We start from the raw sequence: 113,551 nt of genomic DNA on the forward strand, positions 1-113,551 counted from the left end.
TTGTTCAAGCCTTGAGAAAATTAGGCTCAGACTCTGTGGCAGGTACTTGCTGGATTGCTGAGCAAAACCCAACAGTCTGTAAGTTTTTGCATACCTATTTCACTAATATTGATAATGAACTTATTGGTGCTTTCAAAACCTTTGTGGTAGGTAACACCTATAATGGCCTTGGAAGCCTGAATTTGCTTTTTGATCACTTTGATTTTAAAAACACTCAGCCACACTGCAGTAGGTACTCTCAGTCCTTTTTGTGATGGAGAAATATGTGATATATTTTTGAAATGAAGAAAAGCACAAGCCAATTTTCCAGGACTGAGTGTGCCTGAGGTCTAATTACCATCCCAGAACTGTGCCATTAAAAGTATGAGCCAGGACTTAATCTTGCAATGCTGAAGTGAATGGGCACTTTAAGTGCTAAGGCAAGGTGGCCACTGGCCACTGCTGAAGTTGAAACTACTGCCAGTAGTTGAAAGATGAGGCAGAAAGGGCAGTCAATATTCAACACTGCTTGAATGACTCTGAAATTGGTTAATGAGCTGTCCTTATCAAGTTTTTTTTTTCTACTTCTTGACCAGTGCTGTCTGTCAGGCAATAACGGCACATTCTCTGTAAAGACCCTAGGGAATTTTTTTTAATGTTCTTATTTTTGTTTTAAACAAGGTGTGGATTTTTTTTCTTCTTTGTTATTTTTTAATATTAAATTTATTAAAGATTCGTGCAGTGGGCAATAGAAGTAGATGATTTGAAGTGCTGTCAAAGTATAATTCAGGCATATGAAGCAAGAGTCTTTCTTCTTTCAGTAATAGTCAGCTCAGTGATTAGTGGTAAAAGAGAAGATGGAAACATTTGAGTATCTTTATATGAATGGAGGGGCCTGAGAAAAAAATCTGGTAGAATTCTTTACCTTAAAGTCTTAGAATCACAGAAGTGTGACTAGAAAGGGACTTGTAGAGGGTTTTTTCCCAGTCCATTACTGAAAGAGTAGATGAAGTGATTCCCTGAAAATGACAGCATTATTTGACAGATAAAATCCTAGTGATTTTGTGAGGAAAGTTGTTCATCCTCATTTAAAAAAATGAAAGAAAAGTGCTTTAAAACAACAGGGATGAACTACATTGCAAAAAGCATCTTTTACTGCTGAAATACAGTTTAATTTCATTCTACATAGATACCATGTGATACAATCCCTAGACCGTAATCTTTAGACCATAAGAAAATGGAGGCACTGTACAGTTTCTGTGAAGGGAAAATCAATAGATATAGGTTTCGAAAGCATGAGAAGTTGACAAATACTGGCAAAATACATCTTCAAGTATGCTTTATTTGCAGGTGATTAAAAAGATTTTTAGGCAAAAAACTAGTCTATCTTATCCAATACATGATAGAGTGGTTTAGTGCCTAATGCCAGACAGACTGGAAAATGGGTAGATAGGACTGATGACGCAGTTGTTGATGAATTACATGTGATTAAATGGTCTACATTCATATAGTAAAAAGATCTGATACATACATATACTGAATTGTAAGCACTTAATGTTGTAAGCACTTTAACAATAATCGGGAGATTTTGTAAGAAAAACAAGGGGCTTAAGGGGATGGGGAAGCTACAGACATTTTAGTATTATCAGAAGCCATTGACAATTTTTAAAGACATTAATCTGTTCCTGCAAATCACTGCACTCTTGAGAATAGTATTTGCAATTTAAAACTTATCTAAAACATCACCAAAAGGAAACACTAATTCCTATTTTTTTAAATTATTTTGTATTAAGAATCTTGCAAAGAACTGAAATATGGCATGGCTAAAAAACATGAATTATCCAGCATTTCAGAGACTTTGCATTCATCACATTTAAATACTAGGTGTCTGATTTCAGGTCTCATGCAAAATCCAACTATAAAAACTCACCACAGAATATTTTCAAGGATAAAAAGCAAATGTTTTTTAAAGCTCTGACAGACATCCAGTTGTGAAGGTGAATTTCAAAACTAATGGTCCACATTTTCCAGTGGACATTCAAAAATATAGTTGTTGAACTTCCTGTAAATGCCCAGCTCTTATGTACACTTTGCATGAAGTATTTACCAAAGCTATAACATTGGATGGACAGTTAATGGAATATATCACTGCCTCGAGTAGTGCCAGAGGTAACATCATTATCTTTCCATAACTGCATAATGAGAACTAAATATTCACAAAACAAATTCCTATTATGAAATTATATTTTCTCATGTACAATATATATATATTCATTTATATTGAATATAAGTCCAGTAATGCTGTCACAGTAATGTGCTGTAGTAGTCTTTCATAGTGAGAAAACTGCCCTAATCATCTTAACATGCAAAGCTTGGAAGAACCAGAAATTCACAGTAAGTAATACAATTTGTATATGCATCTTCTGCCATCCTGAAGTTAACCAGAACACTCAAGACTGTTGCTTAATTTTTCCTATGTTTGACAAAAGCTACAGTTCTGTATACTGTACATTCATAGTGGGATCCCAGCCCCCCTGTACTATCTGCAAGAAAGATCAGGTTACCACCCTCCATCAGAGTAAACATTCTAGTAGGTAATAAAATAATCTTGTGAACAGTTGTTCTTAGCTTGAAGCTCAGCAGTTCAAGACTTGATAAAATTCTCCTTTTCATCTTTCTGCAGGGTTTCCTGCTAACGCATTTTGTAGTCATTAGATACTGACATTTCACATAGCTGTCCTTTAAAATCCAAGTCTACTGTGAAATCCAGGTCACGCTGTAAAAAGATTTAAATGTAACATGTAAGTAACACCATAAGTTTAGTGTATCAATTCAGTTATCATTGTTTGAGTTGAAAAGACCTGCAGATTCAAGATGCCTGCAGTGATTTCTAACTTCTTTTCGTTTTAAACGGTGCTAACACTGAAAAAGCAGGGTGTAGGATGTGTAATAGCATTCACCATACAATCTATGCTTAGGTCATATTTCTGTATTCTTCTTGAGGCTGATTTAATGTCCCGGTTACTACTAGGAAGTTTTTGAAGTGCTATTATCATACATATCGTATAAAAATTTCTGAAGGGTATTCCCCATTGAGATACTCCTTATCTAGCCTAAAGAGCTTTCACACTAGGGGTTATTCCAGAATAGATCTAGTAAACTTTCCATTGTAGAGAAGCCCTTAGTCATTCTTTATCTTATAATGACATGGTTTTAGGAAAGGAAGCTCTGACTCTACAAGCTTTTGAAAGCCTTCATCTTTCCTTTTGAACCAAGGTGGTCTCTCTGTTTTATGACAACTATCAAGAACACATTGATTTTAGCATGTAAATCTGCATTCAGGTGCCTAATGCTGTGCAAACAAATTTGAGATATTTTATTCATTTCTCTCAAAATTGATATGCTCAATGCAAAAGAAAATTTTCCAGTCCCCCAAGGACAATATAAAGGTAGGAAACAGACTATTTTCCTCTCTTTCACAGCAAGCGGTAGCTTCAGGTGTGAATGCGTTTGTTTTAATGCCAAATTTATTTTGTGTTTATTTCTTCTCCTGTATAATATTTCACTACTGTGAAAACCATATCCAAGCTGTGTTTGGTACAAAAATGGAAAAGTAACACAAAAAAGGAAGACAATTAAATGCTAAGATTTGCTGCAGTCAACAAATGCAATAGTTCAATAATTACAACTGCTACAGCTGCGTGTCTCATAGTCTCCTCACAAGTTAAAAGAAGTACTGAATAACTGACAGAGAGATTCAGCCCATAGCAGAGAAACTGAGGAAGTTTTCACCAGTCATTGTAGTGTGAAATCCATCATGCTTTAGTTTTAGTCTTGAATAAAACACTGCATTGTCTATGGAAAGCCACAATTTTTAAACAACCCTATCACTAGATTAGTGAGTTAAGTAGATTTGATCAGTGAGTTCACACAGACATCCAAATGAAATGTGTCACTTGATTTTGTACTGGAGAGTTTGTGGGCACTGAGTGGGAGATCACTCAATGGCCACAGATGTGGAACTGAAGTGCTTGCTCTTGATCATCCTATGTTGGCAGAAGGGATCTTACCACTGATTTAAGTGACACTATGAAGAGACCTTTGCCTACTTGCATCACAAAATATGAATAAAGCAGATGACAGAGGACACCTGATTTGGTTATGTATTTGAATCCTTTCTCCCCATGCTAGCTTGTTTGCAGGCTGACTTCTGTAATATTACCACTGCTTTATCATTGTGGTCATCAGCTTTGGTGAAGCTGTGAGTAGAGCTTTTACTAATAAACATGAATGCCTTTAGCATTCTCATTGTATTACTCATATGCATTTTCTTTACTGTTGATTATAGTTTGTGAGTTTGTGAGATTATAGAGCTGGAATTAGAATCAGCGATGCTGACTTACCACATTTTTTGCATTTGGTTTCATGGATATAGTCCCATAGATTTCTTCTCCTCGTCTCACAGTTAAATAGTCCTCTAAGTAGAAGACAGTTTGCTTCCAGTGAGTATAAGGAGCATCAGGTGCTAAAAATATATATACGGGTATTACTTATCAAGATTTCTTACATGTCTTGCAAATCCAATTAAGACTTGGAAACTGTTGGAAAAAACCTTTCTTCTCATAGAATGCTTTAACTAATGTAGTATACTAGTAAATATACTTTACAACAGCACAATTAATTCTATGGCTGTCAGTGGGTTGTCTTCTAATTTTTACTGGAATGTCAGATGTGAATCACACCCAGCAAGAAGGATTCCACAAAGGGGGTTACAGAGCAAGACAGGCACTTTTTGATGCTTTCCTTTCAACCCCCACATGTTCAAATTGGGGAAATCTTTACCACTAAGCGCTTTGAATGTCAGAAGTCTAAATTAGTTCAAAAAATAATTACACAAAATCATCAAAAACTATTATTTACAATGCCACAGATGAAACATTTCGCTCATGATCCCAGAACAGCAGATTTTATAGTTTCCAGGAGGATAGAGCTGGTGAAAGGGTACTTGCACCTTGATCTGGCTTTGGATTTTTAAAAGGCATATACTGTGGGCAATCTGCCAGAGATGGAATTAATTTCTAGTCTTGCTTAGCAGAATCACTTTGACACTCCTCTGCTATTTCAGGCTGTTAATTTACTTTTTTCTTTGAGCAGTGCCTAATGAAATTATATTGGTTACTTAGTGCTTCTAGCATTCTTGCAGTCAGGAGCATCTAGGAAGCTAAGAATAGTTAGACAAGTTAAAAGGCTTCCTGACCTGGCAAAAAAATCCTCTGATAAATTTATTTTTCTTCTATTTGTATCCCCAGTCACATGAGGCAATTGTATTGTATCATACTAATAATATATTAACGCTGTGTAATAAAATAATGATCTTATTTCATTTCAACATCAATATTTAAAAAAATATTTGGAGTTTGAAATTTTTTGTGACTGGGGAAACACTGTTGCATTTTCAAAAAACTGTCAGGACAGGAATTTTTAGCTGGTTTTTTTCCCCAAAAAATTCTTGTATCAGAAGACTGATATAAACAAACTTTTCCTCAGAAACTGTGCTGGCAAACTGGTATCTTCCAAAGGAAAAGTATTTTACCAGATAATTTCTCTCTATGTGTCCAGACAGTTTTAATGACTACTAATTGCAGTATTTAAATGGAGTGATCTTCTTGTAGGAGTTCAGATCCAGGCTCTGTTTACTATTTGGACATGCCTCTGTAAAATTTCTAAGTGAAAATGTGTTAGACCAAAACTAAATTGAATTTATATTTTAAATTGTAACTGTTACCTTGTACACACACATATACCCTTATGCAGAGCTATGTTCCTTAGAAAAGCCTGACATAACTGGAAACTTGTGCCCCATGAAGAGTGTGTGTGTGTGTGTGTGTGTGTGTGTGTAATATAGGCACAGGTCTTCAAGTCCACTCCAAATCACATACTTATTTTCTTCATAATTAAAAAAACTACATATCAATCAAGTGGTACTTCATCATGTCCTACAAACTGATGTATTTTACTGAATTCAGTAGAGCTTTGCCAACAGACACCAGCTGAGAATCTAAATCAGTCTTCCAGACAGTGGTGACCTTCAGCAACAGATGGCCAAATGACTTTTTTATGGAGTAACTGCTTCTGCACCTACCTTATCATCATGTACTAAACAGAGGCAGAGAAACACTTCCTTCAACCTCCTGTATGCAGCCAGGCTAATACAGGATGAGGTTTTTGCATTTCTTGCAACACTGTGGTTTATTCAATCAGTTAAATGATGCCTTAAAGGAATGGGGTTATTCCTTTAAATATCTGCTCACCAAGGTAAGTTAGAGTTTCACATTGTTAGAGATGATTTACATAAGCAGTGTGTGCTTGGAAAAAATGATGATTTTGTTCTAGACTCTGAGACAAGCAAGAGCTTTGTTGAGTTTTGGATTTAGGAAAAACTAGGATGCAGAGCTGCTATCTCTCACTGAGCCGATAATTCCCTGTCTAATTTGAAAACTTGACATGGGATTTAGATATAACTGGTGAGGGGCATAAACTCCTAGGTCATAATTCCCACTGAACCCTAAGCTTGGTAGCCATTGTGAAAACCAGCCTCTGTTTCTATAGAATCCTTGCAAGCAATTGCCCTTTCCCCATCCTGCTCACCTCCCCCAGAATGACAGTAATTTTTATCACTGAAATTCAAACCTGGTGGTACATTAAACCTTTCTGTACCATCTGAACAGCAGAACTGATAGACTGATAGCAACAAAAATGAAATTAAAAGAAATACAGATTACCTGTAGAAAATCCCATCTTCTTGTGGCACTTCGTAAATTCAATATTAAAATAGGTGACCAAGGCATGAATGTAATCATTACGTTGAATTTGGAGGCAGAATGCAGAAGTAAATGCCAATTCTTCAGTCTTCACTGTATAAATATCTACTTCCTGTTTTGAGGAGAAAGAAAAAGACATTTACATGCAGAAGTCTGTGACTCTCAGGTAAGTGTTGAGTTATGTACTTTACCATTTTATTTAATTATCAGACACAAAGACAACTCGCAGCCCTTTAATACTGTAAGAAATCAATGGTACACTTGAATATATCAAAAAAATAGCAAATGATCCAGTTATGTGACTAAGCTGACAGAGTGTGGCAAGAGAGGCCACTCACGGAAGACTGTGTCTTCTTGGGAATAGCAGGGAGGGGCTGTAGGAGTTGGAGGAAATCAAGGTAAAAACCTGCCTTGACAAATGCAGGCATGATGGATGTTGAAATGAAGATATAGGTCCCAGTTCAAAGACCTTTTGTTATTGAGGACTGTCAGCATTGAGGAAAGATGGCAGAGTTGGGTTTTTAATAAAAATAAACTTTTTGTTTGTGCATCTCTGAAAGGGAAAGTGATTTGACCGTGTCAAGCAGTTGAAACATTTGAGGTGTGAGAGGGTCCTGCTTTCTAATGGTAATGCTTTCTAGTCCTTTGTCAGATAACTGATTCCAAATGGACAGTCCACAGGGCCCTCACTCTTGAACAAGACAGAAGCAAATTATGTAACTTGTGCTATAACTTGATTGCAGTAGTTGGAAGCAATGATGTAGTCTTTAAGATTGCTTATTTCCATCAATATTTAAATCTCCCTGTTCAAGGCTTAAACTGTGTTTGCCAGATGGATCTGATTTTCCCAGCTTTTGGTATTGCTTTTATCTGGGTTGTTTCCAGAACTTGTAGTCATGATAAGGAGGATAATAAGTCTGCAATACTACTAATTGTGTTTTAATACTGTGGGAAATCAGTGCACTTTCTGATATCCTCATTGCTCATTCTGATACCCTCATTGCTCATGCATACAGAGAAAGAGAAGTTTTGTAGGCAGAAATCCAAATTTTCTCTACCAGCCTATGCCAGGAATCCTATCTCTGATCTCACCAGCATTTCTTCAGATCCACCCTGCAAAAATGGAGGACAGAGTCTAGACTGCCCATTGGAGGGTTTTTTTTAGTCCTGTCTGGTTAGCATTGCTCAAGAACAACTTAAACATAATGAAAATTATTGTACTACATTATGATGACACCCTGAGGCACTACTGTTTACAAGTGACCCATGCATATAATTGGTCATTTAAAACTGTGATAGCCTTAAAATATTTTTGGGTTTTTGCCCTTAAAAGAAGGAAAGAAAAAAGCATAGTGGGAATAAGAACTTCTGACGTCTCCTGGCAGAGTTCCACAGCAGACTGCAAGCTTTGACAAGCTAGACTGGACTGGTGGGTGATAGCTGCAGATTTCTGTAATTTTTGGTGTCTTTTTAGGGGTATCACTGTGGGGAAATTGTGACTTAAGTCTAATGCTGAGGCACATAATAGGGAACTAGCTCCCTCTCTCTGAGCTGTGTTGGCTCTGCAGGGTAAAGTGGAATCAAAAGAATGAGGAAATATTTTTATTAGAGAAGTTTGTAGAAATTTATCAAAAATATTGAACAGATGGGCTGCCTAAAATGTTGGTTGCTTTCACAGTCTTTTTTATTAAGGACAGAAACATGCCTTTTTTACTATGCAAGGTATGAGACAAATATGTGGGGTTTTTTATTAGTTAATATAATTTTGAGAACGGATGAGTCCAGTTTTGGTGATCTCTTTGAATTGTAGTCTGGCTACCTATATATTCTTATATTCAATGGCACTGCTTATTGCAGCTAACTGCACAGGGGACAAATACTATCATTGCATAAAATAAATGGAAAAGTCATGATTTACCAGATTTCATTCAGGTTTCAACAACAACAACAACAACAACAACAAAATGGGCATAGCTACGCAGGAATGTGATCAAAATACAGCTCTTTATTATCACACTACAAAAATAAAATGTTTTAAACTAAGCAGCAGTAAAAGTGTCAGAATTATCAGCTGAGTAAGGGGGTTCAGACCATGGTTGGCACTGCATGAAAGACCATGAGACATCCCATGGTACGTGTCCCTGTTGCACAGAGACAGAGAGAGGTCCAGTTTTCACATTCACTTCATAAAGAATGGTTCTTAGACTGTCCTGTGGCACAAATCGCTTTAAGACTGAGCAAACGATGTATCATTTAGAATCAACAGTGAGGTTGAGATGCTGTGTTGCCAGCTACTATTTCTTGTTTGAATGGTATCACCCTGGATGAAGGCAGCTCTCTTCTAATGGGAGAAGCAGCTTTCAATCAGGTTTGCTCATGGAAAAAATGCTGACTTGCTGCCTGTCCCATTTCCTCATGTGAATCAGAATTAAGGTTGCTTCTAGAGTGCCACAGCACCTCTTTTCTGATCCCCTTCCCAGACAGGCTCTGATAAACAAGAATGTTGCATAACTTTTTTTGTGCAAGGAAGGCAGTTTGTGACTTAAGTAGCATTAAACTGTGTAATCTTAAAGTGGTGTCTGCAGGAGCTGTTATCTGTACTTGGAAAGAACACGAACAGATTTTTTTTTTTTTAGTTCTGTGTCTAGATAGGGAAGGATATTCAGGAAAGCTTAACAGTATTTTTTATTACAAACTGGATGTGGCATGTCCTTTGTTCTTGTTTGGTTATGTCAGTTTTTGCCACTTTCATTGCAGGTTTTTCTACAGGTGTGTGAACAATGGATTTATTGTTATTTTAGTCTCTGCTGCTGACACCAAATCAGAATTAACAGGCAGAAAAAGTTTTCAGTCAACCCAAACACATTTGTATTTTTCCAAAGTACAAGGGGATCAGACAAGGAAACACAACTGTTTTACTGAGTTTGAAACAAACTTTTCCTTTTTTTGGCAATATTACTGAAAGCAGTAGTCCCTCAGTAGGACACCTGCACACTTATCCTGAGTTCAGTTATTGACTGATGGTTTCAAGATGCTTTGATCCCACTACCCTCCCTGGCTTGGAAATTAAACAGAGGACTCCCATTCTTGTGCCCCTGAGATATATTTGAGAGATCATTCAAAAGGAAATGGCTTCTACAACACAGAACATGTTGTATTCTCTGCATACCACCCCCAGTACACCTGTGACCTAGTGGCTAGAGTTCCTTAAAGGATTCAAGACTTGTGTTACATCCAGTTTCTGAGGAGTACAAAACAGGAAATTTTACTCAAGTCTCCAGCATTTTAGCTAAGTGTCATGGTTACACAGCATGCAGGGGCTGATGTCTTATTTTGCTGATTTTGTAGAACAATTCAGAGCATCTAAATTGGGAATCAAAATAACTGCAGAAGCACAGGGCTCTGACTGGTCTCTGAGGAATGCATCTAGTGACTAGTCCATCCACTGACTAACGCAGAGAGAACCCAGACTCATCTTGTAGGCATCCTAAGTTAGCTGGCTTTGGGTTGAATACACCCTAAAAATCCCTCTGTGAATCTAATATGAACAAACTGTGCCATCTTGAAGTGCTGTAATAAAACATTTGAATAACTAAACATTATGGCTTTGTTTATTCTCAAATGTTTTCTTAGGCTAATATAATTTTCTGAATTCACAAATATTTTCAGGATTAAAGAAATATACTTTATATTTACACCATGTGCAAAAGTAAATGAAATTAAAAAAACACCCAACAATGCAGACTCTGTTTTTCCGGCTTCCATATTGCTAGCTTGAACATAGGCCTCCCTCCTTCATGCCTTTCATTAACAATTTTCTGGTTTTTTAGTGATCAGTTTGTGAGAGTGACAGATTCTGGAATGGAAAGTGGTTTCTGACTGCGCAGTTATTACCTGCTTTGCTCTCGCAGTGCCACTACATGGTATAGCACCATTCACTGTATGGACAAAAGATGTCAAAACTAAATATAAAACCTGAATAGGAACACTTTGAAAATTTTTGTCTGTCTTCTTAAAACCAATTACTCTCAAAGACCTTCTAAATAAAGCGCTGGATGTGCACTTCATTTAAGGGTGTGCAGCTTTTTATTCCAGAGAAGCCAACCCCTTTTTACCTCTTTATCTCTCACTCTCTAGACATATTCTACACACTCTAAATAGCTGTTTCTTTTGTGTGTATTGCAATTTGAAATTGCTCTGGCTCAGGCTGTTTTCAGGCACAACCATCCTGTGTTCCCCTCAGTGCAGATGGACTGTGCATGCATACGTTGTCACACAGAGTTTCTACTTCTGTTCCTTTCTGCTGCTTTCAGTAAAGGTTCTGCAGACTAGAGGTATGTCTTTCCTTAATACATGTGGGAATGCTTAATGCTGTGTTTGTAGGCAAAAAGTGAAAGTGAAAAATTAAAACTGACTCTTTGGGATAAATGAGCATACTCTTGGATTCATGGACCTGATCCTTCCACTGCTGTTGATGCAGACAGCCTTATTTATGAGAGTAGTCCCACATGAGGAGGATTACTTCACGTGGAAGGAATTTTAGAGCTTTAAAATATTCCTGCAGGCAGTTCCTCCATTCTTAACATGATCTTGTGAAAACGGATTAGTGACCATTCTGTCTTATATGTAGGACAGGGTACAAGCTAACCTCTGAGTGGAGATGTTGGGGCTGGAAGAACACAGTAGCATTCTGGATAAGGCTAAGAACTAGGAAGTTACACAAATAAATTAGGTTTCAATTCTGATCATGTTCTGGAGTAAGTTAGTTGTATCATCAGACAGAAAAGAAACTGATGCTTCCATCTTTTTTACTGCAAACAAAATTTATTTACACCTTTTCCTCAGTAACATTCCATCAGTAATTTCCAACCTCTATTTACAAGAAGGTAGGGTAATTAAAATCCATATCTAAATACACCATGTCTCTCTTTATCCAGTATTTGCATACGTAAAATTTGTAAGAGTCTTGAGTTACAGCTTGCAGTAGCCAGATGAGAGGAGTCACAAGGTACATTGGGTATTCCATAAGAAATCAAGGTATCAATGCTCATGCTTAGCTCATGTGACAGTATTAAGTGTGTGCAGCATACCAGTACTGACTAATTTAAAACTGCTTGTCTTTCCTTCTCAGCATGATAGCATTCTATGATGATGGCTTCTGCAGCTAGATAAAAGCATATAAAGGTAGCAGTAAAACACAAGCAGCAGGTCTCCAAAGAATCCTACAGTTAGCTGTAAACATTCATAATTAAGTATATTTGGAATTACCAAACCTTTATTAGACAGGCATTGGTCACCACTTGCTTTGGATCTACTATGTCCACCAACGGCTCCTTCATGGCAACGTCCCTAATACAGGTCATGTCAAAGCCGTACACATTCTCCCACCCTGTCAATGCAAAGAGATATGTCAAGATTAGCAGTAATAATAGAAAGTATATTTTGTTTCTCAAAGCATCTTTCATTTGAAAGAATTTCTACCATCCCCTAATTTTCAGATTTCCTCTTTAGCTCTTTGCTCTCTGTCCCAGTTTTCTATGCCATCACTGCTATTTTACAGATAATACAGTTGTGGCAAAATAACCCCTCAATGTACATCTTTGAAGAAGTGGTTTTTGTTCTTTGGTGTCTCCAAAGCCATGTTATATGAGATTTGTTCATGATTATTGTGGCTTTTTGAGAGTGTTGCCCAAAATCGTATAATATGTCAGGCCGAGTCTTTGGAATAGCTGTTAGGGTTATTCTATCCTTTCCTATCCATTCTGGTTAATACTTTTTTTTTCATAGATTGCTATTCAATCAGCACTTTGCATGCTCTTTTGATTATTTAAGTAGTCGTAGTTTCAGCAAGTGAATTACTGACAGGAGTAGAATTACAGATGTGTTTCAATATTTGGGACACCGAAGTTTTAATCTACATGTACATCATGACAAAAAGCAAAATGCAGGAGAGACAAGGTGGTGATGCAGACAGATAGTGAAATGGAAATAACTGAAAATACAGGGTACATAAAGCAAGGGGGAAAGAGAAATTAGAGGTGAAATTAGAAAAGAAAGTATCTTAAAGGAAAACAACATTTTAGAAGAGAAAAAGAGAACCTGAAACATATTTTTTAATTATGAACCCCCCCCTCTCCCCAAGTTGAGAACAGAAAAGAAAAAGGCTCAAGGTCTAGAAAGGAAGGGGTTCAAATGTGAGGTGAAAAAAGCACATAAAGGATTTTAGGCCAAAATGGCTTTGATTGCTTTACAGAATGGATGCTTCATACATCGATTTGAATCTGTACATTTTGTAAGGAATTTAGCTGTCAAGGTCATCATGTAACCAAGGAGAAAAATCTAGGCTGAGCTTGAGGAGGAGATATAATTCACCCTAGCACCTTCAGAGACTTGTCACCACCACGCTGCACTGGGCTCACTTTTGACCTAAAACAGCAAATGTGACCAATTGACAGTTCTGTGTATTAGTACTGAATTTGATTACAGAAACACCAAACTTTCTTCTGAGAGGAGGTGAGAGGCAAGGAGTTAGGCTTTTTTATTAAAGATTGACCGAACCCACTAAATTAACTCAAACTTTTGTATGTATCTTTGATTAATATAACTGCTTAGGAATTTTGTGGGGTTTTTTGTCCCCTAATGGAAAATGCCTTTAAGTGAAATTGTCCAGCTCTGAAAAATAAATAACAGCAAAAAAATTCAAAAGGAAAACTGAAATAATGTAAAACTTACTAATTTCATCACAACTATTATGATCTTACGATCAAATAAATCCAAACTTGTGTGACCTTGGGACAACAAGCTGAACATGAACCAGGAGTATGATCTTTTAGTGATGAAAATGAACCACATGCTAAGACATGAGGAGTGTCTAACAAAATGGGGTTTGCTTAGCCTGGGACAGCAAAAACTAATGGTGGTATCTACTTGCTATCTGCTGCCACATAAACAAAGAAAAAGTAAGATTCATTTCTGGTGATGAGGGAATGAAGGCAAATCTCAGGAAGGAGAAGTCGGTCTGGATATTTAGAAACAGGTTTACTCCTAAGGGTGCTTCACTCAGAGAAGCTATGGAATCCCCATCTCCTCACAGCAGGGCAGGACCCTATGAGTGACTTGCTTTAATTGTGAAATCTGGCCTGCTTGAAGCAGGACCCTGGACTAGGTCACCTGTGGAGGTCACTAACAGCACCAGTTATTCAATGATACTTCAAGGAAATCCTCCCAACATTTTAAAAGCAAGAGAATAGTCAATTTTATGCATCTATGAAGTATATATACATATATATATATAAAAATTTAGAACCCTTTTTAACATAAAAGTAAAATTGAAATTTCTAATCTTTATTTTTAATTTAAAAATTCTCACAGAAAATGCTTTTAAAAGTTAAAAAAAGCATTACATGTTGTGGTTTTTTTTTTTCCTTGATGAGCTTATTATGGAGATACAATTTTTTCTAGGGTTTTTTTTGTAACATTTATAATTAATTTGCATCTTATTATTTTTCTGTTCTTGTTATGTTAAAAAACAAAAACAAGGACCAGCATGGCAAAAGAATATTACCAATTTTCCTGGTTGTTATGGTAGATTATATATTTATTAAAAGAACCAAAAAACTAAATCTCCTATAATCCATATTTTAAATACAGGTAGGGGTGTTAATATAACTCTAAATAAAGTCTACATCAATTTACTAATGCATCTTTCTTTTGTGCACTTTAAGTTACTGCAAATTTCCTGACTTTATCAGCAGACTAACGTACTCTTAATGTTCACATGTATACTGGAATTCTGGCCTGGTCAGTGTGATTTCTTGGCTTTTGCAATCCTTTGCCAATAATGAGATTACAGTAAGCCTTTATAAATCAAGTATTTTAGGGAAATAACCACAGAAAAGTGTTACTCACAGTGAATTTTGAAGTCCTTGTACTGTCTGTCTTCAATTGCTACCACGTACAAAGCAGCTCGGTCTGGAAACATTAGCCCTCCAGGTTTCTGTTGATGAATTTTGGGGAAATGGATCTCGTAATCTATTCACCTGACAAAGACATCACATTTTGAACTGCACATACAAAAACCAGACAAGCACCCCTTGCATGCTTTTATTGTTTTCCTTCAGACTGTCACACCAGCTTTAATCACAGCAGCCTGTAGCAATGTCATTAGGTAGTGTCTGTACAAATTTCACCAGCCAGCAGCTAATCAAAAGCAAAGCTCTTTCACTGAGATTCCCATTTTTTATCTTAAAGCCCAAGAAATGGCACTTGGAAATGTAACTGAATTTTATTCTGGTGCCAGTAGCAAAGGGAAGGCTTGTAGTGAGAAAATAAATGATGATTGCTCCAGCGAGGAGTATGACATGCAGAGCACCTACCAGCCACTTGTCTCGTGCGAAGATGACTGTGTTTAACATTGACTCATAGAACAGACAGTAACCCATCCACTCGCTGATGATGATGTCTACTTTATCCACAGGTAATTCAACTTCTTCCACTTTACCTTTAAATATTGTGATTACTGAAAAGAGAATCCAAAGAAATACGTTTCACATAATAAAACACCTGAATAAGTTCCTTACTGGTGAATGTCAGGCTGACCTTTTCAATATGATTCTCTTCTTGAATGCCTGTAGATAAGGGGTGACTCCATGTGATTCAATGGATTTAAAACTATTTAAAACCTACTTCCAGTAAGTATAATAAACAGAAGTTTTAGAATCAGTATAAAAGGAAAAAAACCCCAAAACCAAAACAAAAAAAACAAAGGCCAAACAAAAACCCCCCATATTTAAAAAACAGAAAAACCAGCCTTACCTGCTCACCTGCATGATCTCTTTTTACATGACCTTTGAAATTTGGAAGATTTCTAGATCATTGACCAAGTAATGCAAAGAATCCACCTAGAATCCTTTAAACATGCCTGCAGGTTTGCACATACACGATACTACCACTGAGATATTACAGATTATTGAACTAGGGTCTAATTCTCATCTGCTTTTCAAACATATGTTGATGGATTCCCAGTGAGGAAAACTAGGACTTATTCTTTCCATGAATTAGGGGGAGCTGACTCAACTGAGAAAGTCATATCTAGCCTGACAGTACACAAACAAGAAAGTTTGTACAAACAGTTCTCTGATGAAAAATAATTTTTCATTCCTTTCTGCTTCATGATTGACTCATTCATATCTAAATCTTCTATCTGTTTTAAGTTTGCACAGTTTTCCAGAGTTACTCAAAGTGACTGCTGGGAAACATTGTTGTCAGGTACTTCATCACCAAATTAGTTTCAAGGAAATTAAAAAGGCTGTTAGGAGTTTGATATAGTAGAATACCAGATCTTCAGAGACACTATTACAACACAGCACATTAAATTACTGGCAATACTGTATACTACTTTACAGGACGCTGGTTATGCCCTGCAAAAGTAAATCAATGACTAATGATAGAATTCTTTGACACCAGAACAGATACAGTGCTTAAGGAAAAATTAAATGGTGGTCCATATTCAGTTCAGTTGTAACAAATAATTTTGTTTTAGGACAAGTGACCCAAGTCACCAATCATTCCTGCTTTTTTAAAAAATACATTTCCTATTTACAAATGTATTTTCAGCTTGTGACAAATACCTTACAGAGTGTGTTTCTCTGCTATTTATATTGCTTGCTGCAGTGCATAAAGTCTCATGGTTCTGGATTCTTCCTTGACAAGGTAACAGATGCACTTGAAATTTAGGAATAAGGTGAATAGGGAATATTTTACTTTCCATTACTAATTGATAACATTATTCTATTACTCTTAATTAATGGCAATTTTTATTGATGAAATGGTCAACATTCAGTTTGGGAAAGATGAAGGTAATTTAACTTAGCTATAACTAGATGAGCTGGTTAAGAGTGGAAGTGTGGGTTGAGTGAATTTTAGAACTTGGCCCAGGAAAAATGAGGTTTGTCTTTCCCAAATACGTGCAGTACTAGTATGACTCTAACCAGATGTGACCACTTTATTTGCATAGCAAATTTATAATCCAGACTGGCCCCTTAAGAGGCTTGGAACACTGATTCAGACTGGTAACACAAAGTATCAGCTGGTAAGAGCAACCTGATTGGAAAAGAGAAGAGTTCTCTTCTCTTTCCCATTCTTTAAACTCCTTTCTTTTGCAGTACTCAACAGTTCATCTGTTGATATACTGAAGACTACGCATGCCTATAAGCTCCAGCCATGAGTTCTCTTTAGTTCTCATTTCTCCTAGGAACTTTCACTGTCACAGTTCTTTCAAAGTGAATTTTAGCATTCTTGACAGCTGCCAGACTGACACACCTGCAGACTTTGAAGCCCTCTGTTTACACCTAGAACAGCCACAATAAAAGCAGCAGCAGCACAAGTTCCTTCCACCTCCCCTCACTTTGATGAAACATCTTCGTAAGGCATCATGTGGGAACAGATTGTGCTGTCCCCAGCTGTATTGTATCTGTTCTGGAAACAGTGGGTTTTCTCTTGGTTCAGCCCCTTTTGCTGAGTCTACATTTCTCTAAACATTTAGGGGGAAAAAAAGAAAAATTTCCATGAGCAACAAGGTCCTTTGGATTGGTACCTGGCTGCATTAAAATGAAAGTGAATGCTGATCAGTGTAAAGTGCGAGAGTGTAAATGTTAGTTCAGGTATGTAACTTGTTTATACTGGTGACCAAACTGCAGTCATGCAGACTGCTGAACCTGTCCAGACAAGTCTCCTGACAAAGGGGAGGGGTGTCTGCTTCTTCCTCCACAGTTTCTTAATGACTTAGCTCCTTGTAGAAACAGGAGAAAGAAGCAGAGATAAATACCTTCTGCAACCTCTGGAGCACACTGGAACCTTCTAATTTATTCTGACAATGGTCCCTTCACACACAATTCCTGTTGCTGAAAATCCAAATGTAAATTGATTTGTGGTATGCTATTTTTGTTGCTATCTGATAGAAAGCCACTCCAGGAATATACAAGCTGTGCACCAAAGGTGCAGGACAATCAAGCTGAGCTCACACCTCACAGCTTTAGTGCCTTATCCCTACTGTGAAGAAGAGTATTTTGTGGTCCTTTACTATACTTCTTTTCCTGAACCAAAAGTTGCACATGCTGGCTGTCCTCTTATATCCCATGTCACTGCTGTTTCACACCACACCCCTTGCATATCCATACTGTACAAAAAATTCTCCTCCCAAAGAGCTCTGTGTTAGTCAGAAAGTGCCAGTGACAGCAAAAAAATTAGAACAGATCTAAACCAGAAGAGAAATCTATTCCTGTGCCTTTACGAGAAGAGCATCAGTGCAAACACAGCTAAAAGTGGGGGCACATGGAACAGCCCAGCCAGCTCAGACCTGACCTGCTCTGCAGCAAAGGCAAGCTCTTCACAAAGAGCACTTTTTAACAGGAGCTGTCTCACAGCCTCAGTTAAAAAAAGATGGATTTTTTAGGCTGTTACAAAGATATCTTGTGTACTGTGATTTGGAGGAGGACTGAAGGCATGAAATAGAGCTGCTTAGAGATTATTTTGTGCTAAGAATTTTCAGTAGTTTGGGGGTATTTTTAGTGTGGTGGTGGGGTTTTTTTTGTTGTTTTTGTTTTTGGGTTTTTGTTTGTTTGTTTTTGTTTGTTTTGGTTTTTGTTGTTGTTTGTTTGTTTGTTTGTTTTTTAATTTAGAGTTTCAACATTCCTGGAAATTTCATCAGGGTTTTTTTTTTCCAAGAAAAAAAGAAGTTTTCTATGATAGTTTTATTTTGAGAACAGGACATTTTTGTTTGTGTGTTCTGATGTTTTGGGGAAAAAAAAAAGTATTTTTTTAAAGCTGAAAGTCAGAAATCTTAGTGAAAAATCTATATTGCTATAGAATACTTTTTTGTTTTGAACCTTATTTCAATTTGAATGTCAGTGTATGTGTGTGTGTGTGAATTCTATTTAAGCGATAAGGTGGAAGAATTGTTGTAGTGCCTAGAATGAGGTGCTTAGTTTTGTATTTATGTAAGTCAATTCTGCAAAACTAACATTTATATATAAACCACACAACCTAAATTAATCAGAGAAAGCAAAACATTTATCTTCTCTTTTTCCTGAAGCAAAAAGGATTTATATATATTTATATGTATTTATATATGTCTTACTGTTGTCCAAGTGGTTGGCCTTGATAATTTTTTCTGAGTAGTCAGATATACTTGAGCATTCAATCTGGGAAAAAAAAGAAAAAAAGAAAAGCAAGAGGAAGAGTAATATGTTAAAGATCTCAGCTATGTGAATAAAATATTTCTACTGAAGGCAGCAAAGACTCTACAGAACATGTAACCATTGATAAAAAGTGAATCAAACCTGTGTCTGGAGAATCATAACCAATAATATCCTTATATTTAAATTGCAGTCTGTGTTTGAGTTGAACTTGTTCCTACAGAAAAGATTTAAAACTGTTGAAATGTGGGGAAAAGAAGAGGTCCTAACTACAAAATTTATATGATTTATTAATTGCATTATTTAATTTATTCCTGCTACTTTAGAATATTGCCTCCTCTCCCCAAAAATTCAGCTGAAGGGAATGAATTAGCATGGTGCTACATTTCCACACATATTTTAAAACAAAATACATCCAAATTTTGTGAATAATGTTAAAATTCAAACTATGCCAATACTGGTCTGTGCCAAGAAGCAATTATTTGTCTACATGAAAATTCTATAATCTTTAGCAATGCATGCTATCCCAAAAGAATGTGGACGTTTTACACATAAGAAATGACTGAAATTTTCTATTTACAAAAACATTCAGAACTGCATGTCTTTTCCTCTGATGAGTTCTGTGCTTTTACTAGGAAAATAATTACAAAGTACCTTCTAGTTTTAGATTTACCCTTAAATTTGGTACAATCTGCTCACTAGCATAGAAGCCCATGTTTGCAATGACCTTTACTATCTTTTAGAGAAATACTACATTCCATTAATCTGTTTTTTGTGCCCTTTGAAAATCATGAAGGCCAGAGTTGCTTGTAGTCACTGAATCAGTTCAATTTACCTTTTCCAAATTTGTCATTAAACTGCCAATACTACTTTGCGTAATCCTTGTCTCTCTAAATCCCCTATGGGAATGTCAAATAGAACTGTATTATCTCTAATCAAGTGTTTTATATATCCAGTGAATCCCATTTAATCTCTAAAAGCTAAATTGTGCCTGACCTCTCTGATAGTACTCACAGATGGCAGGACAATGGATGGAAGGACACACAAATCCCTTATTATTTTTATATCGTATATGACACAGACATAATAGCAGTCACAATATCAATCCCAGTCCCCATGGGAACCTGACTATTAATTCTACTTAGCTTGCCTGTGGATATAAACTACTCCTTAAAATGTCCGGCTCAATGGCCTGAATATAAACCAAAACTGTCTTGAAGAAAGGACACTTGAGTGTCAGTCCAGAGTTCAAGGAAGAAATCCCTTGGGGAGAGCACCATCCTTTTGCTCCATCCAACTTCTTTCCTTACTGTAAACTGTATAGACTCTACGCCCCATCTATAGTTACAGCCATTATAACATACTCATTTTCCCTCAAACATATGGTGTGACTCTTGTGGATGGTCTGTGCCGGGCCAGGAGTTGGGCTTGATGATCCTTGTGGGTCTCTTCCAACTCAGCATATTCTGTGATTCTGTGATTTTCCCTGTCTGTATTCACACCTGTCTGGCATTTTCAATTCCACTGCACATTTTGGATGATTTTTAAATAAAGCATGAGCATGTAGGTGTTTGGAGGTGGCTTTCCAACCTTTCTAAAGAAAAAAATGCAGAGAAATAAAAAGTTCTCTTTCATGAATGACTACAAGTTTCCAAAAATCTGCTTCATTTGCAAAGAAGCAAAATAATAAAAAACCTTAACAATTAAATGTTTCATGAAGGAATAGATACTTCAGAAAATAAACTTCCTTTAGGGTAACTAAAGCTGTTCACTGGCATTTTGACTTGGATTCTATACTGTGGTTGAATTTTATTTTAAAAAGTAGCTCATTTCAGAAAAAAAAGAAAGCACTGAATTTTGTAGGTGAAGAAAAAGAGCAAAAAAATCAGTGTTTTCAGGTTTTTTCCAGGTTCCCTTTCAAGTCAGTGATCTGCTCAAATCTGTCCTATTTAACAAAGCATTTGGATTTTATGAAAACTGTGTGTTCCAATAAAATAAGTTTGTACCTGAGTTTACAGTCACAGAATTACAGACTGGTTTGGGCTGGAAGAGACCTCAAAGATCAGCTAGTTCCGACTTCTATTCTACAGATAGGGACACCTTCCACTAGACCAGGTTGCTCAAAGCCCCATCTACTCTGGCCTTAGAGACTTCCAGGGATGGGGCATCCACAACGTCTCTGGGCAACCTGTGCCAGTGCCTTACCACCCTCATGTTAAAAATATCTTCCTTATATCCAACCCAAATCTACCCTCTTTCAGATTAAAACCATTGCCTCTTGTCCTATCACTATAGGGTCTGGTAAATAGCCTTTCTCCACCTTTCTTATAAAGCTCATTTTATATATTGAAAGACCACTACAAGGAACTTTCTCTTCTCCGGGCTGAACAACCCCAGCTGTCTCAGGCTGACTTCACCGGAGAGGTGCTCCACCCCTCTTATCATCTTTGTGGCCTCCTCTGGACCCAGTCCAATAGGTCCACATCTTTCTTGTGCTGGGGGCTCCAGAGCTGGATGCAGCACTTCAGGTGGGGTCTCACCAGAGTGGAGTGGAAGGGCACACAGCTTTCGACACAGCCCAGGGCAAGGTTAGTTCTTTGGGTTGCAAGCGCACATGGCCAGCTCTCATCCAATTGTCCATCCACCAGTATCCCCAAGTCCTTTTCTGCAGGGCTGCTCTCAATCAGTTCATCACCCAGTCTGTACTGACATTGGGGATTACTCTAATTCAAGTGAAGGACCTTGCACTTGGCCTTGTTGAAATTCATGAGGTTCACATGGGCCCACTCCACAAGGCTGACAAGATTCCTCTGTGTGGCATATTTTCCCTCAAGTATATCAACTGCACGATGCATTTTTGTGTCAGCTGCAAACTTGCTGAGGGAACTCATTCCCACTATGTTATTAATGAAGATATTAAATAGTAGTGGTCCCAGTATGGACCCTTGAGTTTCTTCAGCTGTGTCTGGTTCTGTGTGTGTATATTCATTTCTATTTTCATTTTACTACTCAGTCTTCGATCTGATTCTGCAAATGTCTCCTCTTTTACTTTACTGTGGTCTCTTTCTCAAACAGTCACCACATTCCCAGATTTCCCCTGGGCTGTGTCCTCATCAGCACCTTTTTATGCAAATCACCTAACATCTAACATGTGCCTTCACTTCCTGTGTCTGCTTAACTCCTTCTTAACCTGCACTGTTTTGTTTATTTGAAAATGCTGTAGAATTCAGATAGTTTACTGCAGTGATTGTCCTGAGTTTTGTATGACTAAATGCAGCAGATTAACCAAGGTTTCAAGGGATGTTTGAATGTCTTTCTCTGTCCCCCCCACACTCCTCCCAGACACCAACATCTTCATGCCAATCCTCTCTTCTACATGTCTTACAACAATTCCCCAGTTAGAAGAACATCATTGTTACCCTTCCACTTTGGTTAGGGCTCAGAGCACACAAAGAAAGAAGAGAAAATGAGGGGGCTGGTTATGTTCAGCTTGTAGAATAGACCACCCCAATTCAACAGCTATCTACAACTATCTCAAAAGGGCCTGCAGAGAAGGCGAAGTCAAACTCTTCTCTGAAGCGCATAGTGACAGGACAAAAGTCAGTAATCATGAGCTGTGACAAGGGAGATTCGGGCTGATTGTAGACCTGGAATAGGTGCTGAGAGAGGATTTAGAATCTCTATCCTTGGACATCTTCCAAATTGGACTGGACATCTTTGGGCAACTTGATATAGCTTTAAGTCAGTGATTCTATGATTTACATCTCTTGAAGACCCAGAGATGATTCTAGCAGTTGGCTTAGGTGGTGGCAAGGAATAAGTTCCAACAGTGAATAAGAGGGAGTAAGAAGAACCAGGCAGGGTAGTGGATGAATTTGAACCCAAAGAAAGGAAAGAGTGAGAAAGAGGAGATGGATTTTAGTGGTGCTGTAATCAGAAAACTAACACTCTGCATTTGTCAACAGTTCCCACATTGTGCTATTTGAAAAATCACATCTAACTCTAGAAAAGAAGCTGGAACATCTCGGCTCTATGTAATAACTCATGGCAAATGTTTGCTTTTTAAATGGAACACTCATAGTTTCCATCAGCACTCTTTGCCAATATGACCATAAAGCCTGAATTTGACTATAAGATTTCCACTGTTAGATCTCTGAAATATCTGCTCGTTCAACACAAATACCACTCTGCTTGCTCTGTTACAGGGTTCATGGTGAGGTAGCTCATGTGACAGGAAAGTTTCAATTTGCAGGCTGTAGCAGAGGATTTCACACCTAAGAGAGTTCCCTGGATAGAGCACCCCCCAGCTTCAGTACTGAACAGTCCATAGGTGAACTGGCACTGGTGAGCCACTGAGCTTTCTGAAGGCCTGAGGTACAGTCTGAACTGTAAAGAAGTCCAAAGAAAAACCAAACCACTACAAAAAACCACCACAACCACCAAACATGTGGAAAAGTATTTACTTTTATTTTACTCAGTGAATTTTCTGTCAGTGAGCTGGCTCACTGTAGAATCAGATAAGCGTCAGTGCCAGCACAAGGGAGGGAGGAAGACCATATGGCCAGGGATCTGAGAGATAGGAAGGTGGGAGCACAGCATCATCATTTTGTATATGCTTATACTTTTGGAGCACTGCAATATATTTGCATGAGACTTGCATTTCTGCATCAGAGAAAGCTATGAGTTTTTCCTTCTTGAGTCTTTGAGACAATAAATTCTATATTTGATTTACAAGAAAATACATTCTAGCTGCCAGTTCTGTACACAAAATCTCATGCTTAAGCTCCAAAACTTTTGCCAGCACCTTTTGTTTTCATCTATCTATACTTCCATGCTCTAGTCCAACACTCAGATGAGACACTCAGAATTAACACTGGATTTTGAAAACATAAGCCTGAGAATTGAACTGGAGCCCTGGCATTTCATGTATCATTACCAGTAATAAAGACACACAGTTTAGGTACTTAGTGACATCAGTCTTCAAATGCACAGATGTAGCCAATTAAGTTTTAGTAAACAATTTTTTTTAAGAGAACTGCATAGAGAGATAGGATATAGTTCCCCTTTTCTATGTTGCATTGTGTCTGCAGGGCAAACAGAAGTACAAAGCAAAAAGAAATCATATTTGTCATTTTAGAGTCAGTACAAATAACAGAATACTTAGGAAGCAAATCTGTGCTCTCTCTAACTTCTGACTTCTAACTCTCTGACTTCTCTGCAGACAATTGCACATTCATGCTCCTAAAGTTCAATGTATTTAAGGTAATAATTTCCTTCTGCCTCTGAAAAGAATTATTGTTGGCACAGAAAACATGCACAGGCTTTCTTTCATGATTTGCTGAGTTGTAATATGCAGGGAAAAGTGTATTAAAGAAATTTGTTTCCAAGACTACAAAGTTGCAGACCTTGAAAATTTAAAAAAGCAAGATAGTTCCTTTAACCTCTCTGAGTAGGAGTGAGTCTCTTTAACATTATTTTTCAGCCAAGAAGATATGTGGTTATGTACCAGGTCACCAAAGGTTCCACAGATGAAAAGACATTACATCTCAATTTGGAAAAGGCACACTAGTGTAACAGAACTCCACTGAAGTCACTGTAAATCAAGCCATAGAAGAGCTTGGAGAGAAGAATTTCAAACCAAGGCAAGTAAGAAAAGGTAAATCACCAAGCCAAATTCTCAGACAAAATCCACAAACAAATTCAAAATATGAGAGAAAGTCTTCTTACCCCATATACCTTCTTGGCTCCTGCCTTTGCAGCAAACATGGAGAGGATTCCTGTGCCACTTCCAACATCAAGGACAATCTTATCTTTAAAAACATGTTTATTGTGATACATTGAGTTTCTATAGGTTAATGTGCGCACTTCATCTTTTAACATTTCCTGTGATGGAAATAAAAGCATTGTGTTACTATTTGAAGTGCTTAGATGCATTCAACACTGCCGCTGAAACCATTCCTTTGTTGTCGTTTAAGCATTATTAATACACAACATGAAGGGTTTTTCAAATACTTTGGGGTGCACACATCAAAGCAACTGTAAAATGATAGCTACTTAGAACTGAATTATTAAAAAGCAGCATGTTGCCCCTTGTACAATTTTATTTTGCTATTACTTCACTTTTACAATTGACAACCAGAACATAATCTAACCACAGCACTGCTTTGGGAATAGACAGAAGTCATAAAGAAATCCAAACGTTCCTCTCCTCCTAAAGCATGCACAACCCAGAGCCTCAATGAAGGGACCTTCTGAGGTTCCTCTTTAAACATAAAAGAAATTGTTTCATAAACCATTGTAAAACAGCAGTCTTGACAGCCTTGCCCGAAGTGAGGCAGGAAGCCCATAGCAGAGCTTAGAAATCCTGTGCTCTATGGTCCTCCCTTACCACTCTTCTGTTCACTCATTTATCTGACAAATTTCTGGAAGATACTAATGTATAACCCCGACCCCTATCTCACTGTTTCAAGTTGTCATTGTTAGGTGCTGATTTTTGATTCATTGTTAGCAGCAGTACATGCATTTAATTCCATTGATCCCTTGCTTTCAGGTGTGCATATGTCAGTCAAACTATATGAATAAAGAGGACTTAGGTCGAGACCCAAGTGCTATTTTCAAGAGAAGTGTAGGCCACTCAGCAAACACTTTTATTTTCTGAAAATGTTTTTTTTTTTTTGGTCTAGAAGGCTGAACTTTTGCTTATACTACTGCCGTAATTTCATAGTTGAAGCAAGTAGGGAAATGAGTTTTTTAATTTTGGTGTAAAAAGAATCTGTTCACTGTCATGCAGTCTGAGGGACTAGTGAACTGGATTGTTATATGTATCAGTTGCTCACTTACTTGTCTTGGCAGGAGACTATCTGTGCGCAATAACTGCGGATGAATAAAAGGGTTTTTTTAATCATCATAAAGCATGGTTTGGCATCAGGCAAAAATCAGTCTATCAGCACTGAAAAGGTGATAGAGCACACCCTCATGGAAACAGTTTCCAAACATATTAAGGACAAGAAGGTGACTGGGAATATTTAGCATGGATTTGGAGATGATTGACCACTTGGTATCATTCTATGGTGAAATAAGGGGCTCTGTGGATGAGGGAAGAGGGGTGATGCTTTTTATCTTGATTTTAGCAAGACTTTCAACCCTGTTGCCCATAACATCCTCATTTAAAAATGGATGAAAAATGGACAGTGGACTGAAAACTGACTGAACTGCTGCTCTCAAGATGTGATTATCAACACAAAGTCAGTCTGAAGGCCGGTCATTAGTGGTGTCTCCCCAAGAGACAATACTGATGCCTTTTGGCCTGTTTTTTTTCAGGTGGATTGCGTCTCTTCCTAGCAGACCTTAATCCTCAAAGAGTGTGCAATAGACATAAAAACTGAAAACTTATCATTGACACCAGCTGCACAACCAACTGTGGACCTGTGGGAGCACTTCTTCTCAAGCCATTTGAACTGTTAGGGTTGAGGCAAAAAAACACCTGGCACAGCACGCCTTGCGGGAGAGTCTTCTGCTGCTATCGCTTGGCACTTGCTCCCAGTGCTTCTCCATGGTTCAGGGTCAACTGATTCTAACAGTCTTTTTGGACAAAAATTCCTACCCCTCATCTACAATGAAGTCACTGACTCTGTTCTGTAGGTAGAGACCTGCAGGTGGATCAAGAGCCTTCCTCCTGTTACAAGAAGTCACAAGTTTCCAACCTTCACCAAAAGAGGAGTCTACGTTTCCAAACCTGGTAAGTATAGACTCTGACTGCCCCTCCTTTCAGCACAGCTGGGGATTTAGGCTCTTGTATCTTCAGGCTCCCAGAGAAGATCCAGGCGGTCTCTTCCTCATATCCCTGATGCTCCAAAGTCTGCCAACCTCCTTTAGCAGCTCCTTTACTTGTTGACACATCCTCTACCAGTGCACACCTCCTGCAGGCAAGGAGGAAACCTCCCACCTTCCAGCCTCAGCAAGAGGCTTAACATACTCCCTGAATTCCCCAAGACCTACATGACTGTATCTTTTCATCAGGAGATCAATCTGATTTGAGGTCTCTGTTGTGTCTTCAGAATTTCTCTTAGGTCTTCTTCCCACTCAATTGTTCCGCTCTCTTCTTCCCTCCTTGGACCGAATTTCTGAATGCTACACTGGTAAGATGTTATTGGCAGAAATCTTACTTTTATGTATACACTCCACAAACAATTACTAGAGTAATGGAAATAGAAATTGTTTGCTATGCAGTTTGTGAAAAGTGCCACTGATTCATTTCACGTTGTTACTTTTCTGCATCCTAGTCTTAAAGATCCTGTCCTCCTGGGACATGTAAACATCAGTGGGGCAAGATATCAGTGTTTTCTTTAGAACTGGTTTACAGTAAACTTTCTGAAGATAAATATGGTCCACTGTGTATTTTGAATTATTTCCAGAAGTGTATTTACTGGAGACGACTGAGCTTAATGCTCCCATCAATGCAGTTTATGCATTCAGAAATTCAAGTAACATGCCAGGAGTCAAGAAACTACTCAGCTTCTCTTGTCCGTGGAGTAGCTGTGCTGCTGACTGTGATCAAATACGCAAGAGAACAGAAGACCTAACTCAGCAATACTGTAGTTTCCATGTGTAATCAAGTTAGTTTGCAGCCCTCGTAAATGCACTAAATTGATGCACTTGTAAAGCTCACCACTGTACAGATAGTTACCTATAAGCTCTGGGGAGAACTCATATGTAAGTATCTAAGTGAGACGGAGATTTGGGGTACAGGTCTCTAGAGATCTTTGGCACTTAACCAGATTATAATTCATCTGAGAAAAGGCAGAGGAATATAAGCATAAGCAAGTGGGATGGGGAGAAATAAATAATAAATCAAAGAAAACATAATGATTATTGTTATTATTATTACTACATTGTTATTTAATAATTGCTGAAATAAAAATAAGCATTACCTCATGAATTCCAAAGTGAGCATAGGAATCAAAGTAATAATCCCTGGATGTCATCTCTTCTGGATTGATGAGTTTTGCCATCTTGCCTCGGCCTGGGCAGCTTGGTTGCAATGGAACATGTATGACAGATTGAACTGGCTTTGGAACAACAGTAGGCTGTGGAGGCTGGGATGGAATGGGGCAAACCTAGGAGGACATGGAATATTGTAAAAAGGCATCATTAAAAGAAAACATTTCTCTCTCTATCTAGCATAGTGATATTATTTTAACCATCTAGGAGACAGCAAGAGACACCTTCAAAGACACCTGGGGCATCATAAGTAAAATTGAGGCTACCTTCTATTCCAGGGTCTTTGACTTATTTGCTCTGCCTTGGAAAATTGCCTTAATGGATTTTTCCTTGATGTTTCTCTGCAGATACCTAAATCAGTGCAGAGTAATGGCAAACTATTGGTGTTGGCTAGAGTGGGTTATTGCAAATGTTGACACAAGGCAGTGAAGAGCTAGGTTTTCTTCTTTAGTGTCATATTCTATCAAACTGCCACAGCTTTGGGAGAGGCAAGTTGTAATAAATAAATAATTCCCCTGAAAAGAAGAGCTCATAATCAAAGCATCTTGAACAGTGTCGCCAACAAGGAGAACAGGATTCCAAATTGATTTTTAATTGTCAGGTAATATACCTGTCTGTATTGAGGAGGTAGGGCTGAGAATGCTCACAGTATCTGAAAGTCTCTGATGCTATCTGAAAGTCTCTCAGCACGTCCAGAAAGCACCGTAGGGGGCTGCGTGGCATATGTGATCTCTTAATGTGGTTTCCTGTTGTTGAGAGATGCAGGAGTCATGTGTTACCAACACACTATGGCCCACTGCACTTAATTTTTTGGTGTGTATTGTATCTCCAATATCAACATTTCAATAGACACAGAATGCTCGCACCCCTTAGGCTCAGATTTGATGCCTGTAGCATATAAGACAGAGTATTTTGCAAACATGAGATAAAACAGCCCATGCTCTGGCCCATGTGTATGTCTACATCTTTGATCCCTAACATAAAGCGAAATGCTGAAAACAAGGAATGATTGAGCAACATGATACAGCTTCACATATGTACTAAATCACTGTAAATTATGGGTCAACAACTTCATATATTAAGGTCAATCCCACTTAAAATGTGCCACGTCTTCTTGTTTTTGTTGGTTTTTTTTTGTTAAAACTCAGTAGTTTCCCAGTGGGGACCAGAGTTGCCTGAGCCTCTTCTAGCTCCTTTCATAAAGTTCACTCTATCTTCTATAGCTTGGTACTGTGAGATATCAATGCGTTGTGCTCTCTTTGAATAGCATCAATTAGCCTAGTTCAGTTTGCTTCAATGTAAAAAACAACAAACCTCCCCCCATTTTCCCCCTGTTCATTTGAAGATTTAAGTGTGTCATCTTTTCATGGGTTTTTTGGTCCATCTGTGAAAAATGAATACTAGTGGTTTATGTTCCTGTAACACCATTCATCCCCAGAGATACAGAAGTGCTTTATTTATAAGTCTTCTGACATTTTTTACTTCATCACCTTACCCAGTTCACCTCCCAAGCAGAATACCACTGCTCCCAATTGGTGTTTGTATTTCTGCCTGGTCTAGTTTCAAAAGTGTCCATCTGAAGTAATTTCTCTTGAGACACTTCTTCATTGCCTGTTCACTGCCACCAGTAACACCTTGATAACTTATTCTCTCAAAGTGTTGCTTGTAATATTCAACCCTTTAAAATATGATCCTGCTACTTTTCATTATATACTTGAGGTTATATCCTAACCTTTTTCTCCATTGATGTACACACTATGTAATTTTTGCAGTTACCTTGCTCAGTAGTACTTTGTGTATTTGTCTGCTGGATTACAAAGACTTAAACTGTAGATATTTGGAATTCTGGTTTAATATAATATGAACTCTCTAATGTCTTATACTTTTCTCCTAAAATCTTGTCCTTTGCATCATTTTAAAACCAAAATACATATATTCATATAAATTACAAAATAAAACCGTGTAGAACAGTCATTGAATGTTTAATTCTGTTCCTGTTTTAGGTAAGAAGGTCTCCCAACACAAGATAGTACATCAAAGGCAATTACTCTAAAGCTATGTACTAGAAAGAAGATATATCAGTTTTTGTAAATGAAAACAAGGGGGTTCTAGCGTTTCTGGTGCTGTCAAACTACAAATTCAAATCTGGTTTGCTGTACAACAGAAGGCATTTTCTACAGAAACAGAGACTAGTCTTGAAGGCAAATCTTCTATATGGGTCTCAGGAAGTATTTGTTCTGCTCCTGGCTGCATGGAAGGATCTAGACAGGGTTGGGAGAACAAGGCTTATTGTGACTAAAGACACAGAATGAAAATAAATCCAGAAACTTAGGCTAGGAAAGTTGTCTGAACAATTTTGTTTCCTGTAAAAGAATTAACAATTATTTCATAATCTGCAAGACAGCTGAATTTTGCTACAGCCAAGGGGTGGCAAGATGACTTTTATTAAGCTACTGAGACAGTATTGCCCCTTTGACTCCCAGTCCTTTTCAGGCGTATCTATAGTACCTGAAGACTTCTTTTCTCAACTGTCCATCTACATCTCTGCCAGAAAGAACATATCCCTTGCAGCAGAAGCAGAAGCCTATTAGGTCAGCTCCTCAGCTGCCTTAGTTTGCAGCCAAACAGCCCATGCTACAATGTGTTGAGATGGTTGTGTGACAATATTATGCTGTAAATACCATTAGGTCATGAGCTGTCCATCCTGTGCTGTGGGTACCACAGCCTCATGCAGATGGGGTCAAAGAAAACTGCATGGAGGTGGTGATCTTCTCAGCCAGTAGCACTGTTACAGGGACCTTAAATCAGCTGCTTCACTTTTGTTTTAGGCATATTAACACAACACAGATCTTTTGAATTAAAATGATGTAATTTTTTTGCAGCATCTGTAATACCTACTGCTAAAATTTCTGTGCGTAGCACTGTAATTCTGGAATACCAGGATAAGGTTGCAATTACATTAATAATTTTGTGAGTGGGACTCAGGAAATGCCTCTGTCATAAATTTGCTATAGAATAGACTTTGTGAACAACTTCAGTTAGGAGTAACTCGTCCTATGACAACAAATATCTGGGGAAGACATATAAACACAGTGGACAATTACAGAATAAAGAAATGTAATGAAAGCTACTATTGCATCAGAAACAATGAAGTCTTCAGATGTACAGCTCTGTGACTGTAAACTAGAAACAACTAAGCTTTTAGGGATATAACTGCTTTAGCAGAAAACATGCCTCCAAGAGAAAAGCTACCAAGGAAAGACAATTTTCTGTATTCTTTCTAGAACTGAACAGAATCCCTGATATGATTTACAAGCTTAGCTTGTGTATACCCTTCCTGAGAATCAACTCATCTTTTGAGTAACTCTTGAAAAGGCAAAGCATATGGGCAGAAGACAAACCTCACATCAGTGTAAAGAACCTAACAAACTCATGTATAGATTCTGGTCAGCTGTGCATGGTTCCAGAACACTGGCCACTGCTAATGCAGATGAAGTTTGAAAGAATGCAAGCAGCTGCCTCAGAATTCATTAATCCCTGTGCTAAACATGCAGCTCTCTATTTATCCATCTCCCATTTGCTACTGAAGGTAGAGTTGGAGGGTCTGAAGGATCCGAGAAGCAATTGTTTTCTACCACTACTATGAGACTTAAGTCCCACTGCTCTGTACCACTTCAACATTTAAACAAAAGGAAATTAGGGAGATATTTTCCTACTTTTGAAAATTAAATGAAGTTTCTTTCTTCTTCTTTTGTGGACAAAGTTGGTACATTGCAGATACATCAAATGCAATAGCGCAGGACTGCTTTTTTAAAAAAAGCTTTGAATTTGTACAAAAGGCAAAATTCATAACCCTCATTCATTTCTCAAAATCTCACATCTAAACATCTTGACATAGGTTTCTAAAACACACATAGGCATCTCAGTGACAGATGTGACCTTCGGATAGAGTCACCCATGTACATCAGTGGATATTCAGTGTTGAAATTCTTCTTTGAAAACTCGATCAATTCAACGTGGACTTACAAGGTAATTTAAAATTCCCAAAATACAAAAGATAACTGGGTATTCAAAAATAATGGTCTATTTTTGAAAATTTGAGCCTTTTAAATATATTCATCTGTCTACAGAGAGGCAAGATTTTGAAATATGCACAACACATTTTTTAGAAGGTTTGTGACAAAAGCTGTGATGTGTAGAGTAAAAATAAACCTGAATTTCAATTCTCCTTTCTTGATATTACTATGGAGACATCAGACTGGAGGTTAAAATTCCAGTCCTTGTAAAAAGATTGTTCAAGCTCCAGTGTTTTATTCCTGACCAATTCTTAGTTATTTATGACATTTTAATGTAATTTAAGATGTTAACAGCACCTTCTGCCTGGAAATGCTTATCTTTTCTTTAAGAAACTAATTAAGAATGGAATTACGTTTTAATATGATTCAATTTCATCATTGTCTTCTTTTTAAAAAAATGGTTTTATCATATCTAAATGTTGGTTATACTTATTTTTTGGGCCAGACAGCTTTCTCTGTCAGAACTACTAGAATAGAATATGCCTAGCATAATTTTCATTATTCTGAATTTAATAATCTAAACCTTTAGTGTGGAAGAGATTATCAACTGATATACAATCACCACAAAAATTCTAGCAATACAGCTTCTTCCTGCTGTAGATATAAAGGCATAGCCAAATATAAGAGGAATTTGATATCCTTCTGCAAAATTTAGGCTTCTACAACCACTACTTGAAAGTCATTACACAATGGTACAGGTTAAAACCTCCCTTGACTCCTTTATCTTGTATTCTTTTAAAGTAAATATTTGTCCTAGGCTTATCTTAAGTGATCTTTGGATTGAGCAAAGAATTTAGTCCATTATCAAAGATATTTTAACCTGTTTTTCTGAGGAAGTGAAGCTCCTACAGTATCTTGTCTGTGTCTCCCATTGATAACTTTTGAGTTTGTCCAACCCAGTCTAATTGGAAAGAAGAATGGAATGTCAAACACATTCATATTCCTATACATTTTTTGAAAATCAGAAATAAGGTAGAAGGATAAGTGATTTGACGATCCACTAAAATTTAAACAGCTAGACTTCAGTTGTCACGCTTTCTACTTGCTTTAGGTTTATTAAGCCCACTGGATTGTGTGACAAGTGTAATGTGCAGCCTGCAGACTAACCATACTGTCTGATTCGTGATGAAGGAGTAGGAAGAAGAATAAGCATTGCTCTGAACTAAGCTGGGAGATGAGGGCATAAAGAGCACATACTTGCAGGAAACAAGGTTCCAGGGAGGTGGTGGATTCTCCATCTCTGGAGGTTTTTAAGATGAGACTGGATGTGGCACTTAGTGCCATGGTCTAGTAACCACGGTGGTGTTGGATCAAGGGTTGGACTTGATGATCTTGGACGTCCTGTCCAACCCATCTGATTCCAGGATTCTATGATTCTATGATTAGCTCCTCTACTCTTGGAAAAACCTTTTTATGCTGAAGATGTGAAGTTCACAAGGAGTGAAAAATGACCAGAAATCAAAGGGTTCCAACACAGACCAGATGAGACAAGCATTCAGCTGCAGACAGATGTAACTGCTTGGAAACAAGGATGTTATATGTGCCTGTATTAGGTACATATTTTCAGGAAATAGGGCCTTCAAAAACTGGTAAAGAATGTTTGCTTAGTGGAAGCTTTATGCTTTATGATATGTCTCAAAACCAGGATAAAATAGCCAGTTCTTCAGCAGCTATAAATCCACTTTCGGCCTGATGAAAATTAGGTTCAGACTGTTTTAAATTGCAGATAACCATCAGTTCAATGCAACTGCAAATATCTCTAAAACTGCAAATCTAGTCAGGCAAACTCTGTAAGAGAGAGAAAATTGATTCTTAAAACTGCTTGGTTTGTAGCTACCCCTTTTTTAGCTACTTCAAAGTCGAGCACTGCTCTGAACTTTCTACATGGAGTATCTGAAATGCCAGATCAACTTGTCATAGGCAAACCTGTCCATTTGTTATCAGCAGGAAATTCACTGTCCTTTTTACAGACAAGCATAGCTTAGAATACATTACAACTGCTACATCATATCCCTAAGGTAATGGTGATAGCAAAAATATTGTGAAAACACTGCCTTAAATGTACAAATCCTCAAAAAGTCAAAGCAGAAGATGCAAGCAGGTCTTCAGCATGATAAAGGTGTGATTGGGATATTTAGGCTTCAGCAGAAAGAGCACCGAGTAGCAAGAAGAAATGTAAAGATCACAAAGGTTTGCAAAGTTGTTACTTATTGTTTAAAAGTTAAAAAGGAAATTAAATGTGTAAATTCAAGATAAGAGTTGTGATACCTTTGTGGATTTGACCCAAGGTAATGGGGACTGTCTATTTCAGAAAAGCCAGAATCTTCTTAGTGGCAAGTCACAAATTAAGCAAGCAAATTTCCAGTTGGGTACACAGGAATAATTCTTCTCCCTAACAGAGGTTAAGCACTGCAATAAATGCTTACAGATCTGTGGGGTCTCCAACCTTGTAGATTGCAAAACTCATCTGAGAATATCCCTTACCAGCCTGATCTGCTTTAAAGTTAATTTTTATCTGAGCAGGATGCTGGACTAGGTGATGTCCAGAGGTTCTTTCCACCCATATTTCTATGATATTGAGACATAGAGAGTTATGTTTGAATTATGTGGGAGATATAGGTGGCAAGGTTTATAAACCTGAGCCTAGTGTAGATTATAAGGTGAGTTATAAACTTGGATTAATAGATTTGTACACACAATGCAAACAGAAGCTGTTTTCATGAGATTAAAGAATGCACACTATAAGAAGAACAGGAGGACATGGCACCCAGGAATGAAAAGCTTTTGAAGCTACACATAACAGAACTAGACTGAGATGATAGGATATGAGTTGACAAAGTGCAAGGATGGGAGTGCTATTAAGCATCTGTAGCATTTATAAAAAGTCTGAGCAGTTCTAGACCATTCTGTGTGCCAGTGCATGGAATTAAAATCCTCTTCATCCAACCTGTTCTCAGTGACAAATTGTAGTTACAGATGTTGACATTGAATTGAAGTTGTGTTCCTTTTCACAAAGATGGAGATTTTGCCATGCATGTAGAGTAGAAGGTCCTGTGTAGGGCATGAACAGTCCTAGTTCAGCACAGACCAGCAGGAAATATGAGAGAAATGTATTACAATTAACTGAAATTTACTCTTTGCACAGCAGTTATGAAAGGATAGCAAAGCATTATTTTAAAAGTGCGGAGAGGTACCTTTCTTTAGGAGAAGGTTTCATTTTCATTATCTTTGGATTGTGATAGATCTAATGTCTATTATTGTTTTAGATACTTAACTGCAACACCTTATGGTTTACAAGATCCCTGTGAAAAGGAACAGCTGGAGAAATGTCTTGCGCTTTCTCACCTGTACTCTGTGGTGTTGAGCAGATGGTCTGTCATTAGACTCTGTTGCCCATCTGTTTGTTTGAAACCCCTTAAGCCTCCTGAGGAGTGAGCTAAGTTGCACCGTGAGGGGGTTCTCAAGTGCTGGCTAAAGTCTCAAACACATTTCTATTGAAAACAGTTTCACAGCTTCAGCTCAGTGGGAGATTGTGTTTTAGAACCATTGCCCTCTGGTGGATAATATTAAAAGTGAACTACAGCTGGCAAATGGCTAAATTCATTCTCCATTTCATGGGGTTAACTGCATTTAATAATCTGGAAATGGATCTTCATGTATAACCATGCTGCTCCCTCCATATATACAACATATGGATTTGTTGTAACATAATAGTCTCTGTTGCATGAGGAAGGAGTCTGAAAGGTGGAGAATTAAATAGAGGAGAATTAAAATAAATAAATAAACAAACAAATAAATAAATAAATAAATACGTGAAGATCTGTGGCTAGATGTCCTGTAGTTTTGTTTCCATTCTTCACAGTAATGAGGAATGGAAGAGGTGGATATACTCAAGCATACTGATTATTTTGTCAAAAGAATGACACCTATAAGTAAATCTGGCAGGCTAAGAAACAAAGGCCAGACCATAAGGGTTATGGTGTTTCTGAGAGACATTCTTGAATTCTCAGCCTTTTTCTGACTCAGTACCATATATCTGGACAGCTAGGAAGAGCATCCTTTCTGATAGAGCTCTTCTGAATTTGGTGCCTTGTTAAGAAGTATGGGCTTTCTGATTGTTGTATATTACAGCAGACTTTTTCCTGTTCCAGAATCCAGTCTGAACAGCTGACTCTAGTGTGTGTGGATCACAAAGCAGTATGAACTGCAACCAGCAGCTTCCCAAAGCCAGTGTCCCTTACAGGTGGAAGCTTCTGGACTCAAACAGATTTACAACTATGTCTGACATGATAACACTGCAAGTTCCTGCTTTCCACTGGAACATCCCTACCCTTTTAAAGGATTCATGAATGGCAAATAAAACCAAATTATGAAGAAAAAAAAAATCCTTCCTACCTCCCTGTCATTTTAAGCCTCTCCTTTTCTGACTAAAGAAGGTCATAATTTAATTTCATTTCATTCTTTATTCATTAGGTAGAAGATGAGTCAGTAGTGAAAAACAGGAAGGTGCCTTAATGCATTGTCCTCAGCCTATCTATGTTGACTAAGTGAAATTCTGATATCATCATGAGAATTTAAAATTTAAAACTGAGGTAAACTGTGAGAGTTAAGATTGTTATTGCCAACCATAATTAGTATTACTTGTATAAAAATTTGAAGTGTCCCTAATACCTAAAATAGCCAATAAAGGCCAGGGAGCACTTAAGTTGACTGATCCCCATGGAATACTTTCCCTCTTCCATCTGATTAACCAGAAAAGAACAAGCAGTAGGTATAAACTATGTTGTATGTTTTCCTGCATCAGGTTTTCCTTCTGAGATTTCTGGGTTTGGGGAGTTTTGACAGATCTCTTGCCTCTAAAGTGCTACATCCAAAACTCTCTAGAACAAAAGCAACCCAGACACACAGATATAAGAAGTGGAAACACCTGTTGTTCTGACAGAGCTGTTAGAGCTTTAGCTTTCGTGGTTGTTCAGAGGGCAGGTTTGAGGTATGAGTACTGCCTGTCCATTGTTGAAAGTTGAAAGTGAAAAGAGGAAAAGCTGATAGCAGAATTTTCCATTTGAATTAGGCTACAGCCTCTGGGAAATAAAAAGCCTTTCCAATTTTAGTGTCATTTTATTTCTGATTTGCCTTTCAGGGAGTTGCATAAGGGAAGAAATATCTCTGAATTAATAAAATGCATCAGGTCTTTCAGATGATTTTAACATATTGGTCACAAACTCAAAATATATATATATATAAAAAAATCAATTTAATTCCTGGGCATTCATTGTAGAGTCACCTCTATATTTGGCAGTGATAATTGTCAACATTAAATACTTGCACTGATAACAATATGTAATGTCCCGTCTGACCTGACTGAGCAAGCACTTCTATACTATCAACAAATAACACACACCTATGGGGTGCTGTTCAGGGGCTGAACTGTCCCTACCACTTCCAACTCCCATTCAGGTTTGGTGTGGCAGAATGAGAAGGTTGCAAAGGTGTCATATTGCTAGACCAGCACTGGCTTATAACTACAGGTGTAATGTCTGCTCCTTCCTCTTGTATTCTGCAATACAATTGGTCAAATAGCACTAGTCCTGCCTCTTTTTTTGAGACAGGAAGGAAACCCTCAGTTTGATGTGTGGCTGAGTGGAGTCTTCAAGACCTGTCAATCCAGCACTAGTTCTAGGACACCTGGGTACTGTGAAGCAGTAGCTGGAAAAAGGGTAAGCGGTTCTTCCTCTGTGCATATGAACGAAGTTCAGGGTTCCTGGTGAGTCATGTTCTCTGCTGCTTGGGTAGATTTGGCACTATGCAATCAAACAGAATGAAGAAATCATTCCATGCTATGTTTCCCCAGAAGTAGCTCAAAGACTGTATCGTTATTTAACAAGACACGATTCAGCTCCTTTTCCTCCTGTAATTTGGGGCTCAGTACAAAATGAGCCACTTTTCTAGGACTGCCTTTGCACGAACTTGGACTAGCTGGAAGGAGGATCTTGGTTTCTCACTACTCTCTGCCCTTGTTGGCTCCTTCCCTTCTGTGTGCATCAGAGACGACTCATCAGTGTTACCTTAATGCTCCTTTTCTACAGTATAGCTCACAGAGTAGGTAGACTAAAAGACTGCCCTTGCATTTCTCTGGAGAATTCAACATTCAGTGTGAAAGCCTCTACAAAAGAAACCTCCATAATGTGTGATGGGTCACCCAGGTAAACGAATGTAATTCCACATAAATTCTGAATTACAGACAATTTATCATCATGGCTATGAAACCAGGAATGGTGCATAGGGATCTATAGTCAGAGCATTAGGGGTCTGTTAACAGATGGTAATTAGTTCTATTTTAAGGATGGCTAGGCAAGTCAGCTCTTTTTGTGACAAGAAAAAAAAATATTAAGGACAAGGTCATTTTCTGAGGCATGAAACCCTTTGCAGTTGTTTTCACTTTGTGATCAACTACAGGCCAGGGAAGACATGTTACTGTTATCTGGAAGCAGTACACAGAATGTAAATGTGACTGAAAGTTTTTATTGATTTTCAAGTGAGGAGAGAGAGATATTCATGTGCCAGATTACTTTAAAATGCCTCACATCACAAGGCACAGCTTGTTGTAGAAATAGCAACAGAAGTTATAGAAGCCTGCACTGAAAATACCAAAGTTGAATGCAGTGAAAAGGGTTTGTTGCAGATCATTGCATAAAGAGATATGAAGATACAAAGCCAGAGAAGCGTGAACTTCCCATTGTGATTTTTTACTGGTTTTTACTACCATTGCTGCTGCATAAGCGTCTGCCTTGCTGAACAGATCAGGGTTCCAGTGATGCACAGCTAAATAACAAGTGATACACCCTCTTATGAGAAACTCCTCAAGATGGACACAAAATGGAAAGGAAAAAAACCAGGGACTTGGTACTTTCAAGCTACTTCACATCACCCTGGCAAGTGCATGAAAATCTGCTGAGGAAAGGTTGGGGGGAGCTACAGTCTCCATTATCAGTGCTCATAATACATTTCTTGTAGGGAAAGTAGCTGTGCCAATGGATGGCCTCTTCTCCTCCCCAGGATCATCTTGACTGACTCTCTAGTGTCAAAGAACAAAAACCAGAAAGTGCTAATCAACTATAAACCCAGTTATTTTTAGGTCCTTTTTCAGTATTAGGCAGTAAGCTGAAATTCACAAGAAAATGTAGAGCTCCACTATTTTTAGAGGCTAATTATTAGCAAAAATAACCAGAGTATTCTTTCTGTACAAATTATTTTCTTAAATTAGCAGAAAATTAATGGAAGGCCTCCTCTGCTTAGCAAATTTCTGATGCGATGATCTCTGAAAGTCACTTTGCTGCTGATATCCCAGTCTTTTCTTCCCCTCTCACTGAGTTTCAGCTGTTTCACAACAGTTCTAGGAAGACATTATATTCTGTAGCCTTTGCTGAGCTTTAGTATGGAGGTAGGGAAAAACATTCAAGTGACCCCCTACTCCATATCCTAGCCAAGCTTTTAATCTACACTTCAGTGTAGTTTCAGATGCACTTCAGCTCTAGAAGACGTCTCTGTTTACAAGGTATCCAAGTTTATTACTTTTTACCCTCTGCAGGATAAATGAGGACAGAAAGGAGAAGACTGAGAAATGGTAATTCCTAAGCTGGAGTGCCAGAGAAAATCAGCACAATGACTTACAGTTCAGCACTGCTTCAGAACTACCAGCGAACAGGCACCAATATTGAATTGAAGTCAATTTGGCACTTCAATTTTTCAACTGGCAAAAAATAGCCTATTTCCCTGCACAGAGCAATGACACTCTGCCACCTCCTTTGAAACTGTACCTCAGTGGATCTTAATATGTTATAGCACAGATTTTCTCTTGATCACCTGGCAGTCTTTTTTTCTTCTATGTTGATTTTAAGTCCATCTCATTGTGTGACTTCGAAGGAGTCAGTTGTCTCTTAATGTGGGTTATCAGAGTATTGCTTCCTCTTGAAATAGACAAAACCCCTAGAGGTGGAATGTAACTCTCTGAATCAACCCCTACAAATGAAGAAGGCTCGCTGGAGATGGATAAGGATGAAGTGCCCATGAAATTCAGGGAATAATGCAGGGTGTGACTGACCACATCTGTTGCGAAGAAACTGACTTTGAGTGGATCAACTCGTGGTTTAAATGAGCATAAATATCTCCCTGGGTTAGTCAGATTTGCATGGGGGGAAGTGATTACATAGCTCAGACCAATGTAAAGTTCAAAAGTTGAACAACTAATAATTTCAATGAGAGCACTGGGCTTCAGCTTACTTCTACTCAAGTTTTCCTTCCTGGTAACAGTGTCGGTGAGCATATTACAAAAGCACACTGGTTTTATGATTGAACTGCAGTCTTGTCTTTTGCTAAGTGTAACATACATTTGTATTGCATTTTTGGTGTATTTTGTATTTCTGTACTAAATCAGAAATCCCATGTAAAGTCAACTGCCTTCAAATAAGATATTAATAAGTCATTTGAGATTTAATGTTACACCCTCCATTTGTGGACTATTGAAAAGAAACTGACCAAGAGCATATTAAACTCTAATGCCTATCCGCAATTTTTATTTTCATTTGTAATCATTCGAATAAAACTCTTGTGAGGACATTCAAAGCTTATTTTTTTACCAGATGTAGGGGGTCCAACTGTAATTAAACCCCTGGGGAGAAAACTGGCAGAAAGCCTTTAACTTGTGCTCAGGAGCCACAGCTTCTAAAAGGAAATCAGTGGCTTTTCTGCCTTTCAAACATGGTAAAGTGTATGGTAGGAGGAAAATTCTGACTCTGTTCTCTCCTGGGCACCTTAAGTTCAGGAAGACACTTCCCCTCGAGACTTATAATGAAGAGTTCATCTTCGCTTCCCTCTCCAGGCTTCTCTGGGAGTCAGAATGTATGAATTTTATACTGAATGTTTTCAGCTTAGTTAAAGTATCACAAACAGCTGACTTTGAGCCACCTCATTGCTATAGATTAATGGGTTGTCTCTATCCTGGGTTTTGCTGTTACAATGTGCCTTCCCTTCCTTGCTTGCTGCCATTTTCATAAGGGATTGTCAGCACTTTGTGTCTCAGCACTTCCATTGATGCTGATTCACAAGGCAGCATATGTTACTGTGTGCTGAGTGCATGCTTGGCTAAGATGGAATGGAAACTCTTGACTGATTTATGGACGCAACATAGAATGCTTTGTCCACAAAATACAACCTGTAACTGTCCTGAGAGTTGTCAATGCCTCTTTTGCAACAAGCAACTGCTAGTTGCACCACACACTGTTAGCTGAAGCTGACTCCTTCCTGCAGGTCTCAGGCATGCAAGGACAATCTTCATTCTGATACTCAATTTCTGTACACATGCCCTTTCGTGCTTTTCTGTTGACATCCCTTCTGGGTTCTGATTCTTCCTTCTTCTGTGAGAAGATTTGGCTCTGCCAAATGCATTCACAGGAGCAGCTGGGTAGCGAGACCTCCATGTACATGCATGAGTGGTTCATCTTTCCCTTTACTTATGCAGTAATAGAGAAGCAACACAAATGATTGGGGTAGAATAAATACAGACAAGCAAAACAAATGATTGCTGCAGAATCAGTACAGACTGAAGTACTTCAACTTAGAAGAGCTGTAGATCAAAAAGGAAATTACTAGTGACAACATGAGCAGAAAATGTAACTGACAGTAGAAAGATCTGTATAACTGGGCTTCTGTTCAAATTAGCCTTGCATTGATGCTGTGTAAATAGGTTGATTAGCATGACGACTGATGTTCTCTGATTGAAGTGCTTCTGACCTGTGAATTTCAATGATTCATGTGACTTTTCTGAACCTGAAAAGCTTAAGAGAGTGTCTCAGTTTTAGAAAGGTTTTTACTATTCACAGTTGTGAAGAAACCTTGAAAAAACTGAGTAAAAGTTTCTGTGTACTGAAAGGCCTATAAAAGGAACACATTGACGCAAATTCAGTGTCTTTTTTTAGCTAGTCTTATCACCTTTCCACATATAAGGTTGCCATTATTGTTCTTTAGCCACAGTATGGGCACAGCATGATGTATAGCAATGCAAAATTCTTTGTTACACCAACCCCATCTGTGTTCTGATGATGGAACAAACCTTCAGTTTTTCTTGCCTTTTGATGTGCTGTTGGTCAAAAAAACCCTAAAGTAAATAAAATTGAAAAACAACAAAACCAGGGAGTTAAAAGATAAGACTGAAAGTTTCTCCTGCTGGTTTTCTGAACATGGACATGATCTGAAAAATGGGAAAAAAAGAAGAACAGAGAAATAACAGAAGTAAAAATAGTGTTTCATTTCAAGGTGATTCAAGGTTTTATTGACATGGAAGAGTGTTTTTTCTTTTTTTTCATTTTTGGAACATATCAAGCTTCATGAGATCCTGTTTCTTTAAATATTTCTCCTGTTCATGGAATGATTGGCAACTGAATGGGACAGAGGAGAAGAAGTATCCCCTCTCACTTCTGAACTGGCTGCACATTCAGAATTAATGGGTAGGGAGAGCCTTCTAATGAAGATTCTGAAAATGCAAAAAAAACCAGAAAAAAAGTAGGATTTTTCATAGGAGTATGTTTTCAGAACTGTTAAACAAATGAAGAAATACTGTGCTTAGTTTGTTAATATTACTGAAGGTTGGCCGCCAAGCCACCTTAGGCTCTTTTTAGGATCAATAGAAAGAAAAAGGTTTCTTTAAAGTATGATTCAGGTTTGAGGTGGGCAGAGTTGCCATTCAGAGGTGTTTGTCTCTGCTGATTAGACAGGACAAGTAGACCATCAACTCAGACACCTTGTTAAAGCATTTGAATTTATGAGCATATTCCAGATCCTAGTTAACCCATTCAAAGAAAAATTAAAATCTTATTTTCATAAGATTTGTTGATCCAATGATAGAGAACATTGGGACCCTATCCAATGAGTTGTGCATGCTTTCCAGCATGGAAATTAAATTACTGTAATCAAGAAGATTCCAAAAGAGTGATTTGAATTTCAACTCTTGAACCTTTCAGGAACTTAAGCATTGCAAAAGGCTTGTAAAAATGGTTCTTTTATAGCCACAGAATCACTGGAGGTAAAACCTTTCAGCAATACATAAAAAAGGGCTTATTTTTCTCCTTTTAGTGACAATATAATAATTTTCAGCAGAACTCTGAAGCATGATGCAAGTCAGAGGAATGCAATGTTCTGCCACCAGCAGAACACAAATCGTGTATTACAAACAATAGGGTTTGCTTTGGAGACCATACCATGGAGAAAGATCTAAATGTTTTAAAACTGAAGGAAGAAAAACAGAAACTGACAACAGCATCTCCCCTATCTCCTTGAAAAGGTCCAAATAAATAATACTATCTTTATGTAACCTAGGATTTCTCACTAAAAACAAATAATAAAGCAGGATTCTGGTTTTTAAATTTGTGTCAGTGAAGTCATATCTAGAAGTTAAAAAACTTAAAATAATGCAAAGTAATAAAAGCTAAATATAGAATTGTAGGCTAGTACCGTAAGTATTTAATTGACATAACTTCCTTTGTTCTGGATTGTACAGACTGTACAATCCAGTAACTGTAATAAATCATTGCTCCTTTTTATTTTATTTAGGGCTCAGTTCATCAGGTGTAAAAAACTCCAGAGTCGATAGAGATGTGAACATACTCAGCATTTCACAGGTTTAAATGTTTGAGGAAAACTAGGGACTGTGTTCCTTTGTTACAGATTTACCAGATTTTTAAAATATCAACCAAGGAAAGAAGATGAATGTGATGTATTAAATAGATACATAATACTCTAAGTTCTTCAATTTTATTTATATCTTGTGTTTGATTTCACAGAATCACATACCCGTTGAGGCTGGAAGGGACCTCTGGAGGTCATCTGGTCCAACCTCCCTGTTCAAGCAGGACTACCTCAGGCAAGTTGCCTACGTCTTTGCCCAGATGGCTTTTGATTATCTCCCAGGATCTCCACAATCTCCCAGGACAATCTGTGCCAGTACTGTCATCCTTCAGTAAGACAGCATTTCCTGGTATTCAGAAGGAATCTCCTGTGTTTCAGTTTGGCCTGTTGCCTCTGATCCTGTCACTGGACACCACTGAACTGAGCCTGGATCCATCATACAATCACAGAATGGTATGGTCTATAAGGACCTTAATGATCATCTTGTTTCACCCTCTCTGCCATGGGCAGGGACACACTCCACTGGACCAGTTACCTCGAAGTTCCATCCATGCATGCACATAATCATCATCAAATTTTAAGCTGAAATAGCCAATGACTTGGGAGGCCTGGGGTCCAGGCCAGGGTTCCCTGGGCAGGGGGTCTGTGCCACTATACTTGGGGAGACTTATGAACGTGAAGCACATAAGGGACAAGTGTGGGAGTGCTGCATATTTGCAACAAACACCAAGCTAGCAAGTGGAGGATCCTGTGGGGAACTTTCTGGCCTCTGAGACGTGTAGGTGTTAGAGAATTTAAGAAAACAAAACCAATTGTATTTAATTGCTGAATCAAAGGTGTGAATGCTTGGAAGTGATCTAAACTGAAACAAACAAATATTTTTAAATGCTCCCTTTCTGAATTGGGAGCCTCTGTTCCTAACAGCTCACCAAGTTAGTTGAATTTAAACATATTTTAGAGCTCTGTTAGTACTGTATCTAAAATATGAGTTTGTTATTTCAACTTGAAATGGAAGGGTTTATCCTCCTGTGATTCTCCACAACTAAACTGAATTTTGTCAGAACACCCATACAGAGGAACACAGTAAATATAAAGGGGGTAAAGGAATTTAAAGCTAGGACTTTTCCATGAAACTGCCTTTTTAAACACAGAGTTTCTCTGTCAACATATATATATATGTTTATATATATATATATATATATATATATATATGTTTATATATATATATAAATCTGATGTGGTATAAGACTTTAACCAGGATTTTATCATTCTACCATGTATAAGCCCACATAGGCACAATAGTGTCTTCTCTGACACAGTTTTATCATCACTGACAACATGAGTGCACATGTGTACACAAAGAAATGAATGTTACAGCATAATATGCAATTCAAATTTTCTGTAAATATAAAACATTGTGTGTATAGGTATATGTATGCAGACACATACACCTGGTAGGTAATTTCCAGACTCATAGAATATGCCAGGTTGGAAGGGACCCACAAGGATCATCTAGTCCAACTGCTGACCCTGCACAGGACCATCCCCAAGAGTCACACCATGTGCCTGAAAGTGTTGTTCAAATGATTCTCGAACTCTCTCAGGCTTGGTGCTGTGACCACTTCCCTGGGGAGTCTGTTCCAGTGCCCAAACACCCTCTGGGTGAAAAACCTTATCTTAATATCTAACCTAACTCTCCCCTGACACAACTTCAGGCCATTACCTTGGGTCCTGTCTCTGGTCACCACAAAGAAGAGATCAGTGCCTGCCCCTCCTCTTCCCCTCACAAGGAAGTTGTAGACTGCAATGAGGTGTTCCCTCAGTCTCCTCCAGGCTGAACAGACCAAGCGACCTCAGCCACTCCTCATACGGCTTCCCCTCAAGGCCCTTCACCATCTTCATTGCCCTCCTCTGGACACGCTCTAACAGCTTAATGTGTTTTCTATGTTGTGGTGACCAAAACTGTACATAATATTCAAGGATTTTGTAATTAAGCATACTAATGAGTGTTTAAGGAACTGTGTGGCTCAAGTGAAAAATTATCACAATGGTAAGGCAATTATTGAATTCTTACATAGCATAGTCCTGCTCGCTCAGAACTAAGGTTGTATATTGCATTTGCATTTTAGTTCTAAGATGAGGAGCAGATTAACTTTCTTGATTTGAAATAGTGTGACTGAATATCTTTTGGGAATTCATTAATTATCAGAGTCTGGAACTACACTGGATATTAACTTTTTTTTAATGGTGATGGTATTTTGTAACTGCATTGAAGCAGTTAATTAAACTTAAATATCAAGTTTAAAAATCCCAGTAAAAGAAAGCTTCTCATAAGTCTGCCTCCTAGTTTCAGCTGGGACAGAGGTCGTTATCCTCCTAGTAGCTTGTACAGTGCTGTGTTTTCGATTCTATATGAGAATACTGTTAAAAACATAGTGATGTTTTGGTTGTTGCTGAGCAGTGCTTACTCTAAGGTGAGGACTTTTCAGTGCCTCATGCTCTGCCAGAGAGGAGGTACACAGGAAGCTGGGAGGGAGCGTAACCCAAAGGATAGCTGACCCAAACTGGCCAAGGGGATATTCCATTGAACATCATGCTCAATATATAAACTGGAGTGAGATGAATGGGAGCTGCTGATCGCTGCTCGGGGATGGGCTGGGCATCAGTCAGTGGGTGCCAAGAAACTATATTGTGCATCACTTCTTTTTCTCACTCTCTCTCCATGTCATTAAAATACATATTATTAGTAATAGTATCAGTAGTTGTTATTATATTATACTTTCTATTATTAAACACTTCTTATTTCAACCTATGAGTTTTATTTTTTTTCCTCCTGATTCTCCTCCCTATCCCCCAGTGAGTGAGAGCAGTGAAGGAGCAGCTGTGTGGTACTTGTTTGCCAGCTGGAGTTAAACCACAACAGTTTGCTTAGTAATGGAGAAAGAAATATTAATCTTTCTTCAGATTGTAAAGGTAATCATGTATACTTTGAAACTAGTCTCCATTTATAGCAAGGCCAACACATATGTTCTTAACTGCTCTGTAAATTTAGCCTAATCATAGAATCATAGAATCAGCTGGGTTGGAAGGGACCTCCCAGATCATCAAGTCCAACCCTTGATCCACTACCGCTGCAGTTACTAGACCATGGCACTAAGTGCCACATCCAGTCTCTTTTTAAAAATCTCCAGGGACGGAGAATCCACTATGTCCCTGGGCAGCCCATTCCAATGTCTTATCACCCTCTCTGTAAAGAAATTCTTCCTTATATCTAACCTAAACCTCCCCTGGCAGAGCTTAAGACCATGCCCTCTTGTCTTACTGATAGTTGCCTGGGAGAAGAGACCAACCCCCACCTGGCTACAACCTCCTTTCAGGGAGTTGTAGAGAGTGATGAGGTCTCCCCTGAGCCTCCTCTTCTCCAGGCTGAACAACTCCAGCTCCCTCAGCCTCTCCTCATAGGACTTGTGCTCAAGTCCCTTCACCAGCCTTGTTGCCCTTCTCTGGACCTGCTCCAGGACCTCAATATCCTTCCTGAACTGAGGGAATGAAGTATACTTGCTCATATTTGGCCATTAAATATTATTTGGATTTGTTTCACCTAGTGTGAGAAATGTCATTGGAAAAGACTGAGATTAATAACCTGTCAATTCCAGGCTTGGAATATTTGTTCTCAAGAGGGCTGCAAATGCCTCACTTGACTTAAATGTGTTTGCAGCAGTCATTTAAGAAAATGGATATGTACCTATCATTCAGAACAGAGATAGTACCACTAGTTCAGTGGAATTACACCTGCTCCATATTATATAAAGTAGATAAGGAAGGTTTTTAAATACCCTGCTGGCATGGAACTTGATTCTACAATAAATAACCATGCTGAGTGCTATTGACACACATGAGCAAACCAGTGTGTTCAGCATTTCTTGCATTATTAATCAAACATTTACTGAAGTGTTCAAAAATCTTCAGTGAGCTATATTAACTACAATGGGTTCTATAACACACCTGTTAAATACATAGTGTATTTCAAAAGCAGTTGCTGATAGTCATGTTGATATAAATCATACCTTTTTAGCTTTGTGTTAATAATTGAATAAGCTTTTGCTATTTTAGACCCATCTTTTAAATACAGTTAAGAAAGGGATACAAGAAAGTACACTCCTAATATTTTTATACAATCACAAAGCAGTATGATGAAAATTCTATTCTTGAGCAAAACCACTGGTGATTCATTGTTCTATATACAATTTTATATATAGATGTGAGCTGGTTTGGAATCTATATAAATCACAAATAATTCTGCTGAAACTGATGCATTTACATGAGGGTAAACCTGTCTTGAGCTTAGAATGCCTTTGTTTCCAGTAGGCATGGTTAGAATACTCAGTTTTACCTGGTGGAAATGGGTCTTGCAAACATAAATACTTTTGTCTTCCCTTTTACAAGGCAACAATTACATATTTTATGAGCGCTAAAGAGCACTATTGTTTTTTTGTTGAGAAAGGAACAGATCTAAAAGATAGAAGGATGGCACAGAGATTTTTTTCTTCAATAAAATAATGGTACTGAGGCTACAAGAATAGTTCCACATTTTCATGAAAATCTCACAATAGGTGAAAGCACCTTCTTTACTTAGATCCTTATCTATCTTTGTCTTCCATCAAGTTTATCTGCTTAAAAAAAATTCTCTTAGAAAAGCAGGACAGAAATTCATTGTCATATATGGAGAAAACAGAAATATAAACCCATTAGCCTAATTTCACAATTTTTAGGCTAACCTCCATTAAAACAGCATACACGCTGTCCATGATACTAGTATTATTAAAAAAAATCTAATAAATGTGAGATGGAGTTTGGCACTGGAGGTTTGAATTAATCTCTTGGTACTGAATAAGAGATTCAGATAGGTAGCAGGACGGATGCTTCAAACCGCCTTGAAAATTACAATCAGCTTTTTGATTTAATAGAATATAAAGATTCAGCAATTCAGATATAAATAGAAAGGTAATGTAGTTGAAAGAGCAAGCTAGGAAAATGATCTTCTCAGTAATATTTCAGGTTCAGCAATGACAGTGTGACTGTGAGGTGAGGTGAGGTGAGGTGAGAGCCAGAGTGTGTGCCTGACGTGGAGCTGTAGTGAGGTGGAGCTGAGGTGCTGCTCAAAATCCTGACATGGAGATTAATGAGGAGTGTTGCATGTTTTTCAGGCTCTACTTATTTGAATGGTGATTGAGATGGTTTCAGATGTGTGTGCAAAGGTGTAATAGTGGGGGAAAAGCTTTCATTGTCAGCTTCTCTCACAGTATTGTAAATCTGTTATTTGCAATATTAATAATTGATTAACTATATTATGCAATGGTCATGGGCCTGAGAATACGACCTGTAAGAAGAAATTACTATGTGCTGAACTTGTTTGATCTGTGAAAGAGTAGACTAAGGGACAAACTAATAGTAGCCTGCAACTACTTGAAAGGTAGTTACAAAGACAAGGGAAGCAAACTCTTCTCAATAACGGCAGACGATATAACAAGGTGCAAAGGTCACAACCTGCTGTTTTGGAGGTTCAGATAGAACAACAAGAAAAACTTGTTCACTGAGAGGTCTGTGCAGCACTGGAATAGGTTGCCTAGAGAGGCAGCGGAATCTTTGTGCTTGTTATTTTCAAGACTTGGCTAGAAACAGCAATGGCTAACATGCTGGTGACTATTCTACACTGTGTGTGAGGTTGAATGAGATGTTCTATAGCAGTTCTTTCTAATCAACACGTCTGTGTTTCTGCAAACCACTGTGATCCCTATTTATATAGGACTCAGTGGTGTTATTCCTGATATATCCTAATGTAACTCAGAGTAAAAAAAAAAAAGAAGTACATATCCTGTACTTCAGACAGGCTCATGGCTAAGATAGGGCACATCATGACGTATGTGGTTCTCAAATAGAAATAGTTCAGAATGTGTTACAGAAAGGGTAATTACTTCCCTGTTTGTGACTGAGGAGAAGAAAATCGGCAGCCAGTCTTTATCCCAAGCTGGGGTCAAGTTTCACAATGGATTGATGAATAGTACAAGGATGTAACTAGAAACTGGAATAGATGCTAACATCGCCTTTCTTCCTTTCTAAATGAGAAGGTCCATGACAGAAATAAATTTGGATTGGTGGATTGTTGCTGGAAGGCCCTGGTTTGGTCACATGTTATTCTGGGCTCTCAGTCTGGGTTTGAGCTCTCCTATTGGAAATGTAAGCTGTATGGCCAAAAAAGGACAAGAAGGACAGGAGAACTGCAAAGCCACACATGAACCCAAGTGTGCATTGTGGCCACTGAGAGAACGCTTCAATACTAGTCTTTGGAGACCACTACATATTACTGTTTCCCAATCAGTATATGTTTACTTTCATCATGCTGTTACAACAGAGGGAAGTGCTACCTTTTCTTTTAAAAAGTCCCAGGTACAATGCAGCCCTCAATACACACAAACTTCCAAGCGCATGTCTTAACTGCAGGGCAGGATATTTTAAGTGAGGGAGAATATTATTTTCTTCACCTTCTTTATTGTGTCTCTGTCAAAAACTTTAACTAAACATTTTGTTCCCAACATAATACCCTTGCAAAGGTTTTGTTACTGAAATATTCTCTTCATTTTGGAAAGCAAACACATTGAGATTTTATTTATGATCACCTAGCATTTCAAGCTCAAAATACAAAGCGAAATTATCTCTAATTTCTGCACTTAATAGAGTTTTCAGAAAAGCAAACTTAAAGTGAGTCTGCCTTATTTCCAATTCTGGTCTGTAAGTCTCCAAATTGTTGATGCAATAAAATGAAGGTAAATAGATTTTCTAATCCAGATTTTCAAATTGAGTTTTTTAACTATTCAATTCCAATTGACTATTTCAATAATGTCAAACTATGTTTACAGTTATTTAGATCATGGAAAAACCCCAAAATTTTACATATCTTTTAAAATTTTTGATTTTTTGATTTTCAAAACTGAGACCTGACAAACCTAGCTCCTAAGAAATAAATCTATACCTCTTAAATCATAGAATCATAGCATGTACTGAGTTAGAAAGGGATCGTCAACTCCTGATTCTGTGCAGGACACCCCAAGAATCATACCATGTGCCTGAGAGTGTTGTCCAAATGCTTCTTGAACTCAGACAGGGTTGGTGCTGTGACCACTTCCCTGGGGAGCCTGATCCAGTGCTCAACAACCCTCTGGGTAAAAAACCTTTTCCTGGTGTCCAACCTAAACCTCTCCTCATGGGTCAGCCTCATGCTGTTACGAGGTCACAAGTGTAAAGAGATCGTCACCTGCCCCTCCACAAGTTTAATTTCAGTTTAAAACTGAAATATTAAGGGTGAAATGATGCCCACCCTCTCATAGTCACTGCAAAGTGACTAAACTCCCATTCAAGAGCCTGAAAGCAATAGCATGCCAAGAGACTCCGTGAAGCCAACTAGTACCTGTTCAAGAACACAGGAAAGAGCCAGGTAGGCAATTGCTCCATTCTGGAGTGGTTAGTGGGTAATCTCCTTCTTGCTTCCTTCAGATGAGTGCTTCTTGTTTCTGTTATTTAGAGCTTATTCCCGAAGAAAGAAAATTATGGAAAAGTCAATCCCATTTTATCCAAAACTCTAGATCAAAATAAAGGTCGTATTAAAGCTAGTGAACAGGACAGCAGGTAGCAGGATTCTCTTTGGAATCAGAGGTAGGAGCAATTAGTTTCATCACCTACCCCCTTCAGCTGTTCATTACCTCATCTGTCAATGGACTGAACTTCATTGCAAACTCAGAAAGGCCAAAACAAAACCTTATGAAAGGAATAAGCTCAATGCTTTTTTACCTCCATGTATTTCTCTGCTCTGCCTGTACCAATAGGCTTGTACAAGCCTTCATCTTTCACTATCAAGCTGAGGGTGAAGCTCTGGAAGGCATGTGAGCTATTGCTAAGCTCATTTCTGGCATGGATGTAGAACAATGACAAAGGTGACAAACCTACAGAATTTCTTGCTCTCTTGTTTGAAGTGTTTGGTGCTTTTCACAGACTGAGGCTAGGAAAAAAAGAGCCATTATAAGCCCACTCACTAGCATGGAATCTCTCTTTTAGTATTGACACAATGATGCAATATGATCTGGCCTATGACGCCACAAACATGAACCACACCCTTTCTAAAAAATACCACTTTTCTTGACACTAAAATGCTGTTCTCTAAAACAAACCTGTGCTGGCACAGGATGATCCATGCTAAGATATTTTTATCTGGAAACTCTGCTTTGAATGGTTGCTGTTATTCATTACTTAAGCATAAATGTTTCTTCATCCTATCTATATTATTAATGCCAACCAAAATTTATTTTTTCAGTGGGGCCAAAATATTATGGTCAATGTCTTGAGCTTTTAGTATTAACTTTGAGAAAGGAATGGCATGCATTCAGCTATGTGTTCAGCTGAGCTAAATTAGTGTTCTACACAGCTGAAGTTGTAGAAGATAGCTCAGAGACATATTTCTACTCCTCCACTCCTAAATTGTCTAGAAACCCAAAAAAACCCCTATGACTATGTTAAAACTGCCTTGTTACCAGCCTAAAAGCATGGTTTATATAGTTCTAGTAGGAACATTGTAAAGGATCAAAATGTGTTGAGGTAGAATATTCCCTGCTTTAACTCAGAGATGCCCCTATAGCCCTTGGGAATCTGGCTACACCCACAGTGAAAGATTCCTCTCTGATATCATGAGTCAGCTTTCTGACTGCCTTGTCAGCATTGCAAAACATCTGGATCATGACCCAGTGGTCTGGTCCCTGTAGCTCACCTATATTACTTGCACACACCAGCTACCACAAGTTTTCCTGTTCAAAGTTACGTGACACAGGCTTGTGGCACACCACTCAGTAAGGTTGAAATTTATGTCAAAAGCTGCTTCTTCAGCTGGCTATCTGACATCATGCCAGATCTTTCATGACTTCTGTTAGTCTAAGAAGTACACCACATAGCAGTGCTATTTTTCTTTTGGGTAAACATCACCCACTCATTAATGTTCACTCAAATATGGAAATTTAATAACACAAAATAAGAATTTTCTACAACACCTTTCACTAATAAATCACAGAATTCAACAGTATGAATGGGAAAGATCAGAGGGATTAAATTATATCTCCAAAACCATACAGTGTAATAGCAAGGAGCAAAGCTTAGGTTTACTGAATAAATTCAGTCCACTGTTCTCTGTTAGGCACATGCCTACTCTGTTTCTGTTAATTTGTCCATTGGTAACTTGTTAAGGAGAACCCCCTCTTCCTACTCATGAATCACAAATAGAAGCTCATGATTTCAACAGACTTTACAACCTCTTTCTCTCCCCCTCCCCACTCCAGTAGTGGTATGGTGGGATTTCATGTAGATAGGACACTGTGAACTCCCCTCTTCAGATAACTGAGCAGTTAGTTACTTTCACTGACCTGGACTGCATGATACCAAACCAGTTCATCTGGAGGAGGAAGCACATCTGTTAAGCATGTTATCCCAAGTCTAAATCTAACCAAAGCCCAACGTTCCTATAATAGGACATTCAGTGAGGACTCTATTTTGTTACCACAACCTCTCCATTCTTAGCAATGATACAAGAATCATTTCTCTCTACAGACACCGCAAAGTCTTCAGCACAAATATTGCTTTTTATGAAGTTAACGTGCAAGTACGTTGCACAAATCCAGACCAGTTTCAAGTTCTAGAATTGTTTCAGTCGGCAACTAGCCTCTTACACGTCTATGTCTTCTGGATGTGCACATAAACCCTGGCACTTTGTGCTATTGAGCATTTTGTGCTCACTGCACCCTTCCAGTACTTAAAGGAGTAAGAAAGATGGGAACAAACTTTTTAGCAGGGCCTGTTACTATAGAACAAAGCATAATGGCTTTAAATTAAAAGAAGATAGATTTAGACTACATTTATATCTAAACAAGGCATAACTAAGAAATTATTTACGAGAATGATGAAACACTGGCACAGGTTGCCCAGAGAGGTGGTTGATGTCTCATCCCTGCAAACATTCAAGATCAGGTTGGACGGGGCTCTGAGCAACTTAATCTAGTTGAAGATTCCTCTGCCCATGATTCTATGATTCTATTCCTTTCACATGGCACAGGTTCACAAGTTACATTCAGGCACACTTGCAAAAACACACTTCTTTCAATTTTTTTCCCATCATTGATATCAGGTCTACTATTAATGAGGCTTTCATTTAATATATTTAAAATAAAAGCATCCAGAAAACAAAATCTACAGCAGGTCATGAATTTTACAGAATTTTCATGCATATGTTCTACAAAGTACTGTTTCTCTTTTGCTTTGTTTTCTGTCAGAGTCTTTAATTATTTGCAGAGAACTCAATTTTGCATCTGTTATTTATGCAAACAGTCCTGTTTTATTTAGACAAAGTGTCCTTTCATGACAAAAGATACAGAGGTTATATCTTGAGGAGAGATTCTACAACCTTTGCTCCAATGGAATTTCTCTTAAAATTCATGGGATGGCCTACGGCATTTCTTGCGCACTTCAAACAAGGATCTGAAACTATTTTAGTAATAGGGGACCCTGTAACCTCTTCAGTGAGTCAAGGGTTTATTCCCCTTCACTTTTATTTTTATACAAACCGCTCGGGCTACTATAAACACATACAAAAAACCCACTAGTTACTCTTAAACCCTGACAGATGGACTGATACCAGGCTGTTATCTGTACAATAAAATTACAAAACTATGCAGGGCCTGATCCAAGACCTTCCACTCATTTGACCAAGATGTAAGGCCACAGGAATACTGGTAATGTAACTATCTGTACCATGGGAGCACCTTTCTCTAAGATTTCTGGTAGCATGATGTGTCTTCCTTGACTGGGAAGTAATGCTGGTGAGTGGTAATGCTACTCTCTCGTCTTCTCGCTTGAGGAAACAGTGAGTACTGTCTTACTGTAGCTTTGGTTTTCCCTTGTTTGTATTTGTTGTAATCGTTTCTTTAAACTCTTTAAGCTAAAGACCTAGCACTGTGGTCATCAAAGAGTAGTTAAGGGAATAAAAAGTTTCTCATGTAATGTCCATGTTCTTTGACTTAATATATTGTTTTAAATTGCCCTGCTACTGAAAGAGAATACTTGCCATATTTGGCCAAAGCTTAGATTCATGCTCTTAGTTGTGTTAGATTTAAAAGAAAAAACCACCAAACTGCAAATATAAAAAATGTACTATGAAGCTGTAACATAAGTAATTAGGTCAAATCAATCTGAGTAAGAACTGGAAGGTCTTTGGAATGATTTGGAAGTGGGGCATTTTGACCATTTCTTAAATGTTTTAATTCTTCATCTCTCATTATGGATGATGATATCTTTTATATCATGCCTATCACCATGACATCAAAATTCTTCAGAAATTTAGTATCAAATAATGAGTATTACTGGTACCCCATTGGTTTCAATTGAAACAAATTTATACCAATTCTGAATTTTCTCTCACACTGCGGTAACTCCAAAAGTGAGATATTTTGTGCTGCATTCCTTCTGTCACAGAATATTTGCTAACTTCAAGAGAAAGTTAGAGAAATACAGGTTTGAAGGTCAAACTAGTATCATATGACTTTGCTAAATATAGATGCTTGACAAATGCAAGAGCTTCAAAGGTCTTGGCATATTTTGGTTGGTGCACTTCTACATCTGCACATATGCAAACTACTTCTCTCAGTATATATCAGAAATATGAAAATTATTAAAATAGACAATATCTAGGTACATGTTACAAATGTGTCCCTTTTGGTTTTCTTAAGGTAGAAGGGCAGCAGGATACGCCTAATCTGCAACATTTTCACTCTCACTTCACAAATCTGTCACTGATGGGTACTCCAAGGAGACGAAGCACAATATTTTAATATTCTTCTAACTTGTATGCATCATTTAAATGAATCTGTCATCGTTTAAAAAATACTTCTCCATAAAATAACATTGCAGTGTGTGCAGCATTGCACAAACAGAAAGACAAACATGATTAAACAACAAAAATGTGCTAAGAGTGAACTGACATAGAAGAGGAATGTTTAAAGAGCTTTTCTCGCCTATCTTCCCTGTCTAAAACTGATTTCCATTGAAAAAAATGGCTTTGAAAGGAACTGTCTATGCTTGTACATTTCTCATTGCAATCCTGTCCTGGGATCCTGGGACCTATAATGCAATATGTGCTGTCAGGACTATGACAGTTTACAGATGTGCAGCCAGACTTCTTGCTATTTATAGATGCCTCTTCTGCAAACAGTACTCCGTAGGGTTGTAGCACAGTAACAGGCATGTTCGTTGACTAAGTGCTTACATCATATTCATTTAAGAAAATTTGGCTCTTCACCTGGCATGGCAAAGGAGGCATATTTATGAAGGTCAAGCAGAGAGAACGTTATTGCAAAGAGAAATGTGGAATTCATGAGCAAGCAAGACACCTACTGGGAGGACTAACTGAAAGGAAAAGACATTTGGTAGAGATGTTGAAATAATAAAGGATGGAATAGTTATGTGTTCACTCACACTGAAGTGATGCTTTTGCTCTTTATTACCTCTGCAGGGCAACTGGGGAGACGGTTCAATGCCAGCCGTGTGCGTAAGGGCAACGTTGTAAAGTTGGCTGGGGTGCAATGTCCTTTGTGTCTGTGCATGGCTGTGCTGCATCTCGCTTAACCATGTGTTAAGTGTTCAGTCAGAGTGCTAGGCACAGTTTATTAATAGAAACAGGGAGTTTGGCACACGCTCACACTTTCGCCTGTCTCCTTCTCACATGCTCCCAGAGATGCTGGGACTGCATCCTGCATCCTTCTGCTTTTCCAGACCTGAGGCTTCACACACTGCTGTATCCCTTGAGAAGTCTCAGTGAGGTCAAGATAGCCCCAGACAAGTAAACAAGGGCTGCTCAACCCCAATGTTGAGGAAACAGAAGGTAACGGGCGGGGGGCAGGGGGGGGAGTAGATTTCTTGCAGAAAAACCTGAGATCTCGCAGGGTACCCTCCCGGCCTGAAGGCAATGTAAAGCTATTTTCGGCAATGCCCAGGCCAGCCGGACACCCCCCGCCCCGGGCAGCTCCGCTTGGTAATATCTAGGATGCTGCAGAAACGAATACTGCTAAAGACCCCCCAGACAATCCTAGCCAAGGCTGCCGGCGGAAAGCATCGGGAGCTGGCCAAGGTGCTGCCGCAAGAGACAGTCTGTCCCTTTCGGCCTCCTCAGACACCCGAATTACCGCTGCTCACAACCCCCGCTGCCTCCCCCAGACCCCTCAACCCCGCAGAGCCTCCCCTCCGCCCGGCCACCCAACTTCCCGGGGGTCCAGCCGTGGAGCGGCGGCCCCGAGTAGCCCGAGCGCCGGGAGCGCTCGGCGGGGTGCAAACTTCTCTGTCTACAGGGAACGAGGGGAACGGGGGGAAGTATGTGGGGGGAGACGGAGGGCAAATGCAGGAAACTATAGGAGCAAGGCAGGCAGGAGCTGGACGGAGGGGCCGGGAAAGTTCTTCTGCACTTACTGCTGCTTCTGCTTAGGGATCAGTGCTCGGGTCTGGGGGAGCGCGGGCGCCGGGCTCCGGCTCGCATCCTTACCTCGGTGCTGTCGGCAGCGTTCTCCGCCATTTTCCTCCTTAGGAGCAGGCAGCGGGAGGAGTGTTTCATTCCCATAAGAGCTAGCCAAGGGGTTGGGGCTTCGGGGCTGGTGTTTAGGTTTGTGTTTTCAAAGATCTCCAAACACTGGTGTGCGCCAAAGGACAGGGAGAAAAAAAAAAAATATGGAAAACAGCAATAAATCAGTCAGCTTTGTCCCTTCTGCGTCGTCCACAGGAATATTTGTCTCCTCTTAGCATCGAGAGCTCCTCGGGCACTTTCAAGTCCTCCTCTTTCTCCCCTCTCCTCCACCTCCAGCGAGTTCTTGGGGTGGGCAGAGAGAGGCGGCACACACTCTTCAGGTTACACTATAAGGCTGTCGGGCTATGAGTCCTCCCCTTCAGTGAAAGCAGTCAGGCTAAACAGGAGAGAAGCACCAGCTAAACTGAACTTGGGCGTGCAGTGACCAGCTGGGCATCTTTGTGTCCTGTGGCTACTCTTCCAGAGGCAGAGGGAGCCAGAGACAAAGCAACAGGACAAGGAAATCATAGCCCTTTATTTTCCTTCTTTGGGCTTCTTTCTTTCTATGTCCCAAGACACTTCCTTTAAAGATGGTCACAGAATTTGCCACCCTCTTTCTATGAATGTCTTCTGAAATAGAAATCCCTTCTCCTCCTCCTTCTCCCCCCCTCCCCCCCCCCCTCCCGTTCCCTCTCCCTTTCTCTCTCCTCTTCCCTTCCCTCTCTTCTCCCCTTCCCTCTCCCTACCCCTTCTGCTGTTGGGCAGAGCTTGGTGCCCTTCGCTGGGAATTGCACTCACGTGTCTTTGGTAGAAAAAAAATATTATTTCAAGCTCCCCCCATCCGTCGCCTACACCCTCTCACACACAAGCACGCATTCACACGTACACACACACACACGTTGTCTCCCTCTCACACAGACATGCACGATTTTTTTTTTCTTCCCCATCCCTCCTCTTCTTTTGAATCAGCAACACTTTTCTTTGCAAGGACTCTCGGCAAGGCTCTTAGAGAGCAACCGAAGAAGTCTACTCCAGCTTCTTTCCTCTGAGTTAAGTAGCAAACCTGCTTTCTTAATATATCTTCTCGTGTGTGTGCTCCCAGCTCCTGTTTTACTTGAAGTTTTTCAGGAGGATCCACACTCCGTCAGATAGCCGTGGACTGTAGAAATATAGTCCCGATCCCGCTGCAGCTCCTGGTGAAAAGGGGGGAGGAGGAGCAGGGGGAGGAGGGGGGAAGAGGCGGAGGGAGAGGTCTTGTGGGGCGGGAAAGGAAGAGGCTAAAGGTGATTTGAACTTGTTTTTAGCCTTTTCCTAATGACATCTTCCTCTGTAGGAGTGCATCGCCACCTTCCCCACACGTTTGTTTTGCTCTCACTCCTCCGGGCACTTTCTAGTTCTGAGTTGTCAGCTGGGAGGATTGGGTTTACCTCACTCGTGTTGCTGTGGGTAAGGGCGGGAGAGGGGGCGTATTACATAATTAATCCTTCCAACTTCACTTTCCGCAGCTCTATCTCCAGCCCACTGTTCTCACGTTTCTGTTTTGTTTTTATATGGAGGAGGTGACAAAATAATGCTGGTGTGTGGGTGTGTGTTGCTCGATGGATTTTGAGGACCAGAACAGGATTGCTGCTCTCTGAACAGTTTGAAATTATTTCCTCTGGGGGTGCCAATGGAGACCTGAAGAAGAGGTTTGAAAAATTACTTCTGATGCATATTTTAAGGACATAGCCAGCTCAGATGCTTCATCAGTAACAGATAATGATAGATCTGGGGTTTTGAATTTTTGTCCCTTGCAGCCTATTTTAATATCTTTCAATTAGAGTTTGTCCTCAGCTGACCTCTGGAATACTGACATACCATGAAGTACTGCCAAAAAACAGGAGGTCCCTGGGCACACAGGGGGCAGAAATATTCCTGGGGGTGGGGGGATGAAAATAGAGTAAGTCAATTAGAGAGTAGAGAGCAAAATTATTCTCCTGCCCCATGAGGATGAGGAGGTGGGGCCAACAAAATAAAATAAGCAAATTTCTCCCTTTTACTTGAATGACCCTCACAAATTCTTGCTCAGACACGGATCAGTAGGTATGCAATAGATTCAGGAATTTGTAATAAATCACATGAAAGTAAGAAACCTGGGGAAGCAGAAGGTGTGTGGTGTGCTGAAATGTCAAGTGACAATGACAGTATGCCATGCAGGGTACAAGGGTACCATATGAAACGGTTTCAGAATATGAGAGTATGTTATAGACACACATGCCATACAGCTTGAGACTGGACCTCTGTGAGATACTTTGCAGAGCCATTTGATCATTAAGTTTTTCACAAGGTTCTGATTTCCCCGTATTCCTTTCAGTTTACATACATTTTATCATTTCAAGTTCTTTCATTAGATCCACATCACAATTGATTATTTTTTCAATAATCATCCACATCTCCTTTGTTTAAATAGTAGAATTTAATTTCACACCTTCTAGGCGTGAGGCTCGAGGCTCAAATAATGACAGAAAAGGAAGCACGCTATCTCCACTTTTCTTTGGGACATTCACAGAGCTTTCAAGGGTCTTAAAACCCTTCAAACATGAAAACCCATACAGTTATTGCCGAATATTCCAAAGCTACCCTCAAAGTCTTGGGCTATGGATGGCTTTCTCATCAAGTACTTCAATTTCTAGGTGGAGGAATAAGTGAAAAATAATCTGCAGATAAAAATTTAATGTCTCTGCAATCTTTGTCACAATGTTTTTCTCTGCTATGGCGTGAGTATCTGGTGGTTAGTGGGTGCATGAATTTTTAGTCAGCATGCATTTGGACTAACCTGCATAGTTTTAGTGTGTCTTTTCTATTTTCAGGTGATATACACAACTAAACTTAGTCCAATTTAATATGTTAAAATAAACTAGTGTTCTATATAGAGAAAAAGAATTAGATTTTGCAAAACTACTCCAGAACATATTTTCCAGTTTTCTCTGACAGCTGGGTTTGTATTTCTGGTACAGCTCAATCACTCTTTAGTCAGCTAAATGAGGCATCAGATTTTCAAAAGCACTCGGCAACCAGGAAAACTGGCAGGCATAGATTTAATATATCCTTCCCTCTTCTGCTTCAGATACTGCATGACTTACTCTGGCACCTATTCTTGTCCTCCTCCATCTCTTTGTCAACACAGATGATACCTGACTGCTCATCCTTGAACGTGGTGCTGATGTTTTACAGATACTAGGAAAACCTTCTAGTCTTATAGTTTCCAGCATGAGGTTGAATGTTTTGGTCCTGAACTCCTTTGGGAACCTGCCAGATGGTTGGTGTCTTCACTCCTTTTATGTTCTACATGTGATTGAGGAAACTACTTTGAAAACACACACACCATTTGCTCTAATCTGCTTTATTCCAAAGGGAAAATGGTTTGTCATACAGGACTTTTTTTTTTTTTTTTAATCAGCTGTAGTTAGAAGTACTCTTTGTAGCATCTTTTAACATACTCAAACTCTCTATGTTCACACATAGAGATGTCTGTGTGTACAAAGATACTCAGTCCTTCAGTTTGAATATGAGTCTCAGTGCAAGTTCTTATTGATACTGAAATTCACAGCAACACTGAACTGGTGAGCTTAAATACTGTTTAGCAGACAAATTCCACTCTCACCATGTGAATGCAAATGTGAACGCATTTGTAAAAAAGCCAGATGTCAAAAGCATCTTCTGAGTTTAAATATATCATGTATAAGTACATGTGAAGGTCACAAAGTATCAGAAATTGAGTGGAGTGGTGCTAAAGAGAAAGTGGAAAGGGAAGTATTTATTACTTCAGACCTCCAATAATAGCAGCTGTGGTTGAGACTGCTGTGCTACTTGCTGAGTGTGGCAATAATACTGTGCTGGCCCTCAGAAAATTCAGACTTATTGCCAGCTTTGTCATTAGCTTTGGATGAAATCCAAATGTCTGCATTTGAGATGGGGTAATCCTGTGCATGAGTACAGACTGAGAAATTGCATAGCAGTCCTGATGGAAAGCATCCGGGGGTTATGGGGTGGAGGTGTATCTAGGTTGAATATGACTCATCATGCTTTCTCGCTGCATGAGAGGCAAACTGTATAATTATCTACATTAAATGGAAAGTGGCCATTAGAATGAGGGAAGTATGATTCTCTCTCTACTTGGCACTGGTGAGACTGCATCTTCGATTCTGCGTCCCGAGCTGGGTCCCCTGATTCAAGAGGGAGGCTTATACATTGGAGATTGTTCAATGAAAGACTACTACAATGGTCTCTTAGGACACCAACCTCCGAGGACAGTTGGATATGTCAGGTTTGGAGAAGAATAGATCAAGAGACACCCAGTAGTGGCTTATGACTAGCTTTAAGGATTGGAACTAAGACGATCCACACTCCCTTAGTACAGTCAGATCATTTGAAAAAGAGCAGCAGCTGCAAGTTGTGGCTTTGAAAGTTCAGATTCATTATTAGCCAAAGAGTGTTCATTCACATAAAAATACCTAACTTTTCTTTGTGCTTTATGAAGAAAAGTTTTTTATTGTTTTGTTTTGCTTCTTTGGTTAGTTAGTTTTGTTTTGTTTTGTTTTGTTTTTTTGTTATTTTGGTTTTGGTTTGGTTTTTTGTTGTGGTTTTGGTTTTTTGTTTGTTTTGAGGTTTTTGGTTTGTTTGTTTGTTTGGGTTTTTTTGCAATTGAACATATGAGCCTGAGTATAACAGCAGTGAAATAGGTGATCTGCTAAAGATATAGCTAAGGACGTGCATGAACAGAACATTTTTTCCTTTGATAAAAACTTTCTCCTCAAAACATTTTTTTTTGAGAAGAAGATGGAATGCAATTTCTGCTGTGATGATTCCGATTGAAGTAGGTAAGAGTTATTTCAAACATTGATAATCTGGCATAATTTCAAAAAGGAGGTAAACACAGTGCTCCAGTTCAAAAATGGACAGGAAATAAAAGGACAAATAAGGAGAGTAAAAGAAATATCAATAAGGAAGGAAGTCAGGTGGAAGACTAGCAAAAGAAGACTGGCAGAGAACATGAAAAACTGTGTAGCAAGGTTCTGCATGGGGAAGCATAGGGTAGCCATGGAAGGCAAAGAAAAGCAGACATGAAATGCTGAAGACAGGAGAAAGTTAAATAAAATACCACTTTGTATCACAGGTCATATGGCCTGGATCAATGTTAAACTGTTGCATTTATTATACTGCAATGTTCTGTCATATAAAACAGAGTCCTTTCATTGGGTATTCCAAGCCCTCCTGTCATCCTCATTTCTATAGCATTGGCCATCTCTTCCCCAATTCACAGGTCATAGGGGAGATAAGGTCAGGAAATTTCATCTGTGTTAATATTTTGCATCTTGATGAAAGGAAGAAGACAGGCCATAATCAGCCTGGAAAAGACTTCTTCCCTTCTGTTTGACCTCAGACTTCAGCAGAAAAGACTGAGTGTCACGTGCCTTTGTTATTTGTTTGTTTAGAAAAGTGGGGAATGGCTTTAGAGAGAGACTGGGAACAACTCTTGAGCTATAGATCCACTTCCTAGTTTAATTAGAAAACATTGCAGCAAAAATCTATTCTTACTCCAATATCCTCGCCAAATTTTGTTTGCTATCTGATCAAAGGAAAACATTTGGAAGGATCTTTTTGTCACTTTGCATTGTTCTTTATTGCTCAGGAAGTCCCAATGATTTCCTTTGCCTCAAACCATATGTTTGGCAATCTTTCCAATCTCTTAATGTGTCTTCTATTCCTACTATGTCTCTCAAAGTTGTCAGCAGTTCAAATATTTCTCTTATTCCTGCAATTTGCCCATGTTAATTCTAAAGATTTTGAAGCGAATTCTAATTGATACTGTGGATTTAAAGATCTTATTTAATTTATGCTGTTCCTTCATGATCATTTCGCTTTCCTCAGTAACTTTTTTCCCCTGTACATTATCTTCTTATCCTTCTTCATGAACACTTCATATTCCAGCCTTTTCCTGGGAGTCATTGCAGTTTTAAAACACTGGTCCTAGGTTTGAGTGAAGAAGAGTCTATCAGAAGCTAAACTGGGCTGAGATACCCACTTCCACAAGCCAAGAATATATGTCCAGGGCTCAGATAATTCAGGGTTAAATTACAGACATCTTGTCATGAATGAGCCCTTAGCCATGCTTACAAATAATGAAACACCAGGACTATCTCTGCAAGGATTCATCACCAGAATTTTAATTTTTTTTCTCTAAGGTTGCAGACTTCATTTTATTAACAACAGAAGATCTATTTTGCAAACTGAAAACTTTATCTGAGTTTAACCCAATGTTCCTTCAATTTTTTATTTTTTTTGTTGTGAGTGCTAAACTCTAAAAAAGTTGAAACTGGGTCAGATGGAAGTCCTATTCTGACAACTTCTATAAAGGCCACCAAAGTGGGTCTGCAGTCCTCTGTGGATTAGAGGAGCTAAGCAGGCCATTGAGAATTGTGATTACTACAACAGCAGAGATAAATGGACATAAATGTCATTAAATGTTATATGCTGACCTTGTTCAGTTCCTACTCAGCCTTTTGAAGAATCACAAATCATGCACTCAGAACAGACAACAAAATACTTCTGAAGTTTGATGTCAGAGTTATCTTAAATTTAAGAGGTGCCTAAGAAATATTACGCAAAACTTCTTGCCTTGTAAGAAAAACATGGGTATACTGGAGTGAGTTCACTGAAAGGGCCACAACAATTATTAAGTAACTAGGGAGCTCTCTCATATGAAGACAGGTTGAGAGTGCTTGAAGAGAGAGGGTGTAAAGAAGATGAAGCCAGACTTTTCTCAATGGTACCCAGCAAAAGGACAAGAGGAAATGGGCACAAACTGAAGAATAGGACATAAAAAAAAAAAATTTAAAAAATCCTTTTTTTACTGAGAAGGTGTCCAAAGCCATCTTGGAGTCTTCTTCCTTAGACATATTAAAAACCTGGCTATAAATGGCCCCAAGCAGCTTGCTGCAGTTGACAATCCTGAGTGGGGGTTGGACTACATGATTTCCTGATGTCTTTTCTAACTTCAACAATTCTGTGGTTCTATGTTTTTCTAGAAGATCTATGAAAATCACATAGACGACTGGCAGATCTGGCCAATAGGCATCTGTCTTCTTGCTTTCTCTTCCATATGACTTATGAAGCCTTGAAAAAGATTATACATGTATAGTCTTACATCAGGGTGATTTGATAAGTGCAGCCAATAATTTCACAGAAAAAAATATGCTGAGAGAAGTGACAGACTGTTGTTTGCATTCTATTCTTAAGTGCTCACAGGAGACAGAAGGTGTGTAATGTTGTTTGAAGAGTTAAACCTCTTTATAATGCCATTACCCATAAGCTATCAATGGGTAGAGAACGTTGGTTCTTGGCACACAGCTTATCAGAAAGAAAGTGAAGTAATACTCTCAGAATCATGAACCCATCTTTACTGAAAAGAAATGCAAATCACTAGCTTCCATCCTATCTTGTCACTTTCTGTTCTTGTGTGATAGCTTTAAGAAACTTTCCTATCTGAGAAAAACTACCTTCTGCCTTATATTGTTTTCTGGAATCTGAGGTGAAATTTCTACCCTTAGAGACCCTCTCCTTTTTAATCTGCTCTGCTTTTCTCTACTGGATTATAGTATGCTTAGCAAGTCTGAAGTGAAGACCAGATATGTAAAAATGTCACTATTCATTCAAACAAGAAGTTTTCTTGCTTTGAAAGAATCAAATCTTAGTTGTTTCTTTGCTTCTCAGGATACTGTCTGTGCTTAAACTTTTGAATTGCTATGTTACATGGGGTTAGAGGAATTTATCTTGAGTACAGATGAAGTTGCAACAATCCAAATTACACCCCTTTTTTGTTTCTTTGCTCAATAGCAGGCATTCTGTCATGGTGGTTTCTGTCACTTTCTGTTTTTCAGAAAATGGTAGAAGAATTTATTTGCCTTCTTCAGTAATACACATAATACTTTGGGAGCACTCCCATAAAACATTTTAACTGAAAGAGCTATGAAAATCACTTAGATGTCTCTGTCAGGTCTGGCAAATAGCTGTCTGTCTTCTTGCTTTCTCTCCCATGACTATCTTAGGGAGTAAGTAATTCTGCTACATGTCTCACATTTTCCTGTAGCGAGCAATTTTCTTCAAACACATGCACATGTGTTCAGCCATCACTGTCGACAAGCAACCAACTGCAACTATGATAGTGGGTTGGCATTTTTTTCTTCCCAGTTTGGTATTTTCCTTCCTCTTCCATTAAGGAAAATTACCAAAATGCTGTTGACTCCCTCTAAAACATAAAAAATAAGAAAGTCTGGTCAGTATTGTGTGTATTTCAGGAGCTGAGAACAATGTAGCCCATTTTCCAGAAGTGTCTAGAACTTAGTAAAAGTGAGGTCATATCTCTTTAGAACGTCTCTTGATGATGGTCCCCAATAAATTAAATACATTCAGGCTTTGGCCAGGTTATAGCATGGAGTCAGCACTCTGAGGTACCTAAGATGATGATTTTTCTGGCTGCAAGTAGAGCTCAGCCTCCTGGGTTATTGATCTGGTAGTGGACTTTGGCAATTGCTGTGGTTCTGGACTTTGGCAGAATCTAGAGATTCTGCTAGTTCACCTGTGGTTTCTGCCAGAGAGATCGACTTACTTACACTAAACTCTCCATAACAGGTATAATCGTGTGACCTAGGTGTTAATAGTGCCCATCTTCTCTCTTTCTTCACACTAGATAAAATAGAAGGGGTATAAACAAAAGAGCCAATACTGAGAATTACATGAACTTTATATGTGGTGTACCTGTATATTCTTTCAGAGTAAAAAACATTTTGTGAGCAGTACATAACAGTTTTGCTTGTAGAGTTCAGAAGTCTGCTTGATATAATAAAAAACCTCTGGAAATACAGATGTATTGAGCATAATTTTTTGAGTTAGAGAAGTCAGTGTAGCAGAGTTGTTGACAGTTTCAGTGGCAGTGAAAGCTTGTTCTGAGAAGGAAAGCAGAGCTAGAATGTAGCTAATACTACGAAAGGTGAGGTAAAACTTCCTTAAGGAAAGACTTTCTGACACTAGTGATTTTTGTTACAGAAGTGGCCTAGAGGAGCCCATAAAGCTTGAAACCCCATTTTTCTAGATATTGCCTTTCAGATCCTGCTTTGGTATTTTACCACTAAGCCTATGAAAGCAAAGCATTATTTCCCCAATTCTTGCTTTACACTTGTGCCATGGAGCTCAAGTGAATTACATGAAACATAAAACAAATTCCAGGATGGCTGGGCCAGAGCCAGTTTTCAGGTCTATTTCAGTAGCTGACAGGATCTTTCTGTCCGTAAACCTAAGAATTGGCATGCTGGAAAAAACTTGAAATGAAATTCAAGCTGCTCGATCAAAACAGTACATAATTAAAATGGAGGATTTAGAAAAAAAATAATGCAGAATTAGAACTCTTCTTGTGACTAAGCTAATTCGTGTATTCCATTCCTTTTCATTAGGAATGCTACCTACTTCAGCGGGGAAACAACAATAATAGAATGGATGAATTTAACAAGAAGGGTAAACCACTGCAACTCCAAATGAAAATATTCTAATCTTTAGTGCAAGAGGTTTGACAAAATACGTAATTTCTTAATAATAGAAAAAAATAAAAGAAAGTGGCACAGTCTCTCCCTTGCACTTAGTATGTTCTGCAAATAAATAAAAATTATGATTTATGTGTAGTATATCCATGTATGTACAGCTTTCAAAGAATTACCAGCTCGGTGAGGAGAGAAAAGGAAACTACAGCAATCTAAACCACAGATTTACATTATAAGCAAATTTAAGGCATGTTTTTAAAATGGCATCTGAAAGGTCATGTTCATTTTGTAAGAGTATGAGTTCAGGAGGAATTTGAGCTGTTCTGTCTTTTGCTGTCAGGATAAATAAAAAAACAAACTTCAATAACCTTAAGCACAATGAATCCTATAATGATCCCTACAAATTATGGTCAAACAGGAGTATAAACCTTGAAGAATATTTTTAATGGGAAAACATATTGAAGGTTTTAAATCCTATGTTAGAAATACATACATGGTGCATTTTGAGGTGTGGATAAGCAGCTAGCTGATGGTGGTACATGCCTTATCTTGTACATGCCTTGTGTTATACATATTTAGAGATAATATAAAATCTCCCTAAGTGCAAAGTATTATTTAAAGCACTTCTTATATGTGACACAAGAATGGCAGAGACCACCTGGATTATCATTTTGGATAGTGTATTGGGACATCATATCAGGTATTACGGTGATATTTGTAGTATCTTTGTATCATATTAGTGGTATTATCATGCGAACACCTATAAACTGCAAATTTATATTATACTAATAATCCCATGCACTGCAAACCAAACATTATGTTATCTAGTACAACCTTAAAATTTGCAGTAACAAAGAGGAAGAAGTCCTCAAACTGTGATTTGCAAAAGGAAAAGAGCTAAAGAGAATGAGGGCATTGTCAAGTAGAGAGCATTGTCAGATACAGTAACCTAGTCATGGTTACTCCCTAGAGCTGAATGTATTTCGTATTTTTAAATGATTTTGTCTCTCTGAGTGTATATTTTGCCTCTCTGGCATATCTAATAGCTGTTGTATCTTCAGTACAAATATAGTAGTGAAAGACACAAAAATTCAAACATCTGAAAACACTCCAAAAGAAAACCAGTCCTGAATGCCTCTTGTGGTGAAAATTATGGATTTTAAGTTTTAATTGTGATATGAGATTGAGGTTTGCATTTGATGTATAATTTGTGACCACTTTAGAAGCCTTTGAAAACTATAAATGTACTAATAAGAATATTACAACATGGCTTGTTGCTGTGCTCTCAAGCCTGATCATCCTAACCTGTGAGCCATCAGTTCCATGTGTACTCAGAGCTAACTTAAAATATGGTTGTTAAAGACTGACATTACTACTGTACATGTAGTAATGATGATTAGCATAGTGTAAGTACTGATAATTAGTATAGTGTAAGTATTGACTCTTACCTAGAAGTGTGTTGCTGGTGGATGAAATTAGAAAAAAATTGGTTTTCCAGTTTAAAACCGGCCTTGTTTTCTCAGTTTTCTAAGCATTGCCATTCCAGCAATCTCTAATTCCCTAAGTGATATATAATATCTGGATACACTGATTTGTGACAAGTTACAGCCACAGTGTAGCTGTCTATCTTGGCTTTGTCAATATGCATACTCAGCACAATCACTAATTCTCTGGGTGACTGAGGAACTCTACAGATAGATTCTGCTGACTGAGACGACTCGTTTGAGACAATGGATTGACATAATATGAGGTGGTTGACCAAGCTCCTACTTGCCTTCACAACAAAGTATTTGACAAACCATTGCAGAAGCTCTCCAAGTGGGAATTTCAGACAGTCCTGGAGGTTTCCCCAGGCAGTTCCTGCTGTGTATAAGCTAATTGACAGGCATTGTTGTGTCAGAGGTGCTTCCCCATAGCTAGTGCTGCAAAATTGACCAAACTGTACATAAATACTTGTAACTAGTCTTTAGAACTGTTCTTGCAGTTACAGAAATGGTCAAACAAGACACTTCAAAACAAGACATCTGGACCACATTTACACACATAGGACTGTGGGCCAGCTGTGTTATAAGAATCCAGCAGACCAGCAGTTCAGTGAGTCTCATTTGATTCAGCTGAAGATGCTTTTGCAAAAACGCTTGCAACAGAGACTGACAGTGTCACTATCCAAATACAGTTGACCAACCTGTTAGAGAAATTGATTTCCTGCGTATTATCTTATGTAAAAAATCCAAATAAATATATGTATTTTTTAACAAACAATATGTATTATGAGTGTCTGTGCACCCATTCCAGTGTACATTACCTCCAATGGAATGTTCAAAATGGGAAACTGACAGAGGGGGAATACGTGGGGCCGAAAGCTCATGAGAAATGCGGACTTGGCTCAGAAGCAAACTTTCTTAGAGGGAGATAAATCCCTACTGAGCTAACATGAATAGAATAATTAGACTGGGGTTGAAGGCCCAGAGTTTGACATTTGATATACTGCTATGAGGTTGCTAGGGATGTAACTTTTATTAGTTAAAGTGCAATTAGACAGGTATTATGAAACACATGTAACTGGAAGAACTATCAGAACTTAACTATTCAAGGATATTTGTCTGGCAACCCACTACACTGATCAATGTAGAGCACCTCAGAGCAGTCCATCAATAATAAAGTTAAAAATCCAGAATTTGCTCATGCACCTCATCCTGAAGGGGAGAATTCTACCTTCTGGAATACCTAACTCTGGAGCCACCTCCAGGGACACCTGGGACCAAGCTCACATGGCCGGAACAGATACTCTTAACAGCCTACTCCTCCAGAATACTGACAGTCAGCTGCTGTTCTTGTAATCAAGGAAAGGAGATGTAGAAATAAGCACTCCTCTGTAACATTGCAGTGTTTTATGTATTAGTAACCACTCTTTCACAAAGGCAATAAATACCAAACTCCTTCATGTGGATCCAATTATTGCATAATAATTGCAGAATGCTTTAGTCAGTCCTCATTTAAAGTGCAACAAATTTCCATGCTCTGCGTTCTGAGGAAGTGACAAGCTGGGATTGTTTTGTTTTGTTTTTGCAAAAGGTGCAAACTTTTTGACGTAGCTCCATAGTGTTTTTTAAAAGAAGGTCTATTTTCCAGAAAGACCAGCAATTACTTCCATTGGGAATCCTACTTCAACATCACAAGGATCAATTTGAGAGTGCATGTCAGAGTGGAACAGTGGCACAAGAGATTATTAGAGGAACAGGAGTTTTAATCCATAGATCACAGAACCAGAAATTTGCTGAAGCTGATAGTTATAGAAATAATTCTCTTCTAATGAGCATTTACGTGAACCAGTGTCTGAAAAGATTTGGTGAGCTCAAGATGCAGATAAACATGTCATTTTTCTCAACAGCAATGCTGGTTGCTCACTGTTGCATTTTTTTTGTTTGTTAGACCACTTGTCTGTGTGGATGCAGGTTGATTCAGACCAGGGCAATGGCTAGAATTACAAAACCAACCTTTTTCCTTTTCTTGAGGTGTGACATTGTTCTCTTGAAGGGTTTATTTTTATTCCATTTCATTTACTAGACTAATTTACTGCATAGTTGAAGAAAGAGCTGAACTAGCACAATTTTGGGGCTGTTGCAGGGTAGATCCAAAAGGCAAAGTATAGAAATTTTGCCTTTAGTGCTGAGAGAAATGTGACAGCTTCAATCCTCTGTTTATAGTGGAGGTAGTGACTCATTAATGCCTGTACCAGCAATTTTGGTAAAGTCTCTTCAGCTGCTCATACCACAGACAAATAGGCCCCTCCAACCTGTGATCTGATTCCAGTTGCTACCCTCAGGATTTCATGCCAGAACAGTGGGGCTAATGAGCCCCTTGGGGCAGCTACAAGACAGGGTGTCCCTATCACAGGAGTCACTTGTAGAGAAGGCCTTTATTGGATTGCTGGCTCTCCCTTCCAGACAGGACAGAGGCTGTAGTGAGCACCCACCATACTTGACTAAGACTTCCATGCTAGAATAAATCTACACATTCTCACAATCAGCACTTGTTTTATTTACCACTAATCTTGTATTATTAATTGTAGCAATCACTTACTGAATCTGCAACTTACAATATCTTGAAGGGATCAAGGGCTGGAACGTAGTGATCCCAGCTGAAAGGGCATTGAGCTTCCAGGCTGGACATGGAGGCAGCACAGCCTCAAGGGGAATGGAGCATGATGCTGGCCTGCCAGGCACAGGAGCTGTGGGGGACTGGCAAACCACACCAGCATGCTCAGCTCCAGAGGAGGGAGCAAAGGAAATGGGGCACCACAGCATGCCCTGAAGACAAGACAGTCTTAAAGGGAACTAGCCCACCTGCCAGGCCAAGGAGACAGGGCAGCTTGTCCAGAGCCAAATTCGTCTGGCAGCCTTGAGAGAAATAGGCCTCCATGTGGGGCTCCAGAAGCAGAGCAACCTGGAGGGAATCAGGCCTCCTTGCTAGACTCTGGAGGTGAGGCAGCCTGGAGTGGTGGAACTCAATGCTGGGCATCCTGAGTGGGAGCAGGACACCACTTCAGCCTAATGGACCCCAAAGCAGGGCAGCTAAGAGGGAAGCGGAACCCTTGCCAGGATGGGTAGCCTAGAGAGAAGCAGGGCACAATGCTGAGCCCTGGAGGTGGGATAGCCTGAGAGGATCAGGAGGCAGGGTGGCCTCAAGGGGAGCAGGGCACCATGCTGCCTCACTATGCCCAGGAGTTACAGTGACCTCAGTGAGAGAGGGGCAATGCACTGGTCTGCTTGGTCACAGAGGCACAGCAACCTTGAGGAGAACAGGGTAAAACCATCGCCTTCCAGACCCCGCAGGTATGATGACCTAATGGGAGTAGAGCACTATGTTGGCCCAAAATGCTCAGTCTTGAGGGGAGAGGGGCACCACAACAGGCCACTGGGTCTCAGAGGCAAAGTGGTCTGCAGGGGAACACAGTACCTTGCTGAGCTTCCATGAACACAAGACACTCTGACCTTGTGGGGAACAGGGTATCACACTGGTCTTCCTGGTCCTACAAGTGGGAGCCGATCTTATAGTTGGAGTTGAGTTTGTTCTTGAAGGGGAGTTTAGAAGGATGCTAGAGTAAAACTCTTCTCAGTTCGAGTAGATGGACCAAGGGGCTGTGAATTGCTCGGGAATTTCCCCAGACTTGGGAAAAGCTGGTTTTACCTTAGAGGAAATGAAAGCATTCGTTGAGTACAGCACTAGAAGATGTCACTCAGAGAGCCTGGGTAATCTCCTTGTCTGATAACTTTCAAGATTCGGGTATGCAAAGCCAGTCACCTCATACAGTGTTGGCAACAGTCCCACTGCAATAATGAAATTGGGGTGGAGACCTCTGAGGTTCATTCCATTCACTGCATCTCTGGTTCTATAATTCTTGCATCATTAGTTGCTGTCTAAGTGCTTCTTTAGTTCACTGATTCTTCTTGTTATATAACATTTATTATTAGTGGCTTTGAGCTTAACATCTTCTTACCTGCATCACAAATTCTTAACAGAACACTAGTCCACTGAGCTTAGTATGGCATGAAAAATCATATTTAGTAGACAGAGGTATAGACAAATTTTGTTTATGAAATAAAAAGAAATAAACAGAAAAACAAGTGGAAATACTTAATTTTTAAGTGTATATTTGAGTGAAGCCTTTGAGTATTAGGAAGATCTGGGCTCCAAAAAACCAGTAATTGCACACTTTAACATCAGGGTTTAGTGCCATTTAATTTATGTGCCTAAGCATTCTTCCTGGTCCTATTCTTCTGAACTGAAGCTTAAAAAAAATTGGTAAGGATTAGGGGCTTTATTTTCTCCTAATCTATCATGAAGTAAGAATGATTTAGCAGGTTTTTTAGTAAGACATTAGTGGGCATCAAATCCATTGAACACAAGACCAACTAAATAAATTGCCTGCAGAATGTAGGTTAAAAGTATGGACAGTGTAATGAAACATATATTTCAAACTGTTCTAGTCATTTAAGAAACTGTTATAGAATACCACGGGGAGTATCTCTTAAAATAGGGCTAATAAAGGGAGACATTACAGTATGACTTTTCACTCTGGTTTCTTGACATAAAATATTTTAAAATTTGGCTTTTGGTTGCAGAATGTTTCAGTTTTAAAGGTTTCTATGTGAAAAGAGTACTCAGGTCCTACAACAGAACAAAAAGTCTGCCAATCTCTCTAATTTAGATTTAGGAGTTTTCTTTGCCAGGTTGCAGTTTATATTCTATATTGATGTCTTAAAACTTAGTATTTGCATTTTCATAACTAGACAAAAAAATGCTCTGTTGCTAATGTATGTTAAGTAATGGTAGTGTATATTTACCCCGAGAAATTATACCAGACCACTAAAACTCAATTCACAGAAGTGATGACAAGTCAGTTTGCACCTTAACAAGAGAACATCACAGTCCCAAAAGCAACGAAAAATTAACTCTCCTCAGAGTGCCACATGCACTGTGAAGTAGAGCTGTGTCATTCCAAATTGTATTATTTGTATAAATTGTACCACTATGATATTTTTCTTGATTAAATCTAAGCCAATAGGATATGGTTTTATTGCTAAATGTTGATGCAGCTCACTTTTCACTCCCTTCAGCCCTGCCCCTCCTCTTTAAGACCTACTAGATATTTTTTGCTTGGTGTTGGCACCTGCTTCCTTCCTTTCCCCAAGTTACCCTTATTCCACACAAAACCTCTTTCACCTGCTACAATTTCTGGTCCAAAGGTAGATGAGTGTGGGCAGGCTGATCTTGAACAGAAATTAAAGATGAACTACTTCAATCAAAAATAGATGTTGATTTACAGTCATTTGTAAATAAAAAGGAAACAAATGCAACAATCCTAATTAAACAGGAAGGGCCTGATTCTCAGACCCCTTGAAATAAAGATCCATAGCATAAGCCAGGCAGCACCAGAGTTTCAAAGACAGCACTCCCAAGGAATCACTATCATTTAAGCTAATAAGGGGAGGACTACAAGAGCCTTCCATGAGAGGGTGGTGGGAATGCTTACTCTGTTTCAGGATTACACATTTTAACACAGTATTTTAAACAGTGAATGCTGGTTACATAAGGACTCTTGCTTCATAGGGGACATGAATGAATCTCTAACTATATTAAAAATGATAAATTCATATTTCTTTCTTATTTTGATTGTTTCACTTTTTTACCTAGACAGCTTTAAATTCCCAGAAATCTGTTTTATTTATTTATTAAGTGTCATATTAAAATCCGTCCTAGAGAATGAAGACTGATTGATGTTGCCATTAGGCGTAGTAGATCTCTGTTTTGCTGATATGAAAGGGCTTAGTTCTGGAAAGGCTTTTTTTTTCTAAGAAATCTCAGTGGGAATATGTGTTTGAATAAATAAAAAAAAAGGCATAAAAATAAATTTAAGACTTGTTTACCCTTTGAAGAAATGTAGATACTTCTGTCCCTTCTCTCTTTTAATTGTTCCTTAGTCAAGCAAGGCATATTTATATCCTCCTTCACATATTCTTTTCCCATAAATTAATCCCTCCAAACAGACTCATCAGATTTTTTTTTCTTTTTCTCCCTTCAAACTCACCCTTTATGGGATTATCTGTCTTTAAGGCCATGTCTAGTAGTGCCTGTAGGACAATTCTGTTAGCTTCAGGGAGAGAGAGACTACTGCTGCATGTTAACAAAGTTCAGTTCCATGGGCCTTTTGTGCTAGCATATACCTTTAAAAATTTGTCTGATCTCTAATTCTTCATTTTAGCATTCCTGAATTTAATAATGTTAAACATTTTTTCTGAATATTTCCAATCACATATTTGCCTCTCTGAAATCTTTCCCTTAACATACTTCTAAAAACTGTAATTCCCTTTAAGATCTTCTGGTTTTATCGATATTTTGCAACACCTTATAAAATAGACCTACTTTGGAATTTGACCAAATCTATTAACCCTTTTCATACAAACATAATCAAGGATAATGAAGAATATAAATATAGTAATGAAAACAAAGTAACTCAGAGACTCCTTTAGTGATCCTTAACTTTGTCACATTTCATTTTAGAGCCTCTTATGTTTCCTTCCCACACTATTTCAGTGCTTCCTTTCTATATTTTAATCTCCATTTGAATGGAAATTTGCTTCTTAAAGAAGAATGGTGCAGAATAATCTACCTCAGAAAGAAAATACAGAGAAAAATTCTAGAATTTTAAGGGTTCTACACTCTACTTCAAGTGATAAAGCTTTGCCAACCAATGCTAGTCCAGTGAGCTGGGAAGCTATAAATGAAATTTCTCTCAATACTTTTGTGGGAGCGAGATGACTTATTGGTGATTGCCCTTCCCAGGTCTTCGAAATTTGTAACTTGTAGATTTGAGTTTATGATTTCAACAGGGGGAGCTTAGCAATGCTTCCACTGTGTGCTAAGTGCTAAGGAGAGCTTTTTTTCCCCACAGTTTGCATACCTGCATTACAGTGCACTTAAAAGGGTCTCACTGCTGTCTCGCTTTAAGTATTCATTGAATACTCTAGGCTGGGACAAAATCCAATCTCCTCCCTTTTTTTTCATGTCAGAATTCATACTTTACTGCAGGTGAGTGAGCAAACATGAATTTTAAAGGAATTAATATGCAGTTCTGCTCTAGAAATGGCTATCAGAAAGTTGCTTTTTCATAGCATATTCTTCCTGAGGATGTTGCAGGAAAGAATGGGACTGTGACATACAGAAGGCATAGATGCAAAATATAAAGCACATAGAAGATTATCAGATTCTCAATTCCTGAGACTCTTCAAGTCCCTGTGTCAGAATCATTAAAGCCTTGGGCTATTTTAAACCCAAATAACCCCCAATAGAACTTCAATATTGTTGTAAAATTGCATCTTTGATTACAAGGTGAAATTTAAATTCTTGGTTCTGAAAGAAAAAGCAGGTCAATCCATCAAAGCTAACTTAGTCCTTAATCTAAGCAAATATGCTAAAGAATATCTGAGACAAAGCATTTTTTTTCTTGAGAGAGTCAGTGTGAAGACTGTGAATACAAACATGGTTTGTGCATCACTGTCAGTGGGATGACTTCTACAGATGATGATTGAACACAGACTTGCTTTTGCAGGTGCAACTTATTATGGTCTTTTTGAAAGTACAAGTTTTCATCAGATTGTTCCGTAAGAGAAAGCACATGACCCCAAACGAACATCCATTTATTAACATAGCAAATTAGCTAATCAAATTAGACACACACCCACGTTGCAATACATAAGTGAATCTCAGAAAATTTTCAAAACACTATGCTTGTTCCTACTCCATCTATATATATCTTTGCTTTCAAAGCCACTGTGAGTTCTGCTTAAAGAACAGATGTGCAATCTACAGTATTAAATACTCATCAAATAAATAAATAATAAAATTAACCTATGTGCCATAAAAATCAGCAGCTAAGGTAAATAAGAAGTTGGAGAACCATAACAGAATACTTTACTTTTTCAAGTTACTTCAGAACTGCACAATGCAAAGTGACATTCAGCTACAACTTAGTTAAGAACCTGGGTCTTCCTAAGCAAGCTCCAGTGTTTCTGAAGGAGTATATGGCATTACCCATGTGCCTTTTGACCCTGCTACTGGAAACTTTCCATTCAGCCACAGAATAAAAAGAAAACAACGTCTGTTTCTCAAACTCTTCAGTTCATGGCATGATATTTTAGGCCAAAACACTTGCCAGAATACACTAGATATAAGATTTTCCACTGAAGTGGTTAATATGAAGGCTCATGTTCCCTGTCATCACCCTTACTCCCAGGACAGATGTAAGCGGCATAGTGTCCAAGGGGGAGAGTTACAGGCAGGAATCTCTTGAACTGCAAAGCAATAGTCAGCAGATTCTTCTTTCATAAACCTTAGACTCCACAAAAACTAGTTTACAGAGGTTTTCATCTCACATAATGCCAAGTTCAGTGCATCTTCAAAAACTGTAGCCTTTTCAAATGCATATACTCCTTAGTTTTAAAAAGTCTGATCCCAGGATATACTCTCAGCCATAAATCTGGGCACATTTTTACCTAGAGAATTACTGTTGTTAGTAACTGTTTGTGACTCAAAATGCGGAAGTATTAACTAATGTGAATCTAAGAAACCTTTTTTCTTTGAGAAAAAAATCATCTATTGAAAATCACTTTTCTTGGGAAAATATGTTGGGATATTTTGCTATTGACAATGCACGCATCCCTGACTATTAACTCTTTTAAGTGTTAAATAAAAATTGTGAAAGCTGTGAGTTAAATATTAAGATTCTGTCAGAAAAAAAAAAAGAGATTATATAATCCAAATAATTCAATGACATTAGAAAATGCATTTTCTTTTCAGATGCAACTAGAAAAATTAAGCTTTGATCATAAAAATCCCCCCATGGTTTTGGAACTAGATGATCTTCAAGATCCCTTCCAACTAAACTATTCTATGATTCTATGATTCTGTGATAATTTTTCCAGGTTTACTCTTTGAATACATCCCCAAAAATAAAATCTGAAATTAAATCACTCTTCACGAGTGTTATGTTCTGCTTATGAGCATTTAAAAATGAGATCAAATTTCTCGTAACCTCATAAAAATCCATCAAAGTCAGTGATGATCAGATTCTGTGTAGAATACTTAAATGACAACACTTAAATTCCTTTTCCCATCAATCCACCAGTTGCCTTTGGCAACTAGTTTTGTATCCTCCAGATAAAAAAAGAACAGTCATTTCATTTGAATTGGTTCATCTGGGGCTGCTTAATGTTTGATTTATCCAAAAGGGAAAAACTGACTGATGTTCCAACACAACAACAACAAAGCTCCAAACAAATTCAGTTTTTCTTTTCTGTTAGATCAGGCATGGTGATCCAAAACAATATAACTATAGGTAATAGTTATCTTTCTTACTAGAAGGATTCTTTTTTAGTGAAAGTAATTTGATAAACTACTTTATTTTTATATAGCCAAAATCTGTACAGCAGCTTCACTTAAGGATAAAATAAATTAAAATCCTTTTGAGCTGAATTCCATTTCTTTACAAAATGCTGCTTAATGTACATGATGAATAAGATTTTCATTTACTAAATAGGAAATTCACCATTTCTAAAGACAGTGAAAATGACAAAAGTAAGAATCTGATCTGAGTGTTTTAGCAGTCACGTTTTACTGTATGATTGATTTAGCAAATTTACAAAGACAATGTGTCTTCTTGGCTTGTGAAAGGACCATATCATACAAACCCAGGAAGAAATTATCCTTATAGAAGAAAGTAGCTAAACAGTACAAAATGAACAATAAGATCACTGGAATCAGGCTTTCTTTCTTTCAGATATTTCAGACACACTCAAAATTATTTGTTTGATTTATCTGGACTTAATTTGTTCTACTCTCCAAAACGAGATGACACACTCTTCTTTACAGACATCACTAAGATATTTCCAAGTTTGTTTTTGTGAACCTGTTAATGCTGATGTTGCAATTTTTACATTAAGTAGATTCGACCATTTGTAGCTGTGGATCAGCAACAATGTTAGATAGAAAAATCATATTACAATTGGTTGAACCTGTTTAAGAATTGGTTTAAGTTTTTTTTGAGAAGCTGGAAAAAGACCAATAAATTTCCATGTGCAAACTCCTGATAAATCTGTGGAACGGACACAGTGGAACCCAGGGTTTGCAGAGGAGCACAGACTACATTTAAATTTAAGACATGATTCTTATTTAAGTTTCAAACAGACATCACTCACAGGGTAAAGACAGATAAAAATCCATTTGAGCATTCTCAGAAATCTCATATTCCTTTATTTACAAGAACACAATTATCATAGTGAAAACTTAGCGCTCCCTCCTCCCTCCTTAAGTCTCATTTAACGAATCCTTGTGGTGGCAGGACTAAACCTCCAGTTGCCATCAGAAAGGCCTTGGATGAAACAGACTCAGAGAAAAAAATGGAAGGATCTTGTGAGAGCTCTGATACAATAGAAACAAGACACTTTTGCAGGAGGGAGGCAGGAAAGTCTGCACAGCTGCTTCCTTTTTTATTATTGAATGATTTCAGCCTCCAGAGTTGTCAGGCCAGTACATGACACAATTCCTAAAATCCATTTACAACACTGGTTGATTTTTATATAAGCATGTTTTCCTTGGCTTGATAGGAGTTCTGAGGGAGTCTCGTAATTAAGAGACACAGTTCTTTTGATATACAAATCCTCCTATGCTTTTTTGACACCTGCTTCAAAAAGTGTCTCTCACTAGAGAAAATCCAATTTATTTATTGGTATTGTCTTGCATTACCCTAAAATACATTTTTTTAAAAAACATATTGTCTTCTTTTCAACTCCTCTCCATTCTCTGCACCTACAGTAAATCTGTTGGGATAATCATCTACTGTTAGCTAATATTAGCTATAGATTTTATCTTGGCACTCAGCATTCCTACTTAGTTTGTCAGTTCTTTGGTTTTGTCATGCATCAAGTGCCAGGGTTATTGTCACATGCACATTTGACATAAGCATTAGGACAGGAAAGAAAATGAGGCTAAGGACCCCATTTGTTTCTTTTGACAGTTCCTCCAGTTTATCTAGGAAAGTGAAAGCATCATCAAAAAGTGAGCAACTATTTAATTGAAGAATGTTCTGTACTGTGAGAAGCCTCCAATGTTATCTTCATTAGCGGAGTATCTTCCACATATTTGGTTTTGGTTTTTTTTGGTTTGGTTTGGTTTGGGTTTTTTTGTTTGTTTGTTTGTTGCATTTTTTTTTTTTTTTTTTTTTTTTTTTTTAGTATTTCTTTTTCCATATTCAATTTTGATGCATTTAGGAATTTTGGAGCCATTCACTCTTAAAAGTTCTTTATCAGATACACCAAAATTTTTCTCCCAATTTCTCTCTCCCACTTTTGAACTAAGAGTCAAGAATCTTCTGCTTTAAGGACCCTCTAGGAACAAGACGTGTTAGAAAAGTGTTAATATATTGATATCCAGAAGCAAAACCATCTAATCAAAGTGCTGTGCCAATAATCCCAGTTAGAAAATATCAAAATTTAGAGTCTTTCATTGAGCACTTCGATTCGGAAATTCTAAGGCATTTGGTCTTATACACTGATTAATTAACAAAAAACGTATGCAATCATGCATAACTGAGGATCTTTAAAAGTTAAAGAATGGCATATTTAACTTGCCTTTTGTAATATACCAGATTTTTCATGCTTATCTAAAGGGATAGGCAGAATCCCACTGGTCATTTGGGTCTCAGTGCATTTGAATGAGGCTTTGTGGGCTGCCTTGAAAGTTCTGGAAGGCATCTGAGCTTATGCAGTCTTTGCTAAAGTCAGTGCATCAAACCCCAAATTTGGTATTTTTCTAAAAGAACTTTCTCCAAACATTTTTTTTTCTTGAATACCTTCTCCCTTTTTTAAATTTATTTCAGAGTTTTACTCAGATGTTAAGATGATTATTCCTATTTGACTTGCCATAAATCACGGTTCATAAGAGAAAAATAATGTCAAATAAGAATATTTTCTGTTTATTAAAAATATTTCTTACTGTCTTTTTTTTTAATAGGAATTATGATTTTTTTTATTGGAGTATAAAAGCAAGGATAATTAAAGGAAGTAATGTTCAAGATTTTTGTAATACCAGAACCTGCCTTTTCAGAGTACCTTGAGCAGAATAAATAGTTTGGGATCTGGCCCATGGGAACTGATGTGTACTCTGCTTTTCCTAAAGCAAAATCGCAGGATTGACAGTAATCGACTTCAAAGAATATTTTTATAGAAGTCTGGAGGCAAAAATCTCTTGTTATTGGCAGAATTTAGATTGGATTGATTTAGACCAAAGTCAGGTTTTACAAAAGAGAGCAGTGCAATGAAATACAAAAGGAAAGAACTTTTTTGCCTATCTCTTTGGACTGATAATATGAGAGACATGAGAGGTAGAACTTTAAACTCTATCTCTTGAGAGACAGAACATGTGGTAAGATTTCAAATAAATGGCACACGAAAGATCTATGAAATATTTCTACAGTGTATGACCAGCAATTATGTTTCTTATGTTTAAACCTGTATGATTTGCTCCTCCAGGTTTTTAAGAAACAACTAAAATTGAACGACTGATGTTATTTGACCTGTACCATCCTGGGAGTGTCTACACTACAGTAAGAAAAGGACATCACAAAGAGAAAGCTAATGAATGTTTAGAGGATCCCCACAAATCTAAAAGCATAATTCCACAGGATATTTCTGCAAATCCTCACTCGTCTCAGAGGGTGTAACGGTTTGAGGGTCCTACCAGTCAACCTGTATATCTCAGATTTTTGTTGAGCCATAAAAATATCTGAAACATGCTAGCCTAAAATAAATGTGGGTCCCTATCCTTTCAGGATGTTTACAAGAAAGTCGTTGGCATACAGGTAGATAAAAGAAAAGCCATACAGGTAGCCAGTACCAAGTGGAAGCTTCACAGAAGTTCCTCTGTTACAATGAGCAGTCTGAGCTTATTCTGGGTCCAAGGAACTTTTGTGGTACAACACAAGCCTGAAGGCCACACTGTACATGCAGCACATCACAGCACAAATCTGGGCTTATTCAGGAAACTGTTATGTAGATCCTCAGTGTATAGCAGTCTCAATGTTCCTCAATGTATAGCAGTCTCACAGTCAGATCATTACAGGAGGCAAGTATTTTTATTTTTTTTCTGAGACATTAATTAAAAAAAAAGGCTATTAGACAAATGTTTATCTGACATTAACTGTTACATAAATTTATCTCTCTTCAATTACAGATACCTTTTAGATAGCTAATGAACATAATCATATTTTACTTGCATTTCCTTCTGGTCTTTCTTTTCTGTAACACATCAATAAATATGTGTCCTTTCACTCTTAAAGCTACCTCTGTTCTAACATATGACGGCCTAAAGTTAAATAACAGTCGTTACACTAATAGCTATACTTGGATAAGAGAATTTTTTTCCTTCCTCAAAGACTAAAGTTTTTTCAGAGATAAATTATCTGATTTGGAAGTATACTGAGTTCCCTTTACAGTGCTTTGATTGTGAAGGACTCTTTAAAGCAACTGTAGATACAAGAGACTTTTTTTTCACACTGTACGAAAAGCAAATGCATGAGAATCAAAAAATGGTTCTTCACAGGAATGGTGAGCAAGAAAAAAGATGAAAAGAGAAGGGGAAAAAGAAAGAGGTTAAAGCAAAAACTGCATGCATGAGCCAGGCAAAAATAAGGAATTCGTGCATTACTTCCATTCAATAGGCAGATGTTTTCCAGGAAAATAGGGCTTAATGACGCGTAACAGTTACTTAGAAAGACAAACCCTGTAACTGAATCTTCACCCTCCTTCCTTCTTTTCCCTGGCTTTGTATGCTGAGCATGATGCCATATGGTATGAGATATCTCTTTGGTCATTGGGGTCAGCTGTCCTGAGTGTTCCCTCTCACAACTTCTTCCACATCCTCAGCCTACTAATTGGCAGGGTCATGTCAGAAACAGAAAAGGCCTTGATGTTGTGCAAGTGCTACTCAGCAATAACAAAAGTTTCATGTATTATTGGCACTGTTTTGGTCACAAATTCAAAGCATAGCACCATATAAGCTACTATGAAGAAAATTAACTTGGTCTCAGCCAAAACCAGTACAGTGCGTTAACGTGCAACTACATTTACGTTCCATGGTTCACAGAGTGAATTGGACTGAGTAGGTAAAGGCCAACTTGTTCCCTTTCAAGGCACTAGCAAGGCACTGTCGATCGTGGCCATGTGGTCTTCAATCACAGATGGAGGACTTTTCATGTACCTTAATGAAGCTTGTTTAATTTCTCCAGTCTGCTGAGGTTCCTCTGAAAGGTGGTTCTATCCACCATCATAATGCTCTGTATAATCTATGTCTAGATTATCTGTTTATGAAATCCAAAATACTGCACAGAATTAAAAAAAACCAAAACAAAACACCTAAATAAGAAACAAATAATTGCATTTATAATTTTAATTTATGTGTATTTCACAGTGACTCTAATACTCTTTGCCTACACACAGCAATTTTAAATTGTATGAATAATTTAAAATTTCCCTCCAGAGAAATGTAGATTCCTTTAAGTAGACAGCAGGATAGATCAAAGGTGTTTGGAGTGTTTCATCTGATAAAGACGAATCTAGAGAGGAATGATATAAGTCTTGCTTGCATAAAAAAAATTCACTGGAGATAGTGGTTAGTTGACATCTACTGGACAAGAAGAAGAAGAACCAGAAGCAAAAGTAGCAGCAGAAGAAGAAAAAGAAAAATAAGCAAGAAAAGCAGCAGCAGAAGAAATAGAACCAGTAGAAGAAATAGAACCAGAAGAAGGAGAAGGAGGAGAAGGAGAAGAAGAAGAACAACAACACTGGAACAGGTTGCCCAGGGAAGTTGTGCATGACCCTTCCCTAAATGTTTCGAGATCAGGTTGGATGGGGCCCTGAGCAACCTGGTCTAGTGGAAGGCGTCCCTGCCCCTGGATGAGGAGGGTGAAACGATGATCTTTAAGGTCACTTCCAACCCAAACCACTCTGTGATGCTATGATTCTATGAAGAAGAAAGAGATGCAGATGAAGAAGAAGCAGAAAAGCAGAAGCTAAAACAGCAGAAGAAGTAGAAGAATAAGAAGCAGAAGGAAAAGGGGAATAAAAAGCCAAAAAAGCAGAAGAAGGAGAAGAAGAAGAAGGAGAAACAGAAGAACAAGAAGAACATAAAGAACAAGACGGATACGGAACAGAAAAGACATAGAAGCAGAGAAAAAGCAGAGGAAGCAGAAGCAGCAGAAGAAGGCAATGAGCTGCAGATGTAGACCTTGTATGTGAATTCTTTGTGCTCATTCGCTAAAAGAGAGTTGTTCTGTTCTCCACTCTGGTTTGTGTATTTTGACTGTAAATTCTTCAGAGCATGGGCTTTCTCTTACCTGGCAACAATGTGCACTAATGTCACCTGACCTTCCTAAATAATAATTTAGAATAAATAATAAGCATAAATAAGTACCCTGATGTAAAGTGTAGCTTGCTCAAGTACTAACACAGTGAATGTTTTATACAGCATGTGCCACTCCCTCACCGATTATTTTAAGCGGGTGCATAACAGACTGGAAGAGAGTCCAAGGCACAGTTACTGGCAGAGGAGAGGTTCTTTTCATACTTAGCAGTGTGAGGGAGAACCTAGGAAATTACCACAGTGCATCTTTCCAATCCACACCAAGGTGTGTTAGAGGGAAAAATCTGTGATGGGGTAACATAGGTTTGGTGCCAAGATCTGCTTCATTTATTACACTTGTTGCTGATTTGGAAAAGGGAATTTAGAGCTTTTACGTCAACAGACTTCCAGCACACGGCTTGAAAAATCAAACAACAGGAATTCACACGTTAAAGGAAAGGTTGTTACAGTATAGGAAAAAAAGGCAGAAAGAGGGGAAAATGGGGAACACAACTTGGAGATATTCAACTAATTTTAATACCTTGAATTTTAATTAGAGTATGATTTATTTTAATTAGAGTATAATTTATCATTCTCAGTGCAGGGCTGGGGTACTTTTTAAATATCACTATTCCTTACAAATATTCTACAGACAAAGAAACCAGGAAAACTCTAATACCACATGATACCTAAAAGATTTTGTGGACAGCAAATTGAATTTGCTTGAAATATGATATGAAGGGAAGGAGATTAAAGAATGTACTTTTGAACAGTGTTTCCAAAAAAATTATTTCTTATACAATTATGGGCTATTATTCTGAGAAGTTCTTAAAGATATTCTTAAATTCAAGGCCTCATGTAGCTTTGACTAAAGTGGTATGTTTAGATTTACCTGCAGGACTAAGAGTTTAATTTATTCAAGACTATGGAATCTCATGTGATTGAAACTAAACCACACACTAAGTAAATAAACAAAATAAATACTTCATAGTGAATGTAAGATCAGAACCCAGGTCACCACATAACTAGACAGGTACATTTCATAATTAAGTTGGCTTGATCCTCTTATATTCTTTTTTTTTTTTTGCAAAATCCATAAGAGAAAAATGAAACTAGAAGCAAGATTGACATCACACATGATACTGAGCATACCTGTCCCAAGGCTGTTAGCTGTCTCACAATTCCTGTTTCAAAGGAAAAATAAAATAAGCTAAACAAAACAAGAAACCCAACACAGACCAGACCAAAACAACAAAACAGAAAACCCAGACACATTGATACTGGCTTTGAAAGAGTAAGTGTTGCAATAACCTGAGGTTCTGGGATTTATTCTGCAGTGCTGATACTACATGAAGAGAGAAAGAAATTACTTGATATAATCTTGTTAATATTTGTTATAACAATCAGATTCATGACCCTGTTGGAAGAAATATGAGAAATTTGACAACTGCTAGAAGGCGGGACCTTGAAAAGATGCAAATTAGCTGTCATGAAATATTACATTTGGTTATCATCTTTTGAAAACCTGTGCATCAGTCAAGAAAAATTCAGATAATGTGAATCTTTGATTCTGCAAAAAGCTGATAGTCTAGTGTTCTGTTTTTAATTAAAAAATTAAGCTGGACAGCTATCCCCTACTCATACATCAGTATGTCAACATGTTATAATGTAAGATTTCTTCTTGGCAATTGTTTGTCTGAAATCATGACAGTTAACAGCTCTTGCACTTTACTGCACAAAAATAGGGACAGGCATACATGAGTGTCAGTATTTTTCCAGTCACAGTGAATGTATGCCACAACACTGTTCAGTGAGAGGAAATTCCATAGGACATAGTGGCAAATTTGCATTTAAATGAATGCCTTTTATTTCTGCCTTCTAAATAAAAAGAACCATCTGCAGCTAGACAATGTATCTAAAGTTAGCATGATCCAAAGGGCTCTGAGGTACAGGATAGCAGCTTCCTTTGATAACGGCCAGCAATAGACTAGGGTTGTTCAATAGTTAGTATCTCTTTCTGATAGAAATGCAAAATCTGATCATCTCTATCTCCTTTCAAAATGGGAGTACAATTTGACTCTTAAGGAACTTCTAGAAGAAAAGTCCTTGATTTTTATGAATATTCATTATTTGCAGATGTTCCATGACCAGCTAATGGGATTAAAGTTTGGGCTAAAAGTTAATTTTCTTCAAAGTAGCTTATATGGTACTATGCTTTGGATTTGTGACCAAAAGAGAGTCAATAATACACCAAAGTTTATGTTGTTGCTGAGTAGCACTTGTACAACATCAAGACTTTTTCTGTTTCTCATACGGCTCTGCCAATGAGTAGGCTGGGGATGTGGAAGAACCTATGAGAGGACACAGCCAGGACAGCTGGCCCCAATGACCAAAGGGATGTTCCGTACCATATGGCATCATGCTCAGCTAAAAAGCCAGGGAAAGAAGGAGAAAGGGGGAGGATCGGAGTTATGGTGTTTGTCTTTCCAAATAACTGTTACGCAGAATGGAGCCTCGCTTTCCTGGAGATGGCAAAATATTTGCCTGCTGATGGGAAGTAGTGAATGAATTCCTTATTTTTGCTTCACTTATGCATGCAGCATTTGCATTATCTATTAAGCCATTTTTATCTCAACCCATGAGTTTTCACACTTCTACCCTTCCGTTTATCTCCCCCATCCCACTGCAGGGGAGTGAGAGAGTGGCTGGGTGGTGCTTAGTTGCCTACGAGGGTTAAACCACAACAGTACATTTTTAGTTATTTCCTCCCCCTCCATACCAATATTTCTTTCATAACTGTTCCCAATCCTGCATTACGTTCTTGTACCAAATATTCTTGGTATGCCACATATGCTTGGATAAGGACACTGATAAATACTAATTAATTAATCAGTTACCTGTGCTACTGAAATTTTATAATGAAAACAAGAATCCTTCCAAATCCTCATTCCATGCTTATTGTATTAAATACTGTAGCTTCACAACTCCTTCTGTGCCTCTCTCTTCTAAGCCAAGTGGGTCTAGCAGCTTAATTGCTTCTCACAAAGAAATTTTCAGCCTATGCTTCTCTACTTCCCATTTTTACTACATGCCTCTAGATATGTCATGTATATATGCTATTTTGAAGTGACTAATGCATTCCTGAGAAATGTACAACACCACACTACAAAGAAAACATATTGTTGACTATAAGGTGATCTTACAGATCATCCCAGATTTTATGTCTCTTTGAGAGGGGGGAAGAAGTAGAAATTTCACCTGAAATATAATGTGATGCTACATCTACTATGCTATCAATTCCAGACCCTTATATCACATGTTTTTACCTCCTAAACAGAAACCAAATATCATGTTCCTGTCACTGCCAATCATCTCACACAAAATAGGAATTAACCTTATTAACACTCACCTCACATTGCTGTATTTCATCTGTTCTTTATCCTGTGCTTCCCTGCTTCCATGTCTGCATTACTGCTGTGGTTTAACCAGAGACAGTCACTAAGTACCATATAGCCACTTACTCACTCCTCTCCCTGCAATGGGATGGGGAAGGGACTGTGCAGGGTAAGACTCACGGGTTAAGAACACTTTAATAACTGAAAAATGTAAAATATGATGATGATAATAACAATAACAGTAAAAATGATTTTAAAAGGGAAAAAGAGAAAGAGCCACAAAGCCCAAGAAAAACAAGTGATGTGCAATACAGTTGCTCACCCACTGACTGATGCCCATCCCATCCCTGATCGGTGGCCCCTGGATAACTCCCCTCCATTTATATTTTGAGCATGGTATTCCATGGCATGGAATATCCCTTTGGCCAGTTTAGGTCAGCTGTTCTGGCTGTGTTCCCTCCCTGCTTCTTATGCATCTGCTCACTGGAAGAGCATGGGAAACTAAAAAGTCTTCGATTTAAAGCAAGCTCTACTTAGCAACAACTAAAACATCAGTGTGCTATCAACATTATTTCACACTAAAACCAAAACACAGCACTGTGTCAGCTACTAAGAAGAAAATTAACTGAAACCAGAACAGTTTCAGTTCCATACCAGTTATGTCATGCCACACTTCAATACTCTATCACCTTTCCTGTTTTTTGATATATGCACATAGATATATTCCCTTAGATATACTCCCTTAGTCTATGGACCATCCATTGAGTTAATTTAGTCTATGAAATTAGGCTCCATCTGTCATAACAGTCTTTCAGGCAGCAAAGATGGTGTGTGGTGTTGGATTGTTGAATGTTGAAGTCAGTTCTAATTCCATCACCACTGCACTTCTCCACTTAATTGACATTAATGCGGCAATCATAAGGGAGTGGGGTTCTGATGCCAGTGTGATGACGAGCACATAGCCACTGTAGAAGTGATAATATGCAGTGCTATATAGCAATTAATATAATGAAATTTAATTAATTGGATATTCTTACCCCAAAACAAAACCCCTTGAGGCACACACCAGACTTCCCACTTTACCCACCAAAGGCACTCAGGTTATGGAGCAAAAGCAATCTTACAGATGGGTTTGCCTTTGCCTGAGGCAGGAATACCGCAGACTCTTTTCCCCAGGATACTTTTTTACATGCACTACAGGAACTTTAATCCCTTCTACAGTACATAACAGGCAGTGTCAGACCAATTGGCAGATCCCCTGCTGTAGACTAACCAGGTGGTCTTTGCTAAATGTATATCCTAATATTTGAGGGTCCCACCACTCATTGCTCTCAGTGTAGTCTTTAGGAGTCTATTGCATTGTTCAATTTTTTCAGAGGCTGCCGTGTGAGAGGGGATCTGATATACCCAGTCAATGTCTTGTTCTTTAGCCCAAGGGTGTATGAGGTTATTTTGGAAATGAGTCCCTTTGACACAATCCTTTCTGGAGTACTATGTCACAGATATTTACTTAACCCTAAACAAGATCTGAATCATACTCAACAACATGCTGGATCCTTGCAGGACCAGGTTTGTTTCAAGGTTATTCGAAGGATGAATAGGATTATAGGATTCAAAAGATTCAAAGTATTCAATACCTTTAAAAATCTCATACGTTACTATAATGAGGCAGGAGAAGGAAGGAAGGAAGGAAGGAATGAGGGACGGAAGGAAGGATTAGGAAGAAGTGTTCCCCATAGGTTGGCGCTGCAAGCGGAAAAGACGAAAGGTGTAATTGTCAATAGTTCCCAATAGATGGCTCCCGAAACACAGTGGTGACGGCAATGCTGAGCACACAGATTAAATTAGTTTTGCGACCTGTGATTCTATCATATCATAAACCAGTATTGTATAGAACAACAAAATGATAACCTTAGCCCAGGACACAAGGAGGACAGACACCACAACCAGGAACACATACAGCAATTAAGGTATTACATAAACACACATGCAAAAACTCTAAGAACAAATAAATCAGCATTGTAACCAGTGACTTTTGAATTAATACAATGAATGCTTAAAACAAATTTGTTTTAACACTTTCTGGTCAGATCTGTTGTTATCACAACCCTTTGTGCCCAGCACTGGGCACCAAAAAGAACTGCCATGGTTTAACCCCAGTTGGTAACTAAGAATTAAACAGCCACATGCTCATGCTTCTCCCACCCCCAGTGGAATTAGGAAATATGTAAAATGTGTACGTTGATATAAGAACAATTTAATAATAATAGTCATGGTAAAAATAATTTGAAAGGAAAAAGAGAAATAAAATTAAAGCCCAAGAATAATAATTGATGCACAGTTGCTCACCAGCCGCTGACCGATGCCCATCCCATCCCTGAGCACAAATCAGCAGCTTCTGGCTAAATTACCCTCAGTTTATGTACTACGCATGATGTTTTATGGTACGGAGTATCCCTCTGGCCAGTTCATGTCAGCTGTCCTGGCCATACTCCCTCCCAAATCTTGTGCACCTCTTCACTGGCAAAGCATGGGAAACTGAAAAGTCCTTGATATAGAATAAGCTTTACTTAGCAAGGACTAAAACGTCAGAGTGTTATCATCATTATTCTCATACTAAATTCAAAACACAGTACCTACTAAGAAAATAACTCCCTCCCAGCTGAAATCAGGACAAATACTCCTCTCTGCCTTAGCATCACCACTCTGACCTTGTGTAGAGGGTTAACACCGAGTTCCTGCAAAAGCTTTAAAGGAGCTAGAGATGTTAACTCACATTGTAAAACATTATCAGCAAGCAGAGACACCTTATCTCTGAGCAAGGCAGCTCCTACATTTCAACAGTTGATATAAGACATGGTGATGGGGACATGTATGGGTTTTTGTGGTGGCTTTTTCCAGTAAAAATACAGAATTTACTGTACAATAAACAACTGTGTGTTGATTGCAGTTTTCTGCCATTTCCCCATTCCTTTCCACTGGTATTGTTATCCAGCACCTGAGAGACATTGGTTAAAACCAAATTCACCACATGTCTTTCAAATTTCACACCAAGAATTTAATGAAAACAAACCCAATCCAAATATTTGGGAGAATTTTCTGGAAAACAAATGCTGGGAAAATTTTAGTACTTTTGCTAAGTAAACCACTACCTAATTTTTTTGAGGATTTTTAAAATCCTGATATGATATGTGGTGCAAGAAAGTTTTGTGCTGTTTATAGTGAAGGTAGGAGGTGTTAAAATTAGTTTCTGTGCTGAAATTCAATAACTACAGAACAAAAGACCTTTCAATTTCTAGTAAGAGTTGCACTGTCAGATAACTTTAAAGAAAATTCACCCATTTATCACTGCATTCACTGGCAAATTTAGGAATAAGGAAGTAATGAATAAAACTTATCGGGGTCCATGTGAAAGCCTGAAAACAGACCAGAAGTTGGGGACAAGTGCTTTATGTTGAATTTTGTGAAAGTTATAATGCCATTAGCAATTTATGCAAATTCAACCATGTAAAATCAGCTAATGCTGCATTTAAAAGGAAACAGATGAAGTCAAGCAAATGCAGAGAAATGAGGCAGACAAGCAGATTCAGAAGAGGAATATAATGTTTTATTGAGAGTTGTATGCTTGAACAAAATAAATGCCCAGAGGTAAATATAAATAGTTGAGACCTGCCAAATGCAGTGGGAAATAGGAAGAATTTGCATGCAGTGGTACACTCACATTTTTGACTTCTGATCTAAGGCAGATTCTCTAAGAATAGAGGGGGCAAGTGCAAATAGTACTATCAGAACACAATACTCTCAATCTTAATGGCAATTTATTCTTCTGCCTGAGTTACGTGTTATTTGAAAGACAGCATGCATTTTCAGTGGGCAAACAAAAAACAGATAGCAAGCCAAAGAAAGTGATAAAGAAAATAGAGAGATATACACTTCACATTAGAGTCAAGACACAGATAGTCTTGAGAAATGCTTAAGGAGAGATGACAGCACTGAAGTCCTGAAATCCTAAAAAAGGTGACAGTAAGATTTAAACTGCTACTGTGAGAACAAGGAGACATGAAGAGACCACTCAGGTTGACATTGGAAGGTCAAGTGGTAAAGGTGAATGCATTATTTTAGAGAAAAGATCTAAAATGAACATCTCAAAAAGGTACTTAAAGTCAAATTGTACTCACGTAACTTAAAAAATGGATAACTGTATAGAATATTGGAAGTTCTATTCCAAAAGTGATTACATAAAAATTGCACCTTCCTACTCAACAGATTTCATTGCTGTGTTTATTCAGAGTTAGATCTATTTACCTCAAAGACAAAAATATGCCTTTACAATTTTTATTCCTGTTCTGTCTCCTTGCAGAGCCCACACAATTCAGCCAGGGGTCTAGATGTTATTCATTCTTCTGCAGCAGCTAAATCACTTTGCAAGTTTCAACCAAATACACTTGCAAGAGCAGTTGAAACACAGATTCAGTGCAGATACCCTAGAATTAAATCTTACAGTCTGCGTTTTGGAGTAGGCTAAAAAAGATCTAATTGGTTCCTCCTGGTCTTAAAAGCTGTCTAATTTGACTAAATATTACCTTAAAATACTGACTTCCCTAAAAGTCATGGGGTTTTTCCACTGATTTCAGTCAAACCTAAATATATGCAGACATAAACTGATTCTGTCTCTTTCTAGCATTTTTTGGCTTGAATGTAATTGATCTCTAACAAACCAAACTTTTTGGTTCGCGGTATTTTCAAAGAGGCTTTATCTGTTTTTTCCAATATCCCTCACTGTTTGTAATATTAAAGGTATTAATGTAAATGAATACCTAATAATACCTAATACCTAATTGATACAAAATAAATACCTAAATGTAATATTAAAGGTAAATATTTACAGGAAATATCTAGAATGGACATTTCAGCAACGTATTTGAATTCAGGTTGTACTCTCATATGTAGCGAAAATCTGGATCACATGTAAGTACTCCAATTACCTATGCTATGTGAACCATAGAGATTCAGTCCTTGATTCTCTCTATTATTCTCTATTCGGTCTTTTAGTCTTTCCAAACTGAAATGGGAAGTTTTTCAATCCAACTTACACAAAGTTCTGGTAACATGATGTAGGTTAAAATTAAAGGTGCACAAATTTTGGATCTTTTAGACAAAAACATCTGCCTAAGAACAGGTCAAATAGATCAAACAAAGAGTATCTGAAAATACTGCTCCTGAGAGCTAGCAAAAAGGGCAAATTTTGTGTTCAGAGAGATGGATTGGAGACAAAAGGACAAAGAGCCGGAAATTTGAACGCCATTAACATAATGAACTCTTGAGTACTTGACTAAGATACACTTGAGACATAAATCTCGAACTTTACAAAGGTAATTTCTTAACTGCTGATAACATACAGGACATGGACCAAACCTCTGCTTACTATATATTAAAAAAAAAATAAAAGTAGAGAGAAGCCTCATAAACTGCTTTTCTCTAATAATATGATGGGGGAGAAGAAAAGAGCTGAAATTTATCAAATTGACAACTATATATTTGATTTAAATCTGAAAAGTGAAGGTTTTTTTTTTCATATTTCAAAATCAGCAATTAAAATCAAATTGTGCTTGCACATTTTAAACTCAGGGGTTCTTTTCAAAAAACAATGTTAATTTCCCTAAGCTCTTTTCCGCTACCAATGAAAAAAACATATACAAAAGCAAATCTAAAAAGCAAACAACCTGTTTTTCCTCAACATTACATTGCCTGTTTAAGAGCAATCTATAGCAAAAAATATTGTAATTTAGACAATAAAGAGAGTTTCAGAAAATTTCAGTGAGGTTGCCAGAAATAAGCATCTTCAAAGCAAATGCAACATAGATCTAAAAACCACTATGGCTAGTTGGGAACTTCTATTGAACGCTTAAATACAGTGAAAATAATTTTGCCTGCCCTTGTTGACGAAGCCTTGTGTACAGCTCTGGATTTTCCCACCTTCGAATGAAAAAAATGAGAAACACAGATACTCTACTTTGTTAGCTGTGCGGGAAGGATGGTAAGGGATTTTAAGGATTTTAAGGGATGCTATCATAGTCATTTCTGCATATATCTGTCTCTGACTTGAGAGAGATCATCTCATTATTTTAGAGACCCTACTAGAAAAGCAATTTAATACTAAATGATTCCTGTTTATTTAAAAGGATATTCAGTGTGCAATATTGAAAATGTTCACTTGACCTGCAATAAGCTTGTCAGGTCAACACTAAAATCTTTTGCTTCAGGGGGCAAGTCTTGCCTCCTAATTATGAGCCTAATTTTCTTCTCATGGATATCAAGATTATATTAATTATAGTCAAAAGAATTTCACTACAGTATTGCCATGAGGGGAACTATACCATGGAAATCTGTTGAAAACAAACAAGATAAGAAAAAACTAAAAGCCTCCTTTTCCTTCCTTGGTAATTCCAGATAGCCGCATATGGTCAAAAATACGTTTTACATGGCATTTTTAAAGCTCCAACAAATCACATATGAAGTTCCTACAAATTACCTGTTCTCATCTCCCTACTTATTATTGTGAGTTACAAAATCTTAATTAAGGCAGTAACATCACCTTTTTCTGTCATGTGTGCTTTGTTTGCTGAGTTTTCAGTCCTTAAATAGCTAGTGTCATGGAATACAGACTTAACCAAATATAGATACAGTCCATTGACTGTATTGAATGCCAGGCATCAGCATTTTGAGAATATTATTATTAATATTTTCAAATTTTATGCATTCTAGATTTATCAACCCATAATATTAGTAAGCCTTTGTCAATGCCTTGGCTAGCTCCAAAACTGCTCTGTGCTAGCAATTGAGAGTATGCATTTTAAATAAGAACAAATAAATGAAAACTGAGACAATAAAAAAAAAGAAAGAAAGCCTGTTTATTTGTGCACTTCTAAATGAAAACTTATTGCAAGATTAAGTGATAAACAAAGCATTATTTGAATATAAAATAACAATGCATCTTTCTTCCCTGCTATGAGAAATAAAACCAAATGTACAGAAATGTGTAGTAGGCAATGATGTATCTATTCCAATCAGTGAGGCCAAACAGATCCACCAAATAATTCTCAAAAAGAATGTTTTGACATAATACATAAGGAAATTAAATTATATGGGTAAAGGTGGGTGAAGAAAAAAATTGTATTAAAAAACTGCAATATAAAATATGTCTGAATTCACCTGTAAAGATATCTTAAAAGACCCTCGGTCACAGCTTCAGAGATGTAAACTGAAACAGCACTACTGAGGTCATCATATGGTGATTTATACCAGAAGCTAAGAATCCAATCCATTAATTTTTTTTTTTTAATATCCTATGTAACATGGTGTGTTCTATCACTACTGAAGTTTTTGGGCTATGTAAAAAGAGGGCATATACATAAAGGAATCATTAAGAACACAGTACATTTAAATAAAAATATCTTATAGCTGTTAAGTTGTAAGAGAATATTCAAATTAAGGAAGAATAGATCCAAATTGTAGAGAGTACAAATCACAACTAATTAGTAAACTCTGCCAGTAACATGTAGGGACACTAAATATTGTTGAATGGAAATGCTACAGAAGCAAGGTAAGAATAACAAATATGATTCTGATGCCATAATCACAATGGAATGTGATAATTTTAATATTATCTTAAGATTAATTAGGGAGAAATAAAAGGAGTGATGATTTTAATCAGTTTTTTTAGTGTCAGTGCCAAGCATTTACTATTTTCATAGCACTCAGTTTAGACTATAAAAACAAGACAGTGAGAGTTGCCTGCTTTACCTTGAGCCATTGAGTGATGTAATATTTCTGTTCAAAATCCCTACAGAAATAGGCTGAGGTTGACCAAAACACTGTTCTTTAGTTTGATTACATTCATCTCTGAAGGTATACTGCCTTTGCAGAAAAACAAAGCCAGACAAAGAAAAGGAAGAAAAAAAGAAAAGGAAAAAAACCTGAAAACATTCCTGTCCTAAAAATGCTTTCTTTCTCTATTTTAAGCTCCCTTTTAATTGACTACCTTAGCAACTGTTTTAATTTCATAGGAACTGAACTGGGAAACATTAGGGTTTTTATTCACCAGGAAGGCTATGAAAGCAGGATGTGTTTATCATATGGAGTTATTGTGGTTTAACTCCAGCCAGCAAATAGTTACCACACAGCTGCTCACTCACTCCCCAGTTAGGAGAAGAATCAGGAAAAAAAGTAAACCCTATGAATTGAGATAAGAAAAGTTTTATAACTGAAACAAAATGAAATATAATAATACTATAAGTAATGTACAATACAGTCACTCACCACCTGCTGACTGATGCTCAGCCTGTACCTGAGCAGTGATCAACAGCTCCCAGCCAGGTCGCCACTGTTTCTATAACTGAACGTGACATTCCATGGTATGGAATATCTCTTCACCCAGTTTGGGTCAGCTGTCCTAGTCATGATCCTTCCCAGTTTCTTGTGAATCTCCTCTCTGGCAGAGCATGGGAAACTGAAAAGTTCTTGAGTCAGAGTAAATGCTACATAACAACAACTAAAGCCTGAGTGTGTTATCAATGTTATTTTCATATAAATACAAAACACAGCACTGTGCCAGTTACTAAGAGGAAAATTTACTCTTTCCCATCTGAAACCAGGACAAGAATGCATTTAATAAATTGCACAGACAACTGTGGTGTTGCTGAGTAACTGAAGACATTTAATTAGTAACATGGTAAAGCTGAACTCTGCACATCATAGGAATAAGACATAATTTAAGGGGAAAGAAAAGAGCACACCTGCAATCACCACTCTGTGGGGTTTGGCAGAGATGAGTAAAGAATGGCAATTAAATCTAATACTTGAAATTCTTGCAAGTCAATAAATAGTGGTCAGCACTACTGAAAATATTTATAAGAAGTACACTGTTGAGAACAAGGCTTTTCACATCTGATTTGTGTTATTCTATACCAGGTCTAACACTGTCAGCTGGATTCTTGACCCAGATCTGCAGTCCCATGTATACAATTCACTGACCCACTACAACTGCTTTCTCTCAACACATTCAAGTTTCAATACCAATTAGAAGGCATCTAAGATGCCAGGAAAGCTCAGTCTTCTGGAGTCAATCTGTTGCCATCTTCACATATGAACTCATACAACAAGTGTGAGATACTTGAGATGCACAGGTGTATCCTGTGCAGGTTTAAGAGTTGGACTTAATGATCCTTTTGGGTCCCTTCCAACTCGGTATATTGTGTGATTCTGTGATAGTTTTTGAATCATGAGGGCAGCGCCAAGCTGAATATCACACACCTAAGAACAGTTAATTTCTCATTGTTGATCCTTTGAGAATCACCTATAATCTACATTGCCAACAGTGACAGTAAACAGACAGCTACTCCCTGTCAGCACTCTCCCTGTGCTCACTCACAGATGGAGCACTGTTTTCACTACAAGGTATAGAAAATTCACTGTATGTGAGTAAGTTTTCAGATGTGAATCATGAAGTTTGAACAACAACAACAACAACAACAAAAAAAAACCAACAAAAAACCTCTGCACTTCTTTATGCCTATTGGAAGCTAGTATAGGCAGAAACGGAAAGGGTAAATTCCACTACTAGATATGTCCAAGAGTCATCTGTCTGCACAGAAAGTTCCACCTGAATATGAGGAAGAACTTCTTAACTGTGTGGATGACTGTGCACTGGAACAGGTTGCCCAGAGAGGTTGTGGAGTCTCCCTCACTGGAGAAATTCAAGAACTGTTTGGATGCAATTCTGTGCAATGTGCTTTAGGATGACCCTGCTTGAGAAGGAAGGTTGGACTAGATGACCTACTGTGGTCCCTTCCAATCTAACCCGTTCTGTGATCCTGTGTACCTGTGTCATTTTTGTGAAAAGACTTCTGAAGTGTTCTTCTTTTGCTTTTACCATTCCCAAGAAGAATGGGATGCAAAGGTAAGGACTTCTCTCTTGGACTCTGTAAAGGGCAATATGTATTGGTAGTATGATACAGTAAACAATATTAACAACCATTGATTGTTTGACCTATCATTCATAAAGTTCTGTTGTATTCTTATAGCACAGAAAAATTTATGAAGTACCAAGCTTAGACTTCAGGTGAAAGAATAGTCAAAATAGTTTTTGCTTACAATTTAGCTGTCATCCCTTGAAATACAGTTTGGAATCTGAGCCAAACTTTCTATTTTTATTGTTGCTAGCAACAAAACTCTGCAGAATAAATTAGGATGCTCACTGGCATCTATGTAAATGTGTTAAAAAATGTCTTCACCCCAGCTTTCCTGCAGCAGAGTCTCAGATGTTTGATTCCAGGAAGAAATAATTTAATATTCCACTGGTACAACAATAGGAATGGTTCAGGCTTGGTACCCCAAACAAAGGAATCCATGGGAATTACACCGTTGCAATCTAAGTTTCCTGCCCATCATGCAACAGTTTGGTCCAATGGTATTATTAGGGTCTTCTTGTTCTCCATTGGTTCTCTTCACTGTCTCTAGGTAGGCTGTTTCTCCTCCTAACCCTAAGGTTTCAGCTTCTGGTGATGGGCGTAGTGACCTTCTTTGCTTCCTTATCTTCCACCATGGACTGGCTCTGGGGTCTCCCTTTACTTAAGATGAAAACCTCAGCATATGCAGGAAAAAGTTCACAGCTTGAGGTCTGAGGCTTCAGCACATCTAGCTACGAATGCTAATATTAGTCACTGAGTGACTAATTTCCTTTATTCCTTTACAAATGTAGCACCTCAGTTATGTTCCTGTAACAAGTCCCAGGCAATTTTATTTTGTTTCTATTGTAAACAATTGTCTACTGGGTCAAAAAGACTGATAACATAAAAGAAAGCGTATCATCACTCTCTCAAAGTGCTCTCATTCCTCTCTTCAGACTTTGAAAGAGAACTAGAGATAAAAACTAGCAAAAAGAGATGTTCCAGTAGCAAAAGGGAGGACATGAATCTCTGAATACACTCAGAGAGCAAGCCTATTCAATAAGAAGATGCTATCTTCACATAGACATTTATCATAGTAGATTTGCTACCTGAAATGCTCTTATAATAATACAACATAATGAGACTGGTTGGACGTAGTCATTTGTAGAGTAACTAGAATAGATATAAACCTCAGACACTCGTGGTCTGGTATTGTAGTGCAAATCCTTTTTAAGGTTTTTTTTAAGACAATATTCTAGACCAAGAGAGAAAGTGACTAAAAATTTTGCCTGTCCACTGTGGCCAGAGCAGAGAGTTTGAACAATTTTTCCTGCATTTCTGTAGGCCTTGCTTGACATTATTTTAGAAGTTGTAAACTGTGTGAACCTACGCAATGTTTATACTTGTTAGTCGTGTGTTTATAGTTATAAGGTTTGAGAAAATAGTATGTTTGTAGTAAGATAGCCTTGAGAAACTGGAGATAATGAAACACCTGCGGATCTCAGGAAAACTCCTAAAGGCAGATCAATACAAGGGACTTTGCATGCCAAGTATGATTTCAGACCTCGTGGACAGAGCACCAGGTCCAATAAACTGAAAGCATGAGACGCGTGCACAGACTGAGCTATCCAATCACCTTATTGTGAGCATGTACCCGGAACAAACTAAACTGTATAAAAGTTAACTGATTTAAATAATAAATTGGACATCATCTGACCACATTGGCCTGTGCGTAATTTGTTCCGAGCCTCTCCACCAATAGTCCACTTCTGCAGACTGTCTTAGGGAATGTTGATTCCCTAACAGAGGAGCACCATGTGGGCAGTATAGCTATTTACATGTCTGTCATGGTTTGAGATAGCCCCAAAATCCAATTCCCTAGCTCCATCCCCCCTCCCACATCTCAACCTAATGTGAGATGGCTTTTTTCCAGACAAAACACAACCAGACTCAGAATGGGGGAAAGGGAATATATTACAATGACTGTACAAATAAATACTATAACACATTATACACATGATCACAACTATCTCTACCATGACATACAGTATTTACAATGGATCAGATCTCTTCTCCCCTCCAAATAAAAGTCCAGGAGGGAAAGAAGGACAGATCCCTTCCAGTCCCAAAACAGGAATCTCTTCTAAGGCAACAGGTCTCCTCATCTCATGCATGCAGCAGTAACTGGATTGTTGTAGCTGGATCTCTGTTCAGTACACACAAGGGGGTCTCCAAGCCCCTCGGCTCTCCTTCGGTCCAAGCGAAGGCCTCACCTGTGGGCTGCCAGCAGGGACCAGACTCGCGTCACCACAGGTATATCACGAAATGCAGGGGCATCTTCGTGAAAGTCCCTTCCTCAGGGGATTCAAATTCCCCTTTGCAGAGCTCCGTGCTCTGTCTCAAGGCTGCTAGCTTAGCAGCAGCAGCGAGGGGGGCCAAGGTCAACCCCCCCGCATTCCTTCTCCGTCCCGGTCCAGCTTCAGGACGCCTTTGAGTTTCTCAGCTCCATTCTGCAGTGCATGCTGCACTTCAAGGCTCTTTCAAGTAAGAGTCCATCATCTTCCTCCTTCCAGGAGGTCTCAAAGGAGTTTGGGTGGGGGGGTCTAATATCAGTTCTTACCCCCAGAACCCCGTAGCTCTGCTGCTAGTTTCTGCTGCTTCCTGCGGTTCAGTTCTCAAGTTCTTATCTGTCTTGGCTCTTACCCATAACCTCTGGACGCTGCCGCTGCTTCTGCTCTGTCTCTGCTCACTCAAGATGGAAAACATCTCCCAGCTCACAGCTACAGACACATAGTCCAGCTTAACACTGTTCCAAGTCTCTGTAGCCCCCAACTGGGGCTGGGGGGCCCCAGAGGCCCCGAGGGGCTCCGGCCCCCCTTTCTTAGTGGCTACTACAACATGGCTACTCTTCTACCAACTAACTACAACTCCTCTCTTCCGGTGCTTGTGATATGTTTACATTTCTGCGGGAGCGCCCATTGGACAGAACTTCAAAACTTTCAGGGGTTTCTACCCCTGGGGGTTACCACTTTTCAGCCTCTGGGGGAAAACAAGGTTCAAACCACTACAATGTCACAGCTTGTTCATGACAGTTAGTAAAGTATGTTTTGGTCTTGCTTATCTCAACAAGATAATAATTTCAATTAGATCACACTTCATGGATGAAGCCAGAGTAGCTATAATTAGTCAGAAAATTACTTCTGGAATGAGGTAATTCAAAAATGATCAATGATGTCTGGACTTTTGGCTGCTATATGTAATGGAAACTGGGTATGGATTAAATGTGAAATAGGACAATAAATAAGGAACCTGAAAGCTACACTGGCAACTGATGAACAGCCATAAAGCCAATGTTACTCTACAACCTCTTTCAACAAAAACCTCATGAAATCAATTTCATTTTTGCTATCAACGTGACTTCTAGATAGCTCTATATGCAGAGATTACCATTGACTTTGTGTGAACAATTTCATATTGCTCTTTAATTTCAAACAAAAAAATCCTTTCCCAATACTTTGAAAAATTTCTAAAAACTTTTATACTGATACTGTAAGTTCTTGTAGGATCTTTCAGGTTAAGGCACATTTCTCTCTATATCAGACCAGAGTGTGTTTCTGTCTGACACTAGTCAGTGAAATTAATCTCCTCTAACCAGACACCTACATTACCAGCTTCTCAAATGGCATATGAAGTTTTTCAGAAGACCACCTTGTGACTGTCTTAATACTCTGCTGTGCTGTACGTTGCAAGAGTGGTCCAGGGTTCCATTAAGACTTCATAATGGAAAAGGCAGCCCCTTATTCGCCACTGATTTCATAATCATCCTTAGCATAAACACTTCACATAATGAACATCTTTACAAAAAACTTAAATATAAGCAATATGATTGCAAAGCTGTCATGTTCCTGGAATACTGACTGCCCCCTGTCTCTTTAAAAATAGTAAGGGAAGCCAGATGCAGTCACATTCCTCTCTGAATTTAGTACTTGATTTAATCATAAGCAAATCATCAGACTATGATGAGCAAACCACCCTCTATACCTAATGATGTTATAATCATCAAAGCAATATAAAAAATTAAAAGCAAAAAGCAAAGGCTGAGTCTAGTATTTTCTAAATGTGCATGGATTGTTGATTAATATATCTTATACAACCACCAAAAGTAGACCAAAGCACATGATTCACTAAAGTCTGCTGGCTGGAACTGCTGATTGATTACACTCATATATCTGGGATCAAGAACAGATTTGTGGTAGCTGACTCTAACTCACTTTTTGAGGTATAGTATTACAGCCCTATTGGGTCAAGTAATAAGTACTCCATAGGCAGGAATACCAAAACACAGGAACTGACATCAAAGTATATAAGCACATATCAACCTCAATAAAGGTACATAAAAAGAAAGTTTTTTTAAGCAACTGAATTACATAAAAGCAGTACAAAAAGCTATCCAATTGCTGGTAGAAAACATCTCTGATCAGGTTACAGCGAGTAATATGCCTTTATGGCAGCTGCCTTTCAGTCACTAGACTTTCAAGAAGTTGCATTAAAATAATATACATTCAGACCTATATTCTGTATATTTTTAATTTACTGTGAGTTGAATTCAGTATAATCAAATTATACTCTCCAAAAGGAAACAATCCAAGAAAGGTTTACCATACCTCTAGCTATTAAGAATTGCGTGTACAAAAATGTCTGAAAAAAGAAAGAATGAAAACAAAAATTTGGCAGAACCTATGATATAATTAGACTGCTGCCTTATTTTTCAGGCTAGTGAGTGTTGGTATAAAAGGGCACCACAAGTGGACAAACTGAGGAACCTGGCAGTTCTGTGATGGCTGCAGAGCAAATAAGCAAGTGACAAGAGCATAAATACAAAATTTCATCCACTCCATTTATTAAAAGGCTAAACTCCAAAACACTTTATCGTTGCTTCTTTTTCTTCTCAGTGCAAACTCTTATTTTTTATGTCTTTCCTTACGTGCTCATAATCATATTCACATAGCATTCACTGCATTCTGCACAGCTGCATTTGGTCACCAGTTCTTTGATGCACTGCACAAAAGCTGCGGTTGGCTGAGAAGATTTTTTCATCCAAGGCCATGTTTTCATTTTGACTTGTTGAGATGCTCCTGCTAAGGAAGAATCACTAGAATATACCGCAAAAATGATAAATACTTTATATTAATTTACCCCTGCAGCCTAAATGAATTAATACTTTATATTCATTTATATTAATACTTTATGTTAATTTGGGCCTGCAGTAGATTCCCAACAATTCTAGACATTCCCACTCTGTGAGATTCCTGTACCCATAGGACACTCATGCTATCCCCTCTTGTCCCTTTTTTTGATTCTTTTTGCAACCCACTGCTGCAAAATGAAGACACTTTAGAAAAGTCCAGTAGATTTATCAATGCCAGTAAGGACAGAGCAGCCTCCTTTGAACTCAAACAAGGAGTATAATCCTTGTATCCAGGTAATAAGTTTGCCAGAAACATGGTAGACCTGACATCATGGTAAATCCATCAGACTTTCAGAGCTATGGACTGGAGAACACCAGAATTATTCTGTTTCAAGGGCCATCAACATACTTAATTTGGAGAAAAGCCAGGTGTGCAAGAGGAGACACCAAGCTCAGGTATAAATTTTCTTCAGAAAAGGGAAACAAGTATCCTGAAAAATCAAACTGGCAATGTAGACCAGCTCTTAGCAAAATTCTAAACGGTTTTTACTCAAAAAAGTCCCCTTTTGAAAATATAATTTCTCATCAGCTTCATTACGAGCACTTAATAGGCCTTTATATTGGTGTCATGACCTTGCCTCCTATGCCACCAGGCTTTTGCTGCAATTCTGAAAATTGTAGAATCGTAGAATAGTTTGAGTGAAAGGGACCTCTAAAACTCATCTAGTCCAACCCCCCTACAATAAGCAGGGACATTTTCAACTGGACCAGGTTTCTCAGAGTCTCATCCAACCTGACCTTGAATGTTTCCAAGAGTGGGCTGGAACTTTTTCAAGAAGTATGGCAGGTTAGAACTGGGATATATCTTCCATGAATTTCATATATAAAAATTAAAAGAAAAGTAAATAAATAGCCAAGGAAATTACAGAGTAATGTGGTTTGCTTTTCCATTACCTTACATCCAGCTTCAATGTTTACATTAAGATGTTACTTCTCTGATCACCCATCTCTTTACATCTCACTGTGCTCTGATTAAAAATTGTCCAAATGTGAAAAGTAGTAGTTGCTCCCAAGGTCCTGGAAGCTAAGGCTGGCTTCTGATCTCTGCTGAGCTACACAGAGCAATGAAGCAAGGCAAAAAACTAAGCTTCTAAGACTTTCTTAGAATGAGAGATTGTGGCAAAAATGTTTTTACTTGCTGCACCCCTCTTTTGCCCTGTCAAAGGTGGAAAATGCTACCGAACAGGAAGAATGAAGAGTGTGGGGATTCTTTCCTGATTCTTCTGACTTATAGCATAAGGACAGCGTGGAGATCAGCCACGTGGCTCTTTCAGTCTAGTTTATATGCTGCAGGGCTTAGAGGGAGTAAATAGCTATTCTCAAATTCTCGTATTTAAATGTACCATCCTAAATGAAGGAAGCAGCAGCATAGAACAAAAAGCTGTATCAATACACATGGGGAAACATACTTTGCCAAAGATACGGAACACAGTCTTCTCAATGTACAACTCTGCATAAAAAGTATGGTAGTTATCTTGGCTCCAGAAAGTAGATATTAAAAAAAAAAACAAATATTGAACCTACCAGGAGAATATTCCATTAGTGATGTGCTAAAATTAATTTTAATGAGGTCTCTCTGCTTCACTTGACAAGAAAACCTAATGCACCAAATGATAATTCAGTTTCTGATGAATGCCTTTAATCCTGTTTGTCTGGACAATTGCAAACTAATGATGCTAGAGAATGGAGTTCTGGAAGTCATAAAATATTCTTAGCAGTGATGTCTGGAACTTTAAAGGGGATAAAAATACAGGTGTTTTCTAAACATCCACTAGGTTAATGGATCTGAAGTGCAACATGATGATTTTCATCTTTCTTCACTGGAAACCAGACATGACATTTGCAAGAATAAATGCAATTTTGCAGCAAAATATGCTTGGTATTTATTTAGCTTTAACTCATAGTTTGACACCTAAGGTGTCAGTGAACACCACAGTATATTTTTGCTGTAATTGGGAAGATACTGGAGTAAAGTCCATGTTTTTCCCACATCTTTCCAAGCATACAACCAAGCCGATACTGAGTTCATCAGATGCTAAGGGTAACACAGAAGTAGTACACTGGCCTTGAGGTAAATACCCAGTGCTTCAAAGGGAGATGCAAGAAGCCTCAGATTTAAGAGCTAAAGAATGACTTTCTCAAAGGGATATTTACTAGATGCCCTTCACCCTTTCTCTCACCCCGGATGAAAGATGACTTTCATCTAGAAACGCTTGGGCTTTGTCTCTGTTAAATCTTTTGTATTTCTGTTTCTTAAACCTTTCACATGTGTTAATCAAAGCCACCATTTATCACAGAAACAACTTAGATATCCAGATACTGTTTATGTTTTGGTTTGTTGGCTTTGTTCGGTTTCGGATTTTTTGTTTGTTTGTTTTTTTAATTGTTCTGCATGGGTAAAGTCTATTGCTGCTGGTCATTATTGGCTGAAAATCTCGTGCTTTGACAGTGCCACTTTTTGTTTCCTGGCACACAATGCCTCGGACAGTTCAGCAGAAGAACTGCAGCTGTGCACAGTTAAGTACCAGTGATCGAGTATGTAAATATGTAAGTACATTGTCTCTGAAGACCACAATCTCTTTTTGTAAACATGAATATTGCCTTTGCAACCTCTTTATGTTTTAAAAATAATGAAATGTGGGAAGAAATTCTGCATTCACTCTCAAAACCTGTGTTCTGTGCTGGCAGATTGATTGGGCTGCTTACCTGAACTAAGAAAATTATATTCAGCCAGGGGAAGGGACTCAAGAATGCTATCTGCCTGACTGCCAGATCCTCCTGCCAGAGCTCTCTGATCAAGGGAAAAAGCAGATTGTTCCATTAAATCCTAGTTTTCCAAATAAAAGTGAGAATAATTTGGGGTTTTTTTAATTGGTGTGAGTTTGCAAACAACCACTTCCCATAACTGGGGATATCTATTAAAGCTTCTCATTTCAGGCCTGAAAAAGACACCACTCATTCAGTGTATTCCTGAACTCTGAAGAACTGAGCCAACATACATTGGGCTTTGATTTTTGCTGTCATTTGGTTCAAGTCAGTTTCTCTTCTATGTTTCAGTTGCCCAGGGGAAACTAAATTCTCTTTCAGTTGAAAACAATGGTATCAAAAGAATAATTCTTAAGCAACATCAGTGGCATGGTAAATGCAAGTCTTATGCAATGTTTTACTTTCCAGGTCTTTAGCCCGGTTTCAGTTGTTTTTCCATCAGTCAAACAATTCAGGAAGTACACAAAGCATATGTGTGATATGACTGTAAGATTTAATGACTTTCAACATACTAACTAAGCAAAAGTCAAAACAAAGATTTTATTGACTTCTTCAACTCATTCCTCTCTGGGGCTAGTTTACAACAAAAGTTTTTAACGGATCAATAGTATAATTCAGTGGATATGAATAATTTCATAACTCTCAAGTTTCTCTGAGTTCTCTGAATGAATCCATTTAGCTTAAAATCTCAGTAAGTTATTGAGTCAGCAAGTGGAAGATTAAAGACCTTGTTCTGAGAAGAGAAGAGAAATGAAGTGCAGTAAAAAACTAGCAGAAAGCTGTGAGAAAAGAGAAGGAAAGGGAAAACTGTTCTTAAAGAGTATTTGCAAATATTCAGTAGGAGCTTATAAAGAGTGCACATAGCATAAACTGACCACTGACAAAAGCTTAACAACATGCAGTAGTTACAGTAAAGAACTCTGTTTACTTGGTCTACTTCTGTTCTCAGTTTCACAAGTGTAAAGCACATGATATGAACACGTGACATTGCAAGCTATCTAAAGAAACATGTTCTTCCTGTGACTACTAACAACAAGCTATGGTCCAAAGTGGTAATTTTCAGCAAAAAATCCTGGGCAAACTTTGCCATGCAGATGCATTTTATTGGGAGAAATGGAAACACAGTTACACAAAAGAAGTTGTTCTAAAATAAAGATTTAGTAGCAAGACAACCTTTTCTTAATTATTTGGTTGTGAGCTAGGTCCTCTCTTGCTGTGAACTGCATCTGGATCAGAAGGCTTTTCTAGTCTTGAGATTAAGTGCTTCTTTGATCAGGTTCAGTCCTATGTTAACATGTACAAATGGCTTTGGGAACAGATTTTGTTTCATGTCCAACCAAGAGTATGGGTAAGCCAAAATACTAGTTGACCACTTATATCTAACTGTACAGGAAGCCCTTGTGAGTTTCTGTTCCAGTAAAACACCATCCTACTCAGAGAGCATCCGGTATCATTCATAACTATGATCCAAATTGCTTTGTTTACAGTTACAGGCATCCATTTTAGCATCCAGAAATGGGGAAATAAGTAGGATAACAGAATGTAAAGTGAACACTCCAGAGAAAAGCACACCCCAGATATTACCACATTCACTGGCAACTCCAATAAAACATCATAGCAGTGCCCTTCAGCATGCCCTGAAGCTGCAGGATGCTGCACAATAAAATATTTAATAATTATCAGAGTAAGTTTTCAAAAGGCTAGAATAACATCAAGTGAAAGCCCAAACAGTGAGAATAACTCAAATAAGAAGGAAGAACTCTGAAATCACAGGATATGATCCAGAGAGTATTTATTTTCCAAAGGCATTAGTGTATTGTTCATAGCGATTGAAGTATCATCTTCCTGCTTCTGACTTCCGTAGCGAGTCAATAACTACGACAATCCCAGAAAACTGGCAGAAAACTGGAATGCTTTATTGGACTTACAAGTTCACATTTCAAGGGTTTAGGGTCTACATATTCCACAGGGGGTTGTAACTATTGCAATTTATTACAAACAGGGGGTTTCAGGGGATGACATAAGGGAAAAACCTGACTTACACAATTTGGGGTTTTCACAGAGATGACATCAGGGGAAAATCCAAGTTACATTTCTTGGGGTCTTAGGAATTACCTCACGGGGAAAACCCCATTTTATCTTGGGGGATTTCGATGAGGAAAAAGGTATTGGGTTTACAGAATGCAAGGATACAGGGAACATAAAGGGAGACATAAAGCACAAAAGGTCTTCTGCATAGGTTTGATGAGATCAGGGCATGGTTTCTCCGGGCTTAGGCAGGACATTCCAAATCCATGACATCAATGGATCCTTGTCTGGATTCTGGATGAAGGTTTTTTCCCAGTCTCTGTCAGCCCAAGGCTTTTGTTTAAACTTAGCAGTTTTTCTCATATCTAGATTTTGGAATCCAACAGACTTCAAGGGAATTTCTGTGGACCTTAAATAACAGAAGTTCTTCCTGACATATTGGGTTACAGCACCTTACAAACACAATTATAGAACTTTGAAATCAATGTAGAGCTGTACAGAAATGTGCTGTCCAATAAGAACAATATTTCCAAGTCCCACGAGCACTAGCTGTTAATACAGTAATAGACAGAGCTAGGTACAATAAATAACCTCGAGCTTGATTCCACTGTTAACTGGCCTACTCTTGCAGAAGTGCAAATGAAAGTTTTCTCCCTCTCACAAATTTCTTGTGTCAAAGCATAGAGCCTTTTTCATCTGACTTCTATGAGTGTTACCTACAACTTACATAGACATAATATATACTAGCCCTTACAACTAAGAGGCATGCTAGGGTTGATATGGCTTTGATACCTTAAAATTACTCCTATCCTTAAGACAGAATTGCACTGAATTAGTACTGAGGTCTTATGTAAGAAAATATACTCGTCCTTTGGAGGACAGGGAAAAATGTTAAAAACTGTGTCCGTCTTTTGTTCAGTGAAATCGATAGCAGTACTACCAGTATTCTTACCCTGCTTCCTAGGTTAGGAAAAATAGCTAACATTCTTTTGTACCATGTAAAAATAGTGAAAAAATTTTCTGGCCCTCCTACACTTAAGGGCAACATGGATCATAGACTCTTCATCATTTCTAGGTCATCACATGTACAGACCTATTTCATTAGCAAAAAGCATTTTTATTAATTTTCTGCTTGACCCGTGTTATTGACTTTGATGACTAACCCCTTATGCTCCTTACAGAGACCTGAATACTGTAAAGGACTGAATAAAGTCCAGTTTTGTGCACACCTTCACCTCCATGCATAAGTAGTATTAACAACCTGGAGAATTTCCAGCATATGGCCAACAAGTTGATTAGTGTCCAAGATGATGAGGTGGCACATGACATACGAGAAGAAACAAGAGAGCTGTTATTCTTTGTCTCGAAGAGAAGAAAGCTAAGGGCAGGTGGAACAGTGGGAGGTGTAATTCCAATCTTTCACTGCCAAAGAAGGCAGATGTAGGGACATAGAGACAGAGTATGTGTCATAATGACAAGAGGGAATAGTTACAAGTTGCAGGAATAAAAGCAAAAAAAATTGTCTTTGAGGGTCCTACAGTGCTACAACAGAAAGTGCCCAGAAAGACTGTAGAATCTCCCTCCTTATAGGTTTCCAACTCTCAACTGGGTAAGTCCCTAATCAACCTCTTTTTAACCTTTTTAACCTCTTCTAGGTTAAAAACTGGTGTTGCTTTAAGTTCGAGGTTAGACCACAGACCCCAACCCCTGCATGTTCCTTCATGCAAAAAATGTTCTGTGATACTATGAAATAGTGTCTTGGTTGCCAAAGAGCTCAAAGGATAGTCTGACTATGACACTTCAGTGCTACTTTTTGCTGTAAAGATCCCATTGTATTTCCTTTATGCTGGGCAAAGTGAAAATAACTAATGTAAAGTGTCCCTATCTTAAAATCTCCATCACATATAGCTAAGACACACAAAGAGGCAGAAAGATAAACACATAGAAGAGTGATGTTATTTACTCAACAGTCAGTAGAATAGCACAAGATTACTGACAGAGGCAGAGTTAGGACCTGAGTGGTACCAGTGAGTAATATACTAGAGGAAAAAAAGCTTTCTTCTCTATGCTGTTGAAATGCTACACTTCTCTCATAATTATAATTTCAAATACAAATTTTCCAATATAATAATTTGCTCATGACCTGACACAGAAATTCCTATATAGTCATTAACAACAACAGTTGTCATTATTGGGCTTGCCAATAAGTGTTTCACTAGGATGGCTTGGAAGAAAAGGAGGAAATGGTGGAAGAGGTGGCAGAAGCAAGGGGTGGCAGCAGGCAGCAGCAGGCGGCCATGGAGGAGGAGAGGAAGAGGGTAAAGGAGAAGGTGATAAAAGAAGTGGCAAAAGGATAAAGTAGGAGAGAAGGATCAGGTGATAGACAAGATGATAGAAGAAAGAGGCAGAAGAAGATGCTGGAAGAGAAGATGATAGATGAGGTGACAGAGTAGGTGACAGAAGAAGGTGGCAGAGGCAGAGGCAAAAGGTGGAGGAATACAGTGGCTAAAGGTGAAAGTCATAGAAGGGTTTGATGGAGAAATGTGGTGGTAAAGGCAGTGAAGTCAAAAGGCAGTTCTGGCGTATGGAGGCAGTGGCTGACTAATTCAGCAGTGGAAAGTGGCAGCAGTGGGAGGTGGCGGAAGCAGAAGGCAGAAACAGGAGGCAGTGATGGAATGTGACAGTAGACTGCATTGACAGGAGGCAGTGACAGAAGAAAGCAGGGGAGGAAGGCAGGAGAGAAAGATGTGCAAAAAGGCAGCAGCAGTGGAAAGAGGCATCAGCAGAAGGTGGTGGAAGAAGACAGAAGAAGGTGAAGGTGGTAGAAGGAAGGCCTTTGCAATGGAAGGTGGTGGTGGCAGATGAAGGCAACAGAAACAGGCAGAAGAATAGAAGGAGGAAGCAATGGAACAGGTGACAAAAAAGGCAGAGGAAGAAAGTCACAGAAGACAAAAAGCAGAAGGAAATGGAGGAGGTGAAGGAAGAAGGTGTTGGAAGAAAAGAAAGAGGAGGCTACGAAGAAGGCAATGGAGGAAGGCAGCAGAAGAAGACATTGGAAGAAGAAAAGAAGGAGGTGATGGAAAAAAGCAGTGAAGGAGAGGATGGAAGAGGCTGTGGAAGTAAAGGAGGAAACAACAGAGGACTCAATGGAAGAAGATGATGAAGGCAGTGGAAGAAGAAGGAAGAGACAACAGAGAAGGTGAAGGAAAAAGGTGGTAGAAGAAGTGAAGGCGAAAGCAATGGTAATGGAAAAAGGCAATGGAAGAAGAGAGGGCAGAAGTGAAAGAGGATGGGAAGGAAGAAAACAGCAGCAGAGGTGTAGGACAGAGGAAGAAAAGGAGGAGGTGAGTGAGTAGGTGAAAGAAGAAGGCAACGGAAGAAGGTGCTGGCATTAGAGAAGGAGGAGGTGATGGAGAATGAGGACAACACTGGAAGAAGGAGGTGGAAGAAAAGGAGGAGACAATGAAAGAGGTGACAGAGGAAAGTGGCAGAAAAAGAGAAGGAGTGGTAGAAGAAGGGAAGAAGGAAAGTGCAGCAGAAGGTGGTGGAAGAAGGTGGTGAAAGAAGAAAAGGAGACTATGGAGAAAGTGACAGAAGAAGGAGGAGGCAATGGAAGAACGTGGCAGAAGGGTGGTGGAAGAAGGCTGTGAAAGAAAAGAATGAATAAGTGACAAAGAGTGGTGGAAGAAGGCAGGTGAAAAAGAGAAAGAAGAGGCAACGGAGGAAGTGATAGAGGAGATGGTGGTAGAAAGTGGCAGAAAACGAGAAAGGGGAGGTGATGGAATAAGGCAGCAGCAGAATGAATTGGAAGAAGAGAAAGTGAGGGGATGAAGAAGGCAATGACAGAGGTGATAAAAGAGATGGTGGAAGAAAGTGGTGTAAGAAGAGAAGGAGGAAGAGATGGAAGAAGGTGATGAAAAAAAAGGCAGAGGTGATGGAGGTGATGGAAGAAGGTGGTCAAAAAATGTGGCAGCAGAAATGAAGGAGGTGATGGAGGAGGTGGTGAAAGAAGGCATTGGAGGAGGAAAAGGAGGAAAATACATAGAAAGCAATAGAAGAATGTGGCAGATGAAGGTGGTGGAAGAAGAGAGGGAGAAGGCAATGGAGAAGTTGCCAGAAGAAAGATGCAGAAGAGGGTAGAGGAAGAAGGCAGTGGAAGAAGAGGTGGAAGCAGAATAAGACATCAAAAGAATGTAAAGGAAGATGGTGGAGCAAGAGGAGGGGAGGAGGTAATAGAGAATGTGGTGGAATAAGGCAGTAGAAGGAAGTGTCAGAAGAGGGTGATGGAAGAGGAAGTTGAAGATTTCAGAATAAGTGAAGGTGACAGAGGAGGGGACAGGAGGGGGTAGCAAATGATGGCAGAGAAGAAAAAGAAGAGAAAGAGAAGGTAAAAGAAAAAGGTTGTGGAAGAACACAGCAGAAGCAGAGAAAGAGGAAGCGATGGAGGAGGTGATGGAGGAGGCAGTGGAAAACAATGCTCTGAGGACCCTTTATGTTGCCCAGGAAATACAGGTATTTTACACCCCAAGAAAAACCCTTCCAGAACTTGGAACCACTAGGGCAAGTGTTCCATCATTAAGTGCTGTCTCTACTTCCATCTCTGCCTGAACTACCCAACAACACTGTGAGATAAACCCACCTTCTAACACACACCTTTGTCAGATCAGACCCTCCCATCCTGCTCAAAAGGGGTTGAGATGCTCCCAGGAGCCCTTTTATGCTCCAGAAAATGAAGGGATGCATTTGGGTAACTCTCCAAACTTATGCAGGACTTAAGCAACTCTGCCTGTCCTTCTCTGGGTCATGAGTGACACACTGGCAGACGGGTGACAGTCCAGAGATATCTATGATAATCTTTGGTCTCTTACTGGGCTACAGTAGCAGGGAACTGTCCAGATCCAAGTCATTCCTGAGGATGAGAGAGATCGGATCAGATGTCATAGCCCTCCATGAATTTTTCTTCCATAAATGTGTCCCTGCTCTTTTTGAGGCCATGTAAATCTTTTGCAACCTTTCCCACAAAAACCTGTGGGAAGGACTTCACAGATTCCCTAAAAGAGGAGGAAGTGTTTTGAACCAGCCCCAACCCCCAAGCTTTGCATGTTTCTCCCTGATTCTTGGAGAGAAACAGACAACAAACCAACCATCCTTCCCCTGGCTCCTCAGGCCACCGTCATGTGCTATGTCTTCTTTCTCTCTAGGACACTGAGAATCCATGTTTGTGGCATGGATAGAATTAGAAGAAAAGCATTAGAGGCCATAGGTGAAAGAGGAACACTTGAAGAAAGAATAGAGAAAGAGGCTGCAAGAGCAGGTTTGCTCAGATGTGGAGAGCTTTGGAGAATGTAGCAGCTGCTCCTACACAGGAGAAACTTGAGAAGAGAGAAGCAATGGTGTCCTCATGACCAAGCTCTGCGAGATGTAAAAGGACTAACCGCAGAAGCTCCTCTGATTTCTGTTCACAGGAAGCTTTATCTCTGTCAGCCCATGGTCTCACCAGGTTTCTCTTTCCCGGGATCTTTCATCAGCCTGGACAAATGGATTTCCTTTATCTGAGTCCAGTGTTGACACAGCTGACTGAAATACTTGAAGTAGGAAGATGGAGTTCTAGAAATGCAAGCTGCCATTGCTTGTCCATTGATAATACCTAGTACAGCTGCCCTCAATATACCAATCCTCCTCCTTCCTGTGCCCCTGAAGCCACCAGCTTTCTGTGGCAGCATCACTGCATGAACCAAGAGATTCATTTGCAGCAGCAGATGTACAACCTTGAGTGTATTCTTTTGAAGACCCTATAAAAAACTTACAATATGGAATGTTTAGCAGTGTATCTGATTACAGCCTGTCTTAATGCCAATGGCATGTTTAGGATAAAGAAATTATAAATCCACAGGGATATCAGATTATACATTCTTGTAGACTAGAAATTCTTCTTGTTCTGTTTAGCTATGATGGCATTGGATAGCTTTGGTAATCTTTCCACAAATAGGGCTATTATGGACCTTTTGCTTTTCCACAGGAAGCTTTTAATCCTTACTTCTTTCCCAAAATAAAACATGCTTCTAAGAAAGCTAGGCAGTGATACCAGTTTAAAGGTCAACAAAACCCATGCAGCCCCTTAGAAAAGTCGCTGGCCTTGGACATGTGCTTTAGCCTAAAGGAAAACTTCATCTGGACAGTGCCACTTTGGGTGTCAGTCCTCCAGGGCTCTCAAAACATGGATCATGGAATGGAGTAGAAAGAGTATTCCTTTT

At 38.5% G+C, this 113,551-nt stretch overlaps 1 protein-coding gene across 3 annotated transcripts; it reads right to left on the reverse strand.

Annotated features, from left to right (window-relative positions):
• Positions 1-1,130: 1,130 nt before the first annotated feature.
• PRMT8 (protein arginine methyltransferase 8) lies at positions 1,131-58,712 on the reverse strand. 3 transcript variants are annotated; one of them, XM_027634114.1, is made up of 11 exons: positions 58,452-58,712; positions 57,371-57,514; positions 27,925-28,110; positions 24,722-24,877; positions 18,937-19,000; positions 15,176-15,318; positions 14,709-14,796; positions 12,074-12,189; positions 6,762-6,912; positions 4,383-4,504; positions 1,131-2,755 (listed from the first exon to the last, which is right to left on the reverse strand). In XM_027634114.1, exons 2-11 carry the CDS (start codon positions 57,443-57,445, stop codon positions 2,672-2,674), a joined length of 1,185 nt encoding a protein of 394 aa, XP_027489915.1. In that variant the 5' UTR covers positions 57,446-57,514; positions 58,452-58,712; the 3' UTR covers positions 1,131-2,671. The 3 variants fall into 3 exon arrangements, with proteins under 3 accessions (XP_027489915.1, XP_027489905.1, XP_027489924.1); XM_027634104.1 differs by having other exon boundaries at positions 57,371-57,785; XM_027634123.1 differs by lacking the exon at positions 58,452-58,712 and adding an exon at positions 58,135-58,298.
• Between the last annotated feature and the right edge of the window lie 54,839 nt (positions 58,713-113,551).

Source organism: Corapipo altera, unplaced genomic scaffold (assembly GCF_003945725.1).
Source record: "Corapipo altera isolate COAL_440 unplaced genomic scaffold, ASM394572v1 0, whole genome shotgun sequence".
Lineage (NCBI taxonomy): Eukaryota > Metazoa > Chordata > Aves > Passeriformes > Pipridae > Corapipo > Corapipo altera.

Excerpts from the sequence above, each read along its gene's own strand:
- PRMT8 (XM_027634114.1), bottom strand. The coding sequence starts at position 57,445 with ATGGGAATGAAACACTCCTCCCGCTGCCTGCTCCTAAGGAGGAAAATG. Across the intron at positions 28,111-57,370 it reads ACGCTGCCGACAGCACCGAG|GTTTGCCCCATTCCATCCCA; the intron begins GTAAGGATGCGA and ends ATGTCCTCCTAG. Across the intron at positions 4,505-6,761 it reads GAAGATGGGATTTTCTACAG|CACCTGATGCTCCTTATACT; the intron begins GTAATCTGTATT and ends ATATATTTTTAG.